Source organism: Pan paniscus, chromosome 20 (assembly GCF_029289425.2).
Source record: "Pan paniscus chromosome 20, NHGRI_mPanPan1-v2.0_pri, whole genome shotgun sequence".
In the NCBI taxonomy this organism is placed as follows: Eukaryota; Metazoa; Chordata; class Mammalia; order Primates; family Hominidae; genus Pan; species Pan paniscus.
Window position 1 is genome coordinate 21,014,811 of NC_073269.2, and position 140,236 is coordinate 21,155,046.

General features: G+C 50.8%; 4 protein-coding genes and 1 long non-coding RNA gene across 11 annotated transcripts in view; 3 read left to right on the forward strand and 2 right to left on the reverse strand.

Moving 5' to 3' along the window:
- HSH2D (hematopoietic SH2 domain containing) overlaps window positions 1–10,260 on the forward strand; it is a 13,244-nt gene extending 2,984 nt beyond the window's left edge. Inside the window, exons 2-7 of one of the 3 annotated variants that reach the window (XM_063599985.1) lie at window positions 1,495–1,646; window positions 4,933–5,022; window positions 5,424–5,589; window positions 6,718–6,810; window positions 7,963–8,084; window positions 9,528–10,260. In XM_063599985.1, coding sequence (XP_063456055.1) covers window positions 1,495–1,646; window positions 4,933–5,022; window positions 5,424–5,589; window positions 6,718–6,810; window positions 7,963–8,084; window positions 9,528–9,588 — 684 coding nt within the window. In that variant the 3' untranslated portion in view covers window positions 9,589–10,260. Of the gene's footprint in view, window positions 1–1,494; window positions 1,647–4,932; window positions 5,023–5,423; window positions 5,590–6,717; window positions 7,014–7,962; window positions 8,085–9,527 lie in introns of those variants that run through there. The other 2 variants (XM_003813567.5, XM_034944400.4) reach the window with 2 other exon arrangements.
- A 3,443-nt stretch (window positions 10,261–13,703) lies between these two features.
- Window positions 13,704–27,483, reverse strand: CIB3 (calcium and integrin binding family member 3). The gene is made up of 6 exons (XM_003813562.4): window positions 25,744–27,483; window positions 25,481–25,515; window positions 21,950–22,061; window positions 20,454–20,601; window positions 17,038–17,233; window positions 13,704–13,806 (listed from the first exon to the last, which is right to left on the reverse strand). The coding sequence occupies exons 1-6, from the start codon at window positions 25,792–25,794 to the stop codon at window positions 13,785–13,787; spliced, it is 564 nt and encodes a 187-aa protein (XP_003813610.1). The 5' UTR covers window positions 25,795–27,483; the 3' UTR covers window positions 13,704–13,784.
- Window positions 27,484–39,875: 12,392 nt separating this feature from the next.
- On the forward strand, window positions 39,876–46,640 carry FAM32A (family with sequence similarity 32 member A). 2 transcript variants are annotated; one of them, XM_003813561.5, is made up of 4 exons: window positions 39,876–40,098; window positions 40,206–40,347; window positions 45,114–45,167; window positions 45,481–46,640. In XM_003813561.5, exons 1-4 carry the CDS (start codon window positions 40,025–40,027, stop codon window positions 45,547–45,549), a joined length of 339 nt encoding a protein of 112 aa, XP_003813609.1. In that variant the 5' UTR covers window positions 39,876–40,024; the 3' UTR covers window positions 45,550–46,640. The 2 variants fall into 2 exon arrangements, with proteins under 2 accessions (XP_003813609.1, XP_063456058.1); XM_063599988.1 differs by lacking the exon at window positions 45,114–45,167 and having other exon boundaries at window positions 39,943–40,098.
- Window positions 46,641–52,335: 5,695 nt separating this feature from the next.
- Window positions 52,336–89,948, forward strand: AP1M1 (adaptor related protein complex 1 subunit mu 1). Of its 4 annotated transcripts, XM_034944374.3 has the most exons (13): window positions 52,427–52,630; window positions 58,023–58,179; window positions 60,907–60,974; window positions 62,581–62,711; window positions 63,590–63,737; window positions 64,920–64,955; window positions 81,057–81,183; window positions 82,180–82,322; window positions 82,766–82,837; window positions 83,399–83,557; window positions 88,105–88,230; window positions 88,807–88,882; window positions 89,021–89,948. In XM_034944374.3, the coding sequence occupies exons 1-13, from the start codon at window positions 52,589–52,591 to the stop codon at window positions 89,041–89,043; spliced, it is 1,308 nt and encodes a 435-aa protein (XP_034800265.1). In that variant the 5' UTR covers window positions 52,427–52,588; the 3' UTR covers window positions 89,044–89,948. The 4 variants fall into 4 exon arrangements, with proteins under 4 accessions (XP_003813605.1, XP_063456057.1, XP_034800265.1 ...); XM_003813557.5 differs by lacking the exon at window positions 64,920–64,955 and having other exon boundaries at window positions 52,336–52,630; XM_063599986.1 differs by lacking the exon at window positions 83,399–83,557 and having other exon boundaries at window positions 52,442–52,630.
- Window positions 89,949–138,123: 48,175 nt separating this feature from the next.
- Window positions 138,124–140,236, reverse strand: part of LOC129394752 (uncharacterized) — a 14,977-nt gene continuing 12,864 nt past the window's right edge. The window contains exon 2 of the long non-coding RNA XR_008622115.2: window positions 138,124–138,490. This is a non-coding gene — a long non-coding RNA (uncharacterized LOC129394752). The remainder of the gene's footprint in view (window positions 138,491–140,236) is intronic.

Sequence of the window (140,236 nt, forward strand, 5' to 3'; positions counted from 1 at the left end):
CCTGTGATCCCAGTATGTTGGGAGGCTGAGGTGTTAGGATTTCTTGAGCCCAGGAGTTCAAAGCCAGCCTGGACAACAGAGCAAGACCCCGTCTCTACAAAAAAAATTTTCAAAATTAGCCAGGCATGGTACTGCATGCCTGTAGTCCCAACTACTCAGGAGGTTGAAGTGGGAGGATTGCTTGAGCCTAGGAGGTTGAGGCTGCAGTGAGCATGAGCTGTGATTGCACCATTGCACACTCCAGCCTCAGGAACAGAGGGAAACCCTGTCTCAAAAAAAAAGAAAGAAAGAAAGAAATCAGGGCAACCCTTTTTGACCACCACTGTTGGGTCAGCTGTTTATTTCGTTCACTTACCATTTTGTCATTTCCTTATTCCTCCAGGGGCCTTGATATTTACTTAATATTTAAATACTCTACTCTTTTTTTTTTTTTTTGAGATGGAGTCTCACTCTGTCCCCCAGGCTGGAGTGCAATGGCGCGATCTTGGCTCACTGCAACCTCTGCCTCCTGAGTTCTAGCGATTCTCCTGCCTCAGCCTCCTGAGTAGCTGGGATTACAGGCACCCACCACCTCATCTGGCTAATTTTTGTATTTTTAGTAGAGACGGGGTTTCACCATGTTGGCCAGGCTGGCCTCGAACTCCGGACCTCAGGTGATCCACCTGCCTCAGCCTCCCAAAGTGCTAGGATTATAGGCGTGAGCCACCACGCCCAGCCACACAAGCCAGTTTTTTTGTTGTTGTTTTTGAAACATGGTCTTGCTCTGTTCCCCAGACTGGAGTGCAGTGGCACAACCACAGCTCACTGCAGCCATATCCTCCTGAGCTCAAGGGATCCTCCCACCTCAGCCTCCTGAGTAGCTGGGACTACAGGCATGCACCCCCACACTCAGCTAATTTTTAAATTTTATTTTATTGATTTATTTGCTTATTTATTTTTTGAGGAGTCTCACTCTGTCGCCCAGACTGGAGCGCAGTGGCGTGATCTTGGCTCACTGCAACCTCTGCCTCCCAGGTTCAAGCGATTCTCCTGCTTCAGCCTCCGGAGTAGCTGGGATTACAAGTGCCCACCACCACACCCAGCTAATTTTTGTATTTTTAGTAGAGACAGGGTTTCATCATGTTGGCCAGGCTGGTCTCAAACTCCTGACCTCAGGTGATCTACCCACCTTGGCTTCCCAAAGTGCTGAGATTACAAGCGTGAGCCACCGCACCTGGCCAAATTTTTTAATTTTTTGTAGAGATAGGGGTCTCACTATGTTGCCCAGGCTGGTCTGGAACTCCTGGGCTCAAGCAATCCTCCCACCTTGGCCTCCCAAAGTGCTGGGATTACACATGTGAGCCATCACACCCAGCCACAAGCCAGTTTTAAGTCCATTGCTCTGTCCACCCTGGAGGACTTCTCAAAGGAGGAGGCACCATAAGCTTCAAGAATAGAGCAAAGATAAGAGGTGCATTAAGCTTGATTCTTGTCTTCCCTCCCTTCTCTACCCAGGTGACCTTCCCTCCACCCCAGGAAGCTATGACAGAGGCCGGGAAGCTGCCCCTACCGCTACCCCCACGGCTGGACTGGTTTGTGCACACCCAGATGGGCCAGCTGGCCCAAGACGGGGTCCCCGAGTGGTTCCATGGTGCAATCTCAAGAGAGTGAGGACACACCCACACCCTCCACCCTGCCCTCCCCACTCTGTCCTTGTCTGTCCCTACCCTGGGCAGCTTTTAACTGCAGAATTCTGGACTTGGCTCAGCTCAGTGTGGCAAGAGGCTAAAATGAGCTCCAGGCTCCCAGGCTTGAATCCTGCCACCTCTTTGGGCTCACTGTGTGACCTGGGGCAAGTTACTTGCTCTCTCTGGGCCTCAGCTTTCTCTATACAAGTGGCCAATAGACCGGCACTGCCAGGGGCCTGGCAGCACCCCACACCTCGCCCAGGCCAAGCATTACCAATCAACGATGGCAGCATGCAGCCTCAGAATCTTTCTCTCTTTCTTTTTGAGACAGCGTCTCACTCTGTCACCCAGGCTGGAGTGCAGTGGTGCAATCTTGGCTCACTGCAACCTCTGCCTCCCGGACTCAAGTGATTCTTCCGCCTCAACTTGCTAAGTAGCTGGGATTACAGGCACATGCCACCAAGCCTGGCTAATTTTTGTGTTTATAGTAGAGATAGGGTTTCACCATGTTGGCCAGGCTGGTCTCAAACTCCTGGCCTCAAGTGATTCACCCGCCTCGGCCTCCCGAAGTGCTGGGATTACAGGCGTGAGCCACCGTGCCTGGCCCCAATGTGCCCTTTCTACCTCAGACTGTGAGCTCTGAGGATGTGGGCCCGGCTCTAACTAAATGGAAGAAAAAATACTTATGGCCACTCTCTGCATGCAGGAAATTGAGAAAATTCTGTGAAGGCCACAGAGAGGAAGTAGTATTGGTCATGGTTTCTGAGCTCTGGGGCCTTGCTGAATAACAGAAATATAACATGAGTTGCACATTGCAATTTAAAAAAATTTTAGTAGTTATATTAAAAGAAGCAGCTGGGTGCACTGGCACTTACCTTTAATCCCAGCTACTTGGAATGCTGAGGCGGGAGGATCGCTTGAGCCCAGGAGTTCAAGGCTGGCCTGGACAACATAGTGAGACTCCATCTCTAAAAGGAATTTTAGGCTGGGTGCAGTGGCTCATGCTTGTAATCCCAGCACTTTGGGAGGCCGAGGCTGGCAGACCACCCGAGGTCAGGAGTTTGAGACCAGCCTGGACAACATGGTGAAACCTTGTGTCTACTGAAAATACAAAATTAGCCAGGCGTGGTGGCGCATGCCTGTAATCCCAGCTACTCGGGAGGCTGAGGCAGGAGAATCACTTGAACCCGGGAGGCGGAGACTGCGGTGAGCTGAGGTCGTGCCACTGCACTCCAGGCTGAGCAACAAGAGTAAAACTCCGTCTCAAAAAAAAAAAAAAATTAACTGGGCACGGTGGCGCATGCCTGTAATCCCAGCTACTCGGGTGGCTGAGGCAGGAGACTTGCTGGAACCCTGCAGGCAGAGATCATGCCACTGCACTCCAGCCTGGGTGACAGAGCAAGATTCCAGCTCAAAAAAAAAAAAAATTAAAAAATTAGCCGGGCGTGTGGAACATGCCTGTGGTTCTGGCTACTCAGGAGGCTGAGGTGGGAGGATCTCTTGAGCCCAGGAATTCAAGGTTTCAGTAAGTTATGATTGCATCTCTGCACTCCAGCCTGAGTGATAGAGTAAGACCCTGTCTCAAAAACAAAAAACGATTCATGAAACAGCATATGTTCCTTTTCTGTGTTGTTTTGGAAATCAGTACAAAAGGCCAGTGGCCTCTGTATTGAACAGTGCAGGACCAAAGTCTCCCCAGCTTGTCCCACGGAAGGCCACCTTCCTCTCTGTGAACTCCAGATAATAATGGTAATAATATAGAAAATAGACTGATTTCAGTGGCTCACGCCTGTAATCCCAGCACTTTGGGAGGCCGAGGCGGGCAGATCACCAGAGGTCAGGAGCTCGAGACCAGCCTGGCAAACATGGTGAAACCCCGTCTCTACTAAAAATACAAAAAATTAGCTGGGCGTGGTTGTAGGTACCCGTAATCCCAGTTACTTGGGAGGCTGAGGCAGGAGAATAGCTTGAACCTGGGAGGCAGAGGTTGCAGTGAGCCAAGATTGCATCATTGCACTCCAGCCTGGGCAACAAAAGCAAAACTCCAACTCAAAAAAAAAAAAAAAAGAGAGAGAGAGAATAATAGTAATAATAACAGCAAACATTTTGGGAGCACTTACCAGGTAGCAGCTGTCATGCTTATGTTGCAAGTTCTTTCTGTTCTCACAGCAGCCTTGGAAGTGGAGTTTACTCTCCCCTTGAGGAAGCTGAAGGTCAGAAAGGGAGAGATGATTGCCTGAGGTCACACAGCTGATGGACAGTAGAGCTGGGTTATGAACTCGAATGCATCTGAGTATACAGGTCCTTCTTTGTTACTTGTGACACCTTGATCCACCCAAAGGTGCCTTAATCGGGGGATTCCAGGCATTGGGAAGGGGCTGTGGGAGATGGGAGGAGGTCTGGCCTGAGATCAAGGTCATCAGACGCCTCCTAGCTCCTCGGGGGGAACATCCCTAATCCCTGAATAGCCCAAGGTCTGCAACAACTGAAAAAAAAAAAAAAAAGATGGGTTTGGGGTGTTTGTTCATTTAGAAAACAGGCCGGGCACAGTGGCTCACACTTGTAATCCCAGCACTTTGGGAGGCTGAGGCAGGCGGATCACTTGAGGACAGGGGTTTGAGACCAGCCTGGCCAACATGGTGAAACCCTGTCTCTACTAAAAAAAAAAAAAAAAAAGTTGGGCATGGTGGCGGGCGCCTGTAATCCCAGCTACTTGGGAGGCTGAGGCAAGAGAATCACCTGAACCCGGGAGGTTGAGGCTGCAGTAAGCCAAGGTCACGCCATTGCACTCAGCCTGGGAGACAGAGCAAGACTCTGTCTCAACAAAAAAAAAAAAAAAAAGGAAAAAAGAGGCCGGGCACAGTGGCTCACACCTATAATCCCAGCACTTTGGGAGGCCGAGGTGGGCGGATCACGAGGTCAGGAGATCGAGACCATCCTGGCTAACACAGTGAAACCCCGTCTCTACTAAAATATACAAAAAATTAGCCGGGCGTGGTGGCTGGCGCCTGTGGTCCCAGCTACTTGGGAGGCTGAGGCAGGAGAATGGCGTGAATCCGGGAGGCGGAGCTTGCAGTAAGTTGAGATCGCGCCACTGCACTCCAGCCTGGGGGACAGAACGAGACTCTGTCTCAAAAAAAAAAAAGGAAAAAAGAAAAATGAAAACTACCAGCCTTCTCCATGAATGATCCCATGGCCCCAGGAGTCTAACTGGTACGTGGGGCGGCTGGACTGTTTCATTTCCTTTCTGTGTGTGCCCTTCCAGGGATGCTGAGAACTTGCTGGAGTCACAGCCACTGGGATCCTTTCTCATCAGGGTCAGTCACAGCCATGTGGGCTACACACTCTCCTACAAGTAAGGCCTGGGCCGGGATCCAGGGCAGGGGCAGGTGGGCTCTTGGGTTTCCTTGGAGGGGGCAAGGGGTGCTTCATGTCATAGCTTCTCAGAAAGCAGCAGTAACTGAGGCTGTGGATCTGAGAACGGGAGCTGCTAGCCAAGCAATGAGTGAAGCTTTTGTCCATAGTGGCATGTTTTATCTGAGGCCAGCCTTTGTACTCCTGTGTTATAAATGGGGGAAACTGAGGCACAGCGAGGTTAGTAACCTGCTGGGTGTTGCATGGCCAGTGAGTGAAGAAGCCTGCATGGGAACCTGGGGTAGTCTGGCTGTAGCAGTGACGCTGCCGGCCCAAGGGCTGGGGACTTGGGGCAGTGATGAGGGGGAGTAGGATGTCCCAGCCCCCGCAGTGTCTCCGCAGAGCCCAAAGCAGCTGCTGCCATTTCATGGTGAAGCTCTTGGATGATGGGACTTTCATGATCCCCGGGGAGAAGGTGGCCCACACCTCGCTGGACGCCATGGTCACCTTCCACCAGCAGAAGCCAATTGAGCCGCGCAGGGAGCTGCTGACACAGCCCTGCAGGCAGGTGAGGGCGGGGGCCCACAAGGTTCACAGCCATTTCCTTGGGGCCAAGCCCCCCAGACCCCTTTGTTTCCCATGCCCCCATCAGCTCCTCTTGATTCTGTCACTCTCATGGTCCTTGGCCCCTCCGGCCCCACCCCTAGTAGTCCCTCTGCCCCCCACAGCGGTCTCCATTGTGGTTCCTGCTTCCCCATGGCTCTGCCCTCCAGGCCCATGTCAACAGGCTGATTTTTTATAAGGGTTCATGTGCCAGGTATAATCTTGGCTCATCTGAAGGAATGGCATCTTTCCTTAGAAGTCTCGGTGGGCGTGGCCTGGCCCCCAATACGCTTTCCTTAGAAGGCTCAGTGGGTGTGGCCTGGCTCCCAATAAACTGCTGTGGGTGGAGCATCTTTCCTTAGAAGGCTCAGTGGGTGGCCTGGCTCCCAATACGCTTTCCTTAGAAGGCTCAGTGGGTGGCCTGGCTCCCAATAAACTGCTGTGGGCAGGGCATGTTTCCTTAGAAGACCCAGTGGGCGTGGCCTAGCCCCTAAGAAACTGCTGAGGGGGGTTATCTCTCCTTAGAAGGCTCAGTGGGTGTGGCCTAGCTCCCAATAAACTGCTGTGGGCGGGGCATCTTTCCTTAGAAGTCTCAGTGGGTGTTGCCTAGTCCCCAAGAAACTGCTGTTGGCAGGGCATCTTTCCTTATAGGGCTCAGTGTGCCTGGCCTAGCTCCCAAGAAACTGTGGTAGGTGGGACATCTTTCCTTAGAAGGCTCAGTGGGTGTGGCCTAGCTCCCAAGAAACTGCAGTGGGCGGGGCATCTTTCCTTATAGGACTCAGTGGGCCTGATCTAGCGCCCAAGAAACTGTTGTGGGCAGGGCATCTTTCCTTAGAAGGCTCAGTGGGTGTGGCCTAGCTCCCAAGAACGTGCTATGGGTGGGGCTTCTTTCTTTAGAAGGTTCAGTGGGTGTGTCCCAACCCCTAAGAAATGGCTGTGGGTGGGGCATATTTTCTTATAAAGCTTAGTGGGCGTGGCCTAGGTACTAAGAAACTGCTATTCAAGGGATGGTCCCTGAGACCTGCCTTCCAGGGTCCGTGCAGGACCTTTCCCCCTCCCTAGTGCTGAGCTACAGGCCCCTTCTGCCCTGCAGAAGGATCCCGCAAACGTGGATTACGAGGATCTCTTCCTCTACTCCAACGCAGTGGCCGAGGAAGCTGCCTGCCCGGTGTCTGCCCCTGAGGAGGTATGTATATGACAGGAGGCTGGCACCTCCCACCTGGCTGAGGGGCAGGAGCGGAGGTGGTCAACAGCTGCCAGAGGAGGCTCCTTCTAGAATGAGAATGCGATCCTACAGCTTGGTGCTTTAAACCTTTCCAGTGCTTTCGCAACACCGAGATTAAAATTCAAACTACAATCTGAGTTCCTCTTTCTGCCTATCACCTACCCAGCGCCAGCCCTGCTGCCATACCGTCTGTTGTTCAGACACACCAAGCTAGCCTCGGGTTCTCTGCGTGTGCCGGCCCCACCTCAGGTCCTTTGCACAAACTGTGTGCCCTGCCCCTAGATTTCCCATGTCTTCATTCATTTCTCCTTCAAGTGCCTCCTTCCCCAGGCCCCAGACCTAAAGCAACACCTTCTGGATTCTCCTTCACATTACCCTGTTTATTCACTGCAGCGGACTTCCCAAAAGTGTTCCCCAAAATCCTATTTACTTATGGGTTTACATGCTCCCTGGCTGCCTCCCCAGTCAGACTGTGAGCTCTGAGAGACTGGAGACTCCATCTGGCTTGTTTGCCTTTGCTTCTCCCACCCCTCTGAAAGGACCTGCCATATTGAAGGTGCTTAACTAATGAATCTGTGGAGTAGATGAATGAATGTATCACAGCATCTTGGGGTTTGGGAGACCTTTAGGCACCCCTAGGTTGAAGTCTAAGTGCTCTCCAAGCCCCCTGCCTAGCAGGGGAAGTTATGACAGTGGTACAAATGAAACAGGCTGGTGTGATGGACATCAGTGGAGGTGGGGGGTGCAAGTGGGGGAAGGCAGTCAGGGAAGGCTTCCTAGAGGAGGTGGCTTATAGCTGAGATCTGCAAGGTGAGGAGGAGCCAGTCATACAAACAGACACAGGGAGGACATTCCAGGCAGCGGGAATGGCACTTGCAAAAGTCCTGGGGCTTGGTGTGTTTGGAAAACAGAACAAAAAAAGCCAGCATATAGATGGATTGGGGTTAGTGAGAGAGAGATTGTCAGAAGTTGAAGCCCCAGGGTCAGGAAGGGCCAATAGTGCAGGGCCTTGGAGCCAAGGTGAGGAGCTGGGATTCTAGTCCAGTTGCACCAGGGAGGAGCCATAGGAGAGTGTATGCATGGGAGGCCTTTTTTTTTTTTTTTTTTTTTGAGACGGAGTCTTGCTTTGTCGACCAAGCTGGAGTGGAATGGCACAGTCTAGGCTCGCTGCAACCTCCACCTCCCAGGTTCAAGCGATTCTCCTGCCTCAGCCTCCTGAGTAGCTGGGACTACAGGTGCGTGCTAATTTTTGTATTTTTGGTAGAGACGGGGTTTCACCATGTTGGCCAGACTGGTCTCAAACCCCTGACCTCATGATCCGCTCACCTCAGCCTCCCAAAGTGCTGGGATTATAGGCGTGAGCTACCACACCTGGCCGGAACTGGTGGTTTTAAATGTTTCCTGTGGCTACTGGCTGCAGAAGGGGCTTTCCTGGGCACTGGTGGAGATGGAAAGAAGGAGGAAGTGAGGTGGGGGTGGAAGACAGTGTCAAGGTGGGAGGGACAAAAATGAGAGCCCAGGTGTGGAAAGAAACATGGATATTTGGTCTGCGTAGTGGCTCACACCTGTATTCCCAGTGCTTTGGGAGGCTGAGAGGAGAGGATTGCTTGAGGCCAGGACTTTGAGACCAGCCTGGGCAACACAGCAAGCCCGTCTCCACAAAAAATTAAAAAATTAGCCAGGCATGGTGGCGCACGCCTGTAGTCAGCTACTCTGGGGGCTGAGGTGGGAGGATTGCTTGAGCCTGGGAGGTCGAGGCTGCAGTGAGCCATGATTGCACCACTGCACTCCAGCCTGGGTGACAAAGCAAGACCCTCTCAAAAAAAAAAAGATTTGTAGAGATGGGGTCTCACTACATTGCCCAGGCAGGTCTCAAACTCCTGGCCTCAAAAAATCCTCCTGCCTCAGCCTTCCAAAGCACTGGGATTACAGGCATGAGCTATCACACCTGGCCCCACATTTTTGTAAAGATAGTATTTTGTAACCTGTGAAAATCAGATAAAATTCATATTTCCATGTTTATCAATAAAGCTATATTAGAACCCAGGCACGCTCATTAGTTGACGTGTGACCTCTGGCATCCACTACAACAGCAGAGCTATGTAATTGAGACAGATGGTACAGCCTGCAAAGTTGAAATATTTACTCTCTGACTCTTTGTAAAAGAAGTTTGCCAGGCCAGGCGCGGTGGCTCACACCTGTAATCCCAGCACTCTGGGAGGCCGAGGTGGGTGGATCACCTGAGGTAAGGAGTTCAAGACCACCAGGGCCAACATGGTGAAACCATGTCTCTACTGAAAATACAAAAATTAGCCAGGCGTGGTGGTGTGCTTTTGGTTCTAGCTACTTGGGAGGCTGAGGCAGGAGAATCACTTGAACCCAGGAGGTGGAGGTTGCAGTGAGCCGAGATTGTGCCACTGCACTCCAGACTGGGCGACAGAGTGAAACTCCATCTCAAAGAAAAAAAGGAAGAAGAACAAGTTTGCCAACCCCTGGGGGAGACAGTGAAGCCATTTACTGAGACGAGAAAGATGGGGCATGGGATCAGGTTTGGGGGTTCACACGGGGACGTTTCTCAGCCACAGGGTGTCTGGGTGGAACCCAGGCTCCAATTTCTGGGACAGACATGGTGCTCTGGTGGGCGAGCTGCCCCAGGCCTCCCCTACTCTCATTTTCAGGCCTCCCCAAAGCCAGTCCTGTGTCACCAATCAAAGGAAAGGAAGCCGTCAGCAGAGATGAACAGAATAACCACCAAGGAAGCCACTTCCTCCTGCCCCCCAAAAGCCCCTCTTGGAGAGACCCGCCAGAAACTCTGGAGGAGCCTCAAAATGCTCCCCGAGAGAGGCCAGAGGGTCCGGCAGCAGCTAAAAAGCCACCTCACCACTGTGAACTTGTCGTCACTCTTGGATGTCCGGAGATCCACGGTGATCTCAGGCCCTGGGACCGGAAAAGGCAGCCAAGATCACTCAGGGGATCCCACCTCGGGGGACAGAGGCTACACGGATCCCTGTGTGGCCACATCTCTCAAAAGCCCCTCACAGCCCCAGGCACCAAAAGACAGAAAGGTCCCCACCAGGAAGGCCGAGAGGTCGGTCAGCTGCATTGAGGTGACCCCAGGGGACAGGAGTTGGCACCAAATGGTAGTGAGAGCCCTATCCTCCCAGGAGTCCAAGCCAGAGCACCAGGGCTTGGCAGAGCCTGAGAACGACCAGCTCCCGGAGGAGTACCAACAACCACCACCCTTTGCCCCTGGGTACTGCTAGAGAACAAGTCCACCCTGGCTCTGGGACTCGCTGCCAGGGGCTGCCACACTCCTGAATGTCCTAACATTTCTTCCATGGCCCCACACCATGGCATCCGGGGGTCTTCGGGAACCCAGGAAATGGAATAAAGATGTTTTTGGGGTCTGTTCCTGCACTCACCCATGGGGTGAGCTGGTTATTTTAGCAACAATCATCAGAGTGACGCTGATGGTTTGGGGCACCAGCTGTACATCAGCCCCAGTGCCAGACCCTCTATTCATTATTTTACGCCTCAGAGCAAGGCCCTCAGGGAGGGTCATCCTCCATGTTTTGAAGAAGAGACTGAGGTTCAGACAGGATAAGAGGCATGACCAAGGCCACAGAGCTATGGGTGTCAGCACCAGGATTTGAAGCCAGGTGAATCCGAGCCCTTTTCCCATATCATCTGTTTGTTCTGTTGTCTCAAAGCACACTGCAAGCCGGGCTCAGTGGCTCATGCCTGTAGTCCCAGCACTCTGTGGGGCCGAGGCAGGCAGATCGCTTGAGGTCAGGAGTTCGAGACCAGCCTGGCCAACATGGTGAAACCCTGTCTATACTAAAAATTTCAAAAATTACCCGGACGTGGTGGCGCATGCCTGTAATCCCAGCTACTTGGGAGCCTGAGGCAGGAGAATTGCTTGAACCCGGGAGGCAGAGGTTGCAGTGAGCCGAGATCGCATCACTGCAGTCCAGCCTGGATGACAGAGTGAGACTCCATCTCAAAAAATACATAAATAAATAAAAATGAAATAAAAAAATAAAAGCACGCTGCAGGGTCTCTCTCCAACCGGAGCTTCGTCCAGGCTCAACTCCGAGTGTGTCCCCAGCGGCACCCGTGGCTGTTCATGCCTTCCTCCTGGGGTTTTCATGCAGATGAAGGAGACGAGTTGTGTTGAGGGCCTGGTGTGCAGTAGGCACTTGGACATCATCAGTGTTGGTTTCAGGAGAAGCACATGAGCGTCTTTCCTTTAAAAAGGGAAGAGGCAGCCGGGCGTGGTGGCTCACACCTGTAATCCCAGCACTTTGGGAGGTCGAGGCAGGTGGATCATGAGGTCAGGAGATTGAGACCATCCTGGCTAACACGGTGAAACCCCGTCTCTACTAAAAATACAAAAAATTAGCCAGGTGTGGTGGCGGGTACCTTTAGTCCCAGCTACTCGGGAGGCTGAGGCAGGAGAATGGCGTGAACCCAGGAGGCGGAGCTTGCAGTGAGCCAAGATCATACCACTGCACTCCAGCTTGGGTGACAGAGTGAAGAGTCCGTCTCAGGAAAAAAAAAGGGAAGAGGCAGCCGTGTGTGGTGGCTCATGCCTGTAATCCCAGCACTTTAGGAGGGTGGGAGGTGGGAGGATTGCTCAAGCCCAGGATTTCAAGACCAGCCTGGGCAACATGGCAAGGCCTCGTATCTACAAAAATTCAAAAAATTAGCCAGGTGTAGTGGCACACACCTGTAGTCCCAGCTATTTGGGAGGCTGAGACGGGAGGATCATCTGACCCCAGGAGTTCAAGGCTGCAGTGAGTCATGATCACCCCACTTCAGCCTGAGCAACAGAGAGAGACCTTGTCTCAGAAAAGAAAAAAAAAAAAAAGCTGGCCGGACGCAGTGGCTCACACCTCTAATCCCAGCACTTTGGGAGGCCAAGGCAGGTGGATCACCTGAGGGCAGGAGTTCAAAACCAGCCTGGCCAACATGGTGAAACCCCGTCTCTACTAAAAACTACAAAAATTAGCCAGGCATGGTGGCTTGCGCCTGTAATCCCAGCTACTCAGGAGACTGAGGCAGGAGAATCGCTTGAACCTGGGAGGCGGAGGTTGCAGTGAGCCAAGACCAAGCCACTGCACTCCAGCCTGGGTGACAGAGCAAGACTCCAGACTGGGTGACAGAGCAAGACTCCATCTCAAAAAAAAAAAAAAAAGGCTGGGGACGGAGGAGGCATCACAGGGCCATGATGGTGGAGGGCTCTGGAGGGAATCCTAGGTTGCGGGGCTGTGTGACCTTTGGCAAGTCTAGACATCTCTGGGCCTACTTTCTTACCTGGAAAATGAGAAGAGCAGTCCCTCTTCAGGATGAACTGGCAGAATGCATGTAAAACCTGGGACTTTGGTGCACAGTAGGTGTTTTTCTTTTTTTTTCTTTTTTTTTGAGACGAAGGAGTTTTGGTCTGTCGCCCAGGCTGGAGCGCAGTGGTTCGACCTCGGTCCACTGCAACCTCTGCCTCCTGGTTCAATTGATTCTCCTGCCTCAGCCTCCTGAGTAGCTGGGACTACAGGAATGCACCACCACATCCAGTTACTTTTTGTATTTTTGGTAGAGACAGGGTTTCACCATGCTGCCCAGGCTGGTCTCGAATTGCTGGGCTCAGGCGATCTGCCCGCCTCAGCCTCCCAAAGTGTTGGGATTACAGGCGTGAGCCACTGTGCTTGGCTCCTTTTTTTTTTTTTTTTTTTTTTTTTGGACAGAGTCTTGCTCTATTGCCCAGGCTGGAGTGCAGTAGCACGATTTCCGGTCACTACAACTTCCCTTTCCTGGGCTCAAGCGATCCTCCCACCTCAGCCTCCCAAGTAGCTGGGACTACAGGCATGCACCACCACATCCAGCTAATTTTTGTATTTTTGGTAGAGACAGGGCTTCACCACGTTGCTGAGGCTGGTCTCAAATTCTTAGGCTCAGACAATCTGCCCACCTTGGCCTCCCAAATGCTGGGGTTACAGGCTTGAGCCACCGTGCCCAGCCCAGTAGCTGCTTAATTTATTAGCGGGTTAAGATGGGAGTGAGCTCTCTAGACATGACATACTGTACAATGGAGGTGTCTGGGAAGGTCCCTAGGGGCTGGTCTTGGTTGCAGGAGTGACTACTCCTTGGACTGACTGGGGCATAGATGGGGGCCCTGGGGCAACCCCAGGTGGAGGGGGTATGGGGTTCCCCAAATGTACAAGGTTCAGACATCTGGGATCTGGTATGAGGTGCACCTGGGTTCAAGCCCGCCCCTGCAAATGACTTGTGGGGTGGCCTTAGACAAGTCACTCTGCTCCCTCCAAATGAGGGTGTGATCCTCGGCCAACTCTGCAGGGATGTTATAGGGGGTCAGTGTCACATTAGGGGGCAGATGCATCATAAACTGTAAAGTGCAGCAGCCACCTCAGTGAATGACATTTCCACCCCTCCCAATCAGTGGTCTCCTCTTAGCAGCTCTAATGAATCAGCCCGGGAGGAAAAGTTTCAATCCCTTTGATGACTCAGGGTTTGAGGGATAAAAAGAAACTTGAGTAGTGAAGGGTGAGGTTTGGCCTTCAGGGTGGGAACCCTGGGGTAGGACAGCACGGGCCCGATCTCCCCACCACCTCATCTCCGCCACGGACACCCACAACAAGGCATTTCCAGCCTTCACAGTGAAGACGATCTAGGAGTCACCCCTTCCTTGTACAAACAGGGAGATCGTGGCCCAGAGAGGGTGTGGCCACACTCAGGGTCACACAGCAAAGTCAAAGATAAAATTCTACGCCGCCTCCCTCCCATCTTCCAGTTTTAAGGTGGAAAAATGTGTCCTCCCAGCAGGTGTGACTCAGTGACTTGTGTTTATTCTCAGAAACCAGAGTCCACAGCGGGTGAGGGGTCACCCCGCCCTCCTATAGCTCGGCTCCTCTGTGGTGCCATCAGATTCGGATGTGGAAGGTGCTGTGTGCAGAGAGAAAAGGAGTCAAGGCCTTCAAGGAGTGGACAACCCCTTTTCCTCCCCCCCCTCAACACGCTCACGGCAAGTCCCTGGGACAGGCAGGCAGGATGCCACATGGACCCCTCAAACAACCCTAGGCCGGGAGACCCCTACAGGGGTTGAGAGCACATGCCTTTAATTTTTTAATTCTTTTTTTTTTTTTTTTTTTTTTTTGAGATGGGGTCTCGCTCTGTCTCCCAGGCTGTAGTGCAGTGGTGTGATCTTGGCTCACTGCAACCTCTGCCTCCTGGGTTCAAGTGATTCTCATGCCTCAGCCTCCCGAGTAGCTAGGATTACAGGTGCATGACACCACGCCCAGTTAATTTTTCTATTTTCAGTAGAAACGGAGTTTCTCAACTTGCTTTGTTGCCCAGGCTGGTCTGGAACTCCTGTGCTCAAGCGATCCACCCACCTTAGCTTCCCAAAGTGCTAGGATTACAGGCATGAATCACCACACCCTGCCATATGATATAAAGTTTCAAATAGCTAGAAGAAGCATACTGAATGTTCTCAACACAAATAAATGATACATGTTTGAGATGATGGATATGCTAATGACCCTGATCTGCTCATCATATATTATATGTATTGAAACCATTATGTGGCCTGGTGTGGTGACTCACCCCTGTAATCTCAGGACTTTGGGAGGCCAAGGCAGGAGGATCAGTTGAGGCCAGGAGTTTGAGAACAGCCTGGGTAACAAGGCAAGACCTTGTCTCTACAAAAAAAAAAAAAAAAAAAAAAAAGTTTTTAATTAGCTAGGCGTGGTGGTGTGTGCCCGTACTCCCAGCTACTCAGGAGGCTGAGGTGGGAGGATTGCTCTTGAGCCCAGGAGGTAGAGGCTGCAGTGAGCTATGATTGTGCCACTGCACTCCAGCCTGGGCAACAGAGTGAGACCCTGTCTCAACATTTTCAGCACTGCCTCAGCTTATAGATAAAAACAAAAACAGGCCGGGCATGACGGCTCACGCTTGTAATCCCAGCACTTTGGGAGGCCAAGATGGACAGATCACCTGAGGTCAGGAGTTCAAGACCAGCCTGGCCAACATGGCGAAACCTTATCTCTACTAAAAAAATACAAAAATTAACCGGGCGTGGTGGCGGGCGCCTGTAATTCCAGATACTCGGGAGGCTGAGGCAGGGAGAAGTGCTTGAACCTGCGAGGTGGAGGTGGCTGTGAGCCGAGATCGTGCCACTGCACTCCATCCTGGGTGACAGAGCGAGACTCCATCTCAAAAAAATAAAATAAAATAAATTAATTAATTAATAAAATAAAACAAACAAAATTAGCCAGGCACAGTGGCACGTACCTGTAGTCCCAGCTACTTGGTTTATTCTTATTTTATTTCTTTTTTCTTTTCTTTTCTTTTTCTTTTTTTTTTTTTTGAGACAGAGTCTCGCTCAAGCTGGAGTACAGTGGCGCAATCGTGGCTCACTGCAAACCTCCACCTCCCGGGTTCAGGTTCAAGTTATTCTCCTGCCTCAGCCTCCCGAGTAGCTGGGACTAGAGGTGTGCCCCACCATGCCCAGGCTAATTTTTGTATTTTTAGTAGAGACTACTGCCTCAGCCTCCTAAAATGCTGGGATTACAGGTGTGAGCCACTGCGCTCGGCCCCGTAGTCCCAGCTACTTGGGAAGCTGAGGTGGGAGGATCTCTTGAGCCGAGGAGTTGGAGGCTGCAGTGAGCCGATTGCACCATGCACTGCAGTCTGGGTCACTGAGTGAGACCCTGTCTCAAAACAAACAAACAGGCTGGGCGTGGTGGCTCATGCTTGTACTCCCAGCAGTCTGGGAGGCCACAGCAGGTGAATCACTTGAGGTCAGGAGTTCAAGACCAGCCTGGCCAACATGACAAAACCCTGTCTCTACTAAAAATACAAAAATTAGCTGGGCGTGGTGGCACGTGCCTGTAATCCCAGCTACTCGGGAGGCTGAGGCAGGAGAATCACTTGAACCCAGGAGGCAGAAGTTGCAGTGAGCTGAGATTGCACCACTGCACTCCAGCCTGGGCAACAGAGCAAGACTCCGTCTCAAAACAAACAAACAAACAAACAAAAAGAAACATCACTGTGTACCCCATGAATATGTACAATCATTATTTGTCAATTCAAAAAATAAAAAAGTGAAATTTAAAAATTATAAAATAATAATAGCAACAGCAATTTATTAAGCACCTATTGTGTGCCAGGAGCTGTGCTGAATTTTCTCCATATATTAATTTGGGGTTCAGCAAACCTTTTTCTGTAAATGGCCAAATAGTTGACGTTTTCAACTTTATACCATGACGCAAGTCTGTTGTTGAAGCACACAAGCAGCCATAGACAAAATGTACACAAATGGGTGTGGCTGTGCGCCAATAAAACTTTATTGATGGACACAGAAATGTGAATTTCGTATCACTGTCACGTGTCATGGAATAATCTTTTTTTAAATTAAAAAAATTTTTTAATGTGTTTATTTATTTTTGAGACAGAATCTCACTCTGTGACCCAGGCTGGAGTGCATGGCACAATCTGAGCTCACTGCGGCCTCGACCTCCTGGGCTCAAGCAATCCTCCCACCTCAGCCTCCCGAGTAGCTGGGACTACAGGCATGCACCACCATACCTGGCTATTTATTTATTTATTTATTTGTAGATATGGACTCTCCTTATGTTCCCCAGGTTGGTCTCAAGCTCCTGGGCTCAAGAGATCCTCCCCACTTAGCCTCCCAAAGTGCTGGGATTAAAGGCATGAACCACCCCACCTGGTTGGAATATTATTATTCTTTGATTGTTTTTTGATCTTTTGAAAATATAAAAGCCATTCTTAGCTCACAGGAGGTACAAAACCAGGCTTTGGGTCAGACTGGCCTATTGGCCATACTTTGCCCTGCAGTGGGGGCTGATTTTCCCCAAAGGCTGCCAAGTACAGTTACACAGTCTGTTCACTGCAAACTGTTCAGGCAACAAGGGCTGAAGTCCAGCCACATTCTGCTTGCTGAAAGAGGTGTATCCACTCGCAAGAGGTGCCCAGGGGGTCCCTAATTATCCCCATTTTACAGATGCAGGGACTGAGACTAGGGAAATTGAGAAAGTTCCCCAAGGTCATGAAAGAATGAATAGAGGAATTTTCAGAAACAGAGTCTGTGAACTGTCTGCGTAAGAGCGCCTTCAGATGTGCAAATGGACTGTGGGCGGTGGTGGAGAGCATCACCTGAGGAAGTCTGGTGCCCGGAGGATCATGTTCTGGAAATCTTCCAGGGACAGCCGCCCATCATGGTCTCCATCAGCCTCATCCAGCACCTTCTCACATACCAGGCTCACCTCCTCAGCGCTCAGCTCCCCCCGCGTCAGTTTGGTCACCGTCTGCTCCAGGTCCCACGCACAAATGTAGTCGTCGTTGTTAAAATCTGCAGAGCAGGATGGATGGGGAGTGACAGCAGGTGGCAGGCAGGCTGGGCCGGCTGTGGGCACATACTGTGCCCATGTTACAAGAAGGGGAAACTAAGGTCAGGCACGGTGGCTCACGCCTGTAATCCCAACACTTTGGGAGGCTGAGGAGGGAGGAACACCTGAGGTCAGGAGTTCGAGACTAGCCTGGCCAACATGGTGAAACCCCATCTCTACTAAAAATACAAAAATACCCAGGTGCGGTGGCATGCACCTGTAATCCCAGCGACTCAGGAGGCTGAGGCAGGAGAATCACTTGAGCCCGGGAGATGGAGGTTGCAGTGAGCCAAGATCTCACCACTGCACTCCAGCCTGGGCAGCAAGAGAGAAACTCCGTCCGAAAAAAAAAAAGGAACTGAGGCCCTGGAAGGGCACCCGAGACCCTGGTGTAAAATCTGGAACTTGCCTTAAAATTGGGCAGGGACCTGCTGGGAGTTCATTCATTCATTCAACAAGTATTTATGCAATGAATTTTTCATTTGTTCTTTTTTTTTTCTTTGAGACGGAGTCTCGCTCTGTCGCCCAGGCTGGAGTGCAGTGGCACGATCTCGGCTCACTGCAACCTCCACCTCCTGGGTTCAAGTGATTCTCCTGCCTCAGCTTCCCAAGTAGCTGGGATTACAGGTGCCTGCCACCATGCCCGGCTAATTTTTGTGTTTTTAGTAGAGATGGGATTCCCCATGTTGGCCAGGCTGGTCTCAAATTCCTGACCTCAGGTGATCCACCTACCTCGGTCTCCCAAAGTGCTAGGATTACAGGTGGAAGCCACCACACCCAACCTCATTCATTCATTTTTACAAGTATTGAGTGCCTGCTGTGTGCTAGGCACTGTAATAACTTTTTTATTCATTCATACAAGTATTTATTGAGCATCTACTATGTGTCAGGCATCACAGTAACTGATTTTCATTCACTCACTCACTCAACAAGTATTTATTGAGTGCAATTTTCATTCATTCACTCACTTAACAAGTATTTATTGAGTGCCTACTGTGTCCTGGCACTGTGATAATAATTTTTCATTTACTCATTCAAAAAACAGTTATGGGCCCAGCGCAGTGGCTCATGCCTGTAATACCAGCACTGTGGGAGGTGGAGATGGGTGGATCACCTAAGGTCAGGAGTTCCAGGCCAGCCTGGCCAACATGGTGAAACCCCATCTCTACTAAAAGTACAAAAATTAGCGGGGCGTGGTGCGGGTGCCTGTAATCCCAGCTACTAGGTAGGCTGAGGCAGGAGAATCGCTTGAACCCAGGGAGTGGAAGTTGCAGTGATCTGAGATCGCGCCATTGCACTCCAGCCTGGGCGACAAGAGTGAGACGCTGTCTCAGTAAAAAAAATAAATAAATAAATAAAAATAGTTATTGAGTGCCTACTATGTGCCAAACACTGTGACAGCTCTTTCATTCATTTATTCAAGTATTTCTTGAACACATACTACGTATCAAGCACCATGATATCTGTTTTTCATTCATTCACTCACTCAACAAGTATTTATTGAGTGCCTACTGTGTAGTGGGCACTGTGATAACTTTTTTTCATCTACTCACTCAAAAAGTACTTTTTAACTGCTTACTGTGCACCAGGCACTGTAATAACTTTTTCATTTATTCATTCATTAATTCATCCATTCAGCAAGTATTTATTGAGCACCTACTACATGTTGGGCACCATAACTCTTTTATTCACTCACTCAACAAGTATTAGTGTCTACTGTGTGCCAGGCACTCTGATAACTTTTTCATTCATTCATTCATGCAACAAGTATTTATTGAGCACCTACTATGTGTTGGGCACCATGATAACTATTTTTCATGTACTCACTCAAAAAGTATTATGGTGGCAGGGCACGGTGGCTCATGCCTGTAATCCTGCCACTTTGGGAAGCTGAGGTGGGTGGATCACTTGAGGTTAGGAGTTCAAGACCAGCCTGGCCAACATGGTGAAACCCCATCTCTACTAAAAATACAAAAATTTGGCTGGGCATGGTGGTTCATGCCTGTAATCCCAGCACTTTGGGAGGCTGAGGCGGGTGGATCACCTGAGGTCAGGAGTTCGAGACCAGTCTGGCCAACATGGTGAAACTCCGTCTCTACTAAAAATACAAAAAATTAGTCAGGCGTTGTGGCAGGCACCTGTAATCAATCTCAGCTACTCAGCAGGCTGAGGCAGGAGAATTGCTTGAACCCGGAAGACGGAGGTTGTAGTGAGCTGAGATCGCGTCACTGCACTCCAGTCTGGGGGACAGAGCAAGACTTTGTCTCACAAAAAAAAAAAAAAAAAACAAGTATTTATTGAGTGCACATAAGGTGCCAGGCACTAAGATAACTGTTTTTCTTTCATTCAGTCATTCAACAAATATTTACTGAGCCAGGCTCAGATGACAGGTGGTGAGCAAAATAGATACTGTTGGTACCTTTGAGTCTTCTCAGGGACAAAGTCAATAAGAAGTGAACAGGTCAAGGAACAAGAAATTAAGCAGCATTGCTTGGTGCTAGAAGAGAAATAGAATGGTGGGATGGGGGGATGAATGGGGAGAGGCCTACTTTTGACCTAGACTTCAAGGGTAAGAAGGAGCCAGGGGAGCTGGGCGCGGTGGCTCACGTCTGTAATCCCAGCACTTCGGGAGGCCGAGGCGGGCAGATCATCCGAGGTAAAGAGTTCGAGACAAGCCTGGCCAACATGGTGAAACCCCATTTCTACTAAAAATACAAAAATTAGCCAGGTGTGATGGCACCTGCCTGTAATCCCAGCTACTCAGAAGGCTGAGGCAGAAGAATCACTTGAAACTCAGAGGCGGAGACTGCAGTAAGCCAAGATTGAGCCACTGCACTCTAGCCTGGGCAAAAAGAGCGAAACTCCATCTCAAAAAAATAAAAATAAATAAATAAATAAGGAGCAAGGCAAAAGGTGTTCTAGGCAAAAGGTGTTCTAGGCAGAGGGTTCAGCAGAGGCAAAGGCCCAGAGGCCGAAGACTATGTTTGAGGAACAGCAAGGCCCATGTGGCTGGAATAGAGTTAGCAAATAAATGAGGTGGGGAGGTATTGGAGTGCGGTGGAGGACAGGGCCACACAGGGCCTCAAAACCCCTGGGGAGATATTTGTGATGTGGGTGCCACCCACCCATTTCCCACTCCCCACCCCATCCCCATGCTTCCCAACCCCAGGGCCACACACGCACCATAAATTTTAAAAGCATAGTAAGCCTTGAGGTCGCGGGGAGCCATTTCGCTCATCACGGAAAACATGTCCAAAAAGTTGTCCAGGGTCATGTGGCCATCCCCATCCTCAGAGAATACTTGGGCGATCCTCTGGCGGAAGGGGTTGTCCTGGGGACAGAAAGGAAGCTGGGAGGCCATTCTCTGACCCCCAAGGTCTCTGGGGTCCATGTGGTCTCACTATCAGCACCCACTTTCTGGGAACCTCCAAGTACCCTCCATCAAGACCCACTCCCTCCCATGGTTCCTGGACAGGACTTTGGACAACTCCACCCTCCACCCCTGTGATCTGAGCAACCTTGCCCCAACTTCCAGCTCTTGGAGCAGCCATGTGACCCAGGCAAGGCCAATCAGAGAGTTCCATTCACCTGGCAACAGTGATTGGCTCTGTGATGGGCATGTGACTCAAGCTAGCCAATCAGAGGCTGACCTGGGATATTTTTCTGAAAAATTGGGAGGGAGGGGACCTGATTACTGCTGCTTGCAAAGCTCACAGAAGCTAAAGCTGAGTGGCTGAGAGGTCCCTTCACAGCCTCAAGAGGTGAGGCTGCCTTACACTGAAACCTCTTCCTGGGAGGAGCTGAGAGATGGGGGGAGATTCCTGAGCACATCATCAGAGGCCCTGGTTCCAGCTGTATCTGACACTGTCCCTGCCTCTGGATTTTTTTGTTGTTGTTTTTCAGGGGCAATCCATTTTGATCCAAACCATTCTGTCCCTCTCAAATAAGGTTTCTGTCACTTGCAATAAAATCAACCCTACTCACAGTCAGTTACTTAACCCACAAGTTCCCCTCGGAGGCACAAACCATGTGTCAAACATCCTGCTGATAAAAACCTGCATTTAGCAGCTCCTGTTACAAGAAGAACTAACGTTCTCTGAGTACTTGACACACAACACACCCTGTACTGAATTTGTTGCCTGTATTATCTCATTTCATCCTCTCAATTCTGGGTGTTTTTTGTTTGTTGTTTGTTTGTTTGTTTGTTTTTTGAGACAGAGTCTCACTCTGTCGCCCAGGCTGGAGTACTGTGGCTAGATCTCTGCTCACTGCAACCTCCACCTCCTGAGTTCAAGCAATTCTCCTGCCTTAGTCTCCCTAGTAGCTGGGATTACAGGTGTGCACTACCACGCCCGGCTAATTTTTGTATTTTTAGTAGAGACGGGGTTTCACCATGTTGGCCAGGCTGGTCTCGAACTCCTGACCTCAGGTGATCCACCCGCCTCGGCCTCCCAAAGTGCTGGGATTACAGGCTTGAGCCACCACACTGGCCAACTCTGGGTTTTAACCCTGCCTCTGTCACATTGTAGCTGTGTGACCATGAACACGTGTCTTAACCTCTCTGAGCCTCAGTTTTCTTATCTTTAAAATGGGGATAACTGCAGCACTGACCTCAGAGGAATGCAACGAGAGACATCTCTACTATTTTTTACCCTGTTTGTCCCATGGCCTGGGCATACCTTCAGCTCGGGCATGCTGCCAATGAGCTCGTAGGGCACCTTCACATCGGGGCAGGTGGTATAGTCGAGGGGCACGAGCTGCGGGGCCAGGTCCTGGTAGCGATAGAAGAGCCTGATGTGGGGAGGAAAAAGCTGGGAAAGGCTGGGAGCAGGGAGCAGGCAAGACGCTTGTCTCTTCTTTGTTTTTTGAGACGGAGTCTCGGTCTGTCACCCAGGCTGGAGTGCAGTGGCACAATCTCGGCTCACTGTAACCTCTGCCTCCTGGGTTCAAGCAATTCTCCTGCCTCAGCCTCCCAAGTAGCTGGGATTACAGGCGCACCCTGCCACGCCCAGCTAATTCTTTTGTATTTTTAGTAGAGACGGGGTTTCATTTTGGTCAGGCTGGTCTCAAACTCCTGACCTCAGATGATCCACCTGACTTAGCCTCCCAAAGTGTTGGGATTACAGGCGTGAGCCACCGCACCTGGCCAAGTCCCTTCTCTTTCACATTCACAGCTGCTCACTGCACACCGAGGTATACTGGGTCCCCAAGAACCCTCAGCCCTGGGCCTGGACCTCAAGCATACAGAGCCTGACACAGGCACCCCTAACCTCCCTGGGGGCAGGGCCAAGGTGCAGAGAGGGCCACAGGACAAAGGGAGACTGGACTGGGGGAAGCAAGCTAGCGAGGAGAAGGGGGTTCCTGGAAGAGGGGACATTGGTGCTGGGCTTTGAAGCATGAGTAGGAGCTTATAAGGCAGATGGAGTTGGGAGAAGGGAGGGTGCTTATGGCCAGATCACAGCAAGCATTCAGAGAATCCTATATAATCCACACATCTCTGGATATTGTCATGTTATCAGCAAGACCCTGCCTCCAAAGATACCTTCACTTTCATACCTTCCCTTCCTCTCCTTATAATGGGAGGAAGGGGCCGGGTGCAGCGGCTCATGCCTGTAATCCCAGTACTTTGGGAGGCCGAGGCGGGTGGATCACCAGAGGTCAGGAGCTCGAGACTAGCCTGGCCAACATGGTGAAACCCCATCTCTACTGAAAATACAAAAAATTAGCTGGGCGTGGTGACGGGCGCCTGTAATCCCAACTACTCGGGAGGCTGAGGCAGGAGAATCACTTGAACCTGGGAGCTGGAGGTTGCAGTGAGCTGAGATGGTGCCACTGCACTCCAGCCTGGGCAACAAGAACGAGACTCTGTCTCAAAAAAAAAAAAAAAAAGAAAAGAAAAGAAAAAAAGAAAGAAAGAGGCCGGGCGCGGTGGCTCACGCCTGTAATTCCAGCACTTTGGGAGGCCGAGGCAGGTGGATCACGAGGTCAGGAGATCAAGACCATCCTGGCTAACATGGTGAAACCCCGTCTCCACTAAAAATATAAAAAATTAGCCGGGCGTGGTGGTGGGCGCCTGTAGTCCCAGCTACTCCGGAGGCTGAGGCAGGACAATGGTGTGAACCCGGGAGGCGGAGCATGCAGCGAGCCGAGATCAAGCCAGTGCACTCCAGCCTGGGCAACAGAATGAGACTCTGTCTCAATAAAAAAAATAAATAAATAAAAAATAAAAAAGAAAGAAAGAAAAGAAGAAAGAAAGAAAAAAAAGGAGGGATTCCTCAATGGGGCAGAGCAGAGACAAACAGCTAATATTCACATTTTTTCTAAAGGGCAGACAAAAGATATTTTGCAAATAACTGAATACCACACACACTATCCAGATTGTAAGGCCAGTTCTCCACTCAGATGCCCTCACCTGTGACACCATACCTTCATTAGGGCATGCTGAGCAGCAGCCTTGCAGAGACCATCCTTGGTGGGTCTGAGGTCCCCAAGCTGCTAGGGACTGTCTCTGAGAGAGACATGAGTTCCTAGGTCATATGATGACTAGGAACTCAATGAAGGTGGGGTGGGGAGACCTAGAACTTTCATCCTGACCACTCAGTTCCCTGTCGGGGTCCCATCAGGGAATACCCTGGGTTTAGGTTTCTGTGTGGCTCTGAGCATGTTCCTCTCCTCTCCCTCTCTGTGCCTTGGTTATTCTATCTGATAAGCAAGAAGCTTGGGACAGACAAAATGTCAGCCTTCAACCGCCTTGGGGCTCTGTGCATCTACCCTTCAGCCTGGGGTCAGCCCTGCCCTGTCTGAGCCTCAGTTTCCCCATCAGTAATTTGATCGTGATGGCCGAGGTGACCCTGCAAGCTGTCCTCACCCAAACAATGGGGCTCACTAGTAAAAGGTGTGGCCATCAATAATGGATGTCCTGTTACTACACAATTGGGGCCTTGGCCCCGATCACGCTGCAGCTGAACCCTGGCCAGCTTGGGTTTCATAGCTCCAAGTTCATGGGTCGGGGCCCCTGGGCAATGGCCCCACAGGCCGAGTGATGATGTGGGATACTCATCTGTGCCCATCGTGCTGGGTCACGCCAGGGACCTGCAGCAGCCTTGGGCCACCTCCTCACACCCTCACCTTAATGCCAAGCCCACAACCCAGAGTGGGCTCTGGACTTTGCACCTGGGCTCCCAGCCTCAAGTCCCAGTCTCAGGAGAATCTTTATCTTTCATTTTGTTTTTTTGAGGCGGAGTCTAGCTCTGTCACCCAGGCTGGAGCACAGTGGGGTGATCTCGGCTCACTGCAACCTCCACCTCCCAGGTTCAAGCAATTCTCCTGCCTCAGCCTCCTGAGTAGCTGGGATTACAGGCACCCACCACCTCGCCCAGCTGATTTTTGTATTATTAGCAGAGATGGGGTTTTACCATGTTGGCCAGGCTGATCTTAAACTCCTGACCTCAGGTGATCCACCCACCTTGTCCTCCCAAAGTGCTGGGATTACAGGCATGAGCCACCACGCCCAGCCTCAGGAGAATCTTTCTAACGTGCTGATGGTCTCTCCCCTGCTCATGCATGCTCCATGGCTCCCTGCCACCCTTGGGAGAAAGCCCAAGCTCATCAGCCTAGAGACTGGGACAGTATGACAAGATGTGACTTCTCAGCTTCTCCATCTCTGCCTCAGTCCACTGACCACACCTGCCCCTCTTCCCCATTTGAGTCCCAACAAATTGGAAATACCAGTTGGGCATGGTGGCTCACACCTGTAATCCCAACACTTTGGGAGGCTGAGGCAGGGGGATCGCTTGAGCCCAAGGGTTTAAGACCAGCCTGGGCAACATAGTGAGACCCCCATCTCTATAAAAAAATACAAAAATGAGGTGCATGTGGTGGCTCGCACCAGTGGTCCTAGCTACTCGAGAGGCTGAGGTGGGAGGATCACCTTACCTTGGGAGATCGAGCCTGCAATGAGCCATGATTGCACCACTGCACTCCAGCCCAGGCAATACAGACAGACTCTGTCTCAAAAAAAAAGAAAAGAAGGATGGAAGGAAGGAAGGAAGGGAGGGAGGGAGAGAGAGAGAGAAAAGAAAGAAAGAAAGAAGAAAGAAAGACCACTTACACACACACACACACACACACACACCAAATTGCAAATATCCTCCAGCAATGAATAGAAAGTTGTTTTTCCAGATCTTCTCTCCCTTCCTCCCTGGACTGACCTCATGATCTCCTTCCTTGTGAAAAATGTGCAGTCCTGTGGAGAGAGGTGTTGTCTTAACCCGAACCCTGCCTCTGGGGCCTCCTCCCACTGCCTCCGCCCTCCACCCCACACTCACACAGATGGCCTGACACTGCCACACACAGAGCAGAACCAGGAACCCAGGCGGACGGTACACCCAGATGAAGGGATTCTGTTCCCATTTCCCAGACCACGGAACCAAAGTTGTCAAACCCACTGAGGACCCATCCTGCTCCCCTCTACCTGATACGCTTCCAGCTGCTCGTGTGTGAAGACTGTCTGCTTGTTGCCCATGGTGTGAACCACAGCCCAGACTTGGGGATGCACCCCAAAGGCTCCCAGCCTCCTCGGGGCCACACGGGTTGCCAGGCTGTTGTGTACCAGTGTCTGGGCAAATCTCCCTGCCCTGGCTGTCACCCGCCCACCTACGCCATCACCCCCTGCTTGGTGAGAATCAAATTACAGCCAGGCTCTCTGGACAGCAGCCTGAATATGTCCACGGGTAAGGATAAGGGCTGTGGGATGTCACAGAGAAGACCTCAGTGGGGAGGCCACATCTGCCACCACAAGGTGAGGCTGGGGTTATGGGGCACACTCAAGAGACAGGCAGGGTATACGGAAGGGCTATGGGCACACTCCAGCTCAAATCCCAGCTCTCTGCCCACTAGCTGTGTGGCCCTGGGCAAGTCACCTGACTTCTCTGAACCTCATTCATGAGATGAAAATTACGTTATACCTACCTCATAGGGTCATTCTCAGGATCTGAGATTTAAAAAAAAAAAAAAAAGGTTTTGACTGGGCAAGGTGGCTCACACCTGTAATCCCAGCACTTTGGGAGGGCCAGGCAGGCGGATCACCTGAGGTCAGGAGTTCAAGACCAGCCTGGCCAACACGGCGAAACCCCATCTCTACTAAAAATACAAAAATTAGCCTGGCATTGTGGCGCATGCCTGTAATCCCAGCTACTCCAGAGACTGAGGCAGGAGAATTGCTTGAACCCAGGAGGTGGAGGTTGCAGTGAGCCGAGATCCCGCCATTGCACTCCAGACTGGGTGACAGAGTAAGACTCCATCTCCAAAAAAAAAAAAAAAGGTTTTGGCTGGGCGAGGTGGCTCATACCTGTAATCCCAGCACTTTTGGAGGACAAAGCATGAGATTCACTTGAGGCCAGGAGTTCAACATCAGCTTGGGCAGCATGGCAAGGCCCTATCTCTACTAAAAATACAAAAATTAGCTGGATGTGGTGGTGCATGCCTGTGGTCCCAGCTACTCAGGAGGCTGAGGTGGGAGGATTGCTTGAGCCCAGGAGTTTGAGGCTGCAGTATGCCATGATTGCATCACTGCACTGGGAACATAATGGTGAACAAGCTAGATGAAGTTCTGGGGTGTGCATTGACATTATTATTTTATTACATTTTATTTTTTTGAGACAGAGTCTCACTCTGTTGCCCAGGCTGGAGTGCAGTGGTGTGATCTCGGTTCACTGCAACCTCTGCCTCCCGGGTTCAAGTGATTCTCCTGCCTCAGCATCCCAGGTAGCTGGGACCACAGGTGTCCACCATGCCAAGCTAATTTTTTTTGTTTTTTTTTTTTTGAGACGGAGTCTCGCTCTGTCACCCAGTCTAGGGTGCAGTGGCGTGATCTCGGCTCACTGCAAGCTCCACCTCCCGAGTTCAGACCATTCTCTTGCCTCAGCCTCCCGAGTAGCTGGGACTACAGGCACCCGCCACCATGTCCAGCTAATTTTTTCTATTTTTAGTAGAGACAGGGTTTCACTGTGTTAGCCAGGATGGTCTTGATCTCCTGATCTTGTGATCCGCCCACCTCGGCCTCCCAAAGTGCGGGGATTACAGGCGTGAGCCACCATACTTGGCCCTTTTTTTGTATTTTTTTGTAGAGATGGAGTTTCACCATGTTTCCCAGGCTGGTGTCGAACTCCTGGGCTCAAGCAAACCTTGTGCCTCAGCCTCGCAAAGTGCTGGGATGACAATTGTTAGCCACCGTGCCCACCCTGTTATTATTATGTTATGTTATGACTTGAAAAAAGTGATCCAAGGTTTCAGGTTGATTAACAGTGGGTTAAGTAACACCAGATAGAGTTCCTTGTTGCAGGAATTGTCAGAGCCTTTAATATTCTGCCAGGCACAGTGGTGCATGCCTGTAGTCCCAGCTACTCCAGAGGCTGCAGCAGGAGGATCGCAGGAGTTCTGGGCTATAGTGCACTATGCTGACTGGATGTCCACACTCAGTTTGTCATCAGTATTGTGGCCTCCCGGTAGCTGGGGACCACCAGGTTACCTAGGACGGGCGAATTGGCTCAGGTAAAAAATGGAGCAGGTCAAAACTCCTGTGCTGATCAGTAGTGGCATTGCGCCTGTGAATAGCCACTGCACTCCAGCCTGAGCAACATAGTGAGACCCCATCTCTTAAAAAAAAAAAAAAAAAAAGGGGACATTTGGCTGGGTGCAGTGGCTCATGCCTGTAATCCCGGCACTTTGGGAGGCTGAGGTGGGCGGATCTCCTGAGGTCAGGAGTTAGAGACCAGCCTGGTCAAAATGGAGAAACCTGTCTCTACTAAAATACAAAAATTAGCCGGGCATGGTGGCAGGCACCTGTAATCCCAGCTACTCAGGAGGCTGAGGCAAGGAGAATTGTTTGAACCCGGGAGGCAGAGACAGCAGTGAGCCGAGATCACACCACCGAAGGGAGCCAGCCCCTCCACACCTGTGGGTGTTTCTCGTCAGGTGGGACGAGAGACTGAGAAAAGAAATAAGACACAGAGAGACAAAGTATAGAGAAAGAACAGTGGGCCCAGGGGACCGGCGCTCAGCATACGGAGGGCCCACACCAGCCCTGGTCTCTGAGTTCCCTCAGTATTTATTGATCACTATCTTTACCATCTCAGAGACGGGGATGTGGCAGGACTATAGGGTAATAGTGGGGAGAGGGTCAGCAGGAAAACGTGAGCAAAGGTCACTGTGTCATAAATAAGTTAAGGAAAGTGCTGTGCCTTGATGTGCATGTAGGCCAGATTTATGTTTGACTCTACACAAACATCTCGGTGCATTAAAGAGCAGTGTTGCCGCCAGCATGTCTCACCTCCAGCCATAAGGCGGTTTTCTCCCAGCTCGGTAAATAGAACGTACGATCGGGTTTTACACCAAGACATTCCATTCCCAGAGACGAGCAGGAGACAGATGCCTTCCTCTTATCTCAACTGCAAAGAGGCCTTCCTCTTTCACTAATCCTCCTCAGCACAGACCCTTTACGGGTGTCAGGCTGGGGAACGGTCAGGTCTTTCTCTTCCCAAGAGGCCATATCTCAGGCTATCACATGGGGAAAAACCTTGGACAATATCTGGCTTTCATGGGCAGAGGTCCCTGCGGCCTTCCACGGAGTATTGTGTCCCTGGGTACTCGAGATTAGAGAATGGCGATGACTTTTACCAAGCATACTGCCTTCAAACACGTTTTTAACAAAGCACAGCCCTAAATCCATTAAACCTTGAGTCAACACAGCACATGTCTCTGCAAGCACAGGGTTGGGGCTAGGGTTACAGATTAACAGCATCTCAAGGCAGAAGAATTTCTCTTAGTACAGAACAAAATGGAGTTTCTTATGTCTACTTCTTTCTACATAGACACAGTAACAGTCTGATCTCTCTTTCTTTTCCCCACACACCACTGCACTCCTGCCCGGGTGACAGAGTGAGATTCAGTCTCAAAAAAAAAAAAAAGATCGAGATCGCACCACTGCACTCCGGCATGGGAGACAAGGTGAGACTCTGTCTCAAAAAAAAAAAAAAAAAAAAAAGTCTACTTTTTTTTTTTTTGAGACAGAGTCTCAACCTGTCACTCAGGCCAGAGTGCAGTGGCTCACTGCAACCTCCGCCTCCCAGGTTCAAGCAATTCTCCTGCCTTAGCCTCCCGAGTAGCTGGGATTATTACAGGCGCCCACCACCACGCCTGGCTAAGTTTTGTATTTTTAGTAGAGACAGAGTTTCACTATGTTGGCCAGGCTGGTCTCGAACTCCTGACCTCAGGTGATCCGCCCGCCTCGGCCTCCCAAAGTGCTGGAATTACATGTGTGAGCCACCTCGCCCGGCCCAAAGGGCAGATCTAATGTAGCAGCTACCAACTTTATTAAGGCCCAGAATCCTCTTGGGTGGAGAATCTGAGAGTCTAAATTTCTTAGCCTGGCCCTCCATGCCCTTCTCACTGTGGGTCTCACCTGTGTTTTCTCTACCTGGCCTGGACTATTGCAATGTTTCCCAGCAGGCTTTCCTGCCTCGGCCTCATCAAGCATCCTCTGCCAAATCTGTGCAGTCATCTTGTAAAATGTGACCCTGATCAGGCTTGAAAGATGCCTCAAGGATGACTTTTTTTTTTTTTTTTTGAGACAGGGTCTCACTCTGTCACCCAGGCTGGAGAGCAGTGATACAATCATGGCTCACTGCAGCGACCCTCCTTCCTCAGCATCCCAGGTAGCTGGCACTAGAGGCACATGCCACCACATCTGGCTAATTTTTTTTTTTTTTGTATTTTTTGTGGAGACAGGGTCTGTCTATGTTGCCCAGGCTGGTCTTGAACACCTGTCTTCAAGTGATCTACCCACCTTAGCCTCCCAAAGTGCTGGGATTACAGGCATGAACCACCATGCCCAGCCATCCAAGAATAACTTTCAAAAAATAAACAATATCAAGTGTTGGTGAGGGTATGGAGCAACTGGAATGCTCATACATTGCTGGTGTTGATGCAAAATGGTATAGACACTCTGGAAAATAGGTTGGCTGGGTTTTATTTTTAAATAGAATTAAACTTAACCTTACCACAAGATTCAGGGCCTGGTATGGTGGCTCATGCCTGTAATCCCAGCACTTTGGGAGGCCAAGGCAAGAGGATCACTTTAGCCCAGGAGTTGGAGACCAGCCTAGGCAACATGGTGAAGCCCCATCTCTACAAAAATACAAAAATTAGCCAGGCTTGGTGGTATCCAGCTACTTGGGAGGATTGCTTGAGGTAGGGAGGTCGAGGATGAAGTGAGCTATGATCACTCCACTGTACTGCACTCCAGCCTGGGAGGCAGAGTGAGATCCTGTCTCAAAAAAAAAAAGACTCCTGGGTGTTTACCCAAGGGAAATAAAAACCTATGTTCAACTGAGAGTGACCCCTAATGTAAACTATCCACTAACCACTGTGGGTGATAATGATGTATCAGTGTCAGTTCATCAATTGTAACAGACTAGCTACTGTCATGCACTTGCATGTGGAGGATGTTGATTGTAGGGGAAGCTATACAAGTATGAAAGCAGCAGGTGTACGGGAAATCTCTGTACCTTCTGATCAATTTTGCTGTGAAACTAAGACTGCTCCAAAAAAATAAAGTATAGTGTAAAAAAAAAATTTAAACTAGGTTCACACAAAAACCTGTCATGCCCACAGAATGGGACAAATGCTCAGTGCTCAAGTCATTTATATAAAATGGCATAATATTTGCATATAGCCTGTGCACATCTTCCATACACTTTATTTATTTATTTATTTATTTTTTATTTTTTCGAGATGGAGTCTGGCTCTGTCACCCAGGCTGGAGTGCAGTGGCGCAATCTCAGCCCACTGCAACCTCTGCCTCCTAGGTTCAAGCAATTCTCCTGCCTCAGCCTCCCTAGTAGCTGGGATTACAGGTGCACACCACCGTGTCCAGCTAATTTTTATATTTTTAGTAGAGACAGGGTTTTGCCATGTTGGCCAGGCTGGTCACAAACTCCTGACCTCAAGTGATCCGGCCCACCTTGGCCTCTCAAAGTGCTGGGATTACATGGGCCACCATGCCCGGCCCTCCATAGACTTTAAATTATCTCTAAATTACGTATAATATCTAATGAAATATAAATGCTACATAAATAATTGTTATACATTTTTATTTGTATTCTTTTTATTGTTGTATTATTTTTATTTTATTGGTTCCAGGTATTTTCACTCCGTGGTTTATTGAATCCATGGATAAGGAAACTGGATATGAAGGGCTAACTGTATTTGCGAATCATATATCTCATAAGGAACTACTATTCAGAATATATAAAGAACTCTCAGGGCCGGGCGCTGTGGCTCACGCCTGTAATCCCAGCACTTTGGGAGAATGAGGTGGGCGGATCACCTGAGGTCAGGAGTTAGAGACCAGCCTGGCCAACATAGTGAAACCCTGTCTCTACTAAAAATACAAAAAATTAGCCAGGCGTGGTGGTGGGCGCCTGTAATCCCAGCTACTCGGGAGGCTGAGACAGGAAAATCGCTTGAACCCGGGAGGGGGAGGTTGCAGTGAGCTGAGATCGTGCCATTGCACTCCAGCCTGGGCAACAAGAGCGAGACTCTATCTCGAAGAAAACCAAAAAACAAAACCCACAATAAAAACTAAGAACTCTTACATCTCAAAACTAGAAAGACAACCCAAATAAAAACATTATGCTGATCAAGGTAACTTTTGCAAAAAAGAGAAAAGAAGAAAACAAAAACATTATGTTGAGTGAAAGAAGCTAGAGATGAACGGTCCCATATAGTGTGATTCTATTTACATGAAATGTGCACACCACCACACCTGGCTAATTTTTTAAATTTTTGTAGAGATGGGATCTCACCATGTTGTTCAGACTCGTCTCTACCTTCTGAGCTCAACTGATCCTCCCACCTCACCCTCCTGAGTAGCTGGGACCACAGGCAGGTGCCACCACACCCGCTAATTTTTTGTATTTTTTTTTGTTCCACTTGGGTAAATATCGAGGGGTAGGATTAATGGCTCATATTCAGTATATAAGAAACTTGCCAAACTTCTTCCTAAAGAGGCTGCACTAGTTTGCTTTCTCACCATCAGTGTTTGTAGGTTCTAGTTATTTCACATCTTCTCCAGCAGTTACTATTTTCAGTTTTTTATTTATTTTTATTTTTTATTTAATGAATTAATGAATTTATTTATTTATTTATTTATTTATTTTTTGAGACAGAGTCTCGCTCTGTCGCCCAGGCTGGAGTGCAGTGGTGCAATCTCTGCTCACTGCAAGCTCCGCCTCCCAGGTTCACGCCATTCTCCTGCCTCAGCCTCCCGAGCAGCTGGGACTACAGGCGCCCGCCACCACACCTGGCTAATTTTTTATATTTTTAGTAGAGATGGGGTTTCACCGTGTTAGCCAGGATGGTCTCAATCTCCTAACCTCGTGATCTGCATTTTTTATATTTTTTGTAGAGATGAGATCTCAATATGTTGCTCAAGATGTTCTCAAACTTTTGGGCTCAAGTGATCCTCTTGCCTCAACCTCCCAAAGTGTTTGGATTGCACACCAGGCCAGGTGTGAGTCGGCCTGGCATAGAAAATTTACACCCAGCCTGGCATAGAAAAATTAATTTTGGCCAGGCGAGGTGGCTCACACCTGTAATCCCAGCATTTTGGGAGGCCAAGGTGGGTGGATCATCTGAGGTCAGGAGTTCGAGACCAACCTGGCCAACACGGAGAAACCCTGTCTCTACTAAAAATATATAAACGAGCCAGGCGTACTGGCACATGCCTGTAATCCCAGCTACTCTGGAGGCTGAAGCAGGAGAATCGCTTGAACCCGGGAGGTGGAGGTTATGGTGAGCTGAGATCGCGCCACTGCACTCCAGTCTGGGTGACGGAGTGAGACCCCGTCTCAAAAAAACCAAACCAAAACAAAACAACAACAACAACAAAAGACAACAAGTGTTGTCAGGGGTGTGGAGAAATTGGAACACTTACATACTGTTGGTGGGAATGCAAAATGGTGTAGCTGCTATGGAAAACAGTATGAAGGTTCAAAAAAAATTAAAACTATCAGCCGGGCACAGTGGCTCACACCTGTATTCCTAGCACTTTGGGAAGCCAAGGCGGGTGGATCACTTGATCTCAGGAGTTCAAGACCAGCCTGGGAAATATGATGAAACTTTGTCTTTACAAAAAATACAAAAACTAGACGGATGTGGTGGCATGCTCTATGGTACCAGCTACTGGGAGGCTGAGGTGGGAGTATTGCTTGAGCCCAGGAGGTTGAGGCTGCAGTGAGTCGTGATTGTGCCACCGTACTCCAACCTGGGCAACAGACCCTGTCTCTAAAAAAAGAAGAGGAAGAAGAAGAAGACAAATCACACATTGTGTTCTTACCACAATGTCTTCGGGGGTTTTTTGTTTGTTTTTTGAGATGAAGTTTCGCTCTTGTCGCCCAGGCTGGAGTGCAATAGCGTGATCTCAGCTCATTGCAACCTCCACCTACCGGGTTCAAGTGATTCTCCTGCCTCAGCCTTCTGAGTAGCTGAGATTACAGGCACCCGCCACCACACTCGGCTGATTTTTATATTTTTAGTAGAGACGGGGTTTCACCATGTTGATCAAGCTGGTCTTGAACTCCTGACCTCAGGTGATCCACCCACCTCGGCTTCCCAAAGTCCTGGGATTACAGGCGTGAGCCACCTCGCCCAGACTTTACCATTATTTTTTTGTTCCGCTTCCCAAAGTGTTGGGATTACAGGCATGAGCCACCACACCCAGCCTTTATCACAATTTTTTGTTAATGTAGTTTAAATATGCAGCTACCATATCATCCAGTAATTACACTTTTGGGCAATTCCAAAGGAATGGAAACTTATGTTCGCATAAAAATCTGTAACAGATGTTTTATCTTAATAACCCCAAACTGGAAACAACCCACATGTGAATGTTTAAGCAAATGGATACGTCCATACCATAGAAAATTACTGGGGAATAGAAAAGGTAAATATTACGACTTGGATGAACCTCTAGGGCATTATGCTGAGTGGAAAACAAACCAATCCTAGCAGGTTACATATTGTATGATTCCATTTATATCACATTCTTTTCTTTTTTTTTGAGACAGAGTCTCGCTCTGTCGCCCAGGCTGGAGTGCAGTGGCGTGATCTCCGCTCGCTGCAAGCTCCGCCTTCCGGGTTCACGCCATTCTCTTTCCTCAGCCTCCCGAGTAGCTGGGACTACAGGTGCCCGCCACCACGCCCGGCTAATTTTTTTGTATTTTTCTTAGTAGAGACGGGGTTTCAGCGTGTTAGCCAAGATGGTCTCGATCTCCTAACCTCGTGTTCCATCCACCTCGGCCTCCCAAAGTTCTGGGATTACAGGCGTGAACCACCGCGCCTGGCTATATCACATTCTTAAAATGAATGACAACATCAGAGAAATAGAGAACAGATCCCTGTTTGCCAGCTGTGCAGGAATGGGGGGTGAGGGGATGAGTGTGTATGGCTACAAAAGAGCAACAAGAGGATTTTTTTTTTTTTAAAGACAGGGTCTCACTCTGTCGCCCAGGCTCGAGTGCAGTGGTGCCATCATAGCTCACTGCAGCCCCAAACTCCCTGGCTGAAGCAATCCTCCTGCCTCAGCCTCTTGAGTAGCTAGGACTACAAGCACCTGCCACCAAACCCAGCTAACTTTTGTATTTTGGGAGGAGACAGGGTTTCACCATGTTGCCCAGGCTGGTGTTGAACTCCTTGGCTCAAGGGATCCGCCCACTTCAGACTCCCAAAGTGCTGGGATTGCAGACGTGAACCACCATGCCTCGCCTCTGTTTATTTCTTAAAACTGCATGTGAGCCTTCAATTATTTCAAATTAAAAGTTTAATTTAAAAATTACTTCCCCTCCATTTAAACACATTTTGTTTCACATTTTAATACCTCCAAAATCAAGATGCATCTCGAAAGTACTGTTGGAGCATTCTCATTGCCTATACATGCACACCCATTAAAAGCATCCGCTTCAAAACTCACAGAATGGAGGCAGAGGCTAGGAAGAAAATCCCCTAGGATGTGAGGAATGGGGGTGTGGAATCCCATGTGCTTAGCTACATTCCTGAAGTGGGAGCTCACTCAGCGAGCCTGACATTATTGCAAAGCTGGCTAGAAAGTCAAGCCCCACCCTCACTTAATTCCTTTACAGATTCTTTCTTTTCCTTTTTTTTTTTTTTTTTTTTTTTGGAGATGGAGTCTTGCAGTCTTGCTCTGTCACCCAGGCTAGAGTACAGTAGTGTGACCTCGGCTCACTGCAACTTCCGCCTCCCAAGTTCAGGTGATTCTCTTGCCTCAGCCTCCCGAGCAGCTGGGATTACAGGCGCCTGCCACCACGCCTGGCTAATTTTTGTATTTTCAGTAGACACAGAGTCTCGCCATGTTGGCCAAGCTGTTCTCGAACTCCTGACCTCAGGGGAACCACCCACCTCAGCATCCCAAGGTGCTGGGATTACAGGCATGAGCCACCATGCCCAGCCTCTTTCTTTTCCTAATAAACTTTTAGTTTTGAAATAATTTTAAATTTACATTAAAATTGCAAGGATGGGCTGGGCGCAGTGGCTCACGCCTGTAATCTCTGAACTTTGGGAGGCAAAGGCAGGCAGATCACTTGAGGTCAGGAGTTCGAGACCAGCCTGGCCAACATGGAGAAACCCCATTTCTACTAAAAATACAAAAAATTAGCCATACGTGGTGGTATGTGCCTGTAGTCCCAGCTACTCGGGAGGCTGAGGCAGGAGAATCACTTGAACCTGGGAGGCAGAGGTTGTAGTAAGCGAGATCGCGCCGCTGCACTCCAGCCTGGATGACAGAGCAAGACTCTGTCTCAAAAAAAAAAAAAAAAATAGCCGGATGTGGTGGCACGTACGTGTAATCCTACCTACTGCAGAGTCTGAGGCAGGAGAATTGCCTGAACCTGGGAGGTCGAGGTTGCAGTGAGCCAAGATCGCGCCACTGCACTCCAGCCTGGGTGACAGAGTGAGACTCCATTTCAATAAATAAATTAACTAATTTAATTTAATTGCAAGGATGATACAGACAGCTCCCATAACCCTTTTGACCTGCTTCCTCTAATGGTTTTTTTGTTGTTATTTATTTATTTATTTATTTATTTTTGAGATGTAGTCTCACTGTGTCACCCACGCTGGAGTGAAATAGCAAATGGCAAAATCTCGGCTCACTGCAACCTCTGCCTCCTGGGTTCAAGCCATTCTCCTGCCTCAGCCTACCCAGTAGCTGGGGCTACAGGTGTGCATCACTACGCCCAGTTAATTTTTGTATTTTCAGTAGAGGCACAGTTTCATCATGTTGGCCAGGCTAGTCTCAAACTCCTGACTTCAAATGATCCACCCGCCTCGGCTCCCAAAGTGCTAGGATTACAGGTGTGACCCACTGAGCCCGGCTCTAATGTTAACATCTTACACAACCACAGCACATTTAGCACTACTGAGAATTTAACATTGGCACGTTACTATTTCTTTTTCTTTTTTTGTAGTTTTTTTTAATTTGTATTCAAGACTCAACATAATCATTTTCTTTTCCTTTTTTTTTTTTTTTTTTTTTTGAGATGGGGTCTTGCTCTAGTGCCCAAGCTAGAGTGCATCAATCAAGATCCTAAATCACTGCACCCTCGAACACCCACACCCAGGCTCAAGTGATCCTCCTGCCTTAGCCTCCCGAGGAGCTGAGACCGCAGGTGTGCCCCGCCACATCCGGCTAATTTTTTTATTTTCTTTTTTTTTTTTTTTTTTTTTTTGAGACGGAGTCTTGCTCTGTCGCCAGGGCGGAGTGCAGTGGCACGATCTCCGCTCACTGCAACCTCCGCCTCCCGGGTTCAAGTGATTCTCCGCCTCAAGCCTCCTGAGCAGCTGGGATTACAGGCTCGCGCCACCACGCCCGGCTAATTTTTTTTATTTTTAGTAGAGACGGGGTTTCACCATGTTGGCCAAGATGGTCTCGATCTCCTGACCTCGTGATAGGCCCGCCTCGGCCTCCCAAAGTGCTGGGATTAGAGGTGTGAGCCACCGCGCCCGGCAAAAAGAGCACCTTGCTTTTGACACAAAAGTGCTGGCAGCCCCCATCCCCTGGTACCAGAAGGCCCTCTGCAGTCTTTTCCAGTTGTGGACGGATAATTAGGCAGTGACTTGCTGCCCCCTGCAGGTAAGACTGAGAAAGGCAGCCCCTGTGCCCTCCTTTTTCTTGTGTCCGGTAGATTTGGGGACGTTTGCTTCTCTCTTCTCCACCTCCATTGCCTTCTCCCCACTACCTCACCCCCCGCCAGCAATTAAAAAAAAAAAGCCACCCTGGCACAATTTGGACAAAATCTATGAGAAATAAAATGTGCAAACGTGCATAAGCTTGGACCTAGTAATTCCATTGGTTGCAAAAGTCAGCCAAGATTTGTGGGCACGGATTGTGTTCATTCATTTATCTAGGGCAGTATTAGAGCTGTTTCTAATTTGTTGGCTATTACAAATAAATCTGCAGTGAACATTCATGTACACAATTTTATATGGGTCTATACTTTCATTTCACTTGGGTTAAAACGTAGGAATCTAATTCTTTTGTCATAGTATAAGTGAATGCTTAATCTTTTAAAGAACTGTCAGACTGATTTCTAAATTGTTTATGCCATTTCGCATTCACAACAGCAGCACGTTTGAGTTCCAGTTTCAACACATCTTCACACATACTTGGTAGGCACAGCCTTTTTAAAATTTTTCTCATAATAGTTTTTTTTTAACTAGGTTTTTGATACAGAGGGAAATAGAGAAGAAACCAAAAATTCCCATAGTCTTCTGCTAACATTAAAAAGATATATTCAAGGGCCGGGCACGGTGGCTCACGCCTGTAATCCCAGCACTTTGGGAGGCTGAGGCAGGCGGATCACCTGAGGTCAGGAGTTCGAAACCAGCCTGGACAGCGTGGCAAAACCCCATCTCTACTAAAAATACAAAAATTAGCGGGGCATGGTGGTGGGCGCCTGTAATCCCAGCTATTCAGGAGGCTGAAGCAGGAGAATCTCTTGAACCTGGGAGGTGGAAGTCGCAGTGAGCCAAAATCGTGCCACTGCATTCCAGCCTGGGCAACAGAGCGAGACTCCGTCTCAAAAAAAAAAAAAAAGATATACGCATGTACACATCCTGTGTAAGAAAACCGCACAGTACTGAAAGGATGAAAAGAAAGAAAGAAAGGGCCAGGGGTGGTGGCTCACGCCTGTAATTCTAATGCTTCAGGAGGACTGCTTGAGGACAGGAGTTTGAGACCAACCTGGACAACACAGCAATACCCTATCTCTATTGATTTTTTTTTTTTTTTTTTTTTTTTTTTTGAGACGGAGTCTTTGTCTGTTGACCAGGCTGGAGTGCAGTGGTGCGATTTTGGCTCACTGCAACCTCCGCCTCCCGGGTTCAAGCGATTCTCCTGCCTCAGCCTACCAAGTAGCTGAGACTACAAGCGCAGGCTACTATGCCCAGCTAATTTTTGCTTTTTGTGTTTTGTTTTGTTTCATTTTTGTTTTTTTTTAGTAGACACAGGGTTTCGCCACGTTGGCCAAGCTGGTCTCCAACACCTGACCTCACGTGAACCGCCTACCTTGGTCTCCCAAAGTGCTGATTTAAATATATATATACTTTTTTTTTGAGATGGAGTCTCTCTCTGTCGCCCAGGCTGGAGTGCAGTGGTGTGATTTCAGCTCACTGCAACCTCCGCCTCCCGGGTTCAAGCGATTCTCCTGCCTCAGCCTCCCGAGTAGCTGAGACTACAGGCGCCCGCCACCACGCCCAGGTAATTTTTTGTATTTTTAGTAGAGACGGGGTTTCACCGTGTTAGCCAGAATGGTCTCCATCTCCTGACCTCGTGATCCGCCCACCTCGTTCTCCCAAAGTGCTGGGATTACAGGCGTGAGCCACCGCGCCCGGCATAAAATAGATTTTTAATTGTTTTAACATACCACCAACCTTGTCACATGATATTGTCATTTACCTAAAGCTGAAAAATTAATGAATACTGATTAGGTTTACAAAATTAGGTTCGGCTATCCAGTGAACGCTCAAAATATGGCAATAAAAGAGAACGGGGGTGGGGGGGCATGGCTCAGGCCTGTGATCCCTGCGCTTTGGAAGGCTGAAGCGGGAGGATCACTTGAACCCACGAGTTCGAGACCAGCCTGGACAACACAGCGAGACCCCATCTCGACAAAAAAATTTAAATGAAAATATTAGCCGCGCTCAGTGGCACCCGTCTGCAGTCCCAGCTACTGGGGAGGCTGAGGCGGGAGGATCTCTTGAGCCCAGGGGTTCAAGGCTGCAGTGAGCTACGATCGCGCCACTCCACTCCAGCCTAGGTGACAGACCAAGATCGTGTCTCTAAAAAAGAAAAAAAAATCAAGGAGAGAGAATAGGTCACCCAAAAGTGCGCAAAACGCTCAAAAAGGGGTTGGGTTTCCGGCACCCTGTGTGAAGAATGGGAGACCGGAAGTGGGCGCCAAATTCGGAAGTGTGGCAGCAGATAGGAATCGAAGGGCACTCATTCGCTTGGCTCTCTGTCCCGCCCACTACCCGGAAGTGTGGCCCGGGTCCAGAACCAAGAGCGCATGCTCACCTTGTAGCTCAGCCAATCAAAGAGAAGCGAGGCGGCCATTCGGGCAGAAATAGTGTTTGCAAACAGGAAGTGTGGCACTCCATCTACCGAACCACTGGAGAGTGTCATGGAGGCCTACGAGCAGGTCCAAAAGGGACCCCTGAAGCTGAAAGGCGTCGCAGAGCTGGGAGTGACCAAGCGGTGAGGCCCGAGGGCCCGCGGGATTCCGTCTTCATCCCCCTTAGACCTTTTCTCGGGACCCGTGGCCCTGATCCTCCGACCCGCCCCCTCCTCATGTCTTTTTCCAGGAAGAAGAAAAAGAAGGACAAAGACAAAGCGAAACTCCTGGAAGCAATGGGAACGAGCAAAAAGAACGAGGAGGAGAAGCGGCGCGGCCTGGACAAGCGGACCCCGGCCCAGGCGGCCTTCGAGAAAATGCAGGAGAAGCGGGTGAGCAGAAGCAGAAGGCGGCGGGGAGGCGGGAACACCCGGCGCCGGGAGACTGGAAATTGGGGTCAGGGCTGGGACGCTCCGAGGGCAGGGGAGCGGTCAGAGGAGACCTTAATTACGGGGAGAGGATGCTGTACGTGAGTGAGAGAAGAGTCGCCCTCTGCCGGGGGAGCTCCAAGGATGAGAAGACCCCGCTGGCCCGAGTGGGCAGCAGAGGGGAGAGCTAGAACTGGCGTTGAAAGGAGGCCAGAGCTGGAGACCCGGGTTTGGATTCCAGTGCTGTGGCTTATTTGCCCTGCGACACTAGGCCAGTGACTTTCTTATTTCCGTGCCTCAAGTTTCCTCTTCTGTACGAGTCAGGGTAGTAATTTATTCTAAGAGGGTTTGGGAACTTGAGAGGAAGTCATGAAAGTAAAAAGCAGTGCATAAATGTTCAGTGGATGCCAGCTCTTGATATTAAATGGCCATGCTCGCCGCTCGAAGTCACCACAAAGTTTGTTTCCAAGACAACTTTGTTTGGCAGATTCAAACATGCTGTATTTTTTTAAAAATTAGTTATTTTTGGCGGGGTCGGAGCACTGCAGCCTCTGCCTCCGGGGTTCAAGCAATTCTCCTGCCTCAGCCTCCCGAGTAGCTGGGATTGCAGGCGCCCGCCACCACACCCGGCTAATTTTGGTATTTTTCGTAGAGACGCGGTTTCACCATGTTGGCCAGGCTGATCTCGAACTCCTGATCTCAAGTGATCCGCCCGCCTCAGCTTCCCAAAGTGCTGGGATTACAGGCATGAGCCACCGCACCCAGTCTCAGCTGTTGATATTGAATGGCCATGCCCATGACGACTTTGTTTGTATTGTATTTTAAGGCTCCGATAAATTATTTTTTCTGATATTAAACACCATAAATGTGTGCAGTGGAGAACAGAAGAGTTCACAGTAAGACAGAGGAACTGGGTCCATTATGCTGGGGAGAGGGAATAATCAGTGTAGGTCAGTGATTCTCACCTGGGGGTAGTCTCCACCCCCCTAAACTCCCACCCCGAAGCACATGTGGCAATGTCTGGAAACATTTTTGGTTCTCAACTGGGTTGGGGTGGGGACTACTGGCAACTAGTGGCTAGAGGCCAGGGATGATACCACACACCCTGCGATACACAGGACAGCCTGCTGCAGCAAAGAATGATCCGGCTCCAAATGTCAGTAGCACTGAGGCTGAGAAACCCTAACCCTGGTCTAGGTGATTCTGTACAGTGACACTGGGGAAAATGGACACTGGGAACAATTAACTCCTTACTCCCAGATCTAATTCAGGCATACAGAAAACACATGGATGCACTACCTCTGGCATGACAGACCTGAGTTTGACTCTGCCTCTACCACGAATTAGTGGTGTGACTCTGGGCAAGCCGGTTACCTTTTACTTAAAGTAGCACTAAAGTCTACTTCACAGGGTTGTGGTAAGGATTTAACAAGTCAGGCGGGCAGATCACAAAGTCAGGAGTTCAAGACCAGCCTGGCCAACATGGTGAAACCCTTTCTCTACTAAAAATACAAAAATTAGCCAGGCGTGGTGGCACACACCTGTAATCCCAGCTACTTGGGAGGCTGAGGCAGGAGAATTGCTTGAACCAGTACCCGGGAGGCAGAGGTTGCAGCGAGCCGAGATCACGTCACTGCACTCCAGGCTGGCAACAGAGTGAGAATCCGTCTCAGCGAGACTCAGTCTCGCTCTGTCACCGAGGCTGGAATGCAGTGGCTCGATCTCGGCTCACTGCAACCTCCACCTCTGGGATTCAAGCGATTCTCCTGCCTCAGCCTCCTGAGTAGCTGGGATTACAAGCGCCTGCCACCACGCCCATCTAATTGTTTTGTATTTTTAGTAGAGATGGAGTTTCACCATGTTAGCCAGGCTGTTCTTGAACCCCTGACCTCAGGTGACCTGCCTGCTTCAGCCTCCCAAATTGCTGGGATTACAGGCGTGAGCCACCATGCCCGGTCTTTTTTTAATTTTTTGAAAAAGCCTCACTCTGTTGTCCAGGCTGGAGTGCATTGGTACGATCTCAGCTCACTGCAACCTCTGCCTTCTGGGTTCAAGCAATTCTCCTGCCTTAGCCTCCCGAGTAGCTGGGACTACAGGCGCCCACCACTATGCCCAGCTAATTTTTGTATTTTTAGTAGAGATGGGGTTTCACCATGTTGGCCAGGCTGGTCTCGCTCTCCTGACCTCAAGTGATTCACCTGCCTCAGCCTCCCAAAGTGCTGGGATTACAGGCATGAACCACCATGCCTGGCCAAGTAGATGCATTTCTTTCCTTTCTAACCCTGAGGCTGTAGTCAGAGGCAGGGCTGAGATTTTATTGCTGGAAGCCAGAATGAGACTTATGCGAGACTTACGCTGCTATCAAGAGACTAATAATGGGAGCTCAGAGTAGAGCAGTCGTGATGGAGCCAGTGGAAGGTAACAGGTTTGGAATAGGTTTTCAAGGATGAATTCAGGGTTAGCTGTTGGGTTGGATGTAAGCTGGGAAAGAAAGAAGAGTCAAGGATGACCAAGACTTTGGGCTGGGCAGTTTGATGAATGAAGGTGCTGTTTACTGGGGTGGGAAGGATCGCAGGTAAAGCAGGTTTTCTGGAGTGGGAGTTGAGGGAGGGGGAACCAAAGCTATAGTTTTAAAGAAGGTAAATGCAGTGCCCCAGTAGAAATCCAAGTGGAGTCAGCCAGGCACAGTGGCTCATGCCTGTAATCCCAACATTTTGGGAGGCCGATGTGGGAAGATCACTTGAGCCCAGGAGTTCAGGACTAGCCTGGGCAACATAGCGATACCCCGTCTCTTCAAAAACTAAAATAGTAGCTGGGTGTCACGCCTGTGGGCAGAGCCCAGCCAGGTGCCTGGCATTGTGTGGCAGCTGGACAAGTCAGTGTGGCTTCTCACAAGGAGACACAGGCTTTGGCTGGGCTCACAGCAGCAGGAAGAGGGACAGAGATGGGCAGGGCGCTCGCCTTAGAGGGAGAATCAGCCAGGTGAGGGCTGACTGGACACAGGAGGTGAGGGAATGAAGGAGAAGGCGGTACAGAGAGGAGCAGCCAGGTGGCCCCTACCAATAATATCTCATGATGCTCTGGGTTGACTGGGCTTAGCAGGGTCTGACCTCACTTGGAGTCTGGTGTGGTCAGATGGTAGCTGGGCCTGGAGTTTCTGAAGGTGCAGCTGGGCTGGAGCATCTAAGATGGCTTTGCCGCCATATAGCTGGTGCCTCAGTGCTTCTTTTTTTTTTTTTTTTTTTTTTTGAGACAGTCTCGTTCTGTTGCCCAGGCTGGAGTGCAATGGCAAGATCTCAGCTCACTGTAACCTCCGCCTCCTGGGTTCAAGCCAAGCTATTCTGCCTCAGCCTCCCAAGTAGCTGGGACTACAGGCGCGTGCCACCACACCTGGCTAATTTTTGTATTTTTAGTAGAGACGGGGTTTCACCATGTTGGCCAGGCTGGTCTCAAACTCCTGGCCTCAAGTGATCCTCTCACCTTGGCCTGCCAAAGTGCTGAGATTATAGACATGAGCCGCCATGCCCCACCTCTCAGTGCTTCTTTCGTGGCCTCTTCCTTCATGTCATCTCATCTTCCAGGTCCTTTCTTTCCAGCAGGGCCATCAGACTTCCTGCACAGCAACTGGATTCCAAGGGCACAAAGCTAATGCTGCCAGGTCTTATGCATGGACCCAGAGAACTGGTACTGTGTTCCTTCGAGTTAACTGAGTCCACGGCCAGGTCAGAGTCAGTGTGGCATGGGGACTGCACGAGGGATGAATCATAGGCAGCACAGTTATAGGGGCCACCAAAGAGTGGGCCAGTCACCCAGCCAGGAAGTGTGGAGCCAGGTGTGGCCTCAGATCTGTCTGGCTTTATATCCCACACTCCAACTCTTTTTTTTTTTTTTTTTTTTTTTTTTTTGACAGGGTCTCTCTCTCTGTCACCCAGGCTGGAGTGCATTGGTGTGATCATAGCTCACTGCAGCCTCAACCTCCTGGGTCAAGCAGTCCTCTCACCCCAGCCTCTCGAGTAGCTGGGACCACAGGTGTGCACCACCAAAATCAGCTGATTTTCTTGTAGAGTTGGTGTCTCCTTATGTTGCCCAGGCTAGTCTTGAACTCCTGGGCTCAAGCTATCCTCCTGCCTTAGCCTCCCAAAGTGCTGGGATTACAGGCATGAGCCACCGCGCCCAGCCCACACTCCCAGCTGCTACCAGATACTGACCTTTCCAGGTGTCATTGAGTGTTTGAAGTGAGGATCGGAGCAGATCATGGTGCAGGAGGCATATTTCAGAATAACCCTGGGGATGGTGATCCTGGTCTTGTAGCCCTAACATCAGGATGGGAAGTGTCACTTGAGCACCTGCTCTACGTCGGACCCTTTACCTCTCTCTTTCTCATCATTCCTGAAACCCACTCTGGGACTTTGTTTTCCTCCAAACTGGGAGTGCTAACAGCCTCCTCAGGATGCAGGAAGCATGCCGACAACTCCCAGCAGAGTCTGCTCATGGGTACGTGCTCAGGCATTGCTGGTTCATTTCCTGCCACTCACGAAGCTGGCAAGTGACCTGGGTTCCCTGTTGGACCAGCCTGGGTGGAGTTGAGGGAGGGGGACAAGGCACAGAGCCTGAAACCTCCAGCTGTTCTAAATGTGAGAGCCAGTCTGGCCAGGCTCCATCTTCCACCCCATGCCAGCCTGGGCTGTGTTGAGCCTGTAAACTCACCTCCGTGTCTCTTCTCCCTCCAGCAAATGGAAAGGATCCTAAAGAAGGCATCCAAAACCCACAAGCAGAGAGTGGAGGTGAGTCGTCGTGTCCAGTGGGGGAGACTGAGCCATTCAGGGTCCCAGCTGGGCCCAGAGGCTATCAGCTGGCAGAGGGAGCTGTTGGCATGTTGACGAGAAGGGAAGTTTACCTAATAGAAGTGACACTTCCCCAGGGTTATTCAAAGGGGAGCCCAGGGTTCAGGAGTCTGTAAGACCTGGCAGGGTGAGTTTGAGAGGAGGGGGCTCAGGAGAGATAGGATGTGGGAGAGGTGGGGCTGGGCAGTGCCATTTCTCCCCAGTACCCCACTTGGGTCTGTGCTGACACCGGCCTTCTACTCCACCTCCCCAGGACTTCAACAGACACCTGGACACACTCACGGAGCATTACGACATTCCCAAAGTCAGCTGGACGAAGTAGCCGCCTGCCCCCAGTATGGAGCAGCATCGAGGGTTCGCAAAAGGCCACACTGGGGTTGTGTGTGTTTCCTTTGGTATATTCTGGAAACATGGCTACACACACCCTTGCATCTTCTGCTACAGACTGCTTTTCGAAGCTGTGTACCCTCATTCTGGAACTTGATTAAAGTAAGATTGTCCTTGTACTCAGTTTAGGCTTCTTGGCAACATACAGAAGATACACCCTTTTCATTTGAATGGAAAGTTTCTAAGTTTATCCAGAGGTAAAGCCCATTGTGTGTCTGTGTCATGTAAAAATGTTTTCATCCGAGTTGCATGTAACGCTCTGAGGCCAGCCAGCTGTCTTCTCCTGGATGAGACAGACTCCAGAGGGTAAGGAGCTAGCACCATGGTGGCCTGCAGTATGCAGAGCCCCGCAGGACCCAGTGTGGGCGCCCTTCCAAGCTTCCTCTAGCTTTGGGCCTATGCTGTCCCCTGCAGGCCCTAGGGAAGCCACTTGCAACTATGCGGCCTTCAGACTTCCTCCTCAGCCACCTGGCCACTGAGACAGCGTAGCCTGGGTAACGGAACAGCCACCTAAGGCAAGAATGGAACGGACACACCTTGCTCCTTTCTGAGCCCGTTTCCCAAAACCCCCCTTCCAGGTGCTTCTAATGGGTGTTGCCATAGCAGACACTGCTAATGCATCACAGCATTCTTTGAAATGGAACCAGACACAGCCTGCCTCTCAATCCTCAGCTGGGGACTTCTAGCAGCCTCTTGTATTTACTCAGAGTTGACACATCACACAGATCCTGTTTGGCATTCCTACCTTACGGACGCCTCAGGGGTGACAGGACCAGGGCAGAGCCCCGGTACAAACAGACAAGGCTGCAGTCAAATGGGAGGGTCCAGGTGTCCGTGTTGGAGGGCTGGGATCTTGTAGGGCCTGTGCGTCCTGGCTGAGGATCAAACCACATATGTTATTGGGAGAAACGATCTCTGTTGACATAGATACTGAAAGAATAATGAAGGCAGAAGAGAAAAACGAAGTGTGGAATTTGGGGTTGTCCTGTGTAAATTACACAATAAAGCAAAAGCCAGTTATTGTAAGTCTGAGTGTCTTCTTTTTTTTTTTTTCCCAGACAGAGTTTCACTCTCTTGCCCAGGCTGGAGTGCAGTGGCGTAATCTTGGCTCACTGCAACCTCCACTTCCCAGGTTCAAGTGATTCTCCTGCCTCAGCCTCCCAAGTAGCTGGGACTAGAGGCAACCACGACTACGCCTGGCTAATTTTTGTATTTTTAGTTAGAAATGGGATTTTTCCATATTGGCCAGGCTGATCTCGAACTCCTGACCTCAAGTGATCTGCCGCCTCAGCCTCCCAAAGCGCTGAGTGTCCTCTTATAGGCTGTTTGTCACCAAAATGTCTTTTGGATTTGTGGCACAGAAAAATATTCATACTGGAAAATGGCAACGCAGGTGGAAAAATTTCGATGGCACATCTGTTCCCGCCTATGGTTCACACCTAAGAGAGATGACACACACTCTCATTAGCAGTGGCTTTTGCCAGTGATTCTCCCATGGCCTGGTGGAAAGACAGTTTCAGACCTTTTCCATCCACAAGCTAGCAGCAGGAGTCTGCATTATGTACTACTGTGGAAACCCTTTATTAGTATAGTGGAAAGGTAGTTATTTCAGCTCTTTCCCTGCATAACAAACGGCTCCAAAAGGCAGTGGCTTAAAACAACAAAAATGTATTTTTATTTTATTTTATTTTTTTGAGATGGAGTCTTGCTCTGTTGCCCAGGCTGCAGTGCAATGACGCGATCTCGGCTCCCTGCAACCTCCACCTCCCGGGTTCAAGCAATTCTCCTGCCTCAGCCTCCCAAGTAGCTGGGATTATAGGTGCGTGCCACCACGCCCAGCTAATTTTTGTATTTTTAGTAGCAACAGGGTTTCACCGTTTTGGCCAGGATGGTTTTGATCTCTTGACCTCGTGATCCACCTGCCTCAGCCTCCCAAAGTGCTAGGATTATAGGTGTGAGCCACCACGCCCGGCCAAAAATTTATTTATTATCACAACTCTGGGTTGACTGTGCTAGGCTGGAGGATTCTGTTCCATGGAGTGTAGTTCAGTTCACTCATTTAGTTGTGTTGGCTTTCCCGGGGCCAGAAAGTCCAGGGTGGCATCTCACCCTCCAGGATCTCCCTCCACAAAGCCTATTTCTTTATTATTGTTGTTATTATTATTATTTTATTTATTTATTTATTTTGAGACAGAGTCTCGCTGTGTCGCCCAGGCTGGAGTGCAGTGGTGCGATCTCAGCTCACTGCAACCTCCGCCTCCCTGGTTCAAGTGACTCTCCTGCCTCAGCCTCCTGAGTAGCTGGAATTGCAGGCACCCACCACCACGCCCGGCTAATTTTTGTATGTTAGTAAAGACAGGGTTTTACCATGTTGGCCAGGCTGCTCTCGAACTCCTGACCTCAAGTGAGTCGCCTGCCTCAGCCTCCCAAAGTGCTGGGATTACAGACATCAGCCACCACGCCCGGCCTACATAGCCTATTTCAGCAGCCAAAACAAGCCATGTAGCCAAACCCGGAGTCTGGCAGGGAACTCCACAAGGGCATGAACACTAGGAGGTGTGGTTTACTGGGATCCAATACCCTTACAGTCCACCACCACTGTCCTCAAATTTACATTAGAATCACCTGGGGAGCATTAAAAACCGCCAAGTTCTGGTGCCAGGCACAGTGCGACGTATGCAAATGTAATCCCAGCTGCTCAGGAGGCTGAGGCTGGAGGGTTGCCTGAGCCCAGGAGTTCAAAGCAAGCCTGGAGAACAGAGATTCTTATTGTGTGTAGGGAGTGTTGTGGCAGGCCAGGTCTCACTAATGCAGGCCTCCGGCCTTCGTAATGACTGTTTAAGTACTGACTAAGTGGTTAATTTTTTTTTTTTTTTTTGGAGATGGCATTTCGCTCGTCGCCCAGGCTGGAGTGCATTGGTGCGATCTCGGCTCACTGCAACTCTGCCTCCCGGGTTCAAGCAATTCTCCTGCCTCTCAGCCTCCGGAGTAGCTGGGATTCCAGGCATGCACCACCGTGCCCGGCTAATTTTTGTATTTCTAGTAGAGACAGGGTTTCGGTATGTTGGCCAGGCTGGTCTCAAACTCTCCTGACCTCAGGTGATCCACCTGCCTCGGCCTCCCAAAGTGCTGCGATTACAGGCGTGAACCACCATGCCCAGCCAAGAGAGGCTTTTGATACTAATTGCCCAGTGATTAAGCTCTAGAAGGAATCCGATGAGATGTCAGGACTATTATTATTATCATTATTATTATTTTGAGATGGGGTCTCATTCTCTTGCCCAGGCTGGAGTGCAGTGGTGTGATCACGGCTCACTGCAGCTTTGACCTCCCAGGCTGAAGTGATCCTCCCACCTCGACCTCCTGAGTAGCTGGGATCACAAGTGTACATCACCATACCCAGCTGATTTATTTATCTCTTTGTAGAGATAGGGTCTCCCTACGTTGCCCAGGTCTCAAACTACTGGCCTCAACCTCAAGTGATCCTCCTGCCTCGGCCTCCCAAAGTGTTGGGATTGTGGGTGTAAGCCACCAAGCCCGGCCACAACTGTGACTTTCCACTGCTCAGGAAGAACATCAGGGTCTGTTCAGCAAGAGTTAACAGAAATAGACGCGATATGTAACAAACCCTATTGGACCTAGTCTCATATTTTGCCCGATTTATTGTAATGTTTTAGAGATCTTACTCTGTTGCCCAGGCTGGAGTACAGTGATGCCACTATAGCTCACTGCAGCCTTGTCAACCTCCCAGGTTCAAGTGATTCTTCTGTTTCAGCCTCCCAAGTAGCTGGGACTACAAGTGTGTGCCACCACACTCAGCTAATTTTTGTATTTTTTGTAGAGATGGGGTTTCATCATGTTCCCCAGGCTAGTCTGAAACTCCTGGACTCAAGTGATCCTCCTGTCTCTGTCTCCCAAAGTGCTGGGATTACAGGCATGAGCCATAGAACCAAGCAACTTTTTTTTTTTTTTTTGAGACTCAGTCTCAAAAAGATAAAATAAAAAAAGAAAGAAAGATCATACCTATTATGATACACCAGGGTTTCTCAAATTTTGTTTCCTATTAGCATCATCTGGGGAGCTTGGAAAAAATCCCAATAACCAGGCTGGGCGCAGTGGCTCATGCCTTTAATCCCAGCACTTTGGGAGGCCAAGGCGAGCAGATCACTTGAGCCGAGGTGTTTGAGACCAGCCTGGGCAACATGGGGAAACCCCATCTGTACAAAAATCGCAAAATTAAGCCTGGCCAACATAGTGAAACCCCATCTTTACTAAAAATACAAAAACTGATCTGGGCCTGGTGGCACACATCTGTAGTCCCAGCTACTCAGGAGGCTGAGGTTGGAGGATCGCTTGAACCCAGGAGGCAGAAGTTGCAATGAGCTGCTGAGATTGCACCACTGCACTCCGGCCTGGGTGACAGAGCGAGACCCTGTTTCAAAAAAAAAAAGCAGAATTAGCTGGCCTTGATGGTGTGCATCTGTAGTCCCAGCTGAGCCAAGGAGGTGAAGGTTGCAGTGAGCCGAGATTGCACCAGTGCACTCCAGCCTGGTGACAGGATAAGACCTTGCCTCAAAAAAAAAAAGAAAAGAAAAGAAGGCCAGGCGTGGTGACTCACACCTGTAATCCCAGCACTTTGGGAGGTGGGGCGGGCGGATCACAAGGTCAAGAGATCAAGACCATCCTAGCCAACATGGTGAAACCCCGTCTCTACTAAAAATACAAAAATTAGCTGGGCATGGTGGCAGGCACCTATAGTTCCAGCTACTTGGGAGGCTGAGGCAGGAGAATCACTTGAACCTGGAAGGCAGAGGTTGCAGTGAGCCGAGATCGTGTCACTGCATGCCAGCCTGGTGACAGAGTGAGACTCTGTCTCAAAAAAAAAATTAAAAAAAAGAAAAATCCCAATAACCAAACCCTGGCCCAGACCAATAAAAACAAAATCTCTATACATGGCTTTCAGGCCTCAGTGGTTCTTATTGTGTGTGTTGTATTGGGGGGGCTTTTGAGACCCCCACTCCTAACCTGTTCCCAGACCAAACTGAGGGTTGGGCTTCTATATCTCACAGCCCAATAATGAGACACAGATGAACTAGGGAGGAAGAGAGTTTTTATTTCTGTAACTGGTTACAGGGAGAAGGCCTGGAAAATATCACCAGACCAACTCAAAATTACAAAGTCTTCCAGAGCTCCTATACCTTCTAAGCTATATGTCTACGTGTAGGTGTGCATTCATCTAAAGACGTAAGTAAGTTATAGTCTTTTAACCCATAACTAAGATCTGAGTCCTGAAGACCTTCCTCTGGAGCCTCAGTAAATTTACTTAATCTAAGTGGGTCCAGGTGCTGGGGTGATTACCCTTATCTCCTGCTAAATCATGGAGGTTTGGGGGAGTTCCTTCAAACCCCAATAAACTTGTTTGTGGAGGCCTGAGGAGTTTCTTCAGACCGCCAATAAAGCTTGTTTAATCCTAAAAGGGTCCTGTTAAGAATTCCTTCATTATCTTGTCATGCTTCAAGGCCCAGGAAAGGCCTAGGCACAACTCTGGGTGGGCTTTTGTTACATCCCAGCCTTTGTATAAGGGCACTGGCTCTCTTATCTTTTAATATTTAACTTAACCCTTGTAATCCCAGCACTTTGGGAGGCCGAGGTGGGTGGATCACGTGAGGTCAGGAGTTTGAGACAAGCCTGGCCAACATGGTGAAACCACGTCTCTACTAAAAATACAAAAATTAGCTAGGTGTGGTGGCACATGCCTGTAATCCCAGCCACTTGAGAGGCTGACACACAAGAGAATCACTTGAACCCAGGAGGCAGAGGTTGCAGTGAGCCGAGATCATGCCATTGCACTCCAGCCTGGGTGACAGAGTGAGACTCCGTCTCAAAAAAAAAAAAAAAAAAAAAAGCAAACAACAAAAACCCTCTCTTGGCTGCTTGCTCTGTGCCTTGAGCAAGAATCCTTCCAGCCCAGGAGTCACTTAGCAGTCTTCAAACATTCTAGTTTGCTTCTCTAGAGTTTCGGTCACATTTCTTTCCTGAGCAAAAGACTATATAATTACCGAGTTGCAAAAATCATCTTTCCAAACGCCAAAACGGAGATAAGACAGAAAATAAAAGATGTGAGAGGCAGGCATCCTGGGTAAATCACTCTGGTATTGCAGGGTTGGGATCCCCAGGGTACTATGATGGCTAACTGGAACAGAATGCGGGCATTTCTCCAAAGCCCAAGAGTTCATAAAAGCAAATTAAATATGATTCAATGGATTAATCAAGGGCCACCAGTTGCATTACCGATTACTAACTTTGCAGAAATGAAACACGGTATGTTGGGTCAAGGTTCAGTGAGGCTGGTTTTCATAACATTCCAGGCAATAAACAGGCACACTCATTCATTGATAAATGTTGACAATGACAGGTGGTGACTGTTGATAAGGTTTGATTGCCATTCAGAAAGTTTGTTTGACCTCTTTCCAAGTAACCACGACCTTACCTCTCTGTTTTGAGCTTATCACAATTGGTGACTGTACACTTGTTTCATAGACTTCCCCACCAGACTGTGAGCTCCATAGGGCTGGGCCCCAGGTCGGTTTCACCACCAGGCTCTCTCGCCTAACTCGGCCCACGGGAGGCCGTTTCCAGCTGCTCTGGCTCCATAGCTCAGCCTGGCAGCGGCCACTGGGTGCCCTGATTTGGTCGGCCCCGCCCCACCGGGCCTTACTTCCGGGATGCTTCAGGCGGGAGCAAGAAACATGGTTACATACGACGTAATGCGCCTGCGCACCGTCCGTCCTACGCCTGCGCATTCCTGACAGCACCTCCCGGACCGGACATAACGGTCCCCGCGCGGCTCCCCGAACCGGAAGTGGAGGTGAGCCGTCGCGGGCGGCGCCCGGCCTTGCTCAACGCCCAGCAGTCCCCACCGTCGCTGCCGCCGCCACCGCCCTCGGCCGCTGCCGAGGCCTCCTGCAGCCATCATGTCCGCCAGTGCCGTCTACGTGCTGGACCTGAAGGGCAAGGTACTGAGGGCTCCCCACCCTCCCTGTTGCCAGGCAACCGGCAGGGGCCTCGGCCCGCGGGGACCCACCCTGTTGCTAGGTAACCGGCTTATGAGCCCCATCCTGGTGTGAGGCAGAGAGGCCGGTAGACCTCACCTGAGAGCCCCATCCTGTTTCTGGGTAACCGGGCGGGGGTCTTAAGTGGGTAATCCCCGCCCTGTTGCTAGGTAACGCGGTGGGCTGCAGCCACCGCGTTGCCAGGTAACTGACTGCACCGCCCTCTGCTCCCCGGCGCCGGGGCCGGGGGCTCGGGCCTCGGTGGAGGACCCAGAAGGGGGGCCGCAGCCGGCCTCGGAGCCAGGCAGGGCGTCCAGGGGCTGCGCGACCCTTGGCCGGGGGTGGCGAGGCGTGGCGGGGACTGGGTGCTCTCGAGCCAGTCCCGCCTTCTCAGGGCGTTGCAGCTTCTGTTTATCGTGCACTTTCTCTCAGTAGGAATTTCTCCACGTTCATTGTGATAGTGAGTTACGAGGGTTAGGTGAGGTGAGTGGTGATCACGAGTGCCGTTTTATAGAGGGAGAAACTGAGGCATGGAGAGGTGAAGCAACCTGACCAAGGTCACAATGGTCACAGAGAAGTAGCAAGTCTAGGAGTCCGATCCAGAATCATTCGTTTATTCAGCTGATATCTGGGGAGCACCTACTAATGCCGGGCAGGGTACTAAGCCTGGGGTCGATTTGTGTTTAGCAAAAAACAGTCCCTTTTTTTTTTGTTTTGTTTTTGAGATAGTGTCATGCTCAGTCGTCCAGTCTGGAGTGTAGTGGTGCAATCTCCACTCACTGCAACCTCCGCCTCCCGGGTTCAAGCAATTGTCCTGCCTCAGCCTCCCAAGTAGCTGGGATTACAGGCACCTGCCACTATGCCGAGCTAAATTTTGTATTTTTAGTAGAGGCGGGGTTTCACCATGTTGACCAGGCTGGTCTCGAACTCTTGACCTCGAGTGATCCACCTGTCTTAGCCTCCCAAAGTGCTGGGATTACAGGCGTGAGTCATGTGCCAGGGCTCAACAATCTGTGTTCTTAAGGTGTTCACGGGCTGGTAGGGGAGATGGATACCCATCTCCAAAAACACAAATAAATGTCAATTGCAGTGGTGTTGCGGGGCGAGTGTGTTATACAGACAGTCAGCCTCAGCCCGAGGATGAGAGAGGGTTTCCCTGAGGAGGGGTGACAAATGGACCAGAGACACCAGGGAGCTGGACATAAACTAGAACCCAGGCATCTTCCCCAGAGGATCTGAGAAAACTTTAAGAAGGGATTGTCCCCGCCTTTTAGAAATGGTCCTCTGCCTTCTCCTAAGTCCATCCCAGGTGCAAGGCAGGTGGCTGCCTGGCCTGTTGCATGTGGAAGCAACAAGAACCGGTCCAACAATGTGAAGCCCAACATTGATCAGTGAGAGAAACAAACGTGGGTGTCAGGTCCTAGGTGAGGCGGGCAGGGGTGAGCCCTAAAGCAGCTGAGAGTGAAGAGGTGAAATGGCTGCCCCTTCCCGCCCCACCCCACCCCCAGCACTTTCCTGAAGTCCCTTGAGTGGGTGCCTGCTCTGGAAGCCGCCCAAAGTCAACAACTGGTGAGACCCAGTGCTGGGCTTCCCTCCCCCGCCTTCTTGGAAGGAGGGAAGACACCCGTCTTAGAGCACGCCAGGGGCTGGGTGGTGCGGTGTACCCTGAGTCCTGGTGGAATGAGTCTTGCTTCCACCCTGGCCACTGCCTCCCCAGAGGTGCCAGTGGGCTGCCTGTCTTGGCTTGCTTATTCCTTCAGCAAACATTTCATGAGCACCTAGCATGCACCCTGCCCTGTGCCGGGCATAGGGTGTCCATTGGCGCTGTGGCTGTGGTGTTAGGGGTGAGCTCAAAACCCATCCCTGCTGCTCAGCTGTGTGACCTGGGACAGGCACCTTCTCCTGTCTGAGCCTCGCTTTCCTCACTGGTCAAAAGAGGCTTTTATGGAGTTATTGTGCAGATTTCCTGAGCAGATGCATGAGACAGGCTCAGCACCACCCATGGTCCATGTTAGCTTTCCCAGGCCTCTCGGTCTAGCAGGGGAGTCACCTAGAAGCAGAGACATTACCACACAGTTGGATCCAGGCAGCCACAGGGGCAGGAACAAGGTCCCAAGTCCTGCAGTTGCTCAACCTCATCTTTAGCCAGTGGAAGGGGGAGGTGGTTATGAAAGGCTCCCTGAAGAGGGCGACGCTGGAAGTAGGTTTGGAAGGCACGATCATGTGGAAAAGAGGTGTTGCAAGGGGCAGCCTGCTGGGGCTGCCAAGCCAGAAGTCCTGGCTAATGCTGAGATGGGAGAGAGGGACCAAGGGGACCACTTCAGTTCCAACCAGGAGCCACCGTGAGGAGACCGTAGCCCAGAGAGGCATGATCAGACCTGCCTTTCAGAAAGATCCCCAAGGCAGCCGTGGGCTTCCTTCCCTTCCTCTGCAACCATGATGCCCTTTCTTATTCCACGACCCACGGACCTCCTGTTTCCAAAGTCAGCCTCGTGAGCCGACTGCATTTAATCAACAATAAAGCACACTGAGAAATTCATGGCCACGTGTCTGGTCACCGAGGACACCAGCGTGGCCACACTGGGCTGGGAGGAAGCTGTCCTAGTAGGAAGCTTCTCCGCTTTATCTAACTGGCTTCTCAGCAGCTTCTGACACCACTAACCACCTCCTCTTCAGTGCTCCCTTCCGCTTCCAGGAGGCTGCGCTCTGGGGTGTTTCCTCCTGTTTCTCGCACTGCCTACTTTCCTCCTTTTCTGCCCTCCCCAGGTCTGTGGAGTGGCGCAGGCCTACGCGTGCCTCCCCATGCTGTCACTCTTCCCAGGTGGGCTTTGACTCATGTTCATGGGCCGGTGACTCTCAATTTTGTTCATAGCATTTCTCTGGAGATCTAATGGCCTCTGGGACACTAGAGAGGTCCTGCCGCCACCACAAATTCAGCATTCTTCTAAATGCACTCCCTGTACCTGCTCTCTCTCCATTTCAGTGATGCCATCACCCATTCAGCCATCTGCACAAGAGACCTGGACGTTATCCTCGCCTCCTTTGTCTCCTCACCCCTGTATTCACTTCACAAATGTTTACTGAGCACCTACTATGGGCCAGGCCCCGTTCTGGGTGCTGGAAAACAGCTGTGAATGAGACAGGAGTAGTTACTGTTCTCAGGGGATGTCAGACAGTAAACGAGGATAGAAATAAATGTTTAATGCACCAGGTGATAGGGATAAAGCAGGGGTCAGGGTACAAGAGGGATGGGACATGATCTCAGCCAGAGCAAGCAGGGAGGATTTCTTTTTTTTTTTTTTTTTTTTTTTTTGAGATGGAGTTACGTTCTGTCACCCAAGCTGGAGTGCAATGGTACAATCTTGGCTCACTGCAACCTCTGCCTCCCAGGTTCAAGTGATTCTCCTGCCTCAGCCTCCCAAGTAGCTGGGACTATAGGCATGCACCACCACGCCTGGCTAATTTTGTATTTTTAGTAGAGACGGGGTTTCACCATATTGGTCAGGCTGGTCTCAAACTCCTGACTTCAGATGATCCGCCTGCCTCAGCCTCCCAAAGTGCTGGGATTACAGGCGTGAGCCACCGCGCCCAGCTGGGAGGACTTCCTAGAGGAGGTGTTATTTGAGCTGAGGCTTGAGAAATGAGAAGAGCCAGGTCAGGGCAAAGGCCCGAGGTGGGAACAGATGTGGATCACTCAGAGAGCAGCTAAGGGGCCAGGCTGGAGCAGAGTGAACCAGGGCAGCGCAGGCAGAGAGGCGTTAGAGGGGCTGTGAGGAGCCAGACCACGCTGGTCCTTGGGAGCCACGGGGACGGGCTTGGGCTTTGTTCTCAGTGCCGGGGAGGCTGGGGTAAGTGGCAGTTCAGCAGTGGGGGAGAGACCCCGTCTGGCTTCTGTGTAGGAAGAGCCATGTCACCCTTTGTGAGGAAGGACCTGGGAGGTCAAGAGTGACAGCACGGGGAGGGGCTGTTCCCTCAACACGTCATCACCTGCCTCCCTCCAATCAGTTCCACAGGCCACGAAGCAGACACTAGGAAAGGAAGGTGCCACCCCGCACCACCCCCAGTCTCGCCTTGAGAGAATAAAGGCAGCATGTGATGAAATGCCAAGTTCTGAGGCAGGTGGTTCCCAGGATGGTCAGCGCCGCGATGGCCTTCTCAGCATGTTGCTGAGTCCTGCAGCTGGCTGTCCTGCAGGCCCCAGGAGCTGCAGCTGCTCCAGGCAGCATCTCCAACCGCAGCCATGCCCAGGCTAGCAAAACATCCGACCTCCTTTTTATTCTTTAATGAGGTATAATTTACATTAATAACCTGCACTTATCTAAAGTGTACAATTTGATGAGCTCAGTCATGTGGGAAGCCATAACCACACATTCCATCACCCCTGAAAGCTTCCTCACACCCCTTTGCTCTCTAGCCCCATCCCTAGGCACCCACCGATGTGTTTTTCATCACCATTTTCTAGGATTTTATACACGTGCAGTCATGCAGGATGAGCTCTCATTTGTCTGGTTTCTCTCAGCCAGCACAGTGATTCTGATGCGCCTGTGTATCGGGAGTCTGATCCCTTTCGTTGCTGAGGCATGCTTCTCATGGTGTGCATGGACACAGTTTGTTTCTAGTTCATCTGCTGAAGGACATTGGCATTGTTTCTAGTCTGGGTCTGTTTCAATTAAAGCTGCTGTTAAGATTCTCGTGCTAGTGTTTGTGCAGACATGTGGTTTCATTTCTCTTGGGTAAATACCAGAGAGAGGAATGACTGGATCGTATGGTAACTCTGGGTTTCACTTTTTGAGAAACTGCCAGACTACACCAAAGTAGTTGTCCCATTTTCCATTCCTATCAGCAGTGGACAGGGGTTCTGGATGCTGTATATCCTGACCCACAGGCTATGAAAGAGAGAGACCAGGAAGAGGGCTTCTCCCTTCAGGCCACCTGTGGACTTCAGTAAATACGAACCTTCAGTGGGAGTGGGCACCCTGACACAGGCGGGAGAGCAGGGTGCATTGGCCCGGCAAAGGCTCTGAGAAGGTCTGCGTTGAGAGCTTGTGAGGCATTGCTTAACCTGATGTCTCTGGGTGATTTCAGTCCTGGACCTTTGCTGCAGAGTTCCCCTCTACCCTCACCCTGCGAAGAACTGCAGTGGCCCCTGTGGGCATTCACGCTGGGAGATGCTCTTCTCTAGGAATTCCCTGGGGGATGGAGATCAGAACGGCCTCAAGTCCTGCTCTTTTGCGGATAGCGGCCATGACCGGAGTCCCCAGAGGGAAGCAGGGTGGTGCATCTCACCCCCTGCCCCAAGCCCCCAGATTGTAGAACTGAAAATGCAAGCATCTTTTCTCTTCCTTCCCCACCCCAGGTGCTCATCTGCCGGAACTACCGTGGCGACGTGGACATGTCGGAGGTGGAGCACTTCATGCCCATCCTGATGGAGAAGGAGGAGGAGGGGATGCTGTCGCCCATCCTGGCCCACGGGGGGGTCCGTTTCATGTGGATCAAACACAACAACCTGTATCGTATCCCTTTGCTGGGGGTGCTCCCAGGGGACTCCTGTGTGGGTGTTGGTGTGTGTGCATATCCACACGCCTGCAAGCAGGGCTGGTTTGTGCACAGCGCGAGCACTGGACACAGCCATGCCCTCGTGGAGCTCCCTGCTGCCTGCGGAGACAGGCAGAGAATGCACGATGACATCTGTGATGGGTATGGGGAGAGCAGCGGGTGTGACTTGAACCTCTTCAGCCCAGGGGCTCAGGAAGGGAAGTGACACCCTGGAGGAAGCCTGCAGGGAGGCCTGGCTTCTGCCAGCTGGAGGGGTGGGCAGGCACTAGGTGTGGGTGAAGGCTCTGCAGGGAAGAGGCTCATTCCAGCAGCTGCAGTTGGGGTGGCTGGAGAGGGGGCGTGTAGCAGCAGCGAGGCTGGAGTGGTCAGCGGGGTCTGGGGTCTCAAAGAACATCATCTGAAATGTGACAGGAAGTCTCTGGAGGCTTTTAGATGTGCGTCTTCTGAAGGTTTCTGGCTGCTGAGTTGGGCAAGACTGTGGGGACAGGAGAGGACATGGGTAGGTGGGGAGTAGGCTGGGGCCATCGTGCAGGTGGGAGGGGAAGTGGCCTGGACCACGGAGGGGTGGTGGGGTACAGCCCCGCCCAGATCTCAGAGCCCCCCACCCTTCCTGTCCTTGGGCCCATGGGGAGACTTGGCCAAGCCAGTTTCTATCCAGGAGGTCTAACTGGCCACCCCACGGCTTTGGGCAGACCCGCAAGCCCATCTCAGTACCCACACTACTGCGGAAGGGCCTGCTTTGCCACTCACAGCCCGTTTGAGCCCCAGCTCCAGCAGCCATGGGGGAACCCTCACCTTCCCACAGTTCAGTGGGAACAACGACCCTTCACTGCAGGACCATTCGGGTCAGTTGAACTGACTTGTGCATATTGCTCCCAGCAGGCATGGGCTCTGTGCCCTTTCCTGTGTTCTTGGAGACACTTGGGGCCTTGCCAGTACAGTGTGGCCAACGGGCCAGAATATCCCCTGGGAGCCCTTTGGAAATGCAGAATCCCAGGCTCCACCCAGCCCTGCCCCGTCAGAATCTGCATTGTAGGAAGATTTGTTCCTGGTGGCCGGTGTGCACGTTCCCATGTGGGCCGTGCTGGCCCAGGGCTCCCTGTGGTGTGCCTCTGTGTAGATTTCACCTGGCTCTGGAAGGCCCTGAGAATAGCTCTGAAGATGATCTTAGGTGGCTTTTTTTTTCTTTTTTTTGAGACGGAGTCTCGCTCTGTCGCCCAGGCTGGAGTGCAGTGGCGCGATCTGGGCTCACTGCAAGCTCCGCTTCCCGGGTTCACGCTATTCTCCTGCCTCAGCCTCCCGAGTAGCTGGGACTACAGGTGCCCGCCACCACGCCCAGCTAATTTTTTTGTATTTTTTTAGTAGAGACAGGGTTTCACCATGTTAGCCAGGATGGTCTCGATCTCCTGACCTCGTGATCCGCCTGCCTCAGCCTCCCAAAATGCTGGAATTACAGTCGTGAGCCACTGCGCCCGGCCTAGGTGGCTTTTAACCCAGGGAATTGACAGTCCTCTGAAGCCGCCCAGGTATTGGGAGAGGGAGAGGTGGCTGTGGTCTGAGCTCAGCACGAACCATCAGATCAGTTTCTGGTTGGGCCCCCACATTTCACACCTGGGCATCTAGTGAAGAGACAGGGAGGGCTCACCCCTCTGGCTTAGTGGACATCGTTTCACCCCCAGCCGGGACAGTGCTCAGCAAGGCCGTGGCTGAGAGGCACCCATGAAGGTGAGAGGCCCCCACTGCCCCTGCTTATAAAGCATCAGGGGAGGGCACATTGCCAGGCAGCAGGAGGGAGGCCAGCACTCGTTTGACTGGGCCAGCGTCCCTTTCTTGGGCCCCTGTGCTGTGCTGGGGTGAGGCGGGAAGGGAGAGGATACAGCCCCCGCCCTCCCTCCTAGAGCTCACTGCTGGGCAGACGAGCCAGGCAGCACAGATGTGCCATGAACAGGGATGTCCAGGGTGCAGTGCATGGGCCTACAAAGGAAGAACCAGCCTTCTCTGGCAGCCCGGGGGCCCATTAGGGAAAAAGGAATAGGAAGCGCCCAGCACACACTGACCCTGGGAGGCAGGGGCTGGCTCCTGTGGCAGAAGGGAACATCTGTGCCAGACATCTCACCTACATTGCCTTGGTGAGTTCATTCACAGACCCCCATTACACAGGAGAGAAATATCGAGGTTTCTCTAGAAAGGTTTATTTCATGGGCCAAGGCTTGTGTTTCCAAAGCCAGGAAGGGCTGAAGCCAGAATTGGCCCTGGCTGCTTGCCACAGAGTTTGGCCGGGGGACCCTGGACCTCAGCAGGGTCATGATGAGGTTGGCTTTGGAGGAGCAGGGCCAGTGTGTCCTGCTTTCTGCTCCTGGAATGAGCCTCACTCCCTCCCTGCTCAAGGCAGCCCTTCACCCAGCCGCCGGGACAGGTGCCCTGTGCCACCTGCCATCCCTGTGATTCTCCATCTCAGTGAGTGCTCCCTGGGGCCTGGGAGCGCATCTGGCTGGTGACTCCTGTGTCCCAGGTCTAGCTTGGACCAGGAGCTTTGTAGCCCACCATGGGCCAAGTAAATGGCTGGGAGTGGGGATAGGGAAGGCTCTGAGGGTTGTGAGGGTTAGGGGGTCCCTCCATGAACCAGGATCTTCCAGGCAGCAGCCCCAGCCTCTGAATGCTCCTTAACTGTGGCCGCCATGCAGTGGTTGCCACATCCAAGAAGAACGCGTGCGTGTCGCTGGTCTTTTCTTTCCTCTATAAGGTGGTGCAGGTGAGTCTCGCTTGGAGGGGCCGTGGGCTTGGGTGGCGGTTGTCTTGGCTCTGCTTGTGGACCTCCCCATACCTGGCGACCCTACAGAGAGCTGTGGCATCCCCAGGGAGCGTGGCTGGAAGCCCAGGAAGTGGGAAAGGGGAGTCCCAACCCCCCATGCCTGTGGAATTCTATAGCTCACGTTGCTCCCCTACCCGGGGGAAGAAAGGAAAGTGAACAGGAAAAGGTAGGGCTCAGAGCAGGGGTGCCCTGACCCTGGCAGGGACAAGCAGGGGTCAGCGAGCTTTGGAAGGATGTGGGGTGACCAGCTGGATGGGGCTGGAATAACCAGCAGAGCTGCAGAGCTGAGCCCACCTCAGAATCTCCCAGGGGGATCTCAAGGCACAGATGCCTGACGCCCACGTTGGAGAGAGCTGACACGCCAGGCCCAGGCTGCCAGTGAGACGCAGATAGCAGCCAGGGCGAAGGCCCTGGAACAGGTGTGTGTGGTGCAGCCAGGGAGGCCGGCATGCGTGTGGCAGAGTGTGAGGCTGAGGTCAGCTGGGAAGAGGGCGGATTATACAGGAGTGTGGATTTCATTCCACTTCTGATGAAAGGTAGTGGAGGGCTTTTAAGCAGGAGACTGACAAGATGTGGTTTGATCTAAAGCAGCCTCTCTGGCTGCTGAGCAGGAGGACTTGAGGCCAGTGAGGAGGCTGCTGCTGGCTTCCTGGAGAGGATGGGCCTGGCCGAGGTGGGCTGTGGGGCTCAGGAAAGTGGGGAACAGGACCCAGGAGGCCTGTGCTGGGCCTGGGAAAGCTTTCATCCCTCACTGATGCTGCCTGTGCAGAATGTTGGGGAACAGGGGCAAGCCTGGGCGGTGAGGGCTTGGGGAAGGAGCCGAGGGTCACCTGGGAAGGCCCCACGTGCAGGCCGAGGGCTGCCTTCACTGGACCGGTGATGCTGTCACAGGCAGGGCTGGGCCTGGCTGTGCTGCCTGTGGTTTCCAAGCAGAGGCCGGGTGATCACAGTTCTGAAGCGTGCAGGGGTCAGCAGATCAGAGAATGGGGGATGCGGGAAGGGGAAGGTCCTCACCCAAGGGTTGGGCTGTGCCTTTCTGTTTTAGTGACGCTCCTTCCTTCAGCATTTGTGCCTGCAAAAGTGCTTCTAACAGCCCCTCTTCTTTGGCGTCCCTTCCTTAACCTTCTGAGCTTTCCATTGAAATGGGGAAGATGCATCAAGCTTTCCATTGAAATTGGGAAGATGGCAGCCCATCAGGTCCTTGCCTGAGTCACTCCAGACTCAGAAAGGGATGACAGTTACAGTCGCTCAGGAGGGGCTGCCTGCCTGCAGGTGTCTGGGCAGGGAAGAGAATGGGAATGCAGAGCTTCTGAAGGCCTCGGGACATCTGCAGTGGCTCCAGCCTGGCCCCACACCACAGCCAGCCACTGCTGTCCTCCTGCCCCATAACCTGGGTCCAGGGCCCTGTAGCACGCCACTGAGCCTGGGAAGTAGGCTGTTGGTAGGACTTAGCGGGCAAATGAATGTGTGCAAGCGTTCATTCATTCCTCATCCGTCCGCTCAATGATCTGCCTCCCATCCCTCCCTCCCTCCCCAACCGCCACAGGTGTTTTCCGAGTACTTCAAGGAGCTGGAGGAGGAGAGCATCCGGGACAACTTTGTCATCATCTACGAGCTGCTGGACGAGCTCATGGACTTCGGCTACCCCCAGACCACCGACAGCAAGATCCTGCAGGAGTGAGTGGGCAAGGGTGGGGCCTGGGGCCAGGCCTGGGCGGTGTCATGACATCGACGTCATCAGGTGTGGAAACAGAAGGGGCAAATTTGTGTTCATGTTGTCCCCCACCCGCCTCCCACCTCCACCAGTATTTGGGTTTTTACTAAGTTGTTCTTAGTGGTTTTAATTCATTTCCTCCTCTACGCCCCCACATAACAGTGCTTTTCCTGCTCCTCGTCTTTACTCTCCATCCACACAGATGCCTTCAGTACCTTGCTACTAAGGAGTCACCTCCCTTGTTTTTACTGTCATAAAATGAGACTGTGATCGAAATCTCCAGTCTTTGGAATCCTGCCCTTCAGATAAGAAACAATGTGAATTAAGTGCTTCCTGGGGGCCAGGCCCCAGCACTTCACATTCACTCGATTCACAGCCTCCCCATATACCGTCTCCCCATTTTACAGGGGGCAAACAAACAGACTCCCAGAGAAGCCTGTGTTCCTAACCGCTGCACCTCCTGCTCCCTCAGGATGGGGTCACCAGGTTACACTCCGAGGCGTCATTTCCATCCACGTGCTCAGCAGGGATGGGAAGCAGCTTACACCCACTTCTTGTTTTCCTTCCCAACATGGTCTTCTTGGTCCCCCAAAATGAGCACTTTAGACTCTATAACTTGAGTGTATTGGCTTTTGGAAATTGTGAAGATTTTTCTGTATGAAGCAGCCCCAGATGAAACCACAGGCTGCCTTTTCTGGAGCTGCTGAAATCCAAGGGCTATTTTCAAGTCAGTCAGAACCTGCCCTGTACCCCCCAACCAACCCTGCCGAAATGTCAAGGCCAGAAGCTGTGGTGTTGGTGCAGGTACCACCTCCTTCACTCTGAGCATGTGGCCCCACAGGTACATCACTCAGGAAGGCCACAAGCTGGAAACAGGGGCCCCGCGGCCACCAGCCACTGTCACCAACGCGGTGTCCTGGCGGTCCGAAGGCATCAAGTATCGGAAGAATGAGGTGTTCTTGGACGTCATCGAGTCTGTCAACCTCTTGGTAGGCCTCTTTTCTTTCCTTCTTCTGTAGGGTTTTATCTCTTCCACGATAGAAATAAACACAGCATTTTAAAACTGGCAAAGCCCCGAGAGCCATTCTGTGTGGTAACAGATAGCAGGATTCAGTTTGGGCCACTCATTGAAATGTGAGTTTGTCTTATCTTTTTTTTTTGAGACGGAATCTCATTCTGTCGCCCAGGCTAGAGTGTGGTGACACGATCTCGACTCACTGCAACCTCCACCTCCCAGGTTCAGGCGATTCTCCTGCCTCAGCCTCCCGTGTAGCTGGGATTATAGGCACCCGCCACCACGCTCGGCTAAAGCTTGTTTTCTTTATTAGCATTTATGCTGACTGAGAATCCATACATGCACATTATTTTTAAAAATTAGAAGCAGGGTATGAGGTTAGAAAGTGAAGGGCTCTTATCAGTCACCATGCACAGAAAAAAAAAAAAGAAACTAAAGGGCCCCTATAATCAGAAAGATTAGGATTTATTCACCGTCACCCTCTCGGGCCTCATTCTGTAGATAGACAGAAACAAGTATATTGATTTTTCTATAAACCTGAGATCATAAGATGTGGTTCTCCTGCAACTTGTTTTTTTGGTGGTGGTTGTTGTTTGGGTTTTGATTTTGCGTTCAGTGTTACTGTTTTGTATATTTTTTTCTTTTGGTTTTTTAATTATGAGGAAAGTTGACGTTTTGAAAATGAATTTTAGCGCTTGTACAGATTTGTGTACCCATCACCACACCCAGGACACAGAACCTCAAAACCTCCTCATGTTGCCCCTTTGTAGCTCCACGCTCCCCTCTTCCCCATTTCCTGGCCACCATTGAACTGTTCTCCATCACTGGAGTCTTCATCGTGTTGTGATTGTCACACGAGCGGCATCATATGTCACCGTAGCTGTCTTTCTGAGATTGTCGTATGAATGGCGTCATACAGTCCTGAGCTCTCGAGTCTGGCTGCTTTAACTCATTCTAATTCTTTGCGATTCATCCAAATCCAATTGTTTTGCATATCAAAAGTCTGTTCCCTTTTATATTTATTTATATTTATTTTCTGTTCTGAACCACAGAAGGACATTTGGGTGGTTTTCCAATCTTTGGCAATTGTCAATAGAGTTGCTAGAAACATGTCGTGTCCAGGTTTATGTGTGGACATAAGTTTTCATCTCTCTAGGGTAAATACCCAGGAGTGGGATGGCTGGGTCACACGGTAAGTGTATGTTTACCTTTATAAGAAACTGCCAAACCATTGCCGTTTTGCATTCTCACCAGCAACAGATGAGGGTTGTGATGACCCCACATCCTTTGTCAGTAGTTTTATTTTTGTCATCCTAATAGGTATGTAGTAGTATGTCAGCATAGTTTTGTGTTTTGTTTTTGTTTTTGTTTTTGAGACACAGTCTCGCTCTTGTCGCCCAGGCTGGAGTGCAATGGCACTATCTCCATTCACTGCAACCTCTGCCTCCCAGGCTTAAGCGATTCTCCTGCCTCAGCCTCCCGAGTAGCTGGGATTACAGGCACCCACCACCAGGCCTGGCTCATTTTTGTATTTTTACTAGAGACGGGGTTTCACCATGTTGGCCAGGCTGGTCTCGAACTCCTGACCTCAGATGATCCACCCGCCTCCGCCTCCCAAAGTGCTGGGATTACAGGTGTGAGCTACCGCGCCTGGCTTATTGCATTTTCTTAATGGCTAATAATGTTGAGCATTGCTTTACGTGTTTCTTTGTCATCTGTATATCCTCTTTGGAGAAATGTCTCTGTGCATCTTTTTAGCATTTTTAAATTGGATTATTTTCATATAGTTGAGCCTTGACAATTCTTTGTGTGTTCCAGATAGAAGTCCTCTGTCAGATAGGTGATTTGCAACTATTTCCCCCCAGTCTGTAGCTTATCTTTTTATTCTCTTAGCAGTGTTTTTTTTTTTCGACAGAGTCTCACTTTGTAGCCCAGGCTGTAGTACAAGTGGCATGATCTTGGCTCAGTGCAACCTCCACCTCCCGGGTTCAAGTGCTTCTCCAGCCTCAGCCTCCCAAGTAGCTGGGATTACAGACGCATGCCACCATGCCCGGCTAATTTTTGTATTTTTAGTCGAGACAGGGTTTCACTATGTTGGTCAGGGTGGTATCGAACTCCTGACCTCAGGTGATCTGCCTTCCTCGGCCTCCCTAAGTGTTGGGATTACAGGCGTCAGCCACCATGCCCAGCCCCCAATACTATATTGAATAGGAGTGGTGAGAGAGGGCATCTTTGTCTTGTGCCAGTTTTCAGGGGGAATGCTTCCAGCTTTTGCCCATTCAGTATGATGTTGGCTATGGATTTGTCATAGATGGCTCTTATTATCTTAGGTATGTTCCTTCAAAACCTAGTTTGTTGGCTGGGCATGGTAGCTCACGCTCTACTAAAAATAGGAAAATTAGCCGGGCGTGGTGATGCGCGCCTGTAATCCCAGCTACTCGGGTGGCTGAGGTGGGAGGATCACTTGAGCCCCAGAGGTAGAGGTTGCAGTGAGTCCAGATTGTGCCACCGCACTCCAGCCTGGGCGACAGAGCAAGACCCTGTTTCAAAAAAAAACAAAAAACAAAACCAAAAAACCCCAGTTTGTTGAGAGTTTTTAACATGAAGAGATGTTGAATTTTATCAAAAGCCTTTTCTGCACCTATTGAGATGATCATGCAGTTTCTGTCTTTAGTTCTATTTATGTGATGAATCATGTTTATTGATTTGCATGTATTGAACCAACCTTGCATCCCAGGGATAAAAGCCTTCTTGATTGTGGTGGATTAGCTTTTTGATGTACTGCTGGATTCAGTTTACTAGTATTTTGTTGAGGATTTTTGCATCAGTGTTCATCAAGGATATTGGCCTGAAGTTTTCTTTTTTTGTTGTATCTCTGCCAGGTTTTGGTATCAGGATGATGCTGGCCTCATAGAATGAGTAGGGGAGGAGTCCCTCCTTCTCAGTTTTTTTGGAATCATTTCAGTAGGAATGGTACCAGCTCTTCTTTGTACATCTGATAGAATTCAGCTGTGAGTCCGTCTGGTCCAGGCTTTTTTTGGTTGTTAGGCTATTTATTACTGATTCAATTTTGGAGCTCATTATTGGTCTGTTCAGGGATTCAGTTTCTCCCTGGTTCCATCTTGGAAGGGTATATGTGTCCGGGAGATTATCCATTTCTTCTAGATTTTCTAGTTAGTGTGCATAGAAGTGTTAATAATAGTCTCTAAGGGTTATTTGTAGTTCTGTGGGGTCAATGGTAATACCCCCTTTGTCATTTCTAATTGTGTTTATTTGGGTTTTCTCTCTTTTCTTAATAGTCTAGCTAGCAGCCTATCTATCTTATTCATTCTTTTAAAACACCAGCTCCTGGCTTACTTGATGTTTTGAATGGTGTTTTTGTGTCTCCGTCTTCTAGAGTTCAGCTGTGACTTTGGTTATTTCTTGTCTTCTGCTAGCTTTGGAGTTGGAGGCTTTTGCTTCGTGAGTTCTTTTAGTTGTGATGTTAGGTTGTTAATTCGAGATCTTTCTAACTTTTTGATGTGGGCATGTAGTGCTGTAAATTTCTCTTAACGCTGCCTTAGCTGTGTCCCAGAGATTCTGGTCTGTTGTATCTTTGTTCTTATTTGTTTCAAATAATTTCTTGACTTCTGCCTTAATTTCATTATTTACCCAAAAGTAATTCGGGAGCAGGTTGTTTAATTTCCATGTAATTGTATGGGTTTGAGCGATTTTCTTAGTTTTGAATTCTATTTTTATTGATTTGTGGTCTGAGAGAGTGGCTGGTATGCTTTTGGTTCTTTTGCATCTGCTGAGGATTATTTTATGTCCAGTTGTGTGGTTGTTTTTAGAGTATGTACCATGTACAGATGAGATATATTCTCTCATTTTTGGGTGGAGAGTTCTGTAGATATCTATCAGGTCCAGTTGATCCAGTGCTGAGTTAAGGTCCTGGATATCTTTGTTAATTTTCTGCCCCAGTGATCTGTCTAATACTGTCAGTGGGGTGTTGAAATCTCCCACTGTTATTGTGTGGGAGTCTAAGTCTCTTCGTAGGTCTCAAGAACTTGCTTTATGAATCTGAGTGCTCCTGTTGGCTGCATATTTATTTAGGATAGTTAGATCTTGTTGAATTGAATACCTTACCATTATGCAATGCACTTCTTTGTCTTTTTTTGATCTTTGTTGGCTTAAAGTCTGTTTTGTCTGAAATTAAGATTGCAACTCTGCTTTTGTCTGTTTTCTATTTGCTTGGTAGATTTTTCTCCATTTCTTCATTTTGAGTCTGTGGGTGTTATTGCATCTGAGATGGGTCTTTTTTTTTTCTTTTGAGACAGAGTCTTGCTGTGTTGCCCAGGCTGGAGTGCAGTGGCGCAATCTCGGCTCACTGCAACCTCTGTCCCCCAGGTTCAAGCAATTCTCCTGCCTCAGCCTCCCGAATAGTTGGGATTACAGGCATGCGCCACCACGCCTGGCTGTTTTCTATTTTTAGTAGAGACGAGGTTTCACCATGTTTGCCAGGCTGGTCTCGAACTCCTGACCTCAAGTGATCCACTCGCCTCGGCCTCCCAAAGTGCTGGGATATTACAGGCATGAGCCACTGCACCCAGCCAAGAATGGTGTCTTAAAGGGAGCATATCATTTGGTCTTATTTCTTTATCCAGCTCTTGCCACTCTATGCCTTTTAATTGGGGCATTTAGCCCATTTACATTCAAGGTTAGTATTGATATGCATGTATTTGATCCTGTCATTGTGTTGTTAGCTGTTTATTATGCTGACTTGTTTGTGTGGTTGCTTTATGGTGTTACTGGTCTGTATACTTAAGTGTGTTTTTGTAGTGGCTAGTAATGGCCTTTTCTTTCCTTTTTTTTTTTTTTTTTTGAGACAAAGTCTCGCTGTGTAGCCCAGGCTGGAGTGCCATGGCGTGATCTCGGCTCACTGCAACCTCTGCCTCCCAGGTTCAAGTGATTCTCCTGCCTCAGCCTCCCGAGTAGCTGGGGCTACAGGCGCATGCCACCATGCCCAGCTAATTTTTTTTTTTGGTATTTTTAGTAGAGACAGAGTTTCACCATGTTAGCCAGGATGGTCTCGATCTCCTGACCTGACCTCGTGATCCACCTGCCTTGGCCTCCCAAAGTGCTGGGATTACAGGCGTGAGCCACTGCACCCGGCCTTTTTTTTTTTTTTTTTTGAGATGGAGTCTTGCCCTGTCACCCAGGCTGGAGTGCAGTGGCATGATCTCTGCTCACTGTAACCTCTGCCTCCCTGGCTCAAGCAATTCTCCTGCCTTAGCCTCCCGAGTAGCTGGGATTACAGGTACCCACCACCATGACCGGCTAATTTTTGTATTTTTAGTAGATACGGAGTTACACCATGTTGGCCAGACTGGTGTCGAACTCCACACCTCAGGTGATTCGCCTGCCTCAGCCTCCCAAAGTGCTGGGATTACAGACATGAGCCACCACACCCGGCCTTCTTTTCATATTTAGTACTTCTTTCAGGAGCTCTTATAAAGCAGCTCTGCTGGTAAACAAATTCCCTCAGCATTTGCTTGTCTGAAAGGATCTTTTTTATTCTTCTTTTTTTTTGAGACAGGGTCTCATTCTGTTGCTCAGGCTGGAGTGCAGTGGCATGATCATGGCTCACTGCAACCTCTACGTCCCTGGCACAAGCTATTCTCTGGCCTCAGCCTACCAATTAGCTGGGACTATAGGCAGGTACCACCACACCCGGCTAATGTATATGTTTTTGGTAGAGATGGGGTTTTGCCATGTTTCCCAGGCTAGTCTCAGACTCCTGGATTCAGGCACTCCACCCACCTCAGCCTCCTAAAGTGCTGGGATTACAGATTGAGCCACCACACCCAAGTTGAAAACGATCTCATTTCTCCTTTGCTTATGAAGCTTAGTTTGGCCAGATGTGAAATTCTGGATTGGAATTTCTTTAAAAATGTTTAATATATTGGCCAGGAGTGGTGGCTTACACCTGTAATCCCAGCACTTTGGGAGGCTGAGGCGGGGGCGGGGGGAGGGGGGAGGGGAGGGGATCACCTGAGGTCAGGAATTCAAGACCAGCCTGGCCAACATGGTGAAACCCGGTCTCTACTGAAAATACAAAAATTAGCAGCATGTGGTGGTGCACGCCTGTAGTCCCAGCTGCTTGGGAGGCTGAGGCAGGAGAATTGCTTGAACCTGGGAGGCGGAGGTTGCAGTGACCTGCTGAGATCCCACCACTGCACTCCAGCCTGGGCCACAGAATGAGACTCCATCTCAAAAAAAAAAAAAAAAAAAAAAAGAATGTTTAATATAGGCCTCCAATCTCTTCTGGCTTGTAGGGTTTCTGCTGAGAGGCCCACTGCTAGTCTGATGGGCTTCCCTTTGTAGGTGACCTGCTATGTCTGTCTAGCTTCTTTCATTTTGACCCTGGACAATCTGATGATTATGTGTTTTGGGGATGATCTTGTGAAGTATTTTGCAGGGGTTCTCTGCATTCCCTGATTTTGAATATTGGCCTCTCTAGCTAGACTGGGGAAGTTCTCATGGATAGTATCCTGAAATACGTTTTCCAAGTTGCTTCCATTTTCCCCATCTCTTTCAGGGACACCAATGAGTTGTAGATTTGCTCTCTTTTTTAATCCCATGTTTCCTGGAGGCTTTGTTCATTCCTTTTCATTATTTTTTCTCTATTCTTATCTGACTGTCTTATTTCAGAAAGCCAGTCTTCAAGCTCTGAGATTCTTTCCTCAGCTTGGTCTGTACTACTGTTAATACTTGTGATTACATTATTAAATTCTTATACTGTGTTTTTCAGCTGTATCAAGTCAGTTACATCATTTTCTATCCTGGCTATTTTGTCTGCCAGCTCATATATTGTTTTATTATGATTCTTAGCCTCCTTAGATTGGGTTTCAATGTTCCTAATCTCAATGATCTTTGTTCCTATCCATATTCTGAAGTCTATTTCTGTCATTTCAGCCATCTCAGCCTAGTTAAGAACTCTTGCTTTGGGAGGCCAAGGTGGGCGGATCACGAGGTCAGGAGATCGAGACCATCCTGGCGAACACGGTGAAACCCCATCTCTACTAAAAATACAAAAAATTAGTCGGGCGTGGTGGCAGGCGCCTGTAGTCCCAGCTACTCGGGAGGCTGAGGCAGGAGAATGGCGTGAACCCGGGAGGCGGAGCTTGCAGTGAGCCGAGATTGCGCCACTGCCCTCCAGCCTGGGCGATAGAGCGAGACTCCGTCTCAAAAAAAAAAAAAAAAGAACTCTTGCTGGAGAACTACTGCAATTTGGAGGAAAGAGGACACTCTTGTTATTTGAATTGTCAAGAGTCCTTGCGCTGGTTCTTTCTCATTTTTGTGGGCTGATATTCCTTTAGTCTTTGAAGTTGCTGTCCTTTGAATGGGTTTCTTTTTCCTTTATCCTATTTGATGACCCTGTGGGTTTGATTGTGTATAAGGTGGGTTCAGTTGGATGGCTTCATTATTGGAAGATTTTAGGGGACCAAGGCTCAGCTTAGGACTCCTGAACTGCATGCTCTAACTCTGGAGGACTGGTATCCAGCCCTGGCTTTGATCTCTGGCTCCTTCAGGTTAAGAACCTGCTCTGCTAGAGGGGCCAAGCTGCTCCCAGACAGCTGGTCACAACACTCCAATGGGTGGTGCCAGGCAAAGCACTTCATAGGGTAGTGGCAGCGGGATCTGTTCTTGTTTGCATGTGCCAGCGGCAGCACAGCGGGGTGCACGCTCATCGGCTGTGACAGAGTGCTAGTGGATGTCAGGGAGCCAGCCTCTGGAAGGGCATTTGTAGCAGTAGCAGTAGTGGCAGTATGGCTGGGGTGGGGGCAGGGGCCACGCTGGCAACTGTGCACCTGTTCATTGGTGCCGATGGTGGGGTTAGCATGGGGGCACTGGTGGGTGCAGGACTGTGTGTGCCCTTTGTGCATGTTCACACTGGCAGCAGTGGCTGCTCAGGGCTACAGGTAGGTCCCCTGTTTTCTCTGCCTAGTTTCCTGTGGGAGGCCCAGCATAGGTGGGGCACTGGGAGGGGTGAGGCTGGCGGGCTCTATGCTGCCAACACTCTGACAACAACGGTGGTGGGAGAGGAGAATGGGGGGCTGGGGTGCACTTACGCTGGCAACAGTGGCACAGCAGGGTGCACACACAGGCATGCTGTTGGGGAAGGGTGGGCTAGGTCCACCCACGCACACACCACCAGCAAAATGATATTGAGGGTGGCTGTGGGCAAGAACCTGCAGGCAAAACTGCACAGGGGAGGCTGCAGTGGGAGCAGGGCTCAGGTGGGCTAGTGTGTCCATGGGGCCGCTGTGCAGGAGTATTCCCCGTTCAGGTACAGTCTGCCAGTGCAGGAGCTCTGATGCTGCCCCCAAGAGGTACCTGGGGATTGCACTGCAAGCAGGCTTGGCCAGGCTGGGGCCCCAGGAGAGGCCAGCAGACTGAGGGTTGCTCAGGTCAGACCAGCCCCATCTGATGGGCAAGACTACCCTGGAGAGTTCAGGTCTGACAGTTCCCCTACGGCTAAAGTCTCCTATGAGAGCAAGTCAAGCCTAGGGGATGGGTGTCCTGGCTGTGCTCCACCACATATGCTTCTGCATCAACCCCCCTGTCCTGGCTTAGGCTGGAGTTCTGCCCCGCCTGAGGTAGGAGGCAGAACTCGACTTAGGAGGTGAGGCTTGGACACCAGACCAAATTGAGGACTAGCTAAAACAGGTCAGGGCAGAAGCGCCTCCCCATAAGACCCACCCCACAGTGTGCTATGTCAGTTTACCATTGCCATGGCAACACTTGGAAGTTACTACCCTTTTTCATGGCAATGACCCAACAACCTAGAGGCTACCACCCACATTCTAGAAATTTCTTTATAAACTGCCCCTTAATTTGCATATAATTAAAAGTCAGTATAAATGTGACTGCAGAGCTGCCTCTGAGCTGCCGCTCTGGGCGCACTGCCCATGGGGTAGCCCCGCTCCACAGGGAGCAGTGCCCCTGCTGCTGTGCACATGGCTGCTTTAGTAAAAGTTCTGTTTATCACCACCAGCTCGCCCTTGAGTTCTTTCCTGGCTGAAACCAAGAACCCTCCCGGGCTGTCTCAGTTTTGGGGCTCACCTGCCCTGCATCACTACCACTTCTTTAAGCAGCTTCCCCTGCCAATGCAGCTGGCCGTGGCAGTCGAGGGGTCCTTCCTGCTGGGATTCCAGAGGCCATGGCAAGAGTGGGTTGCCCCTTGCTAGTTCAATTCACCCCCTCCACAGGAGTCACTGGGAGCCAGGAACGATTCCTGGTGCACAGTAGCCCTGTGCAGGGTTGCCAGCCTCCTCCTCTGTCTTCCATCCAGCCTCTGTGTCTTCCCTCCGTTCACTCTCAGGGCCTTCCCACTGAAGATCTAGGAGTCTAGGAGCGCACCTGTCTGCACAGTGTCCCTGTCTCTTAGTGGGAGATGTTTCTCCTGGCTGCGTCTAGTTGGCCATCTTGGAGCAGGAGCAAAATCTAGGCAGTCTTTAAACAGCTTCAAATTAGGGTTCTCACAAACCCCTCTTTGGGTAGGCGAGGTATAGAGGGAAGGGACCCAGAGCTTCCTTGCCCTCTCTGGACACACCACCCTCCAGGAACCTCCACGTGTTCAGCTCTCTGGAAGCTCCTTTTATCTCTTTTGCTTTACGTCTTCCCTCACTGAGACTTCCAGCACAGTGTTGAATATGAGTGGTGAGAGCTGACATTCTTGCTTTGTTCCTGATCTTAGAGGGAGACCATTAAGTCTTTTGCCACCAACTAGGATGTTAGCTGTAGGTTTATTGTAGGTGTTCTTTTTCACCTTGAGGAAGTCCCCTTTTATTGCTAGTTTGCTAACAGTTTTTTTTTTTTAAATCATGCATGGGTGTTGTATTTTCTTCAGTTCTTTTTCTGCATCAACTGATGTAATCACATGAGTTTTCTTCTTTTGGTTGTTAATATGGTGTATTCCACTGACTGCTTTCTGATTATTGAGCCAGTGTTGCATTCCTGGAATAAAATCCCGTTGGTCATGGTGTATTATAGGTTGAGTATCCCTTATACAAATGCTTGGGAACAGAAGTGTTTTGGATTTCAGATTTCTTTGGATTTTGGAATATTTGCATATGCATCATGAGATATCTTAGGGCTGGGACCCAGGTCCAAACGTGAAATTCGTTTATGTTTTTTTTTGGTTTTTTTTTTTTTTGAGATGGAATTTCGCTCTTGTTGCCCAGGCTGGAGTGCAGTGGCACAATCTCAGCTCACTGCAACCTCTCCCTCCTGGGTTCAAGTGATTCTCCTGCCTCAGTCTCCCAAGTAGCTGGGATTACAGGCACCCGCCACCATGCCCAGCTAATTTTTGTATTTTTAGTAGAGACGGGGTTTCACCATGTTGGCCAGGCTGGTCTCGAACTCCTGACCTCAGGTGATCCACCTGCCTCAGCCTTCCAAAGTGCTGGGGGAATTCAGGCGTGAGCCACTGCACCCGGCTTCATTTATGTTTTATATACACCTTATGCACATAGCCTGAAGGTAATTTTACTTTTCCCTTGGAGATGCTGAATAAACTGCATTGTGCACCTGCATTTTGACTGCAACCTGTCACATGAAGTTGGGTATGGAATCTTCTACTTTTGACATCATGTCAGGGCTCAAAAAGTTTTGGATTTTGGAGCATTTTGGATTTGGGATTTTTGAATTAGGAATGCTTAACCTGTATTCTTTTTATGTATTGCTGGATTTCCTTTGCTGGTATTTTGTTGGAGATTTTTGGATCTACACTCATAAGAGTTACTGGTTTGTACTTTTCTCTTTTTTGTAATGTTTTTGTCTGGTTTTGGTATCAAGGTAATGGAGGAAGTGTTTTTTCCTCTTCTGTTTTCTGGAAGACATTTTATAGAATCCATGTTAATTCTTTAAACATTTGTTAGAATTCACCACTGAAACTATCTGAGCCTGGAGATTTATTTTACAAAATGCTTTTAACTATTAATTTTAAAAAAAAAGTGTTTTCTTGAGACAGGGCTTCGCTCTGTTGCCCAGGCTGGAGGGCAGTAGCGTGAACAGAGCTCACTACACTTTGACTCCAGTGATCATCTTGCTCAAGTGATCATCCTGCCTCAGCCTCCCAAGTAGCTGGGACTGCAGCCGTGTGCCACCATGCCTGGCTAGTTTTGGGGGGTTTTTGTTTTTTGTGTTTTTTTTGAGACAGAGTCTCGCTCTATCACCCAGGCTGGAGTGCAGTGGCGCGATTACAGCTCACCGCAACCTCTGCCTCCCAGGTTCAAGCGATTCTCCAGCCTCAGCCTCCCATGTAGTTGAGATTACAGGCATCTACCACCACGCCTGGGTAATTTTTGTATTTTTAGTAGAGACAGGATTTCACCTTGTTGGCTGGGCTGGTCACAAATTCCTGACCTCAAGTGATCCGCTCACCCCGGCCTCCCAGAATGCTGGGATTACAGGCATGAGCCTCTGCGCCCAGCCCTAAAAAGGTTTTTTTTTAAAGCCATTCTTGTAGAGGAGGTCACTGGCTACACATTCCCTTGGCTTTCCTTTAAGAATGTCTCTATATTTTACCTTTATCCCTGAAGGCTATTTTCACTGGATATGGACTTCTGAATTGACGGTTTTTGTTTAGCACTTTAATATGTTATACCACTTCCTTCTGGCATCCATCATTTCTGGTGAGAAATCCACAGTCCCCCAAATCTTTATTCCCCTGTAGGTGATGTGTTATTGTCCTCTGGCTGCTTTCCAGATTTTTCTTTGCCTTTAGTTTCAGCAGTTAGATGAGGTGTGCACATCTTTGTCTTTCTACTGTTTGGGATTTGTTCAGCTTCTTGGATCTGTAAGTTTATGTCTTTCATCAAATTGGGAAGTTATCAATCATTGTTTCCTAAAATATGGTTTTTTGTTTTGTTGTTTTGTTTTGTTTTTTGAGACAGAGTTTCATTCTTGTTGCCCAGTCTGGAGTGCAATGGCACAATCTCGGCTCACTGCAACCTCTGCCTCCCAGGTTCAAGCTGTTATAAGTAAAATGTTTATTCAGAAACAGAATGCTTGTTCCTCGGTACCACAAGGAAAAATCAGCATTCAAACAAAAAGTTTTCTCAGCAAGGCAAATTTACTTTCTGCAGAAAGGGTGCTCCTCGCAGATGGAACAATGGCGAGAGCACACCCGAACAAAGGAGGAAAGCCGTTTTTATCCCTTATGCAGCTTGTCCCTGCTGCTGTGTCCTATCTCCATTGGCTGGAGCCAGACCTCACAATCTAAGCTAAACCTGACTGGCTAATAACTTAAAACTTTCCTAAATAGGTAAAGTCAAGGGAGAACAAAGGAAAAAGAGGAAGTTGACTCATTCCCTTATATCTAACATCCCTTACATCTAAAAACAAATATCTTGGTTAAAGTACAAGGACATAGAATATACTCATTCCCTTATATCTAACATCTCTTACGTCAAAAACAAATATCTTGGTTAAAGTACAAGGACATAGAATGTACTCATTCCCTTATATCTAACATCCTTTATGTCTAAAACAAATATTTCGGTTAAAGTACAAGGACATAGAATGTACATTATTTCTAACACTTATGATTTATTCTTTAGTGAGAAGGGAAACTTTGAAGAGGAACTTTTTTACTTTCTACAAAGCAATTCTCCTGTCTCAGCCTCCCGAGTAGCTGGGATTACAGGCATTCGCCACCACACTTGGCTAATTTTGTATTTTTAGTAGAGACAGGGTTTCTCCATGTTAATCAGGCTGGTCTCAAGCTCCCAACCTCAGGTGATCCACCTGCCTCAGCCTCCCAAAGTGCTGGGATTACAGGCATGAGCCACCGCACCCAGCCCTCAGATATGTTTTTGTCATTTTACTCTTCCTTCAGGACTCCGGTGACATGAAAGACCTTTGGTTATTATATCATGTGTCCCTGAGGCTGCTTATTTTATTCTATCTTTTCTTCTCTCTGTTAGATTGGATAATTTACGTTGATCTGCCTTTAAGTTCACAGGTTCTTTGGCCCTTTCCTGTTTATCTCCATTCTGTTATTATTATTATTTTTTTTTTTTTTTTTTTTTGAGATAGGGTCCCACTCTGTCATCCAGGCTGGAGAGCCATGGAGCAAGCATGGCTCACTGTAGCCCCAACCTCCTGGGCTCAAGCGATCCTTCTGCTTCAGCCTCCTGAGTAGCTGGGACTACAGGTGTGCACCACCAAGGCTGGCTAATTTTAAAAAAATTTTTTGTAGAGATGAGGGTCTCGCTGTGTTGCCCTGGCTGAGCTAGAACTCCTGGGGCAAGTGATCTTCCCACCTCAGCCTCCCAGAGTGCTGGGATTACAGGCATGAGCCACTGTACCTGGCCTCCATTCTGCTATTAAGTCCATTGAGCAAGTTGTTTATTTCAGTTACTATATTTTTTTAAATTCTCCATTTGATTCTTCTCTTTTTTTGTTGTTTTTTTTTGTTTTGTTTTGTTTTTTGTTTTGTTTTTGTTTTTTTTTTTGAGACAGGGTCTTACTCTGTTGCCCAGGCTGGAGTATAGTGGTGCAGTTATAGCTCACTGCAGCCTCAACCTCCTGTGTTTAAGTGATCTTCCCATCTGAGTGTGCTGAGTAGCTGAGACCACAGGCACGCACCACCATGCCTGGCTAATTTTTTTTTATTTTTTATTTTGTAGAGACCAGGACTTGCTGTGTTGCCCAGGCTAGTCTCGAACTCCTGGTTGATTCTTCTTTATCATCTGTTTCTTTGCTGAGACTTTCTATTTTAACATTTGTTGCAAGCATTTGCAATTTTAAAAATAGCTGTTTAAAGTCTTCATCAGATAATCCCAACATCTGTGAAGTGTTGACAGTGGTTGATTGGGTTTTCCAGGCAAGTTGACATTTTCGTGGTTGTTTGTATGCTGAGTAATTTTGGATTGCATCCTGGACTTTTTGAGCATTATGTGGTGATACTGTAGGTCTTATTTAAGCTATATGGGAAATATTGATGTTTTTGTTTTAGCCAACAGCCAATCTTACTTTCAGGCCACAAGTTCCAATCCCCAACCTGTAGGCCATGAACATCACGTCAGTTTTTAAAGCCCCCGTGCCATTTCCTGGTCAGATCTCCTGGGCGTGCACTGCCCAGTGGTCAGTCTGGGACCCGAGTGGTTAGTTCAGTTCTCAAAATCTTTGGTAAGTCAAAGTATGGTATATGCACAGGAGTCACAGATGCTCGATTCTAGAGAGTTCTGGAGACATAAACCACTTCATGGGGTGACTTTCCTGAGCTTCTGGCTCTGTGCTGTCTACCCGGTACTTTTCTGATTCCTTGCGGTTTACTGTTGTACACGTCTGCCATTGGGCCCACTTCCCAGCCCACATGGAGAGAGGACAGAGAGAGAAAAGGACAACGGTTGCCTCACCCCCTCGGAACAGTAGCTGGCACCACAGGGCCTGGGGCATGAGGAACAGGGGAGATGGGGGGCTTCTGTGTTTTCCGGGAGAGTCAGGAGTTCCTCTTCTGGCCCCAGAGCCAGGCCTGGAGGCTCTGCTGAGCTCTCGTGTGCTCTGTGGTGCACACTTCTGCTTCCAGATTGCCGCTGCACTTTCTCATGGGGGGCAGTGGGGACACTGTGCATTCGTGGCTCTTCCCTGGTTCACCTGCTGCTGTCTTCAGTCTTCCGGCAGCTGCCAAGCCTCCTGCCCAGGTTTCAGAGCTGTAGTCAGTGGCAGGGGAAGGGGCGCCAGCCGACCTGCCTCACCAGCCGCTTGCTTTCTTTTGTGTTCACGCTGGCCTCATCCCTGCGGTGTGGGTGGACTGTATGGGCTCAGCCAATCCAGTCATGCAGGTCACTCGGGTCCCGTTTCTGACGGCCACTGGCAGTGCAGCATTGAGCACGCTTGCTCAGCCCCAGACGTGTGCACTTGGGTGTCTCCGTGACCTGGGCCAGGATTTCTGGAGGGCTGAGGCTGCAGACATGGAATTGCCAAGGAGAGTGCTGCCCAGAAAGACTGTCCCGCGCACTCCGTGCAGACCTCTTCGCTTTCTTACTTTCTGGGACGGGACAGTGGCCTCGCTAACCACATTCCCCTCTCCCCTGGGGACCCTTGTCTGATTGTTTATTGAGCCAAAAACAGGGTCCATCTGGGTGCTGTGGGGTGCAAAGGCAAGTCCCAGGGGGCAGCTTAGAGAGAGTCGAGCAGGAAAGCGCTAGGGCTGCGGGGGTCCCCGCCACAGTGCGCTGCTGCATGTGGCTCCGCCCGGAAGGATCCCACTCCTCCAAACAGGTCAGCACAAGGGCAGCTGTCAGAATGCCACCTTCCTAAGTGGCTTGCAGAGCTGGTGGCTGGGTCAACATTTGCCTCCAGATGCGATCATCTGAGTGCAGCCTGGTACTTACACAGCCGGGCCCTGAGCAAGCATCCCTTCAGCACCCGCCCTGGGAAGGGCACCGGCTCTGCATGGCTGGTCACACCTCAGCTGAGAAGGTTCTGATTGCTGCCCGCAGGGCCGAAATCAGCCTCGTGGGCTGGGCAGCTTTTCAGCTCCACTCCCTGGGCCTGCTCTCGCGGCATTCACGACCTCACGTGTTCAGTTACAGCTGGCTGCCAGGGCCAGTCCCAACTCCCTGAGGGGGAGGCAGCACCCAAGGGGAATTAGGGGCCGTCTCAGTGGAGTGGAGGGCCCTCCGAGAAAGAGGCAGGCGAAATCCCAATGCTCAGGCTCCCGGAGCCCCGGCCAGTGAGGGTCCCGAGCTCCTGAGCCTCCGCATGCCCACTGAGCACCTCCTGCCACACACGCTGTTTCTGGTGCTGGACACGGCAGCGCGCAGCCCCACGTGGCTTCCCCCAGCAGGGAGAGAGAGAGAGAGAGACAAGCAGGCAGACGCAGGGAAGCTGTTGTGCACCATGGGATCAGGGAGCCGCTTGCGAGATGAGGACAGGACAGCACGAGGAGGTGAGGCTGGGGAAGGTGACAGAACTGGAGCCCTTGGGGCCATGTCCGGTTCCCTGCCCCTCCCAGGGCTGTCATTTGCTTGGCACCTCAGTTTTCGCGATTCCCTCAGAGGCGGCAAGCTGGTGAAGGGCTTTTGTTTGTCTACCCAGTGCTTTTTGGACATCATGCATAAGACTGCACAGACTCTCCTGCCACTCTGCAGATAGGAAATGCAGGCCCTGCACATGTTAGCCTGGCTGGAGCCAGCATCTGGGCCCAGGTATCCAAGTTGGTGGCCTTTGGCCCACTTGCTGGTGTGGGCATGGTCTCGTGCAGCATGGCAGTGTGCAGTGGTGGCCAGGGCTGCAGCCCCAGTGATTCTTCTGCCTGTCACTCTGTGCCGTCAGCACGGGGCCTCTGATCTGTGCCTGTTTCCTCACCTCTAAAATGGATGCAAGAAGAGATGCTCCAGCATCTTGGCTCACGCAGGACAGGCTAGGGGGTGCAGGACCATCGCCCCGATGTGGATTTTCAATTGCACTTTCAGATGCATCTTGGCATGCGCAGTGGGTTACAGCCCCTCAGGTCATCTCCCCACAGTCCCTGCCCCAGAGGTTGTCGAGGCGTGTGTGGAGCAATGGCTGGCACAGTGGAAATGCTGTCAGTGTTAGCCACTGTGACTGGATTTAAGTTGATTATTTTGGATCAAGTGTTATCACACTTCAGGGTGGCCCTGGGAAGCAAGAAGGGGTCAGGACTCAGGAAGCACCATCTCTCATAAGCCCTGGGGGGTGAGGGGCCAGTGGCCTCCCTGGGAGGCCAAGAGGAGAAACAGCTTTCAAGAAAAGCAAGTCTGGCCTGGTTCAAGAGACCCCAGCCCAGCCCATTGGCTGAGCAGGGACCACAGGGTCCTGGCCCAGGTCCAGCCGAGCTCATGGACTCTCAAGGCTGACTCAGAATGGGGACCAGCTGCCGGGCTGGCCCGAGCATTCAGGGGGCTCCTAGGAGGGAGGGACTGGTACCTGATAGAGAACCCTCAGAGGGGGCTCAAGGCACGCATCATCAGGCCCCAGTGTGGCCTGAGGCCTAGAGGGCAGGACCCACAGTGTCCACCTCATGTCCACAGGGCCTCGGCATGAAGGCTGGAGGGGTGAGCCTGGGGACCCTCAGCCAGGCGTGGGTTGGTGTGGGTTAGGGGTAGACCTTAGCCACAGCTGGGACTCTCCCAGCTCAGGGGATGCCCAGGAGAGGGATGGGCTTGGAGGTGAGAAGGGCGTTGAGAGTGGGGTGGCCAGAGGGTCACATGATGTGGTAGGAGGCAGTGGCTGGTGAGTTGGGGACCTCCCCTCACGCCCACACCACCACCCCCAGGTCAGCGCCAATGGCAACGTCCTGCGCAGCGAGATCGTGGGCTCCATCAAGATGCGAGTCTTCCTCTCGGGCATGCCTGAGCTGCGCCTGGGCCTCAACGACAAGGTCCTCTTTGACAACACGGGCCGTGAGTACCCTTGCCAAGGGCCCTGCCCATGAGGATGGCTTCACCAGGCACACACATTACAGCCCAGGGCAGGGTTGGGCCAGGCGGAGGAACGAGCTGGTTTCAAGCACTTGGTTGAGCAGCACTTCACACTGCTTGAGACAGCTGTGTAGAGTATTCATCTATCCCTGGACATAGAAGGTGCAGGGGAGTGAAGATCCTCCAGTCCAGCTGGGAGGCCCCCGTCACCCGGCCTCACACGCCAGGTCCTGCACCCTGCCCTGCTCTGCCTGGGGCACTGGGGCTTAGGCTGAGGCCTTGCTCTCTCCCTCCCAGGCCATGTTTCTCCCCTCACCTTGGGCCCTAGGTGTGGGCCGTGTGAAGGCCACGCATGGTGATTCTCGTTCCCGCCGCCTGGCCTCTAACACTTCCCTTAGCAGGGCGGGGGCAGAGGGGCCCAGGGCCTGGTTTTGTGAACTGTGCCTCCCACTCAGCTGTCACAGGCCACTGGAAGAGGGTGCAGTGGCTGGGCATGCCCCCATTCCTAGCCCGGTGAGGGCTTCTCGGGCATCAGTCTATCAGGGCAGCTCCCCGCCTGGGGCTGGGCAGGGCCTCACCCACATAGCCCTCAGTGAGGTGGCAAACCAAGGTAGGACCCAGGACCCTGTGGATGCCAGGGCCTGAGCCCTTGGGGAGCCCCGAGCCATCCCCCAGCCAAGTCCACTGATCATTCAGTGAACGTGTCCTGAGCAGGTCCCCTGGCTGGGCCCTGGGATGGCCGCTGGAGACTCAGCATGAACCAGACCCACCAGCCCTGCCCCTGGGGACCCCAGGGGTGTGAGGAGTGATGGGGCAGTTGTCTTGGGACCCAGCCCCCTTGGTGTTTGTGGCCCAGGCTGCTCTCAGTGCGTGGACTGGGGGCCCTGCTCTGCCGGGGTGGGTTGCAGGTGGTAGGAGTACTGCTGAGATAGTGACCCGGAGGGCCCAGGTCTGTCCTACCCTCACCCCTGACCCCAGGCGGCAAAAGCAAATCCGTGGAGCTGGAGGATGTGAAGTTTCACCAGTGTGTGCGGCTATCACGCTTCGAGAATGACCGCACCATCTCCTTCATCCCGCCCGACGGCGAGTTCGAGCTCATGTCCTACCGTCTCAACACCCACGTGAGTGCGCCACCCTGGGGCTGGGCTGTCGGCGGACTTCTCCCCTTCACCTCCAGGAGGTGAAGCCCAGGCAGGCGCCAGGGCCAGCCCCACCCCACGCTCCATGAGCTGCCTGGCTCTGCAGAGATGGAGTCTGAGGACTTGGGACTCCGAGCTTTCTGAGGGGCACAGACCCCTTTGGCCACCACCACCCCTTTCCCAGGCAGCCCCCAGAGCAGGCCCTGGTCATGTTTTCTGCATTTGCCCCAAGGCCTCCCTGGTAGCTCCCGGCTACCTCGGCCTGTCTGCCCTGGCCCTCCCTGACACTGGCTGTACGCTCCCTGCAGGGCTCTGGGCCCACACCTGGGCAGGTGGTCCCTTGCCCTGGGCCTTGGTTTCCCCTCTGAAATGGGCCTTTGTCAAACAAGGCCAGGTGTGAGCACCCTCTTTGCCCTCCTCGGCAGGTCAAGCCTTTGATATGGATCGAGTCGGTGATCGAGAAGCACTCCCACAGCCGCATCGAGTACATGATCAAGGTGCGTGGGCCGAGGCCACCCACTGAGGGCCTTCTGGCGTCTCTGGCCCGTCCCAGGAGCCTAACCGAGGGCTGGGGGTGCCGTAGGGCTGCCATCCGTGCACCCTCACTGTGGCCTCAGATGCAGGAGTGGCCTGACACTGAGGGGACACCGCCTGGGGCCTGCTCCTAGATAGTGCCACTTGTGGGGAGGGGCCTGTAGCCAGGCATCCAGGACACTCCCAGAGGTGTTGCCCCCAGGTGGAGCACCTCTGCCCCTCAGCGACCCTGTCCAGCGCAGCCTGGCCCTGGGACACAGACATTGTCCTAGGAGGGCAGGGCAGAGGGAGGGATGAGGAGCCTTGGAAGCTGAGCAGACAGGAGGACGAAGATGAAACTCCTGAAATTAGGTCTTGGGAGAGTCTCGAGGGCAGGAGAGGGGGTGGGTAGTGCCTGGAGAAGTGGGGCCAGGGGCGGGGCTAGGGAGGATCCCCCGGGCCAGGCTGAGGGGCATGTGTCCTGGAGAGGCTGGCCAGCTCACCTTGGCCTCCATAACCCTGGGCCGCATTGGCCTGGCCTGCAGGCCAAAAGCCAGTTCAAGCGGCGGTCAACAGCCAACAACGTGGAGATCCACATTCCCGTGCCCAATGATGCCGACTCACCCAAGTTCAAGACGACGGTGGGGAGCGTTAAGTGGGTCCCTGAGAACAGCGAGATCGTGTGGTCCATCAAGTCCTTCCCGGTGAGCACTCTGTCCAGACATCCACGTGCCCCCCGCGCCTGTCTCTGCAAGGCAGCCTGGGTGCCTCAGGACCCCCTGCACCTCAAGATGGGGTGACAGTGGCCACTGTGTCTTCCACACCTGGGGCTTCTGAAAGGGTGGACGGAGAGCTGAGGACTGGAGTGGAGGCAGAGGCTGACTCGGCCCCTGGGCCCCTTTCTGCCTTCCTCTTGTTTGTGAACCAGCCTCTGTCTTCACCTCAGGGCAGTGCCCTCTCCCTCCCTCTCTGTGATGTCCCTGAGTACTGATGTGAGATGGGGCTCTTGTCCATGCAGGCCCTAAAGGAGCCCCGTCCACACTGGCAGGTCTAGGGCCCTTTCTGTGCAGGCTCAGCCTTGCCTGCCATCGAGGGGAACGGCTGCCTGTAGGCCGGAGCAGCACAGCCTCCAGAGCTCCGCACCAGCCGCCCATGTCCTGGGCCAGCTCTGCACCGGCGTGGCTTCCCCGACAACATGTTAAGGATTCTGAGGAGCTGAGTCTGGGCTTGCCGGGTGTATGCAGTGCACAGAGAGGCTAGGCCCAGGCATGGCTCTGGAGCTGAGCCGGGTGGCACTGACCTGCTCCACCAGGGGGGCTCAGGGCAGGCGCTGCTTTCCATGTTCTCCCCTCTCTCTCCGTCTGCATCCCAGGGGGACTTGGGGACAGCCCCAGCTGAGTTAAGCTGGAAATGCTGCAATTCAAGTGCCTTGAATTTCATGATGGTACTTTCCCTCCCAGCCTCAGTCTAATCACATGACATAAAATACAGAAAGTAGAGGAAGGAGAGAGAAAAGCCAGTTACCCCACCACGTGATACTCCCGTCAGCCTTTCCGCGTGTCTCCTCACCTTTCTTTCTGTGTATTTTGCTTTTCCTCATTATGTGCAAGTAGAGCCAGCTCAGTGCCTGCCCTTCCACGTGGCGCTGCGGCAGAGCGTTTTCCTTCTGGTATTGACTGTCTTCTTGGTGGTCAGCTTTGGGAGCTGTGGATATTCCATGGAGGGGTGGTGACCATCCCGGATAGTTGGATTAGCTCCTCTTTTCCTGCAATTCCACTGTTGAAAATAGTATTTATCATTTAAAACACACTGGGAGAATACTTCATCAAATAAACAGCATGGTGAGCTGTAGACGGGGGAGGAAGGGACAGGGCTAAGGGCCGAGACACAGGCCGGCGTGGACTGTGCTTGTGTAGATTTTACTTCGAAGCCATGCACAGGCACACCTCATTTTATTGTGCTTCCCAGATACTGCATTTTTATTTTTGTTTTAGTTTTTAAACAAATGGAAGGTTTGTGGCAACCCTGCACTGAGCAAGTCTGTTGGTGTCATTATTCCAACAGCATGTGGTCTCTGTGTTGTCACTTTTTAGCAATAAAGTATGTTTTAACTAAGGTATGTACATTCTCCTAGACATAATACTGTTGCACATTCAGACTACAGTATACGGTAACCTTTTTTTTTTTTTTTGAGACAGAGTCTCGCTCTGTCGCCTAGGCTGGAGTGCAGTGGCACAATCTCGGCTCACTGCAACCTCCGCCTCCCAGGTTCAAGTGATTCTCCTGCCTCAGCGTCCTGAGCAGCTGGGATTACAGGCATGCGTCACCACGCCTGGCTAATTTTTGTATTTTTAATAGAGATGGGGTTTCACGATGTTGGCCAAGCTGGTCACGAGCTCCTGACCTTGTGATCCGCCTGACTCAGCGTCCCAAAGTGCTGAGATTACAGGTGTGGGCCACCGTGCCTGGCTGGTAAACGTAACTTTTACATGCACTGGGAAACCAAAAAATGTGTGTGACTTGCCTAACTGTGCTATGTGCTTTATGGCAGTGGTCTGGAACCAAACCTGCACTGTGTGAAGGTACACCTGTGAGTGCTTTCCATGCACAGAAAACAAAATTAAATCACAATGGAAAAAAGGTAATTCCTAAAAACCAAAAGCAAAATTAATTCATCAGCGTATCAAGTTGATGACAACCACAGAGACACATCACTTCAAATAACACACCCTAAGGACAAAAGGAACTGCAAAAAATAAATTTTAAGAAATACAGAGAGGGCCGGGCGCCGTGGCTCACGCCTGTAATCCCAGCACTTTGGGAGGCCGAGGCGGACGGATCACAAGGTCAGGAGATCAAGACCATCCTGGCTAACAGGTGAAACCCCGTCTCTACTAAAAATACAAAAAATTAGCCGGGTGTGGTGGTGGGTGCCTGTAGTCCCAGCTACTCGGGAGGCTGAGGCGGGAGAATGGTGTGAACTCGGGGGGCAGAGCTTGCAGTAAGCCGAGATTGCACCACTGCACTCCAGCCTGGGCAACAGAGCAAGACTCTGTCTCAAAAAAAAAAAAAAACACAGAGAGAGAGATTAGAAATACAGATTAGATAGATAGATAGATATCCTTCCCCCTTTCTTAGATTGCTCCATACTAAAAGTTTTTTTTTTTTAGGTTAGTTTTTTCTGTTTCTGAGATGAAGTCTCACTCTGTTGCCCAGGCTGGAGTGCAGAGGCACGATCTCGGCTTACTGCAGAGGCATGATCTCGGCTTACTGCAACTCCACCTCCCGGGTTCAAGCGATTCTCCTGCCTCAGCCTCCCAAGTAGCTAAGATTACAGGCACATGCCACCACACCCAGCTAATTTGTGTATTTTTAGTAGAAACAGGGTTTCGCTATGTTGCTCAGGCTGGTCTCAGGTGATCTGCCTGCTTCGGCCTCCCAAAGCACTGGGATGACAGGCGTGAGCCACCACGCCTGGCCTATTGTGAATAATGCTGCTGTGAACGAGTGCACAAATACCTCTTCAAGACCCAGCTTCCATTTGTTTTGGGTGTATCCCCAGAAGTGGAATTGCTGGATCATATGGTGATTCTATTTTCAACTTTTTGTGGAAGTGCCATAGTGTAGGCTATTTGCTTTTAAACCTAGAGTGTTTCTCAGTCCTGTCCCTACTGCTGTCTGTTACCAGGTGAGGGAATTTGATATGTGCCCATGGGTGGCCATGGCACATGACACTGTCCACCTGGATGGAGATCTGGGCCGGGCCTCGCGTCCAGGCCTTTTCCTGGCTCTCTCTGCATCTCCTATAGCACCTGCTTCACAGAAGTTGCTGCCATGTTACTTCATGCATGGGTACCTGTGACTATTGTGTTGTCCCTGTGGCTTATGGGACGGCAGCCTCTAGGATTGTGGCCTGTCCTCCTGTGCACCTTTCTCCCTTGTGATGATGGCAGCCCTGTCCTCTTTTGTCTGCCTTTGGCAGCACGCCTGTCAATGCCTGTTCTTCCTACCCGGGGAGCCCTCACTGTGCCTTTGTGGCGTTGAGTGGGTTTTGGTGTGTGAGCCGGCGCCAGCCTACAGCTCTCATCGAGAGCAGAATTAAACCCACTCGGCTCAACGTGACAACACAGGCTGGGTGTGCAGGCCTCCATCGCCCCTGGCGTCTGCTTCCCTGCATTTTCTTTGTTTGTGTTTTCCATTTGGTCTTTGCTAAGGTTCAGATTTGGGGTCTGGCTGAGTGTTTGGGGCACAGGCTAGTCACCGAGCGGATTTGTTCCCTCGCTGCCTGCTTTACCAGTTGCTGATGTCGCATCTTCCCCCCGTCATCCCCCTGGAGTCTGTACTCAGCACGTCACCAAGTCAGGCAGAGTCCTCACTCTCACACTGCCCTGGTGGCAGTAGGCAGAGATGAACCACTCGGCCCTGCCCCAGGTGCACGGGGGACAGCCCCTGCTGTGAGGCAGAAACAGCCCTAGGCGGCAGTAGCTCCCACGGAACCTCGGCCTGAGCCCTGGGGAGCAGAGACGTGGGGTCCCAGGCGCGGCCAGAGCTGAGGTCGTGCCCCCGACTGCTCAGGGCGAGACCAGGCACTGGGGGTGACCAGGATGCAACCTGTTGCTCCTCAAGGCAGGGAGAGGGTGAAGGTCACAGCCAGGACTCGGGTTCCAGTCAGAGCCACAGCCGCCCCCTGCTCACCCTCAGGAGCAGGACCCAGGGCTGAATCGTCACTCAGTGCACGCTCCTTGGTTTCTTCCTTTTGTCGCCTCTCCCTGGTCATGGTTCTCACCTGGACACTCTCTTTTCTTTCACATGCTGTTCTGAGACTGGGCGTGTGGCCCCTGTCCCCAGCAGCTCTCCCCTGCCACGGTCATTACACACTCTTCCTTCCCATGGCCGGTCTGTCTGGTTCACCAGCCTTGGAGGAAAGTGCATTAGGGGAGCTGGGCGGGGGGTGCTGGGCCACTGCAGACCACACTGGCAGGGGCTTGGTGACTGGGGCTGGCAGCTTGGTGAGCTCAGCTCTGGGCGCCTGGGTGTCCTCATGGGGCAGCTGGGCACCCCAGAGCAGGGGCTGTCCTTACCAGCCTGGGGCAGCACAGGGCCGAGCTTTGGCTCCCCAGCACAGGGGCTCATGCTCCCCTCCCTGGACTGGGGTGAGTGGTCAGTCTCTGCCCATCGCCACTAGGGCCAGAGCTGTTGGCTAAGCTGGGGCAGGGCCTAGGCCTGAGCGCCTCCCTCGTCTGCTCCCCAGGGCGGCAAGGAGTACCTGATGCGGGCCCACTTCGGCCTGCCTAGTGTGGAGGCCGAAGACAAGGAGGGCAAGCCCCCGATCAGTGTCAAGTTCGAGATCCCTTACTTCACTACCTCCGGCATCCAGGTACGTAAGGCCCAGGCGGCCGGGGCCCAGAACAGGGACAGAGGCCGCAGGTGACAGACATCAATGCAGCCAGCTTGGGAAAGGGTGTCAGCTGGAATCAGGACCCTGCTGTGCTGTGGGCCTCTGCCTCCCCACAGACAGGGAGAGGCCAGGCTGCCTCTGCTCAGCCCTGACCCCTGAGCTCAAAGCTCACTCATTCTGCCCCAAACTAGCATTTGAGGCTCTGCCGTCCACTCATGCCCCATGGGACCTCTTTTCCCTGGCACCCCCTCAAAAGCCCACAGAGGGAGGAGAGGCTCCCAGAGATCCAGGGGCCTTCTGGCCGGGCCCCCCAAGCAGGCTGCTGAGGCCGTGTCTGCAAGCCACATCCTGGCTGCTCACCGCTTCCAGAGGCGGCTCTGCCCTCCCACACATTTGCATGGTCCAGACAAATCCCTTTCACCCCCCTGAGGCCTGTGCTTATCCTCTCGTCATGGCCTCCCCTGCCAGCCCCAGGCTGCCCCAGCAGGAAAGATTAAGGGGGGACCAACAGGGCGGGAGCCTGCGGTGCTCAGGGCCCTGCTACCTGTGCCCCAGGTGCGCTACCTGAAGATCATTGAGAAGAGTGGGTACCAGGCCCTGCCCTGGGTGCGTTATATCACGCAGAATGGAGGTGAGTGAGGCCCCACCCGTGGGGTGGGGTTGTACTGAGGCGTCCTCTGTGGCTGCCCCCAGGGTGGAGCCATCGGGTCGGGTCCTGAAAGCGGGGAGGGTGCAGAGCCCAGCATGACGCCTCCCTCCTGTCTCCTAGATTACCAGCTCCGGACCCAGTGAGGGGCTGTCGCAGCCAACACCCCGGCCTCGGGGCTCCTGGTGGCAGCACCAGGGGACACACCTGCCAAACCCACCAGATGGAGGGGCCCTCCCTGGTCTCTGGCCACCCTCCCAGCCTCTGCCCAGGGACCCCTGCCTTCCCCAGGCCATCTGCTCTGCCGTCGACACTCGTCTCAGAAGCCCCTTTCCCAGAAGAGGCTGGTCTTCGAGAAGTCTCGTTTCTTTGCCCCTGAAGTCAGTTTCAGGGGAAGGATGTGAAATTTTTCCGTGTAGAGGTTACAGCCTTTTATGCTGTTGAGCTCCCAGGTACCAAAAAGCTTGGCCAACGCTTGCCAGCCAGCCAGCTGCAGGTGGCATCTGCCACGAAGGAAGCGCCAGCCTCGCCGGGCCAGCAGGGGCGTCGTTTTGTTGCCATTTTGTTGAACGTTATGGGTTTATGGGTGTTCCTGGAAGTTGTCTTTGTGCATTCGTTGCTGTTTGTGTTACCCTCACTGTCCCCATGTCCCACCCACGTCCTACGGCACTCAGGAAGCACTTGGTGAGGACGAGCCCTCACCCTTCTTGTCTTCCTTCCCGGCAGCGCCCACAGCGGGCCGTTTACACGTCGGGGCTGGCACCTGGCGCACTCGGGGGCCACTGTAGCATCTGCCTGCTCCCTGGACTCGCAGGCCTCGCCTGTGGCGCCTTCCCAGGGCCAGCCTGGGTCACGAGATGCTGTCACTCAGCCAGATCAGTATTGACCCACCAGGGGAGGTGGGGTTTGGTGAGAGACGCCGGCCTCAGACTTTTTCCCACTGAGGGTCCAGAGAGCGGGGCCACGTGTCACCCACGTCTGCGCTTGGTCACCCGTCTTCCCCACCCTGTGTGTGTTCATGTCATAGTTACATTAAATTCCATTCATTGAATACTCCACAGCCTTCCTCTGATGCGGCGTGGTCCCGACTCCTCCTGCGTGACCACAGGGCTTGCCTGGTTTTGTCGCCGACCTTCGCTGTGGCCCCACGAGGTGTCACCAGCTCCCTCTGCTTCCCCAGCTGAAACACAGGAAAAGCAGCTGCGGGAAGAGGCAGCTGCAGTGCTGGACCATGGGCCACCACTCCGGGGCCACACAGAGGAGGCCACAGAGGCAGAGTCTTCTCTCATCCAATCTGCTGCACCCTCAGATGGCCAACAGCTTGTCCCCACCTCTCCCCAAACTGATGGCCCATTCAGAGCATGGTCCTTGTGTCCACAGCAGCATCCCCTGTGTCCTAGCTAGAAATGCAGGTTCATGGGCCAGCCCTGACCTGCCAAAGCGGAGGCTCTGGGGCCAGGGTCCCGGAAAACATTAACAAGGCCCCCAGATGCTGCTTCTGTGAACTGCTACTTGGTCCATGGGTGAAATAGCACATACGCAGGAAGTGCTGCCTGCTCTTGGCTCCCTCCCCGACCAGTGCTGATGGCCCTGCCTGGCCAGCACCCTCTTGCCTTCATTCTCCCCCTCCCTCTCCTGTCTTGCCGAGCTCGTCCTCAGGTGTCTAGTGGGTATCCAACCTAACAGCCTGAGTAGAACCTTCCGCCCACGTAGGTCTTCCCCATCTCAGTCAATGACGCTGCCCCAGCCCAGGCCTCAGACCAAAGCCCTGGAGGCATCCCTGGGGCCCCTTCCCTCACTGTCCACACCCATATCAGCAGCCAGCCCTGATGGCCCCTCCAGAAAACCCTGGGGCTGACCCCATTTGCCATCCTCGCTGCCACCCCCGGGGCCTAGCTCCAATGTGGGCTGTCACTGTCCCCACCCTGTGGAGCCCCCATGCTGGGACACCGCAGGGACAGAAGAGGGCTGGTCCATAGGACAGAAGAGAGACTTCAGTTTCCAGCAACTTATCAGATAAGACCTGCAAACCCTCCACTACAGACTGTAGAAATGCAGGAAATGAAGCAGACGCACCTAGCCGTGCCCATAAAAAAGCAAGGAGACCCACAGGAGCCCAAGACGAAGGAAGTGGATGCGGAAGACACCGTGGGGGCTCACACCGGAGTTGCTCTTGGAAACCACCGGGTTTAGGTTTGGGGGCCAGGTGGCAGATAGGACTTTGGGCGTCGGGAAGATGGTGAAATGCAGTGGAGATGACTCCTGCATGAAGCTGGGATCCTCGAGGGTCATGATACTTAACAGTAAAAAGATGGACTAGAAAAAACATTTGCCCTCCACCCCTGAGAATAAGCACTGTGTCCTCTCTCTGCCTGAGATCCACAGGAGAAAAAGTCACCGCTCATTTAGACCCCATGCTTGTAATATCAATCTGGTTTGCAGACAACCAGGCCAAGATGTTTATGACAGAAAACCTCCCTGGAGGGACCTAACTTCATCCCTTGTTACCTAAGATCCTCGCACACAATCCACCCTCAACATGAGGGCACAGCCTGAAAATTACAAAACACGTGCATGAAAGCAAACTTGAAACAGCAGGATCAGATCCTCACGAACTTCAAAGATTATCGGCAGGTAAACAAATACACTATGCAGTCAATCTGTTGCAAGTGCCTAAAGGCACAGAGACTCTGAATAGAAAAGAGCAAAATGCTGTTAAGACAGAGCTGTTACAACATCCAACAAGGCAAATAATTTGCATGCGGGTTATAACGTCTACAAATCAGAAAAAGAGAACCTAACAAAATGGGCTGTGTGTGAACAGACAGTATGAAGAAGATGAAATACAAATGGCGACCGTTCGGCCAGTCGTGGTGGCTCACGCCCGTGAGCCCAATACTTTGGGAAGCCGAGGCAGACCGATCACTGGAGGCCAGGAGTTCGAGACCAGCATGGCCAGCATGGTGAAGCTCCATCTATACTAAAAATACAAGAATTAGCTGGGTGTGGTGGTGCGTGCCTGTAATCCCAGCTACTCAGTATGCTGAGGCAGGAGAATGGCTTGAACCCAGGAGGTGGAGGTTGCAGTGAGCCAAGATAGTGTTACTGCACTCCAGCCTGGGCAACAGAGCGAGACTCCGTCTCAAAACACAACAAAAACCGGCCTAGCGCAGTGGCTTACGCCTGTAATCCCAGCACTTTGGGAGGCTGAGACGGGTGGATCACCTGAGGTCAGGAGTCCGAGACCAACCTGGCCAACATGGCGAGACCCCATCTCTACTAAAAATACCAAAATTAGCCAGGCATGGTGGCAGGCGCCTGTAATCCCAGCTACTTGGGAGGCTGAGGCATCAGAATCATTTGAACCCCAGGAGGCAGAGGTTGCAGTGAGCCGAGATCATACCACCTGCACTCCAGCCTGAGCAACAGAGCAAGACTTCATCTCAAAAGAAAAAAAAAAGGCAAACGTTCAACCATGTAGGTATTCAGGAAATATGTACACATAAACCAAGACCACAGTTAGATGCTATTTGCATCATGTTGGGCCCCCCCAAAAAAATTTTTTTTTGAGACAGGGTCTTGCTATGTTACCCAGGCTGGAGTGCAGTGGCGTGATCATGGCTCACTGCAGCCTCGAGCTGCCAGGCTCAGCCAATCCTCCTGCCTCAGCCTCTTGAGGAGCTGGGACTACAAGCACATGCCACCATGCTGGGCCAATTTTTCATATTTTTTATAGAGATGGGGTCTCGTCATTTTGTCCACACTGGTCTCCAACTCCTGGGCTCGAGCCATCATCCCGCCTCAGCCTCCCAAAGTGCTGGGATTACAGGCGTGAGCCACCTCGCCCCGCCTCCTAAACATCTAGAACGTGCTAGCTATGTACTGACTGTGGGAAAGTTGAGAACATCCTCCCCGAAGTCATCTTTATGCCAGAATTCTCTTGCAGAACTCTAGTTGAGAAAAGCCCTGAGAAGTCCATGCACCAATATATAGAGAAATATCAGGTGTACAGTTACACTTACAGCAGCATAGTTCATGATAGCAGGAAATCGGAAAGCAACCATAAGTCCTTCAATAGGAAAAGGGACCACTGTAGTCCATTCACGCAAGAGAGTACAGCAGTGAGAATGAATTCAACTAGAGCAGTGATACGGCTCAGAATACACCTTAAACAACATTGAGCGGGAAAAATGTTTACAAAAGAAAATGCAGTAATCTAGTATAAAATACGGAAATAATATTTTGCGTGCTTAGGGATCTATATATATCCAGCAAAAGTCTAACAAGATGCTTGAGAATTTGAAAAAATTTACATCCCTGGTTATCTCTGAAAGGCAAAAACAGGAAGGGGGTACGACTGGGGCCTCTGCTGTGTTGGCAATTTCCTTAAGCTTGGTATTGCTTAGTGGCTTGTTCTGTATGCTTTCTTTATGCTTTTTTTTTTTTTTTTTTGACAGGGTGTCACTCTGTTGCCCAGGCCAAAGTGCAGTGGCATGGTCACGGCTCACTGCAGCTTCAAACTCCTGGGCTCAAGTGATCCTCCCACCTTGGCCTCCCAAAGTGCTGGGGTTACAGGCATGAGCCACAGTGCCCAGCCCTTTTTGTAGTTCTTAATATACTTTTTGTAGTTTTTTTGTTCTTTGTTTTTGTTTTTGTTTTTTTTGAAACAGAGTTTTGCTCTTGTTGCCCAGGCTGGAGTGCAATGGTGTGATCTCGGCTCACTGCAACCTCCACCTTCTGGGTTCAAGCAATTCTCCTGCCTCATCCTCCTGAGTAGCTGAGATTACAGGCATGCGCCACCATGCCTGGCTAATTTTGTATTTTTGGTAGAGACGGGATTTCTCCATGTTGGTCAGGCTGGTCTCGAACTCCTGGCTTCAGGTGATCCGCCCCCCTCACCTTCCCAAAGTACTGGGATTACAGGCATGAGCCACCGCGCCCGGCCAGTTCTCTTTTTTTTTTTTTTTTTTTCTAAGACTGCAAAGCTGGGCATGGTAGTATGCACCTGTAGTCCCAACTACTCGGGAGGCTGAGGCTAGAGGATTACTTGAGCCCAGGAGTTTAAGGACAGCCTGGGCAACATAGTGAGACCCTGTCTCTAAAACAAACCAACAAAACACCCCCCCAAAAATGACAATGCAGATTTGGAAGAAAAAAATAGATTAAAAATGTAGTCATAGATATTAACAACTTGGGGCCGGGCATGGTGGCTCACGCCAATAATCCCAGCACTTTGGGAGGCCGAGGCGGCCAGATCATTTTAGGTCAGGAGTTTGAGACCAGCCTGGCCAACATGGTAAAATCTGATTGCTACTAAAAATACAAAAGAATTAGCTGGGCGTAGTGGCTCATACCTGTAATCCCAGCTACTCAGGTGGCTGGGGCAGGAGATTCGCTTGAACCCGGGAGATGGAGCTCGCAGTGAGTCAAGATGGCACCGTTGTACTCTTGCCTGAGCGACACAGTGAGACGCTGTCTCAAAAAAAAAAATTAACAACTTGGTCGGAGGGTGTTAAAATACAAGTGAGACATAGATGAAGAGAATTAGTGCACTAGAAGAGAGCTGTCTGAGGCAGTTACCCAGGACATAGCACAGCTAATGAGACATATATATATTTACAGTCGACCTTCCACATCCATGGGTTCTGCATCCATGGATTCAACCAAGAGTGGGTTGAAAATATTTGAAAAACAATTGTGTCTGTGCTGGACATGTACAGGTTTTCTTTTTTATTGTCATTATTCCTTAAATAATACAGTATAATGATTATGTAGCATCTACATTGTATTAGGTAATCTAGAGATGATTTAAAGATGATGTGCATAGGATATATGCAAATATTGCGCCATTTTATATAAAAGACTTGAGCATCCTCAGATTTTGGTATCCGAGGGGAGTCCTGGAAGCAATCCCTTGAGGATATGGAGGGACGACTCTGTGTGTGTGTGTGTGTGTGTGTGTGTGTGTGTGTGTGTGTGTGTGTGTGTGATGTGTGTGTGTGGTTAGCACAAGACAATAAGAAGGCCCAACATGCCAGCAAGTATCTAACACAAACCAAAAAATGAGAACTGGGGAGCAGCCACATGCAAAGAGATCGTGGCCAGAATTTTCCAAAATTAATGAAAATCTTGAAGTGTTTTTTGTTTTTCATTTTGACGGAGTTTCGCTTTTGTTGCCCAGGCTGGAGTGCAATGGCGAAATCTCGGCTCATTACAACCTCTGCCTCCCAGGTTCAAGAAATTCTCATATCTCAGCCTCCCAAGCAGCTGAGATTACAGGTGCACACCACCACACCCGGCTAATTTTTGTATTTTTTGTAGAGATGGGGTTTCACTATGTTGGTCAAGATGGTCTCGAACTCCTGACCTCAGGTGATCTGCCTGCTTCGGCCTCCCAAAGTGCTGGGATTACAGGCATGAGCCACTGCGCCCAGCCTGAAAATCTTGAAATTCTAAGATTCAGGAAGCCGTTGAGTCCAAAGCATGATACACAAACCTAAATTCATAACTAAAATAATCATAGTCGAACCACAGAACATATCAGACTCAGGGAAGATCCTAACAGCAACACTAAGAGATTAAAATGTCTCTCCAAAGAGCAATTGGACAGAGAACTGGTTTCACAACTGGAACAACAAAAGTCCAAAGATGGAGCATGGCTTCAAATTACTGAGAGAAGTGCAGTCTAGAATTCTGTGTCCACCTCATCTGTAAAAGGTAGGACAAGCCGGGCATGGTGGCTCCCGCCTGTAATCCCAGCACTCTGGGAGGCCGAGGCGGGCAGAGGTCAGGAGTTTGAGACCAGCCGGACCAACAAGGAGAAATCCCATCTCTACTAGAAATACAAAATTAGCCAGGTGTGGTGGCGGCGGGCACCTGTGTTCCCAGCTACTTGGGAGACTGAGGCAGACAGAATTGCTTGAACCAGGGAGACAGAGGTTGCAGTGAGCCGAGATCGCGCCACTGTACTCCAGCTTGGGCAAAGTGAGATTCTGTCTCAAAAAAAAAAAAAAAATTAGGACAAGATAAAAACAATTTATCAATAACAGATTCCCCGAAAAAAGGAACTTGTGTACATAAGGAAAGGAAGAAATATGTGAGAAGGAAAGCCAGAAAACCTTAGAAACCATTGGATCTGTCTAAACTGGCATTGACTGTGTAAAGCAATAATAACAGTGACTAACGTATAGAGTAGCGACAAAAGGCGCAACTGAAGTACTAGACAACATCCTGGTGTTAATGCCTTTCAAGGTCACTATGCTATTTGGGAGGAGATTCGGCTAAAGTCTACGAGGGCCACGTATTTATATATAATTTCTAGACCAGTGGTTGGAAAAGGGTTGAAAGAAAACTTTAACAGATTAATAGGAAGAAGGAAAAGAGAAGGAGGCGTAGAAAAATCAGGAGGCACCGGGCGCGGTGGCTCACGCCTGTAATCCCAGCAGTTTGGGAGGCTGAGGCAGGCGGATCACCTGAGGTTGGGAGTTCGAGATCAGCCTGACTAACATGAGAAACCCCGTCTCTACTGAAAATACAAAATTAGCCAGGTGTGGTGGTGCATGCCTATAATCCCAGCTACTCGGGAGGGTGAGGCAGGAGAATCGCTTGAACCTGGGAGGCAGAGGTTGTGGTGAGCTGAGATCGCGCCATTGCACTCCAGCCTGGGCAACAAGAGCGAAACTCCATCTCAAAAAAAAAAGAAAGAAAAAGAACAATCAGGAGGCCAGGTTCAGTGGCTCATGCCTGTAATCCCAGTGCTTTGGGAGGCTGAGGCTGAGACAGGTGAATTGCTTGAGCCTAGGAGTTTGAGACCAGCCTGGGCAACATGGAGAAACTCTGTCTCTACAAAAATTAGCCAGGCATGGTGGCGCACACCTGTAGTCCAAACTACTCAGGAGGCTGAGTTGGGAGGATCACCTGAGTTCAGGAAGCTGAGGCTGCAGTGAGCTGTGATTGCACCACTGCACTCCAGGTTGGGTGACAGAGTGACACCCTGCCTCAAAAAAAAAAAATAAAATAAAGGAAAAATCAGAATAAATGTAGGGATGTTCTAAACTTTTTAAAATAATAAATAATAGTACTTAAAACTGCACTGGGACTTTTGGGACACCCCTAGCATCTCTGGCTGCAGAAAGCATAAAATAAGATTGTAGAAATAAATACAGATATTAGGAACCACAACAGGTGTAAATGAAGCAAAGCTGCTAGTTGAAGATGTTGTCGGATTGAACTGAAATACAAAATCCTGTGATATCCTGTTTATACGCGATACATCTAAAATGTAAGTACACAACACAATTGAAAGTAGAAAAACATTAAAAGATGTGACACTTAAAATATAAGCACACAACACAGTTAAAAGTAAAAAGACATTAAAAGATGGCAAAAGAAATCTCGTGTGGTTATATTAATTCCAGGCAGAATAGATGTATTTATTTATTTATTCATTCATTTAATTTTTTGAGATGGAGTCTCGCTCTGTCGCCCAGGCTGGAGTGCAGTGTCACAATCTATGCTCACTGCAACCTCCGCCTCCCGGGTTCAAGTGATTCTCCTGCCTCAGTCTCCTCAGTAGCTGGGATTACAGGCGTGCACCACCATGCTCGGCTAAATTTTTTTATTTTTGTATTTTTTTTATTTTTAGTAGAGACAGGGTTTTGCCATGTTGGCCAGGCTGGTCTTGAACCCTGACCTCAGGTGATCCACCCCCCTTGGCCTCCCAAAGTGCTAGTGGCAGGTGTGAGCCACCACACACGGCCAGAATAGACTTTAAAGCAAGAAAGCAAAAGAAAAAATGTACTAGATCCCCGAGAAGTTTCCACACAACTCCAAGAATTATTATTAGAGTTCCCACTCTCTGAGGGATTTTCAAGAGAAATGAGTTAAAATTCAACAAGAAATAAATTACTTTAAAATATTTCCAAATATGAGAGTTTTTTTTTGTTTTTGTTTTTGTTTTTGAGAAAGGGTCTCTGTTGCCCAGGCTGGAGTGCAGTCAGTGGCACGATGTCAGCTCACTGCAACCTTGGCCTCCTAGGCTGAAATAGTCCTCCCATCTCAGTCTCACAAGTAGCTGGGATTACAGGTGAGCGCCACCAAGCTCAGCTATTTTTTTTTTTTTTGTATTTTTAGTAGAGATGGAGTTTTGCCATGTTGCCCAGGCTGGTCTTGCACTTGGGCTCAAGTGATCCACCTGCCTCAGCCTCCACAGTGCTGGAATTACAGGTGTGAGTCACCATGCCCAGCCAATATGAGAGATTTTAAAGCACATTTTTCAATCACCATGTGTCAAAAAAGAAAATATAATGGAAGTTAGAAAATATTAGAGAATGGCCAGGTGCAGTGGCTCATGTCTATAATCCCAGCACTTTAGGAGGCTGAAGCAGGTGAATCACTTGAGCTCAGGAGTTCGAGACCAGCCTGGCCAACATGGCGAAAATCCATCTCTACTAAAAATACAAAAATTAACCAGGTATAGTGGCACATGCCTGTAAATCCCAGCTACTCAGGAGGCCAAGGCACAAGAATGGCTTGAACCCTGGAGGCAGAGTTTGCAGTGAGCTGAGATTGTGCCACTGCACTCCAGCCTGGGCAACGGAACGAGAGTCTGTCTCCAAATAAATAATTAGAGAATATTTTTCAATCTGGATGCAGGTGACATGGGTGTGCTCTCGAGAATTCATCAAGCATTGATGATTTGCACACTCTTTTGTATATATGTTACACTTCAGCAAAAACATTCACAAAGGGGGAAAAAGGCAAAAGATACTTAAAGCAGCCAGAGGTAAAGACACATCACCTTCAGACATGACAACCAGACAGACAGACAGCTGGCTTTTCAAAGGAACCCAGAAAACAGTTGGGTGACATTTTCAACATGCTAAAAGAAAACCACTAACCCAAATCAGAGACCCAGCAAAAGTATTTCAAGAATGAGGTTACAGTAAAAACATTTTGCAGACAAATAACAAAAGAGTTTGCCAGCAGCAGACTAACACTAAAGAAAATTGTAAACAGTGTACTCACATCAGGCACAAGGAAAGTGATCTCAGACGGAAGGGCATGATGCAAGAAGAAATAAAAGCAAAGAAGTAGAAAATACATGAGAAAATCTAGACAAAGATTGCATAAACAGTTTCTGGAGTTTTTTTAAGTGATAGAATTATACAACAGGAAAAAAAGTCTGCAGGGAGTAAACTGAGTTAAAATGTTCCAAGTTAATGACTGGGAGGAGAATAAATAACATGGATAAAATTTTTTGTTGTTGTTGTTGTTGTTTGTTGTTGTTGTTGTTGAGACGGAGTTTCGCTCTTGTTGCCCAGGCTGGAGTGCAATGGTGCGATCTTTGCTCACTGCAACCTCTGCCTCCCGGGTTCAAGCTATTCTCCTGCCTCAGCCTCCTGAGTAGCTGGGATTACAGGCATGCGCCACCAGGCCTGCCTAACTTTGTATTTTTGGTAGAGGCGGGGTTTCTCCACATTGGTCAGGCTGGTCTCCAACTCCCGACCTCAGGTGATCCGCCCGCCTCGGCCTCCCAAAGTGCTGGGATTACAGGCATGAGCCACTGTGCCCAGCCAAATCTGCATTTTGATAAGTATGCATTTTACTATCTAAGGGAGCTAAAACATTTTTATTATTTTAGCACTGTAACTTTGTTTTTCTTCTTTGTTTTGTTTTTTTGAGACAGAGTCTCACTCTGTCGCCCAGGCTGGAGTGCAGTGGCGTGATCTCAGCTCACTGCAACCTCCACCTCCTGGGTTCAAGCAATTCTCCTGCCTCAGCCTCCTGAGTAGCTAGGATTACAGGTGCATGCCACCACACCCAGCTAATTTATGTAATTTTATAGAGTCGTGGTTTCACCATATTGGCCAAGCTGGTCTAGAACTCCTGGCCTCAAGTGATCCACCTGCCTCGGCCTCCCAAAGTGCGGGGAGACCAGAATTCCACCCAGAATGACCTCTCTGTTCCTAGGAGTGTGACAGCATTTGGGGGGAAAATAGCGTAGAGTTGGAATTTTTAAAATTCAGTTTGACAAAATGACTTTTAGCTGGAGCATTAAGTCCCTTTACATTTAATGTAATAACTGATATTACATTTAAGTATAAATTTAAATCTACCATCTTACTTTGTTTTCTATTTTTGTCCTTTCTATGTTCTCTTTTATGTCCTCTCTGGATTTATTACAGATTGTTTGTGGCTTTTAAAAAAAAGTCATTGCTTGAATGATGAGAGCTTATATTTAAAAAGGCAGGGGGCTAAAATAAATAAATAATTTAAAAAATAAAAATAAAGTCATTGTTTTCCTTTGAATGTTTGAGAGTTACAATTCTAGGCTGGGCGAGGTGGCTCAAGCCTGTAATCCCAGTGCTTTGGGAGGCCAGCCCAGGTGGATCACCTGAAGTCAGCATCGTGAAACCCCATCTCTACTAAAAATACAAAAATTAGCCGGGCACAGCGGCATGTGCCTGTAATCCCAGCTACTCAGGAGGCTGAGGTAGGAGAATCACTCGAACCTGGGAGGCGGAGGTTTCAGTGAACCAAGATCTCACCATTTCACTCCAGCCTGGACAACAAGAGCAAAACTCCATCTCAAAAAAAAAGAAATATATATGAGTAGATATTAAATGTGTACACATATATACATATATAAAGGCTAAAATAATGATCTAAGCCTCTATCTCAAGAAGTTAGAAAAAGAACAACAAAATAAATGTAAGAGCACAGAAAGAAGGAAATAATAGGGAGTAGATACAAAGAAAATGGAAAAGAAACACTCAATAAAGAAAATCAACAAAGTGAGTTTATTTTTAAAAAATGAATGAAATTGAAAAACTGCTAGGGAAATTGATCAACATGAAAAGAAAGCACACATAGCTGTTACTGGAATTGGGTTGGGGGAGACATTACTATAGATTTAAAGACATTAAAATGATTAGAACAGGACACATGTCTAGGGTTGTGTGAGGTATTCACTTCCCAAGGGTACAGAGCTCACTCTGCTCACCAAGCTGTGATCCCTGGCCTAGAGTTCCAGCCACATAGCGGGAAGGGGGTTTCTTTTTCTAATTCACAAAACACGATACAGGTTAGTGGACCCCCAAATAAAAGAATATTTAGAATAAAACCCTATCAAAAAAAAATAGCTAGAACAGTATGAACAATGCTAGGGGCTGGGTGTAGGTGGCTCACGCCGGTAATCCCAACACTTTGGGAGGCTGAGGCAGCTGGATCACCTGAGGTCAGGAGTTTGAGACCAGCCTGGCCAACATGATGAAACCCCGTCTCTACTAAAAATACAAAAAATTAGTTGGGCATGGTGGCAGGCACGTGTAATCCCAGCTACTCGGGAGGCTAAGGCAGGAGAATCGCTTGAACCTGGGAGGCGGAGGTTGCAGTGAGCCGAGATCGCACCACTGCACTCCAGCCTGGGCAACAGAGTGACTCTGTCTCAAAAAAAAAAAAAAAAATACTACACTTGATCTTAGCCAAAAGGCCAAGACACGGTAAAATAATAATAATAATAAATGATGCTAAGGAAAAGAGTGACTTGCTGAAGGACGTTGCCCCCATTATGTGTGCAAAGTTTAAAATTACATGAAACGAAATGATGTATTATTTATGGCCAAATAATAAAAGATAGAGCCATCATCAGCGTGTCTGTGATGGCCTAAGACCATCTTTTAATAAAGATTGTAATTCAGGTCATTCCCCTCCCCTGCTCAAAATCCTCCCATGGCTCTCCAGTGCCCTCAGAGTAAAGTCCCCGCTCCCTTGTCCTCCGGGTCCAGCTGGTCCTCCCCTGGCTTCCACTCTCGCCTTTCCTCCCTCTTCACCTGCCACTCGCGCCTCTTTGCCCCAAGCTTGTTCTCACCTCAGAACCTTTGCAGTTGCAGTGCCTTCTGCCTGGCGCACCCTTGCCTCCGCTGCCTCCTTGAAATTCATTGCTCAACTCAAGTGTCCCCTCCCCTCCAGCCACTCCAGCTTGTCGAAACATGCAGCTGTGATTTGTTCCACTTTTGCCGGCACACCCCTGGTCTGCCTAGAAGTTCCACAAGGACACCCCCGCCCCATCTGATTTGTCACTGCTGTGTCCCTAGGGTCCAGAGCAGTACTGCTTTGGGACTGGGATCTGGGGATGCAAGGCTCTGCCAGCTGTGACCACCAGGGGGCATCCACGGGTCAGAAATCACGGCTTGGAGACCCACCGGGCCAGGCCACAGAGAGAGGTGTGTGGGACAGGCCTGGGAAGAGGGAGACTCCAGCCCTCTCTGAACACAGCGACCCCAACACCACTGCCATCCTTCCTGAGGGTCCTCCCTGCAGCCTGATGGTGAAGATGAGGAAACTGAGGCTCAGAAAGGCCACAGGGGACGGGCGCGGTGGCTCATGCCTGTAATCCCAGCAGCACTTTATCACTTGAGGTCAGGAGTTCAAGACCAGCCTGGCCAACATGGTGAAACCCTGTCTTTACTAAAAATGTTAAAAAAAAAAAAAAAAAAAAAAAAAAAAAAAAAAAAAGCTGGGCATGGTGGTGGGTGCCTGTAATCCCAGCTACTCAGGAGGCTGAGACAGGAGAATCGCTTGAACCCAGGAGGCGGAGGTTACAGTGAGCCGAGACCATGCCACTGCACTCCAGCCTGGGCAACAGAGTGAGACTCTATCTCAAAAAAAAAAAAAAAAAGCCACAGAAATGTCAAACACTCCTTCCCCCTCCTCACAGGACATTGACAGGGAAGCTACAGATGGAGGGTGGGTGGGGACGCTGGGGGCCCTGGCCTGGCTGGGAGGACCAACTCAGGGCAGCCAGGCTCAGACTGACCCTGCTGTCCATGAGGAGCCTCAGCTCACACAGGCAGCCCAATCCCTGCCTGGGTTCAGCAGCTCCCATTGCACACATGGGGAAACTGAGGCTCAGAGACAGGCTGGAGCTGGACTCTGTACACCAGAACCCGGCAGGTCCTGCCACACCATTGCTGCCCAACGAATCCTCCCCAGCTGCCATCTGTGCTGGGGCTTGGGGACTCAGTGTGGGGACAGCAGGCGGGTGCCCCTCACCCACTTCCTACCAGTTCCCTATTCAATAGATGGAGAACTGAGTCTGAGCCCACCCAGGTTCATCCAGGGGCTGCAAACTCAGACTACCCCCCACAAGAGGAAACGCCCAGTGGCCTGCCCCTGGAGTGGGGAGGGAAGCCCCGTGTTCAAAGCTGTGCCCCACAAACCTGGCTCCCCGTGCTGTGTGACCTTGAACAGGCTCCTTGCCCTCTCTGGGCCTGTTTCTCTGTCCACTGGGGGCCTCTTCATGCCATTTTGTTAGAAGAGTCTCTAGAAGAAGAAAAAGATCACTTGTCAACCAATTAAGAACTGCTCAGATGCTCTTTCTAAGCACTGAGGTTCTTTTACATGACACAAAGACCCTGATATGGCCAGTGCACTGTTGTTTATTGAAATTGAGGTGAAATTCACATAACACATGGTTAACCATTTTATTTTATTTTATTTTTTATTTGAGACAGGGTCTCACTGTGTCACCCAGGCTGGAGTGCAGTGGTGCGATCACAGCTCACTGCAGCCTCGGCCTCCTGGGCTCAAGCGATCCTCCCACCTCTGAGTAGCTGGGACAACAGGCGCATGCCACCATGCCTGGCTAATTTTTGTAGTTTTGGGTAGAGACAGGGTGTCACTAGGTTGCCAGGGCTGGTCTTGAACTCTTGGGTTCAAGCGATCCTCCCGCCTCGGCCTCCCAAAGTGCTGGGCTTACAGGTGTGAGCCACCGCGCCCGGCTACAGTTAACCATTTGAAAGTGAACAATTCAGTGGCATTTAGGACATTTGCAATGTCGTGCAACCGCTGTCTGATTCCAGAACATTTCCATCACCCCAAAAGGAAACCCCGTCCCCATCGGCAATCACTCCTCATTCCTCTTCCCCAGCCCCAGGTAACACCAATCTACCTTATGTCTCTATGGATTTGCCTGTTCTAGGCATTTCATATCAATGGAATCTCACACTACGTGGCCTTTTGTGTCTGGCTTCTCTCACTCAGCATTGTGGGGATTTATTTGTTTGTTTGTTTGTTTGTTTGTTTTTTGAGACGGAGTCTCGCTCTGTCGCCCAGACTGGAGAGCAGTGGCACGATCTCAGCTCACTGCAACCTCTGCCTCCCGGGTTCAAGCGATTCTCCTGCCTCAGCCTCCCGGGTAGCTGGGATTACAGGCTCCCGCCACCACACCCGACTAATTTTTCGTATATTTAGTAGAGAAGGGGTTTCACCACATTGGCCAGGCTGGTCTCGAACTCCTGACCTCAACTGATCCGCCCGCCTCAGCCTCCCAAACTGCTGGGATTACAGGTGTGAGCCACCATGCCTGGCCAACATCAGGTTTTTGAGGTTCACCCTTGTCACGGCATGGATCAGCGCTGCATTCCTTTTTACGGGTGCATAATATCCCACTGCACGGATAACTCACATTCTGTGTATCAGTTCATCTGCCAACAAAAATGAAGGCTGTTTCCACCTTTCAGACATCGTGAGCCATGCTATGAACTTTCACACACAAGTGTCTGTTTAAACACCTGCTTTCAATTATTCCCGGTATATACCCAGGAATAGACTCCCTGGATCATATGGTAATGTTAGGCTTAACTTTCTGAGGAATTTCACAATTTCACTGTGTGTGTGTGAGTGTGTGTGTGTGTGTGTGTGTGTGTGTGTGTGTGTTTTATAAGGCCCCTGGCCAAACTGGGAATATAGTCCCTAGAAATTTCTGGCAAGTTCTTTTCTCTGAGCGCTTTCCTCTGCATCAACCCGTCCCTCCCACCAGAGCCTGCTCGACCCTGGCTGACCATAGTCCCCTTCCAAAGCGACCCCAGCCCGCCCAGCCTCAGGGCAGTATCTGCACCTGTGTTATGTCCCCATCATCCATGCTTTGAATGCTACTGATATTTTGTATACTTAAAGTGCTACCCAGGCTGGGCGCGGTGGCTCACACCTGTAATCCCAGCACTTTAGGAGGCCAAGGCAGGCCGATCACCTGAGGTCAGGAGTTCAAGACCAGCCGGGCCAACATAGTGAAACCTATCTCTATTAAAAATACAAAAAATTGGTCGGACATAGTGGCTCACACCTGTAATCCCAGAACTTTGGGTGGCCAAGGCGCATGGATCACCTGAGATCAGGAGCTCGAGATCAGCTTGGCCAACATGGTGAAACCCCGTCTCCACTAAAAATACAAAAATTAGTCAGACGTGGTGGTGAGTGCCTGTAATCCCAGCTACTCAGGAGGCTGAGGCAGGAGAATTGCTCAAACCTGGGAGGCAGAGGTTGCAGTGAGCCAAGATCACGCCACTGCACTCCAGCTTGGGCGATAGAGGGAGACTCAGTCTTAAAAAAAAAAAAAATTAGCCAGGTGTGGGGGTGCGTGCCTGTAATCCCAGCTACTCAGGAGGCTGAGGGAAGAGAATCACTTGAACCTGGGAGGCAGAGGTTGCAGTGAGCCGAGATCAGGCCACTGCACTCCAGCCTGGGTGACAGAGTGAGACCCCATCTCAAAAAAATAAAAATAAAAAATAAAATAATAAATATATAAATAATAAAGTGCTGCCCAAATTGTTTTGTTTTAGAGATTATAAAAACAGAAAAAGGGGGTGGGCACGGTGGCTCATGCCTGTAATCCCAGAATTTTGGGAGGCCGAGGCGGGCGGATCACGAGGTCAGGTTATCAAGACCATCCTGGCTAACAGTGCGAAACCTCGTCTCTACTAAAAATACAAAAAATTAGCTGGGCATGGTGGTGGGCGCCTGTAGTCCCAGCTACTCGGGAGGCTGAGGCAGGAGAATGGCGTGAACCCGGGAGGCGGAGCTTGCAGTGAGCCAAGATTGCGCCACTGCACTCCAGCCTGGGCACAGAGCGAGACTCCGTCTAAAAAACAAAAAAGAAAAAGAAAGAGATGACCCATGACCCATCTCTCTTCTTGGAGCTGCTGTGGGCTCAGGCTGGAGAAAGTTGGTGGGTGTGTCCTTCTGATTAGAGGATCCCCCATGACCCAGACTCTTCTGGCAATCTCCAGCTGATCTTATAAAGCCCAGCTCTGATGACCCCTCCTTCAGGCAGCCCTCCTGGATCTCCCAGGAAGGTCCTGGCTCTGGCTTATCCCTGACTATTCAGAGCTGGGCTGTGTCATGAAAGGCCTCAGTGCTCTCTTCCTTTGCTTTGCCTTTTTTTTTTTTTTTTTTTTTTTTGAGCTGGAGTCTTGCTCTGTCGCCCAGGCTGGAGTGCAGTGGAGCGATCTTGGCTCACTGCAACCTCCGCCTCCCAGGTTCAAGCGATTCTTCTGCCTCAGCCTCCTGAGTAGCTGGGACTACAGGCGTGCACCACCACGCCCAGGTATTTTTATTTATTTATTTATTTATTTATTTGTATTTTTAGTAGAGATGGGGTTTCTCCATGTTGGTCAGGCTGGTCTCGAACTCCTGACCTCAAGTGATCCGCCCGCCTCAGCCTCCCAAAGTGCTGGGATTACAGGCGTTAGCCATCATGCCTGACCAGTTCTCTTTCTTTGGTGCTCACCCTTTTGTCCAACACCCCAGAGACGCTTCTGAGACCCATGGTGCTTGCTGAAAGCATCTGGGCACCTTCTCAGTGCTCAGCCCTTGTCCAGGCCCACAGGCAGGTCTCTGCCCAGTCTGAGTGTCCCCTGAACTCTCCAGCCCCACTCCTGACCCTCATTCATTCATTCGTTTGGGTATTTATGGAGCACCTGCTGTGTACAGAGACTCAACTGACACAGACAGACAAAACCCCAGTCCCGGGGAGTCATGGGGTGGGAGACAGATGACCTTGACAGTCACCACATGGCACATGGGTTGTCGGGCGGGCAGGCGCAGGAGGGGAGGCGAGGACACAGCAGGATGGAGACCACAAGTCCCTGGAGACGAGGCCCTGTATTGGGGGCTGGGGCTGTGAGGAGGGCACGGGTGAGCCACAGCAGGTTCTGGGCATCAAGGCCGCCTCTGGCCGCCGATGGGAGAGGGAGGAACCCGGGCAGGAGGGAGGTCAGGGTGCCAGGGTGGGAGCAGGGAGCGACGGTGGGGCCCCACTGGAGAGCGGGTGGGGAGAGAACTGTGGGATTTGGGTGCAGCCAGAGAGAGTGGAAGAGGCTGAGGCCAGCAGGGTTGTGGGGGTGGGGAGGTCATGGGGTGAGGGTGGCGTGGAGGGGCCCCCACACCCTCTGGGCAGCATACACATCCGACCAAAGATTCAGTTCCTCAAAAATGCCACATTGGCACTTGTGTGCACATGGGCAGAGCATGCACACGGACACGCACGACACACACAGGCACACACACCTGCACATAGAGACACACAATATACAGAGAGATATACAGACAACACACACAACACAGACACACACACACAACACATGGATGCACACACACACAGACACACAACACACAGAGACAGAGACACAGAGACACCACACACCACACACATACAACACAGAGACACACACATAACACATGCACATCAAACACAGCTACACTCAACATAGAGACAGACACACACAGAGACATGCAACACACACGTACAACACAGAGACAAACACATAACACATAGATGCACACATACAACACACACACACATCAAATACAACTACACACAACACAGAGACATACAGCATACAGACACACACATATAACACACACAACACATGTGCAACACAGATATAACACATAGATGCACGCCAAGCACACACAACACACACAGACACACAAAACAAAAACACACACACAACACACAGACACACAACATGCACAGAGACACACGCATACAACATCTACAGAGACACACAGACACCATGCATACAACACAGACATACACATACATCGCTTGAACCCGGAAGGCGGAGGTTGCAGTGAGCCAAGATCGCGCCACTGCACTCCAGCCTGGGTGACAGAGCAAGACACGGTCTCAAAAAAAAAAAGCCCATTTTGCAGAAGAAAACTGAGGTCAGAGAGCAGAGGCAATGTCCCCAAGCTCTGAATAGTCAGGAGTGAGCTGGAGCCAGGACCTTCATGTGGCAGGGACATACGGCAAGGACTGGCACGTGCCAGCTCCCAAGACAGCAGGCTGGGAGCCTCCCTGCAGCCCAGAACATTCCCATCCCCACGGCAGTTCCTGCAGGGCCCCTCCCCCGCCCCGCCTGCCCTGACGCTGAGCTGAACGCATTTCCCATCCCACCCCTGGCTCTGTTCCATTCCAAGAGAAACAGGTTGCACCTGCACAGTTCCCAGAAGGCCCTGGGCAGCAGGAGGCCGGCCACGTGAGTGGGTGTGTGTGGAGCCGTGCAGTCACATTGCAGCCCCCACCATGCCACTGCGCAGGAGGGGCAGGGCCACGGGTAACAGAGCCACTAAGAGGGGCGTGTGGGGTACTGAGCACTCAAGCACTGGAGCCAGCCGGACCTGAGTACCACCCAGGCTCAGCCACTTGCCAGCCTTTACCTCAAAGGAGGGAGGAGGGTTTTTTTTTTTTTTTTTTGAGAGTCTCACTCTGTCGCCCAGGCTGGAGTGCAGTGGTGCGATCTCGGCTCACTGCAACCTCTACCTCCTGAGTTCAAGCAATTCTGTCTCAGCCTCCCTAGTAGCTGGGATTATAGGCATGTGCTACCACACCTGGCTAATTTTTGTATTTTTAGTAGAGACAGGGTTTCACCATGTTGGCCAGGCTGGTCTCGAACCCCTAACCTCAAGTGATCTGCCCGCCTCGGCCTCCCGAAGTGCTGGGATTACAGGCATGAGCCACTGCGCCTGGCCTTCTTTTTTTTTTTTTTTTGAGATGGAGTCTTGCTCTGTCACCCAGGCTGGAGTGCAATGGCACAATCTCAGCTCACTGAAACCTCTGCCTCCCGGGTTCAAGCGATTCTCCTACCTCGCAGGAGGGTTCTATGAGGGGGCTTGGGAGATGTGTGCAGGAGGGGCCCCAGCAGGCCGGAAGAGCTACATAATATAACATAAAGTTCACCATTTTTAAAGTGAACAATTTGGTGGCATTCAGTACATTGACAATGTTGTCCAACCATGACCTCCACTTCCAAAGGAGACCTCATCCCCATCAGTAGCCATTCCCCATTCCCCTCCCCCAACCCCTGGCAGCCACTCCTCTGCCTCCTGTCCCTATGGATTTGCCTGTTCTGGGCATTTTATATCAGTGGAATCCTACACCGTGTGTCCTTTTGTGTCTGGCTTCTCTCACTCAGCACCGTGTTTTTGGGGGCTTATCACGCTGTAGCATGGGGCAGTGCTTCCTTCCTTTTCATGGCTGCATTGTATTCCATTGTGTGGATGAAACATGTTGTGTTGACCTGTTCACTTGTTAATGGACACTTGAGTTGCTTCCACTTTGGGACTATTGTGAACAGCGCTGCTGTGAGTGCGTGTGTCTGTGTATGTGTGTGTCTGTGTGTGTGTCTATGTGAGTGTGTGTGTCTGTGTGTCTATGTTGTGTGTCTGTGTGTGTCTGTGTGTCTGTGTATGTGTGTGTGTGTCTGTGAATGTGTGTGTCTGTGTGGGTCCGTGTGTCTGTGTGTGTACGTGTGTCTGTGTGTGTGTGTCTGTATGTGTGTCTGTGAGTGTGTGTCTGTGTGTGTGTATGTGTGTACAAGGATTTGTTTGGTTCTTCCAACACACTTTTTGTGTTCTATGACCAGGAGACCCAAGTAACTCAGGCCCTTGGAGGGAGGTTCTGATTTACTGGAAAAAAAAAATTCCACATTATACTCATGACTTGAAAAACATTAAAAGAGAACCAAACTGGCTGGTTGCAGTGGCTCACACCTGTAATCCCAGCACTTTGGGAGGCAGAGGTGGGCAGATCACTTGAGGTCAGGAGTTTGAGACCAGCCTCACAAAACCCCATCTCTACTAAAAATACAAAAATTAGCCGGTCGTGGTGTTGGGCACCTGTAATCCCAGCTACTCGGGAGGGTGAGACAGGAGAATCACTTGAACCCGGGAGGTGGAGATTGCAGTGAGGCAATATCGTGCCACTGCACTCCAGCCTGGGTGACAGAGCAAGAATCTATCAAAAAAAGAGAGAGAAAGAGAGGGAGACCCAAACCAACAGTTTTCCCTCACCCCTCGCCCCTCAGCCCCTCCCTATGTTGCGGCTCAAAAGCCCCAAACCCAAGCCAGGGAGTGGGGGACCAGTGCGTGGGCAGACGCTGCATCCTCAAGGGTGAACCATCCCGGGAAACTGTAGCCCCTCTGATGGGAGGGAAGGAGAGGACAACCTCAGAACGTCTCAAAGCCAGGCTGCTTCGGGTCACAGGCCTGAGTCCCAAAGCAGGACTGAGCTGGAGGACACAAGGACCTCCCTGAAGCCACGGGGCAGGCAGGGGCAGGGGACCCAGTTTCAGACCCACCTGGAACCTTGGGAGTGGCCTTTGGCTTCCCCTCTCTGTGTGGCTGCTGCCAGGCTCCCAGCACCAGACACTGGCTCCCAAGTATCCTTCTGGTCCCTGAAGTTGGGCTGATGAGAGAAAAAGGTGAACCCTCTCTCCTGCCTTTTTTTTTTTGAGAGGGAGTCTCACTGTCGCCCAGGCTGGAGTGCAGTGGCGCCATCTTGGCTCTCTGCAACCTCAGCCTCCCAGGTTCAAGCAATTCTCTGCCTCAGCCTCCTGAGTAGCTGGGATTACAGGCATCCACCACCACGCCCTGCTAATTTTTTTGTGTTTTTAGTAGAGATGGGGTCTCACCATCTTGATTAGGCTGAACTCCTGACCTCGTGATCCACACACCTCGGCCTCCAAAAGTGCTGGGATTACAGGCGTGAGCCACCGCGCCCGGCCTAGAGAAAAGGGTGAATCCCCCATCCTGCCTTTTTAAAGACCAGATATAGACCGGGCACGGTGGCTCACGCCTGTAATCCCAGCACTTTGGGAGGCCGAGGTGGGCAGATCACCTGAGGTCAGGAGTTCAAGATCAGCCTGGCCAACATGGTGAAACCCCATCTCTACTAAAAATACAAAATTAGCCGGGCATGGTGGTGCATGCCTGTAATCCCAGCTACTCGGGAGGCTGAGGTAAGATAATCACTTGAACCTGGGAGGCGGAGGTTGCAGTGAGCCAAGATCGTGCCACTGCACTACAGCCTGGACAACAGGAGTGAAACTCGGTCTCAAAAAAAAAAAAAAAAAAAAAAGATCTCATTCTGTTGCTGAGGCTGGAGTGCTGGAGTGCAGTGGCGAGACTATAGCTCACTGTAGCTTCAACCTCCCAGGCTTAAGCGATTCTCCCACCTCAGCCTCCTGAGTAGCTGGGATCGCAGGCATACGTGCCACCACGCCCAGCTAATTTTTTACTTTTTGTAGAGATGGGTTCTCACTTTGTTGTCCAGGCCAGGCTGGTCTCAAACTCCTGTCTTCCAGTGATCCTCCTGCCTCAGCCTCTGAAAGTGCTAGCATTACAGGCAGGAAGCCACTGCACCCGGCTGAAAAACCCTTTTAGTATCAGAGCACAGGGGCTGGGTGCAGTGACATCACACCTGTAATCTCAGCACTTTGGGAGGCTGAGGCAGGAGTATCGCTTGAGTAGGAGTTTGAGACCAGCCTGGGCAACATAGTGAGACCCCCATCTCTAAAAAAAAAAAAAGTAAATAAATAAGTTAATTAACCAGACATAGTGGTGCATGCCTGTAGTCCCAGCTACTAGGGGGGTTGAGGTGGGAGGATCGCTTGAGCTGGGAGTTGGAAACTGCAGTGAGCTATGGTAGCACCTATGCACTCCAGCCTGGGCGACAGAGTGAGACCGACCCTGTTTTTTTAAAAAGAGAGAGAGAGAATCACAATGGAAGTGAATAGTGTAATATTAAATTTCAGCGTATCCGTTAGATAAACAAGTGTGGGTATGATGATTTCGCAGAACATAGTGACAAGAAATGTGTCACACTTATACCACATTAACGATGTTGAGGCCAGGCGTGGTGGCTCACATCTGTAATCCCAGCACTTTGGGAGGCTGAGGCGGGTGGATCACCTGAGGTCAGGAGTTCGAGACCAGCCTGGCCGACATGGTGAAACCCCGTATCTACTAAAAATACAAAAATTAGCCAGGCGTGGTGGCAGACGCCTGTGGTCCCAGCTACTTGGGAGGCTGAGGCAGAAGAATAGCTTGAACCTGAGAGGCGGAGGTTGCGGTGAGCTGAGATCACGCCACTGCACTCCAGCCTGGGCAACAAGAGCAAGACTCCATCTCAAAAAAAAAAAGGAAGTTGAGTTATGTTACTATTTCATGCTACTTTAATTTTGTTTCACACTATCTGCCAAAATAAACTCTTTCCTATAACTTAAGATGTGGGTGTATATGTATACAGATGTAGATGCATGTAATTTATTATATACTGTTAATTTCACTATTTGGGTTGTAATAACATTATTTTGAAATAAAAATATAATTGTTCAGATTGTGGGGTACATCTGAAGTCCTTAGTCCTTAACGTGTCCTCTTCCGGAAGCTGAGATCTTGGTCAGCAGGTGCAGAGGAAAGAGCGAGGTTTCAGAGCCACAGAATCAGTTTCTCTTGGAATCTCAGGTTCCTTCTCTGTGAAATGGGGATAGTGACACTCTGACTCCAAGCATTCACACATGCTGTTCCCTCAGCGTGGTCATCCCTTCCATGTCATTTGCCTGGAGAGCTCCTACATATCATTAAACCCCAACTGTGATGTCCCTCCTCCAGGCAGCTGCCACAGACAGATGCTCCAAATTCTCTCATCCCCACCCGCCTTCCAACCGAGCCCTGATCCTGCAGGCTGTGGCCATCTGTGTCCAGCTCTGTCTCCCTGAGACTGGGGGCTCCTTGAGGACTGGGCTAGGGGACACAAGGGGATGGCGAGTGTTTTATAAAAATGGAGATGCCGGGCTGGGTGCAGTGGCTCACGCCTATAATCCTAGCAGTTTGGGAGGCCGAGGTGGGTGGATCACCTGAGGTCAGGAGTTCGAGACCAGCCTGGCCAACATCGTGAAACCTCGTCCCTACTAAAAATACAAAATTAACCAGGTGTGATGGCACATGCCTGTAATCCCAGCTACTCGGGAGGCTGAGACAGGAGAATCACTTGAACCCGGGAGGCAGAGGTTGCGGTGAGCCGAGATCGCAACATTGCACTCCAGCCTGGGCAAGAAGAGCAAAACTCCATCTCGAAATAAAAATAAAAATAAAAAATAAATGAAATGGAGACCCCAGTACCCCCCCTTGATAGATAAGAGACTGAGATTTCTAGAGGGGCTCAGCTTCCCTGGGGGACAGCTGTTTAGACAGAGCCAATTTTCAACTCTTGGGCAGCCAGACTGCAAGTCCAGTGCTCCTTCCAAAACTTGTGTGTATGGAGAACCCACCACCTGTGCCCTGACCCCCTCCTGGTTCCCCACAGCCCCTGCCCAGGCCAGGACACCCTGTCCCCTGGGTGTCCCTGAGGTCACAGATAAGGCCGCTGGGCCCGGCTATCGGCAGGAAACATCTTGGCAGGACAGGAAGCGCGGCATGGGTCAGCCGCACCCGCACCCGGCTCAGCCTATCAGCGGCCAGATATTTTGGGAGCCACTATATAAACCCCAACTCGGCTCCAAGCTGTTCCCCGGGGAAGCCTCAGGCTTCATGTTCTGCGGCAGCCCTGAGGCTGCTGGAACACGGGGCCCGGGAGGAGCTCAGGAGCTGAGCGGGACAGAGTGACAGGGGTGGACTCCGTCCGGGCATCACTGCAGGCCTGAGGGTGCTGGCTCTGAATCGAGCTAGCCCCTATTCAATCCTGGTGCAGACACTCTCACTTGCTGGGCAAGTGGCTTCACCGCCCTGTGCCTCAGTTTCCCCCTCCCCACATCCCTCCTTTGATCCTGTCCCAGGGAAAAACACACCTCCAGGTCCTGGAGCCTTTTCTGAAGTTTCTGGGCCGACATCTGAGGGCCAACCCACTTTCTCCCAATGCAAAGCAGGGCCCAGGAATCTGCATCTTAAAACCTGCCTTGGCCGGGCACAGTGGCTCACACCTGTAATCCCAGCACTTTGGGAGCCTGAGGCGGGTGGATCATGAGGTCAGGCATTCGAGACCAGCCTGGCCAGGATGGTGAAACCCCATCTCTACTAAAAATACAAAAATTAGCCGGGCATGGTGGCTGGTGCCTGTAATCCCAGCTACTCGGGAGGCTGAGGCTGGAGAATCGCTTGAATCTAGGCAGCAGAGGTTGCAGTGAGCTGAGATTGCACCACTGCACTCCAGCCTGGGCAATAAGAGCAAGACTCCATCTAAACACACACACACACACACACACACAACAGGGATCCATACGCAAGCCCAAGCTTCTCAAGTTCAAGAACATACGGTGGGTCCAGCTCCTCCACCCAAAAAGTTCAGTGGACAGGCACCCAGCGTGACACCGCATAACTGCTGAATTTGAGCCACATTATAAGAATGGGCTGTAGTTATTCCCATTTTACAGAAGAGGGGTTGAGGCCCAGAGAGGGGCAGGAAGTTGCCTGAAGCCACACAGCAGACCAGAGGCCACGCCCTATCAGAATCTCCACCCCGTGCACCTCTTAGGAGATGCTCCAGGGGTGATGTGGCCAGCCAACAAGCAGTGGGGTTGGGATTTGAACCCGGGTCTGCCTGCTCCACGACCCCTTGTTGGCACAGAACAGTGCCATCTTGGGCCCAGTGATGACTGCTCTGGTCCTGATTAACATGCATATTTCTCCCAGGACCAGTAAAAGTGAAACGAAGAAGTGAAATAAAAATACTCAAGAACTCACTGGGGCCCGCAGCCGGCTCCTGACCTCAGAGCCTCGGCCTTTCCTGGGGAGAGGCAAGGGGGCAGGACGGCAGCGCGGGCAGAGGAGCCCAAGCGTGGCTATGTAAAGTGGCCGGCCCAGCACCTGCGACTGCCTGCCAGGGCAGGTGATGAAGCGTGCCCGGCCGGCCCCCACCCCAGGCAGCTGCAGCTGGCAAAAGGGAACAGCCACACCACATATAACCTGGCCTGAACTCCACCCAAAACCAGAGCTCGAGGCCTGGCCCGTGCCTGGAAAGCCAGTTTTGGCCCAATGACTCTGGGCAGGTCACTGTCCTTCTCTGGATCTCAGTCTCCCCACTGGCCACAGAAAAGTCTCAGCAGTGGCAGAGGCTCCTGCCTGACCATTCTGACCATCCCAGAATGGAAAGGGAAATCACCTCCCTCATTCTGGAGCCTATACCTCTAATAATATAACCCATGGGCCTAGCAGCTTGCTGGGCAGCTATGTCACAGGCAATGGGCCCCTTCAGGTGTCCCTGAAGTCCTCATCCCTGCCCACCTTTCTTTAAGATCTGGTGGGGACTGGGGGTCAAGATGTCTTCTAGTTGATGCCACACAACCACTTGGCTCAGTTTGCTGCCAGGGAGGCACTGGACTGGCATCTCTTTCCTGACGACATGCTCACTGCCAGCTGGGGCAGCCTAGTGTGTGGCTTAGTGAAAGTGGGTGCCTCCTTCAGAGTGGCTCAGTCCCCACCCTGCCCTGCTCTGCCATCCAGCCACCTGGGACTGCTGACAGAGACCTAAGTCAGTCCTTCTCTAGGTTAAATGCCCTAAAGCCTCCAGGGCCTTCTCCCAGGACACCACTTAGAAGTGTGTATACACATACACACACACACACCATGGTGGTCTTCCCCAAACCTGCCACCATCCATCTATCCCCATTTTGAAGTGGCAGGGCCCCCTGCCTGACAGCATTGACCAGCCCAGAATGGAGAGGGAAATCACCTTCCCCATTCTGGAGTCTATACCTCCAGTAATGCAACCCATGGGCTCAGCGGCTTGCTGGACATCTACGTCATAGGCAACGGGTCCGTTCACGTAACCATTCATCAATTCCAAATATTGAGCCCCACAAGGGAGCTTTGATGAAGGTGGTGGGGATGGGGATGTCTTGTTTCTTTTTCTCTCTCTTTTCTTTTTTTGGTAGAGATGGGATCTTGCTATGTACCCAGGCTGGACTTGAACTCCCCCTGGCCTCAAGCAATCCTCCTGCCTCGACCTCCCAAAATGCTAGGATTACAGGCATGAGCCACCAAGCCCAGCCGGAGTGTCCTGTTTCTTGAGCTGGCTGCTGGTTACCTGGGCATAGTCCCTTTATGAGAAGTTACAGAACTGTGTACCTAGGATTTGGGTACTTTAATGTCTGTATGTTGTCCTTGAATAAAATATTTTAAAAGAAGAAAAGGAAAGAAAGCAGTTTGATGTCTCGGACTGAGAATGAAAGCTAAGTAGATAATAACTAGGTGAGGTTTGAGGGCATGGATGGATTCGGGAAGGGCACTGCAGGCAGGAGGCACGGCGCGGGCTAAGGCCTGGTGTCCTGAGGCAGCCTTGGTGTTTGAGGACCTGGCAGAGGCCCGTGTGGCTGGGTAGGGGCAGGGACCAGCCATGCAGACCCTCAAAAGCCACAGCAGGGTGCATGGATGTTACCCCGAGACAGGTGCCAAGCCGAGAAGTTTAAGTGGAGGCTGATGATTAAGTGGAATGGACATGTGGAAGGGCGGTCGAAGCCATGAGCAAGGGCATTTATGATTGAGTGGTAAAGGGTTGCTCAGCCCATCTGCCAGAGGGGAATACTGAGGCCCGGTGAATCCAGGCTGCTTGGCTACAAGTAGGAGGTGGAGGGGCAATGTGAGCCTGGCCCAGCTCGCCCAAGGGCCACTTTCTCCCAGGTGCACCCACTTGGAGAGTGGTCACAACCTCTGTGCCCAAGAATCAGCCAGATCTCCCAAGTTTGAGTCTCACTCTGAGCTCACTGGCCTCAGTGTGCTCACCTGTCAAACGGGGGCCTGGGAGGGTGAGTCTCATCTTCGACCCCTCTGCAGGCAGCGCAGCGACTCTTTACCACGGATTTCACTGCGATTCCAGCCAAGAGTGCCTGGGCAGTGGAGGGGGCATTTCATAACCCGAGCACTGCAGAGGTGGCTTTTCTGAGAAGCCCGGCCCCAAGGAGGAAACTCTCTGATCTTCGAATGCCGTGGGGGTGGGGGTGGCACCCTCAGCTTGCACCAGGAAAAACTCTGGGGGAAGGGGAGAAGGTAGGAGTTCTAAAAAGAAATAACTCAATAATGCAAATTCAGCCGCATTGGGGGAAATGGAAGAAGTAAAAAGGCACTGATGAGAAGGGACTCGTGCCACACGCAGGGCAGGGGGTTCGGGGACACCATCTGGGCAGATCACCACCCAGGCACCCTTGCCACAGCTCCTGGCCTTACCTCGAGCCTTTATCCGGGCTGCACCTTGACCTGGGGTCTGCTTCCCCTAAACCTCCCCATAGGGAATCTTTCTCTTCTCTGACCTCTAAAGGCGACCTCATACCCTTTCACCAGTCACACCCAGTTACACTGTGTCCCCCAGCTCCTGGCCATCACTAAGCCACCTTCTGTCTCTACAGATTTGCCTGTTCCAGACACTTCAGGCCCCTCAGTATCACCCCCACTGTGGTCTTGTCTTCAACTGTGGTCTCTCCAGAGTCACCTTGGTTTTCTGCCTTTTGCTCATCCATCCCCACCGCTACCCGTGGGAGGGCAGGACCCAGCTGGCTTTCTCCCTGCTTCTCCATCCATCCTACTTCTGACTCCCCAGCCTGGAGCCTGGCACCGAAAGGCGCTCAGTAAATATTTGCTGCCTGAATACACGGGGTCAGGCCCACCTTATCTTTAGCAGGGAGTGTTATCAGCTTGGCTCGGGACCAAACTCCAGCTCAGCTTGGGCCATCCCTCCTACAAGCCCCAGTTCTTCTCAGCTAAACAACAGGTCTGGGGGGTGACACTTCTTGCCAGGGGTCCCCAAAGATAACCCACAGCACATAGAAAGCCAGGCACACCTGGCATGGCGCAATGGCTCACGCCTGTAATCCCAGCACTTTGGGAGGACGGGACAGGAGGATCACTTGAGCTCAGGAGTTTGAGACCAGCCTGACCAACATGGTGAAACCCTATCTCTACTAAAAATACAGAAATTAGCTAGGCGTGGTGACAGGTGCCTGTAATTCCAGCTACTCAGGAGGCTGAGGCAGGAAGATCGCTTGAACCCGGGAGGCAGAGTTTGCAGTGAGCTGAGATTGCGCCACTGCACTCCAGCCTGAGTGACAGAGCGAGACTCTGTCTCAAAAAAAAAAAAAAAAAAAAAAAAGGCCAGGCACACCGGAGATACCCAGCCACTGTCATTTCCCCCAGGGATGTCCCCTTGCTGATCCCTGGATGGGGCTCTGTCTTCCTCCCCCACCAGGCAAAGAGAGCATAAAAGTGACCAGTGAGGCTCTGAAGGTGCTGGGTTCTCTCCCCCACCTCCAGCTCTTTCTAAGAAGCCAATGGTGATAACATTCCCCCAAAACAGGAACCAGCGAGGGGCACCCTGTGTTGCAGAAACCTCCCGCAGAAGCTGCCCACCCAGCCCCCGACCCCACGGCCGGCTTCAGGGCCCGCTGGGCACAGCCTGGAAAGATTTTTATGTAAAAGTGGTCGATGCAAATCCAGAAACCTGGGGACCATGAAAAGATCCACTTCCCCTTTAACCCACTCTGGCCTGAGTTGCTGCCACCTGGGCACGGCTGCTGGACATAGGCCCCCCTGACCCCCGCTCCCGTTTGCCAAGCCGGCTTCCAGCACCCACAGCGCTTAGGACTTGCTCTGTGCACCGGAGGCCCCAAATCCTGGTTGCTGGGCTAGAGGAACAGGGAGCAGGAACGGCTCATGTAGACCCCCAAACCCCCTGCCCTGAAGCAGGAATGATCCCAGCAGCTAGATCTGACTTTTTTTTTTTTTTTTTAAGACGAAGTCTTGCTCTGTCGCCAGACTGGAGTGCAGTGGCATGATCTCGGCTCACTGCAACCTCCGCCTCCCAGGCTCAAGAGACTCTTCTGCCTCAGCCTTCCAAGTAGCTGGCATTATAGGTGCCCCCCCACTTCGCCCGGCTAATTTTTATATTTTTAGTAGGGATGGGATTTCACCACATTGGCCAGGCTGGTCTTGAACTCCTGGCCTCAAGTGATCTGCCTGCCTCAGACTCCCAAAGTGCTGGGATTACAGGTGTGAGCCACCGTGCCTGGCTGCTAGCTCTGACTTTTTTAAAAAAATTGAGATAAAATTCACACAACATAAATTCACCATTTTATTTTGATTTTTTTCAGACAGGATTTTACTCTGTCACCCAGGCTGGAGTGCAGCAGGTTCATCATGGCTCAGTACAGCCTTGACCTCCTGTGCTCCAGTGATCCTCCCACCTCAGCCTCCCGAGTAGCTAGCTGGGACTACTGGCATGCACCACCACACCCAGCTAACTTTTACATTTTTTGTAGAGACGGGGGTCACACTGTTGCCCAGGTTGGTCTCGAACTCCTGGGCTCAAGCGATCCTCCTGCCTCGGCTTCCCGAAGTGTTGGGAATACAGATGTGAGCCACTGCACCTAGGTTGAATTTTTAAATTTTTATTTTATTTATTTATTTATTTTGAGACGGAATTTCACTCTCCTTACCCAGGCTGGAGTGCAATGGTGTGATCTCGGCTCAGGGCAGCCTCTGCCTCCCGGGTTTAGGCGATTCTCCTGTCTTAGCCTCCTGAGTAGCTGGGATTACAGGCGCCTGCCACCACGCCCAGCTAATTTTCTTATTTTTAGTAGAGATGGGGTTTCACCATGTTGGCCAGGCTGGTCTCGAACTCCTCACCTCAGGCAATGCACTATCTTTGGCCTCCCAAAGTGCTGGGATTACAGGCATGAGCCACCATGCCCGGCCAACTTTTTAAAAAATTGAAATAAAATTCACACAACACAAAATTCAGCATTTGCTTTAAAGTATATGATTCAGTGGGTTTGGGGCACACTCACGAGGTTGTACAACCATCACCTATACCTAATTCCAGAACATTTTATCCCCTCAAAGGGAAACCCCATCTCCAACTGAGTTGGCCACCTCAGAAGTGACTGAGAAGCAGTCACTTATCCCCCTCCCCAGAACGCTGACAACCACAAATCTGCTTTCTGTCTTTGGATTCGCCTGTTTTGGACAGCCATGAGGTGGGCAAAATAACATTGAGTGAAATCTTTGTGATGGAGAAAAATAGGTCATGACATGGTAGGTGGGACCCGGAGGGTCATTTTAGCCGAGAAGGTCAAGGAGGTTCTCTCTGAGGAGGTGACATTTGAGCTGAGACCAGCAGGAGATAAAGGAGTGGCTGAAGGGAACAGCATTTGCAGCAGAGGGAACAGACAGTGCCAAGACCCTGAGGCAGGACCATGCCTGGTGTGATCATGGAACTGTGGGGAGGCTGGTGTGTTGGGGAGGCTGGTGTGCAGGAGGAGATGGGGTCACAGGGTGGCCGGGGCCAGACCACAGAGCCTTGAGGGCCTCAGTGAGAGGTTTGTGTTTTGTCTTGTTTTGTTGTTTGTTTGTCTCTGAGATGGAGTCTGGCTCTGTCACCCAGGCTGGAGTGCAGTGGTGCAATCTCAGCTCACTGTAACCTCCACCTCCCGGGTTCAAGCAATTCTCCTGCCTCAGCCTCCTGAATAGCTGGGATTACAGGTGCGAGCCACCATGCCTGGCTAATTTTTGTATTTTTAGTAAAGATAAGGCTTCACCATGTTGGCCAGGATAGTCTCGAACTCCCAGCCTCAAGTCATCCGCCCACCTCGTCCTCCCAAAGTGCTGGGATTACAGGTGTGAGCCACTGTGCCCGGCCAGGTTTGGGTTTTATTTCAAACCTGGGACAGGGCTCCGTTCTCCACCACTGCTCTAAAAATATTTACTGAAAGAAGAGGGACATACCACAGACTCAGCCCTACCTTTGGTGCTTCAGGCCTTCAAATGGAGACCCCAGGGTGCAAGGAATTCAGGTCTTTGCAGACCTTCCCGTGGAAGATGGAACAGTGTGAAACTGCATGGAACAGCATGGATGCATTTGGGAACTGCGTGGAGGCTCTGTCTCCTGTAAGGCAGAACTGAGTTGGCCGCCCCAAGGACTGAGTCCCTGGCCACCTCCTGCCAGCTGCAAAGACCGTGCTGCCCACGACGTGCTGCTCCTTCATGGTGACTTGACTGTGATACAAAGAGGCCACCAACCTGGACAGGGAAACCTGAGCTTTCTGCAAGCTCCCCAGTAACTCCAGGCCTGACAGGGGCTCACTTCAATACCCCCAGCCCCCGTCTATGAAATAAAGGGTGTTGAGGATCCATCTGGCAACGGACACCCACTCGCCCAGGCCAGACCTAGGGAGGGGCACAGGGACCAACGAGGCCTGTTTCCCTATCTGTGAAATGGACAGAAAAAGCCCCGCGGTGCATCATAACAACCCACCAGGTCTATTTTCCAGCCCTGGGGGCCCCCACATCCCTCTGAGCAGCTTTGGGGTCCCCAGTTTCCTTCCCCCAAGCACACACGCACTGTCCTCTGCCCCTGACTGGCAGCCGGGTCCTGATACTGTTTTGTTCTCACCCTGCTCTCCTGACCTGGTGCCACCAGTTTGGTGTCTTAAAAAACCACAACTTAGGGTGCTGTTATCTGCTATCAGTGGCGGGACGCGGTGGTTTCGGGGCCCCTCCGTGCACTTCTCAGAAGAGCCAGCCATGTCATCGCAGGGTGCTTGGCACAAAGCAGCTTGTTTATCAGGCCCCCTCATCGCGATCCCTGCTGATAAGGGCCTTCAAGGCGCCCTTGTTTACGGGCCTTGTTTTCAGAGATTCTCCATTTGATGTATCCGGGTCTTGCAGCCCAGGGGTCAGGGCATCGGGGAGTGGGGAAGCAGGGCTGGGTCGAGCGGCTTCTGGGAAGACTTCCTGGAGGAAGGGGTGCTGGAAGGGAGTGAGGGAGGGTTAGTTGCAGAAGATGGGGTAGGTATTGCAGGTGGAAGAACCTGCATGGGCAGAGGTTTGGAGATAAGAACCTTGTGACAGGCTGGGGGCAGGGGCTCATGCCTATAATCCCAGCACTTTGGGAGGCTGAGGTGGGAGGATCGCTTGAGTCCAGAAGTTCAAGACCAGCCTGGCCAACATGGCGAAACCCCATCTCTACAAAGAAAAAGAAAAATTAGCCAGGCAGGGTGCGTGCCTATAGTCTCAGCTACTTGGGAGGCTGAGGTGGGAGAATTGTTTGCACTTGACCTCGAGAGGTGGAGGTTACAGTGAGCCAGGATCACACCACTGCACTCCAGCCTGGGTGACAGAGCCAGACCCTGTCTCAAAAAAGTAAAAAAAAAAAAAAAAAAAAAAAAAAAAGAGCTTCTGGCAAAGTCAGGTTAATTAATGAGCTGGGGCTTATCTGAAGAGCAATAGGGATTTGGCAGGGTTTAAGCTGGGGAGTGGGGAGGTTAAGAGCCAGGGTGAAGTTTGAATCCTGGTTCTACTCCCAGCTTCAGTTTTCTCATCTGTGAAATGGGGATGGTGTGAGGATTCAGTGACACCATTCAGGAGGGGACGCTGAGGAGAAGCCACAAGCAGGTTGGATGGGAGGAGGCGGGCCTGGCAGTGCCAGGGAATGTGCAGGACCAGAAAGCTGATTAGTAGTTGCTTAAGGCTGGGGGCTGGGATGGGAACAGGATGGAGGTTGATAGCTAAAGGGGAAGGGGTTTCCTTTTGAGGTGATTAAAATGTTCTCAAACAGGCTGGGCACAGTGGCTCACACCTGTAATCCCAGCACTTTGGGAGGCCGAGGCAGGTGGATCACTTGAGGCCAGGAGTTCGAGACCAGCCTGGCCAACATGGCTAAACCACATCTCTACTAAAATTACAAAAATTAGCTGGACATGGTGGCACATGCCTGTAATCCCAGCTACTTGGGAGGCTGAGGCAGGAGGATTGCTTGAACCTGGGAGGCAGAGGCTGCAGTGGGCCAAGATTGCACCACTGCACTCCAGCCTGGGCGACAGAGAGAGACACCATGCCAAAAATAAATAAATAAATAAATAAATAAATAAATAAAATAAAATGTTCCCAAATGGAGTGGTGATGGTTGCAGAACTCTGTGAATACCCTAAAACCCATTGAATTGGACTCTTTATTATTATTATTATTACTATTATCTTGAGACAGGGTCTCACTTTGTCACCCAGGCTGTAGTGCAGTGGTGCAATCTCAGTTCACCACAGTCTCAATCTTCCAGGCTCAAGCAATCCTCCCACCTCAGCCTCCCGAGTAGCTGGGACTACAGGGGTGCACCACCATGTCTGGCTAATTTTCTTGCTTGCTTGCTTGCTTGCTTGCTTTTTTTTTTTTTCTTTTATAGAGATGGGGTCTCACTGTGTTGCCCAGGCTGGTCTTGAACTCCTGGCCTCAAGGGATCCTCCCGCTTCAACCTCCCAAAGTGCTGGGATTACAGGCATGAGCCACCGCGCCCGGCCGAGCTGGACACTTTAAATGAGTGAATTGTGTGGTAGATGCATTATATCTCAACAAAACTGTTAAAAAACAAAACAGACAAAAGAAGACCAAGAAGGCCTTTTTCACTTTAGCACCGGGAAACCCAGGAGGCAACTCTGAACCTCTGGATAGAAGGCATTTTGGGCAGCGGCTGAAGGAGGTAGGTACTGAGCTCCTTGTCACCTAAGCCATGACCAGGTGAGCTCCTGCTGGGAACCCCAACCACCCAGCTGCTCCTCCGCTTCTCCCAGCAGGAAAGGTGCCAGGGGCTGCCCCTCAGATGTGGCAACAGGAGCTGGGCCCCCCACCCGCCCACACTGGGGTTTCTGCGCCTTTGCTACCTGTCTACCTGCTAAGCCACTTCCTCCGCCCACCCACCAGCCCGTCTGCCTGGCGCCTGGCTTCCCCGGCTCCCTCGTCCGCCTTGCCTGCATCCCCCTACCCACCTGGTTTCCTCGTGAGCTGCCCATGTAGGCAGGACTGGGAGAGGACCCTCCTCCAAAAGCCAGGATCGGAGCCCAGCTTAGCCGTTGACTCTCTGGAGCTCCTTCAAGAAGTGAGCCTTAGTTTATCCGCCTGAGCAATGGGACTAAAAATATCAACCTCGCAGGATGGCTGCGAGGCTCAGGGCCTTTGCACTGTCCATCCCCCCCTGCTGGGGGCACCTTCTAGAACCTTCCTGGAGGTTGCCACTGGCCTCTCTCTCCTCCTGGGAAAAACCCTCCCTGACTCCCCCAGCTAAATGCACCAATGGGCCCTCTTTTCCCCTCGCCTCAATTCATTTTTTGCCCTGGAACCTCAGTACCTAGAGCTTTATTTATTTGTTTATTATTTTTATTTTTATTATTATTTTTTGAGACAGTCTTACTGTGTTGCCCAGGCTGAAATGCAGTGGCGTGATCTCGGCTCACTGCAATCTCTGCCTCCGGGGTTCAAGTGATTCTCCTGCCTCAGGAGAATCCCAAGTGGCTGGGATTACAGGCGCCCGCCACCACGCCCAGCTAATTCTTGTATTTTTAGTAGAGACGGGGTTTCACCATGTTGGCTAGCCTGGTCTTGAACTCCTGACCTCAGGTGATCCACATGCCTCGGCCTCCCAAAGTCCTGGGATTACAGGCGTGAGCCACCATGTCCAGCCAATAAGCAGTCCCAGAGCTCTATTTATGACTGTTTGCCAGGCTACTGCTTGCATCTAACCTGAGAGCTACATGAGGACAGGGACTGTGCCTGTCTCAGGGGCACAGGAGCGGCTCAGGGACTGTTTTGTTTTGTTTTGTTTTGAGACAGAGTTTCGCTCTTATTGCCCAGGCTGGAGTGCAATGGCGTAACTCAGCTCACTGCCACCTCCCTGTCTAAGGTTCAAGCGATTCTGCTGCCTCAGCCTCCCGAGTAGCTGGGATTACAGGCACCCACCACCACGCCCAGCTAATTTTGTATATTTAGTAGAGACGGGGTTTCTCCATGTTGGTCAGGCTGTTCTCGAACTCCCGACCTCAGGTGATCTGCCCGCCTTGGCCTCCCAAAGTGCTGGGATTACAGGCGTGAGCCACTGCACCCAGCTGGGACAATTTGTTCAATAGTGAGCAAAGTGTGTCTGGGGAATTGTGTGCCAGGTTCAGAGGGAGAGCTGGGAGCAGCAGCACACACCTGTAGTCCCAGCTACTCGGGAGGCCAAGGCAAGAAGATCGCTTGAGCCTGAGAGTTTGAATCCAGCCTGGGCAGCATAAGGAGACCTCATCTCTTTTTTTTTTTTTTTTTTTTTTTTTGAGACAGAGTCTTGCTCTGTCCCCCAAGCTGGAGTGCACAATCTCAGCTCACTGCAACCTCCACCTCTGAGGTTCAAGCAATTCTCCTGCCTCAGCCTCCCAAGTAGCTGGGATTGCAGGCATACGCTACCATGCCTGGGCAATTTTTGTATTTTTAGTAGAGACAGGGTTTCACCATGTTGGTCAGGCTGGTCTCGAACTCCTGACCGCAAATTATCCACCCACCTCAGCCTCCCAAAGTGCTGGGATTACAGGAGTGAGCCACCGCGCCCAGCCAAGACCACATCTCTTAAAAAACAAAGGCCTAGGCCAGGTGCAGTGGTGCATGCCTGCAATCCCAGCACTTTGGGAGGCCCAGGCAGGAGGATCGCTTGAGTTCTGGAGTTCCAGACCAGCCTGTGCAACATGGCAAAAACCCCTCTCTACAAAAAATAGAAAAATTAGCTGGACGTGGTGGTGTGTGCCTATAGTCCCAGCTACTCAGTAGGCTGAGGCAGGAGGATCACTTGAGCCTGAGAGCTTGAATCTGGCCTGGGCAGCACAGTGAGACCCCATCTCTTAAAAAAAGAAAAAAAAGGCCTGGTGCAGTGGTACAAGATCACATCTGTAATCTCACCACTTTAGAAGGCCAGGAGCTTGAGACCAGCTTGGGCAATACAGAAAGACCTCGTCTCTACAAAACATAAAAAGAAATTAGCCAGGCGTGGTGGCGCGTGCCTGTAGTCCCAGCTACTTGGGAGGCTGAGATGTGAGGATCATTTGAGCCTAGGAAGTTGAGGCTGCAGTGAGCCGTGATTGGGCTGCTGCACTCCAACCTGGGCAGTGTAGAGATCCTCTCAAAACAAAACAAAAACAAAAAAGGAAAGATTGCATGTGGTCTTGTAGCAAAGCTGACAAGAAAACGTTCAGGAAGAGAAGGAAAATTTCTTGTGAGCTTTCAAAATACACCCTGAAACCTCAAATAAATTCTCTGCTTGGGGAGAGATCTAGACACCTCCCACTTTCCTTTCTTTTTTTTTTTTTTTTTTTTTTTGAGATGGAGTCTCACCCAGTCTCACTCCAGTCTCACCCAGTCTCACTCCAGTCTCGCCCAGTCTCACTCCAGTCTCGCCCAGTCTCACTCCAGTCTCACCCAGGCTGGAGTACTGGAGACTGGAGTGTAGTGGTGCGATCTCGGCTCACCACAACCTCCACCTCGCTGGTTCAAGCGATTCTCCTGCCTCAGCCTCCCCAGTAGCTAGGACTACAGGCGCATACCGCCATGCTGGGCTAATTTTTGTATTTTTAGTAGAGACAGGGTTTCACTATGTTGGTCAGGCTTGTCTCGAACTCCTGACCTTGTGATCTGCCCACCTTGGCCTCCCAAAGTGCTGGGATTACAGGTGTGAGCCACCGTGCCCGGCTATTTTTTTTTTTTTTTTTTTTTTTTGAGACAACGTCTCGCTCTGTCACCCAGGCTGGAGTGCAGTGAAACAATCTCAGCTCACTGCAACTTCCACCTCCGGGTTCAAGCGATTCTTCTGTCTCAGCCTCCTGAGTAGCTGGGATTACAGGTAGCTGCCACCACGTCTTGCTGATTTTTTTATTTTTAGTAGAGACAGGGTTTCGTCATGCTGGCCAGGCTGGTCTCGAACTCCTGACCTCAGGTGATCTGCCCACCTCAGCCTCCCAAACTGCTGGGATGACAGGCGTGAACCACCATGCTGGCCCTTCATTCCTTTTTAAGGCTGAGTAATATTCCCTTGCACGGATGGGCCACGTTTTGCTGGTCCATTCACCCTTTAATAGACATCTGCATTGCTCCCACTTTTTGGCTATTGTGAATAATGCTGCTATGAATATTCATGTCCAAGGATTTATTTGAACACCTGTTTCCATTCTTCTGGGGATATACCTAGGAGTGGAATTGCTGGGCCATATTTATGGCAATTCTGTGTTTAACTTTTTTTTTTTTTTTGAGACAAGGTCTCACTCTATTGCCCAGGCTGAAGTGCAGTGGCTCAATCACAGCTCACCATGGCCTCAACCTCCTGGGTTCAGCTGATCCTACTCCCTCAGCCTCCCAAGTAGCTGGGAATACAGGTGCATCACCTCGCCTGGCTAATTTTTTTATGCTTTTCATAGAGACGGGGTTTCACCATGTTGCCCATGCTGGTCTCGAACTCCTAAGCTCAAGCAATCCTCCTGCCTCAACCTCCTGAAGTGCTAGGATTACAGGTGTGAGCCACTGCACCCAGCCTGTGTTTAACTTTTTGAGGACCTACCAGGCTTCAACGACAGCATCATTTGACATTCCCACCAGCAATGGCTCAGTAGTTTTGAACCCTTACGGCTTTCAACTAACTAGGACCCAAGTTCAAATCTTGGCTTAACCACTGTGACCACTGGATCCTTTTCTTTCCCATCATGCATCTTGCTTTTCCTGGTAGCAACACCCAATTCTGCCTCTAGGAACCCAACTGTCTCAGCATGGCCAGCGGGGCTATCAATCCTAGAGGTTCATACTCAATGGGCTGGGGGCAAATTTGGGGAACCAAGAGGTGACTCCCCTACCTAGGAAAATTCACAAGAACAAGGCAGGTCTAATTGAGATTCACATAGGGGGAGGAGAGAGAAGGCGGCCTTGGCAGCTGCTAGGGCCTCCTGAGCCAGCAAGATTTTAAATATGTTTTTGCACAAAAATAGACGAATAGACCTTCAAACAAGAAGAAAAAAGAACCTGTGTTTAGAGCTGTGAGCTGAGTGTTTAGGCAGCTGACAGCATTTAGCCTGGAACGAACTATCCAATGCAAGTGTGTGGTTAGGGTCGTGTTCAAAAATACGGCTTCGAAGCAGCAAACCCGGGGCTGGGCCACTCGCCCTGTAATTCTTTTTCCAAATAAAAGGCAGAACTATTCCTGGCTCGGCTTGGGGACTTCTGCGGCTGCCGGGGCTCCAAGGAGGCCAGCCTGGAATGTCAAGCATGGCTCTCGCCCCTCCAGGCTCAGGCCTATGCTGCTTGGGAGCCTGTCATTGTATGACTTTTTCATTAAAACGTGATTCCCACAGGGCCCTGTCCGAGCCCAGGACTCCTTCACAGGAGGCCCCTGGGCTTGTGGCAAAGCGCTGGGACTTGTGATGTTTGGTAGCATGAGCCAATTTGGAGCTATTTGTGGAGTGGATTTAAAAAAAACAACAACAAACCAAACAAACATCACTTGATGTTTGCCAAATACAGCATTTTGCATTTCTATAAGCAAAGCCCTAATTTTTTTTTTTTTTTTTTTTTTAGACGGAGTCTCTCTATTGTCACCCAGGCTGGAGTGCTGCAATGGCGCAATCTCGGCTCACTGCAACCTCCGCCTCCCAAGTTCAAGCGATTCTCCTGCCCCAGCCTCCCAAGTAGCTGGGATTACAGGCGCCCACCACCACTCCTGGCTAATTTTTTGTATTTTTAGTAGAGACAGGGTTTCACCATGTTGGTCGGGCTGGTCTCGAACTCCTGACCTCAGGTGATCCACCCGCCTCGGCCTTCCAAAGTGCTGAGATTACAGGCACTGTGGGCCACCATGCCCAGCCTGATTTTTTTTTTTTTAAGAGACAGAGGGATAGCTCTGTTGCTTAGGCTGGAGTACAGTGGCACGATCATGGCTCACCACAGCCTCCAACTCCTGGGCTTGAGTGATCCTCCTACCTCAGCCTCCTAAGTAGCTGGGACTACAGGCATGCACCCCCACATTTGGCTAATTTTATTTTTTATTTTTTGTCTAGATGGGGGTCTTGCTGTGTTTGCCCAGGCTGGTCACCAACTCCTGACCTCAAGGCATCCTCCTGCCTCAGCCTCCCAAAGTGCTAGGATTACAGGCGTGAGCCACCGCACCCAGCCTAAAGCCTTGATTTTTAAAAAGTAATGTACTTGGCCAGACGCGGTGGCTCACGCCTGTAATCCCAGCAGTTTGTGAGGCAGAGGTGGGTGGATCACGAGGTCAAGAAGTCAAGACCATCCTTGCCAACAGGGTGAAACCCCACCTCTACTAAAAATACAAAAATTAGCCGGGCGTGGTGGCGCTCACCTGTAGTCCCAGCTACTCAGGAGGCTGAGGCAGGAGAATGGCTTGAACCCAGGAGGCGGAGGTTGCAGTGAGCCGAGATTGTGCCACTGCACTCCAGCCTGGAGACAGAGTGAGACTCTGTCTCAAAAACAAACAAACAAAGTAATGTACTTAATCAGATATAGAAAGGAAAGAAGCACTGATCCATTCTACAAGGAGGATGAGCTCGAAAACATAACGCCAAATGAGAGAAGCCAGACACCAAGGCCGCGTAGTGTGAGACTCCATTGATATGAAATGCCCAGAACAGGCAAATCCACAGAGACAGAAAGAGGAAGAAGAGGAAGCATGGTTGCCACCGGCTGTGGGGGAGTGGGGAGTGATTGCTGATGGGGACAAGGCCTGCTTTTGGCAGGGATGAAAGTATTTTGGAATTAGATAGAGGTGGTGGTTACACAATATTTTGAGTGTACTAAATACCTCTGAATTACTCACTTTATTTATTTTTGTTTTTATTTTTATTTTATTTTTTGGGACAGAGTCTTGCTCTTGTCACCCAGGCTGGAGTGCAATGATGCAATCTCGGCTCACTGCAACCTCTGCCTCCCAGGTTCAAGTGATTCTCCTGCCTCAGCCTCCCGAGTAGCTGAGATTACAGGCACCCGCCACCACACCCGGCTAATTTTTTGTATTTTTAGTAGAGACAGGGTTTCACCACGTTGGCCAGGCTGGTCTCAAACTCCTGACCTCAGGTGATCTGCCTGCCTCGGGGCAGATTCTAAAGTGCTGGGATTACAGGCGTGAGCCACTGTGCACAGCCTGCTGACTTTAAAATGAGTAATTTTATATTGTATGAATTTCTTAAAAAAAAAAAAAAAAGCCAGGCACGGTGGCTCATGACTGTCATCCCAGCACTTTGGGAGGCCGAGGTGGGAGGATCACAAGGTCAGGAGTTTGAGACCAGCCTGGCCAACATGATGAAACCCTGTCTCTACTAAAAATGCAAAAATTAGCCGGGCATCGTGGCAGGCGCCTGTAGTCCCAGCTACTCGGGAGGCTGAGGCAGAAGAATCGCTTGAACCTGGGAGGCAGAGGTTGCAGTAAGCCGAGATTGTACCACTGCACTCCAGCCTGGGCAACAGAGCGATACTCCATCTCAAAAAAAAAGAAAACAAACAAACAAAAAAAACGGCATGTAACTTGGGGAGTGGTAAGAACAGAGGCTCTGGGTCTAAATCCTCCCTGGCCTGCCAGTGACCAGCTGGTGGGCTTAAAGCAACAATTTAGCATTCTCAGACCTGAATCTCCCATCTGTAGGCAGAATGGGGATACTGAGGCTGGGCCTCAGGAAGACCACCGCCATCTGCCACCCAGCTCACTATAGTCAAATTTCCCCAGCTTCCCCAGTAACAACCTTTATGGCCACTTTTTCCTTTTTCACTTAGGATCCGATCCAGACTCACACATTGCCCCCGGGGCTTCTGTTTCGTTCACTACCTTTCATCAGGAACCATGCTGCAGTCTTTCCCAGCCTTTCACCACATGGACATTTTGGTGGAGTTGAAGTCAGTTGTTTTGTGGAACATATCCCAGGGTGCTGGCCTGATGGTTCCCTGTGACCAGGTAGAGGGTGTGAATTTGGGGCAGGATCCACAGAAGCAATAGTGGATCTTCCCTGGTGCGTCGTATCGGGAGGCACCTGACATTGGCTTGTCCAGTTACTGGGGATGTTAACTGTAGTCTTATTTTTTTCTTTTTCTTTTACTTTCTTTCTTTTTTTTTTTTTTTTTTTTTTTTGAGATGGAGTCTCATTCTGTCACCCAGGCTGGAGTGCAGTGGCACAATCCGGGCTCACTGCAAACTCCACCTCCTGGGTTCAAGTGATTCTCCTGCCTCAGTCTCCCGAGTAGCTGGGATTACAGCTGCCTGCAACCACGCCTGGCTAATTTTTTTATTTTTAGTAGAGACGGGGTTTCACCATGTTGGCCAGGCTGGTCTTAAGCTCCTGACCACCCACCTCAGCCTCTCAAAGTGCTGGGATTACAGGCAGGAGCCACCATGCCCAGTCTCTCTCTCTCTCTCTCTTTTTTTTTAGAGACAGTCTTGCTGTGTCACCCAGGATGGAGTGCAGTGACACAAACATAGCTCACCTTAGTCTCCAGGTCCTGGGCTCAAGTGATCCTTCTGCCTCAGCCTCCCAAGTAGCTGAACTACAGGTGTGCATCACCATGCCCTGCTAATTTAAAAAATATGTATTTCTTTGTAAAGAAAGGGGGTCTCACTGTGTTGCCCAGTTTGGTCTCAAACTCCTAGCCTCAAGAAATCCTCCTGCCTTGGCCCCTCAAAGTGCTGGGATTACGGGTGTGAGCCACTGCGCCCAGCCAAATGTGCTCTTATGATTCAGGCGATGGGATTATATGTCTTAAAATCTTCCCAGAGCAGGGACCCCAATGTGCAGGAGGAGCTAGAAATGACTCCCTTAAATCTCTTATCTGCAGAGCCCCGCTGGCCCCAGCCTCCATTCCGTCTCAGGGCTCCCTCACTGCAATGTCTTTTCCTTTTTTCTTTCAAAAAAACATCTGCAAGTAAGCCCAATGTCTGATCGGGCCAGGTGACACGGAGCCAGCAGGGCCAGGGATGGCTTAGACCCTTTTCCGAGCCAGAAGAGGGGACCATGTGAGGGCAGATGAGATGCATTCCCAGAGACTTCCTGGAGGAGATGGCCTCTGAGCCACATCCTAGAAATGAGCTGCACCTTAGTGCCATTTCAAGGGTTCTGGGGCTCCCGGAGAAGTCTCCAGGGGCCTTTTTCTGGTCTCACCCAGTAGGACAGCCCAGGGGTTCACTGGTCCCCTGTCAGGGGCTCATCTGGACTTTCGCCATCAGATGTTAGTGGCAGTTTCCCCATGCGGTGGGGAAGCACATTCATGCCCCCATCTTCAGGGAAGAGACCACTCTGCCTTCTTTGAAGTTTACGATCTACAGGCAACTGGATTTGAATCTCTGATTTTATCCCTGCCTCTCTGGAGGCTGAACCACAGGCCACTGCGTTCAGTCCCTGCCTGGGAGCTATTTTGAGATCTCAGGTCTGTAATTTTTGCTGCTCGGGGAAAGCCTTGGCAGGAATATGGGGGGCAGAGAACGGAGGGACAGACGGCTGGCTTCCCTCACCAAGCCTCAGTTTACCCATCTGCTAACGGGGGTGCGTAATTCACACCTCACGGGAGGGCGGTGAAAAATCTGCTCAATGCTGGGTATGAAATGCACATCCTGGAGACAGCCTCCATCAGGGTTTCTTTGTTTCTCTGTTTCGAAACAGGGTCTCACTTTGTCACCCAGGCTGGAGTGCAGTGGCGCTGATTCATGGCTCACTGAAGCCTCCATCTCCCGGGCTCAAGTGATCCTCCCACCTCAGCGTCCCAAGTAGCTGGGAACACAGGTTCATGCTGCCACACCTGGCTAATTTATTTTTATTTCATTTTATTTTATTTTATTTTTTTGAGACAGAGTCTTTGCTCTGTCGCCCAGGCTGGAGTGCAGTGGCATGATCTCTGCTCACTGCAACCTCCGCCTCCTGGGCTCAAGCAATTCTCCTGCCTCAGCCTCCCTAGTGGCTGGGATTACAGGCATGCGCCACCACGCCTGGCTAATTTTTGTATTCTTAGTAGAGATGGGGTTTCACCGTGTTGGCCAGGCTGGTCTCAAACTCTTGACCTCATGATCCGCCCACCTCGGCCTCCCAAAGTGCTGGGATTACAGGCGTGAGCCACCACGCCCAGCCCACCTGGCTAATTTATTTTTAATATTTTCATAGAGACAGGGTCTCAATATGTTGCCCAGGCTGGTCTCCAACTCCTTGGTTAAAGCAATCCTCCCAACTCGGCCTGCCAAAGTGGTGAGATGGCAGGAGTGAGCTACAGCACCTGGCCACACTCAGGGTTTTGTCTATTCTTGTGTGGAGGGGGATGTCTGCTCCTTTTTTTTTTTTTTTTTTTTTTTATGGAGGCTCGCTCTGTCGCCCAGGCTGGAGTGCAGTGGCACAATCTTGGCTCACTGCAAGCTCTGCCTCCCGGGTTCACATCATTCTCCTGCCTCAGCCTCTCGAGTAGCTGGGACTACAGGCGCCCACCACTATGCACAGCTAATTTTTTGTATTCTTTAGTAGAGTCGAGGTTTCACCATGTTAGCCAGGATGGTCTTGATCTCCTGACCTCGTGATCCACCCGCCTCGGCCTCCCAAAGTGCTGGGATTACAGGCGTGAGCCACCGCGCCCAGCCTTTACTTTTTACTTTTTTTAATTATTATTTTTTTTTGAGATGGAGTTTCACTGTATCGCTCAGGCTGGAGTGCAACGGCGCAATCTTGGCTCACTGCAACCTCCACCTACTTCCCAGGTTCAAGTGATTCTCCTGCCTCAGCCTCCTGAGTAGCTGGGACTACAGGTGCGCACCACTATGCCCAGCTAATTTTTTTTTTTTTTTTTTTTTTTTTGTATTTTTAGTAGACACGGGGTTTCACCATGTTAGCCAGGATGGTCTTGATCTCCTGACCTCATGATTGCCCGCCTCGGCCTCCCAAAGTGCTGGGATTACAGGCATGAGCCACCACATCCAGGTAATTTTTGTATTTTTAGTAGAGACAGGGTTTCACCATGTTGGCCAGGTTGGCCTTGAACTCCTAACCTCAGGTGATCCGCCCACCTTGGCCTCCCAAAGTGCTGGGATTACAGGTACCCAAAGTGCTGCGCCCGGCCTCTGCTCCCTCCTCTACCTCCCATCAAAAATAGGCACGTGGGATTGGTCAACTGGGGGGTAATTTTAACTGCTGACACAAGGCAATGTCTGGAGACAATTTTGGTCGTTGTAGAAAATCTGGGGAGGGAATGTTACTGGCATCTGGTGGGTGGAGGCCAGGGATGCTGCTCTGCAGCCTACTGGGCGCAGGATGGCCCCACAAAGAGAATAATCCAGCCCCGAATGTCAGTTGTGCTGAGGATAGGAAGTTACAGTACCCAATACTGTATTTCCCATGTATCCAGATGACTCATGGTTGGTGACTTTGTAATTTGATTTGATGTGATTTGTATATGAGTCAATGTTACACGCTGCTACTGTTTGAATGTTTGTCCACTCCAAAAGTCAAGGAGGGCTGGGCGCGGTGACTCATGCCTGTAATCCCAGCACTTTGGGAGGCCGAGGCAGGCAAATCATCTGAGCTCAGGAGTTTGAGAGCTCATGAGCCTGGGCAACATGGTGAGATCCCCATCTCTACTAAAAAACACAAAAAATTAGCCGGGCATGGTAGCGTGTGCCTATAATCCCAGCTACTCAGGAGGCTGAGGCAGGAGAATCACTTGAACCCGGGAGGCAGAAATTGCAGTGAGCCAGGCTCATGCCACGGCACTCGAGCCTGGGGAACGGAGAGAGACTCTGCCTCAAAAAAAAAAGAAAAAAAAATGCTGGGCACGATGGCTCACGCCTGTAATCCCAGCACTTTGGGAGGCCAAGGTGCACAGAACACCAGGTCAGGAGATCAAGACCAGCCTGGCCAATGTGGTGAAACCCCGTCTCTACTAAAAATACAAAAATTAGCTGGGTGTGGTGGCAGGTGCCTGTAATCCTAGCTACTCGGAGGATGAAGCAGGAAAATCGCTTGAACCCAGGAGACGGAGGTTGTAGTGAGCCGAGATCGCGCCACTGCACTCCAGCCTGGCGACAGAGCGAGACTCCATCAGAAAGAAAGAAAGAGAGAAAGAAAGAAAGAGAAAGAAAAAGAGACAGAAAGAAAGAGAAAGAAGGGAAGGAAGAAAGAAAAGAGAGACTTAATCCTCAATGTGGCAGCATTGAGAAGTGAGACCTTTAAAATCATGATTAGATTAGATTATGATTAGATTATGTTATGATTGGGGCCAGGCTCGGTGGCTCATGCGTGTAATCCCAGCACTTTGGGAAGCCAAAGCGAGTGGATCCCTTGAGCCCAGGAGTTCAAGACCAGCCTGGGCAACATAGTGAGACTCTGTCTCTGAAAAAAAAAAATTAAGAAAGAAAGAGTGAAAGAAGAAGAAAGATCTGAGATAGCAAGTTAGCATGCCCAGTACTCTTCTCCAGAAAGTCCCCACCAGGAGGAAGACTCTCACCAGAACTGTCCCTTGACCTTGGACTTCCCTGCTTCCAGAAATTAACAAATACATTTTGTTTCTTTATAAATCACCCATCTTCAAGGCCAGGCACTGTGGCTCATGCCTGTAATCCCAGCACTTTGGGAAGTGGAGACGGATGGATCACTTGAGGTCAGGAGATCGAAACCAGCCTGACCAACGTAGTGAAACCCTGTCTCTACTAAAAATACAAAATTAGCTGGACGTGGTGGCACATGCCTGTAATCCCAGCTACTCTGGAGGCTGAGGCAAGAGAATGGCTTGAACCGGGGAGATGGAGGTTGCAGTAAGCTGAAATTGCACTATTGCACTCCAGCCTGGGCAACAAGAGCAAAACTCCGTCTCAAAAAATAAAATTATTAATATTAATTAAATTAATTAATTTATTAAATATTAAGCTGCTTTTATAAAAACAAGGTGAGTACTGCCCTGGTTCTCACAATGTCTGGGATATTTTTGGTTGTCATGGATGGGGGCAGTGGGGAGGGAGGCAGGTATCCCTACTGACATGTGGCTCAGAAATCTTGAACTAAGAGAAGCATCTTCCAAGGGTGGCCTCTCTGCAGTTGTGACATCTGAGCTGGGATCTGAACATGCCACCCCGAGTAAAGTTTGCAGGCCCAGCGTGGGGGTTCAGTGGACGCACACACGTGAGTCCAGAAAGACCCAGTGGGTCTGAGGAACAGTGACAATAGGCCCCTGGGCTGGGGCCGAGGGAAAGGAGTGACAGAAGGTGATGTCCCAGAGGCCAGATCCTGAGGCCTCTCCCTCAATCCCGTGATGTTTCAGAAGGTCCCTCTGGCTGACGGGTGGAGAATGAGCTGTTGGGCCAGGGGAGAAAGTAGATGGCTCGGGTTGATTCCCCGGGCAAGATGAAGGTGGCTCGGCAGAGTTGGAGGGGGCTGGTGAAACGAGGAGGAATTGCAGGCTGGGCAAAGTGTTCCTGCAAAGAGCGGGCTTTGCAAGCCATAAGGTCTGTGTTGCAACCACTGAACTCTGCCTTTGTGTCCCCAAAGCAGCCTTAAGATGAGATGTGACAAATGGGCACAGCCATGTGCCATTAACTTTATTTATGGACACCAAAATTTGAATTTCCTAGAGCTTTCACATATCACAAAATATTTTTCTTTTAATATTCTCCCAACCTTTATAAAATGTAAAAAGGCCAGCCCAGGCAACATAGGGAGACCCCATCTCTATGAAAAGAAAAAGAATTAGGCAGTCATGGTGGTGCACACCTGTGGTCCCAGCTACTCGGGAGGCTGAGGCAGGAGGGTGGCTTGGGCCCAGGAGGTTGAGGCTGTAGTGAACTATGATTGTGCCACTGCACTCCAGCCTAGATGACAAAGAGAGACGCCATCTATTTTTTTTAAATGGTTAAAATGGTCAATTTTCTGTTATGTGTATACATATATATATGTGTGTGTGTGTTTGTGTGTGTATCTGTGTATATATGTGTGTGTGTGTGTGTATATATATATATATATATATATATATATATATATATACTTTTTTTTTTGAGTCTGAGTCTCTGTCACCCAGGCTGGAGTGCAGTGGCTCAATCTCAGCTCACTGCAACTCTGCCTCCCGGCTTCAAGTGAGACTACTGCCTCAACCTCCCGAGTAGCTGGGATTACAGACACCTGCCACCACACCCGGCTAATTTTTGTATTTTTAGTAGAAACAGAGTTTCATCGTGTTGTCCAGGCTGGTCTTGAACTCCTGGCCTCAAATGATCCGCTCGTCTCAGCCTCCCAAAGTGCTGGAATTGCAGGTGTGAGCCACTGTGCCCTGTCTGTTATGTATATTTTATCACAGTTTTAAAAGATAAATAAAACATCCCGAGCTTGAAAGCCGAAACACAGGTGGTGGGCTAGATGGGACCTTGGGGTCATCATCTGCTAATCACAGAGCAACCCAAACAGGTTGGCACTTGGACCAAAAGTGTGTGAGACCCAGACCGAGGGCCGGGTGGAACCCAGAATCACAGGGGATTTGCTAATAAGGCAAATCTGGGTGAGGACGCACCTGCTCCAGGAAGGGAGGTGGGGTTGCTCTAGCGACGATGAGCCTGGGGTCTAGGTGGCAGCAGCAGGCCAAGTGCCAGGCGCCCCAGGGATGGGGAAGGATTGATTGAATAAATGTTTAAAGGAGTGAATGAGTGGATGCACAGGTGGATGGGGAGGGGTTGTGCTGTAACCACCATGAAACAAACTCCACACTTTGATGAGCCACGTGGAGAGGGAGTGGGCAGAAAGAAGAAACTGGAAGTTGGGCCGGGTGCGGTGGCTTATGCCTGTAATCCCAGCACTTTGGGAGGCCGAGGCAGGTGGATCACCTGAGGTCAGGAGCTCCAGATCAGCCTGGCCAACATGGTGAAACCCTGTCTGTACTAAAAATAGGAAAATTAGTTGGGCATGGTGGCACGTGGTGTGGGGCTGAGGCAGGAGGGTCGCTTGAACCCCAGAGGTCGAGGCTGCAGTGAGCCGAGATCGTGCCATTGCACTGCAGCCTAGGCAAGAAGAGTGAAACTCTGTCTCAAAAAAAAAAAAAAAAAGAAAGAAAGAAAAGAAAAAAGAAATTAAAAAAAAAAAGAAAATATTACCTAGAGTAAAAGAAACCAGACATAAAAGGCCACATATTGTACAATCCTATCTATGTGAGATGCCCACAGAGGCAAATCCATAGGGCCAGAAAACAGATTGGTGTTTGCCAGGGACTGGGGGTGGAGAAATGGGAAGTGACTGCTAATGGGGACAGGGTCTCCCTTTAAGATGATGAAAATATTCTGGAACTAAGTAGAGGTGGCGGTTGCACAACACTGCATGTATAAAATGCCACTACTTTTAAAATGGTTAATTTCATGTGAATTGCACTTTAATAAAAATAAACAAGTATTTAAAAATCCACCAATGCAAACACTTCTCTGTTCCTCTGTGGTGGAGGAAGGGACACGCGCTTTTTTTTTCCCGACCTTAGGAAGGAACAAGGGAGCTGGGGTCCCCTCCCAGCCTGGGAGCCCTGGGCACAGTCCCGGCTCATTTGTCAGCGCTATCGGAGCCGTCCTCGGGCTGGTGGGAGTTCAGGGCTCTGAAAGGTTTTCTGTCAAGGCTTGAAAGGGGGCCAGGTTTTTTTCCCCCCGGAGCCGCGCAGTCTCGGGGCTGTTGTTCTCAGCAATCGCAGGGCCTCGTGTTAGCAGGAAGCACAGCCAAGTAGGGTTTCCTGCGTGTTGGAGAGAGGAAGCTCCGTAATGTTCTGGGAGGCGATGGTTAAAAATAACTCCGGTATATAAAGACAGCGGAGGGTCCCCTTGCTCGCTCACTCGGGCGCCGGCCGGCTGGACGCAGGGCCGAGCAGGTGGTTTGGGGCCTCGGGAAGGCCAAACCCCCGCCTCTGGGCCCCTGGCTGGGGAAGACACCAGCCAAGTTCAGAGCCCCAGGTCGGCCTCACTTCCAGAACTCAGCGTCAGGGACACCGTGGGCGTTTCTGTTTCAAAACGCTTTTCTCCAGCAAAGAACGTAACCTCAAGCTGCTGTCAGGGTAGAGGAATCCCTGCCCCCCGCCCCCACCCAGATAGGTTGGGCCGTGATTTTGGCTGTGCCTGTCAGTGACGATGTAGCGCACCCAGGCTGGGGGGCGCTGGCAGCCAGGGTTCAAATCCCGGCTCTGCCACCTAACGCTGGGACTCAGTTTCTCCATCTGTAGAATGGAACTAACAATAGCTCCTATGCTGTTGTAAGCACTAAACACAGAAGTTAAGCTTTGGGAGTTAGGAGGGTGTGACCTGGGAAATGGATGTCTGCCCTTTCATAAGCAGATTTTGTTTTGTTTTGTTTTGTTTTGAGACAGGGTCTCACTCTTGTCACCCAGGCTGGAGTGCAGTGGCAAGATCACGGCTCTCTGCAGCCTCCACCTCCCAGGCTCAAGTGATCCTCCCTCCTCAGCCTCCCAAGTATCTGGGACCACAGATGCACGCCACCATGCCTGGCTAGTTTTCTTTTGAATTTCAGTTAAGACAAGGTATCACTATATTGCCCTGGCTGGTCTCGAACTCCTGGGCTCAAGAGATCCCCCCATCTCGGCCTCCCAAAGTCCTGGGATTACAGACATGAGCCACTGCGCCTGGCCACAAGCAGATTTTTAGAGTTGTCATTGCCATCGGAACAGCTGCCCAGACAGCAAGAAGAGCAAAAGCCTGTGTCTGGGGTCAATGCCAGGGTTTGAGGCTTCCAAGCCTAGGTGATCCCACAACAGATTCAACACATACAAAAAGGATCACAGGACATGTTATAAACATCTCGATGCCAAAATATCCAGTGACAGGGATGAAACGGACACATTCCTTGAAAGACACAAATTACCAAAGCTTACTTAAGAACAAATAGATCGGCCGGGCGCGATGGCTCGTGCTGTAATCCCAGCACTTTGGGAGGCCGAGGCAGGCGGATCACCTGAGGTCAGGAGTTTGAGACCAGGCTGGCCAACGTGGTGAAACCCCGTCTTTACTCAAAAACAAAAATTAGCTGGCCATGGTGGCGGCCACTGTAATCCCAGCTACTCAGGAGGCTGCGGCAGGAGAATTGCTTGAACCCCGGAGGTGGAGGTTGCAGTGAGCTGAGATCGTGCCATTGTACTCCAGCCTGGACAACAGAGTGAGACTCTGTCTCAAAAAAACAGAAAAGAAAGAAGAAGAAAGAGAAGGGGAAGGGGAAGAAGAGGAGGAATAAGAGGAAGAAGAAAGAGAAGGGGAAGGGGAGGAAGAGGAGGAATAAGAGGAAGAAGAAAGTAGAAAGAAGAAGAGGAAGAGGAAGAAGGAGGAGGAGGAGAAATAGATCACCCGAATATCCCTGTATCTATGGGATAAATCAACATTGTTGTAAAAAGAACTTCCTACAGGCCAGGCATTGTGGTGGGTGCCTGTAATCCCAGCACTTTGAGAGCCCAAGGCAGGAGGATCACATGAGGCCA

Bases quoted from the DNA above. Each gene is read 5' to 3' on its own strand.
- CIB3 (XM_003813562.4), bottom strand. From the start codon at position 25,794: ATGGGCAACAAGCAGACAGTCTTCACACACGAGCAGCTGGAAGCGTAT. The intron at 25,516-25,743 runs GTAGAGGGGAGC...CTCTCTCCACAG, and splicing joins AGCAGCTGGAAGCGTATCAG to GACTGCACATTTTTCACAAG. The intron at 20,602-21,949 runs GTATGCCCAGGC...TTCTGTCCCCAG, and splicing joins GCAGCATGCCCGAGCTGAAG to GACAACCCCTTCCGCCAGAG.
- FAM32A (XM_003813561.5), top strand. From the start codon at position 40,025: ATGGAGGCCTACGAGCAGGTCCAAAAGGGACCCCTGAAGCTGAAAGGC. The intron at 40,348-45,113 runs GTGAGCAGAAGC...TTCTCCCTCCAG, and splicing joins AGAAAATGCAGGAGAAGCGG to CAAATGGAAAGGATCCTAAA. The intron at 45,168-45,480 runs GTGAGTCGTCGT...CCACCTCCCCAG, and splicing joins CCCACAAGCAGAGAGTGGAG to GACTTCAACAGACACCTGGA.
- AP1M1 (XM_034944374.3), top strand. From the start codon at position 52,589: ATGTCCGCCAGTGCCGTCTACGTGCTGGACCTGAAGGGCAAG. The intron at 58,180-60,906 runs GTATCCCTTTGC...GCCGCCATGCAG, and splicing joins CAAACACAACAACCTGTATC to TGGTTGCCACATCCAAGAAG. The intron at 64,956-81,056 runs GTAAGTGTATGT...CACCACCCCCAG, and splicing joins TGGGATGGCTGGGTCACACG to GTCAGCGCCAATGGCAACGT.